The following is a 120704-nucleotide window of genomic DNA, read 5'->3' as shown; positions in this document are numbered from 1 at the left end:
AGAATAAAGGGAACATCCAGGTTTGGAGGTCCTGAATACCAGATGCTATAGATCAGCCATTCGTAACGGTTTTTACCACTGAGAAACGCCTGAAGCATTCTTCAGGCATCGAACAAGTCCCAGAAGTGGCGTGATTGTGCAGAATATGGTTGGGAAGCAGAGCTATGGACATGCCGCTTTTGCCCCCCCCCCCTTCAGGCCTGTCATTGGCTATGGGGAGGGCAGGCTGACCTGAACGTATATGGTCATATCACCAGATAAATGCTTAACAGATTTTAAAAACATATTAAATTAATTAACTCCCTCTCATTCGGGGAAACCCGAGGTTTCACAAAACCCTGAGAAAGCCTGCTATAGATTAATAACAACGACAGTTATTTCCTGTAGGTCTCAACCTATGCTTTGAATATCTCTACCTCTGGGTTAGCTTCAGATTCCCCACTGGAATTGGGTTTTAAGAGAGCAAAAAAGATGGTTCATCCGCGAGTTGAGGACGTTGAGTTGCAGGACGAGACGACTCTCCTGCCAAGGCCATGAAAGGTTCACGCAGGTTTTTCTACCGCACCATATCTGACATCGATGACCTTTCTGATTTCCACTGGGCCTTCTCGAGGGCACACAACACTGCCTTTCCTTCGGCCTTGCCTAGTGTGGTCTTCTTCAACCTTTTGGCCATGGAAGAGCCCCTGAAATAATTGTTCAGGCTTTGAGGAGCATCAGATGTGGTCAACTGCCCCCCCCACGTTAACGGGGAGGCTGGAGGACTGGGGAGGCTGGGGAGCCAGGAGCCAGTCTAAGGCGAGAATAGGTGGGCAGGCTTCACCACCTCCCAGGCACAGAAACCACAAGCTGGGAGGGGGGGGGGGAGATCAGTCGCTGGTTCCCTAGTTGGTGGCCAAGTCCATTAGGGGAGGAGGCAAAAGGCCCTGGACTCTGTATGGAGCTCCCGTGGATGCCCAGAGGTCAGGAATCCTTAGCTTAGTGGGAGATTCCAGCAATTAATTGGCTTTGCCTTCTGCTGAACAGAAACAATTACTCGGATTTTTATTACACTGCATTTTTTATTGTGATGTTAGAGACAGTTGGATTCTTCTACTGTCACCAAATTATATTAGTAGCCCTCAGGGTGCAAGGACTCCTGACTGGCATAATGGAGAATTTGAACTGTGTTTAAGATGGCCTCCATAATGTTACATATTGTTCTGCTATTTTTTGCTTGCTGTACCTCTGGTTTTATCGCTGGTCATTGACTGGTTTTGTATCTTTTATCTTTAGAATTTATGTAAAATTTTATAAGCAAATTTTAAGGGAATTCTTTTATTGCATATTTTTTACCTGTTGTAACCTGCCCTGAGCCCCTGGGAAAGGGCAGGCAAAATGTTAAAAAATGAGTGAACAATCTGGCATGTTTACCTGCCGTTTTTCTGACAAGTCATTGGTGGGCTTGAACACGTGTCAAGGTGAGCCAAGGAAGGGTAGAAATAGCCTGAGGCCACTGGGCTTTCTTCTCAGGAATCAATGGTAAGAGTTCCTCAGGCTGGGCCTTCACCTCAGGATACACAGCTGGAGGTCAGTCCAGGGCAAGTAGGGAGAAGAGCTAAATGTTTTTTAGCTGAGCACCGTTAGAAACAGGATTCTGGGGCTGACTTTTATAAAGGACTCATCACTCTCTTCAGCCAGTCAGCCCTACAGGATCTTAAACAGCAGCAATACCCATAGCTGTGACCTGGATAGTTCAGGTTGTCCTGATCCCATCTGATCTTGGAAGCTACGCAGGGTTGGCCCTGGCTAGCACGTGGAAGGGGGGGCTCCAAGGAACAGCAGGGCTGTGACCCGGAGGCACCTCTGAATGCCGCCCGTGACGCACGATAAATGGCTCAGCAGGGTCGCCGCTGCTCCGTACTGGAGTGGAGGCCCAGGGTCCCCTCGCAGAGGCAGACCATGGCAGCCCCCTGGACGCACGCCTCTTGCCTTGGCACCCCCAGGCTGGCTGAAGCTTGAGGAGACCGGCCACCCCGGCCAGCCAGAGGCCCCTCACTGTGGCCGGGGCAAGGGCCGGTGGGCTTCTAGAAGAGCACCCCTCCACTCCTGGTCTGACCGCCGGGGTTGCATGCTGCCTCAAGGGAAGGGGGCTCTGCCGGTGGCCGCAGTCAGTCCTGGTCTGCCTGCAGACGCCTTTCTGTCCTGAGTTCAACGGCCTCGAGAGCAAGAGCTGCGGCCTCCAATCTGCAGAGCCAGGTTCGAGTCCCCACTCCTCCTCCACGCAGTCAGCTGGGTGACCTTGGGGCAGTCACCGTTCTCTCAGAGCTCGCTCAGCCTCGGCTGTCTGGCAGGGTGTGTGTCGTGGAGAGAGGAACGGGAAGGCGGTTGTCAGCCCCTCTGAGACTCCTTCGGGCAGTAAAAAGAAGGGAGTCAAAACCCAGCTCTTCATCTTCGATACAGTGGGGGAGGGGGCAGCCCTCACAACAGCCCTGCGAGGTAGTGAACGAAGGTTGCCAACTCTGCGGGGGGGGGGGGAAGAATCCCTGGAGATCTTGCGAGGGGGATGGAGTTCAATGGACCGCAACCGGGCGGCCCAATCAATTTCAGCTCCCCAGGCCGCGCCTGGAGGTTGGCAACCCTTCGAAGTCTCTTGAGGGAGGCAAAGCCGAACCGCCGCCGTCCTCAGGGGCGGGGCCGCCTCATTTACATACACGGACCACGCCCCTTCCCTTGGGCCTTGCGAACCTCCTCCTCCCCCCCTCCACCCCTAGCACAGCCCTCCAATAAAAGGACGCCTTACTGAAGGGTCTCGGGTGCGCGTTGGGTCGGGGGAGACAGCTGGCTGGCTCTCCTGGGCCGCCTCATCATTGCTGTCCAATCACGTTGCACCGCTGCGGGTGCCGTGACCCAATCAGAACGAACTTGCTGCGGGCCCCCTCCCCCCCACGGGACGTGCCCAGCAGGCGAGCTCCCTTCCGACTCTGGGTTGAGGCAAAATGGGCGAGGAGCAGCAAGAGCAGTTCTCGCTAAGTCCCGCCCATTTTTTGTCTCTCCGAATCCGTCCAGATGTCGTAGGAAACATCTCCTGTCTCTATTGGGCTTCGCCTCAGCGACTCCTTGGGAGGAGAAGCTTCCTATTGGATGGCCAAAGGGAGACGGAGGCGGGCTGTTCCCGTACCCCGCCTTCCAATTGGATGCTAAGACAGGGCTAACGTTCCCTTCCGCGGCCAGCGATTGGTCCCGATGTTCTGCTGGAAGGGGCGAGCGTTCCCTGACGTTCCGCTCGGATTGGCTGCCGACGCCGCTGGGCTCGCGAAGGGTTCGGGCGTTCGGCTTGGCAGTCAGGAAGGGCACTTAGTAGGGTTGCGTAAGGCAGCCTAGTGGAGGCGCCCCCCCTCCTCCTCCTCGGCGTGGTGTGGCAGCGGAGGAAGCGCAGCGCGACCGCGGAGCCCGGGCGGACGGGGCGTTCGATCCGGCATTCCCGAAGGCGGCTTAGTGCGCTTGCGTAGGTGCGGGCGGCTCTCTTTCCCTCAGCGTCGCGGCGCAGAGAGCGCAGGGCCAGCCGCAGCCGCCGTAAGGAGACGCCGCAGCGGCCCCCTCAGCGCGTCGCGGACAAAGGAACTCGGGCGGAGCGGAGGAGGAGGCAGGAGAGGCGGAGGAAGAGCAGCAGCAGCAGGAGGAGGAGGAGGAGGAGGGGCCAGGCGCGAGTTGCCTCTGCCGCCGCCGCCGCCATGGCCCATCCCGCCGCCCTCGCCGCCCGCCCTCCGCACTGCAGCGCCCTCCGCCTCAGCCGCCCCGCCGAGCGCCGCCTGCCCGCCCTGGGCGCGCGATGAGCAGGAGGAGGCGAAGCAGCCGCAGACGACGACGCTGAGGAGGAGGCCGGGAGCCCGGCTCGAGGGCCCCGCAGGAGGAACAGGCCGCCGCCCCTGCCCGCCTTTCCCCTCACGCGGGCCGCGCCGGGCCCTCTTCGCCAGCCACAGCCGCATCCGCCGCAGCAGCAGCAGCCGCAGCCCCGTCCTCCCGGGCGCCGTGTCCCTCCGCCGGGGGAAGTAGTCCCCCCAGAAGAAGCCGGAGGGGGGGGGCGACTCTTGGCCTCCCGTGACTGGGGGGGGAGGGGAGAGGAGAGGAGGGGCGGGCAGGCAGCCGGGCGCGCCCCCCGCCCGCATCCCCGGAGGAGGAGGAGGGGGCGTCGGCGGGACCCGGCTCGGCTGGCTGGCTGGCTGGCTGGCCCCCATGGGGAGGCGGCGGCGGCGGCAGCAGCAGCAGCAGCAGGGCCTGGCCGGGCGCTGAGAGACAGACCGACCGACCGCGCGCGACAGGGGAGCGAGAGAGCGCGAGAGAGAGCGAGCACTTTGGGGGGGGGGGGTCCTGGGGGTCTTCGCGGCGCCCGGGGGCACGAGGAGGCGGGCGAGGCGGCGGCGGCGGCCGCTCCGGGTCGGGGGTCGGGCGGGGAGCGCCAGGAGCCATGTCGGGCCGGCCCAGGACCACCTCCTTCGCCGAGAGCTGCAAGCCCGTGCAGCAGCCCTCCGCCTTCGGCAGCATGAAAGTGAGCCGTGAGTATCCCCCGCCCAGTATTGCCATTGTGATTACTAGTGAGGATTGATTGATTGATTGATTGATGGAAATCGGGGGGGGGGCGAACCCCGGTCCTTAGCGGAGCTGTCAGGCTCTCGGAGGCCTGGTGGGGAGACGGCCGCCTGCCCCGCCCCGCCCGCCCGCCCGCCCGGAAAAGGCACACCCTGCTGTGGCTTCCATTTCATTTTTTTTCCTCCAAGAAATATAAAACGCATCGATTCTTGGCGTTTTGGCTTAAAATGAACTTGGGCACTATGAAGTCAATGCTTTGCAAGCCTCGGCCCGCTTCCTGGATCTGGGAAAGCTTCCTTTGCAGGGAGCCGGATGCAAACCTGGCCCTAGCTCACCCCCAGGGAGAGCCAGAGCGGTGACTCGTGTGTCTCCTTGCCTGCCCAGCTCCATATTTCAGTGGCTTTCCCAGCAGCTTTTGTTAGGCGTCTCTATAGAGAATGATGTCTCTGCATCAGCCACACAGCCTTTGAAAGAAGCCCTTTAGAGGGCTTTAAATGGACGCTTATTCTTTGAGGCTCCTGCACAGTGAATAATTCTTGTGAAGTTATGCATTATTAAGGCATCAGGCTTCACACGATTCTTCCTGGACCATGAGGAGTTGGGGTAAAGGGAGAAGTAGCATCCCAAAGAGTAGGCCCGTGACCCAGTCCTATTAAGTTAGACGGTAGGGATGTACATACTTCCTGAAAACGCAGACAGAGGTTAGGGCTTTTCTATGAATCAACAGCTTCCCAGCTGTGAATCAGATGATGGTATGGCGTTGGTGAGCTATTTTCTTTCCAAGGTAACTTTCAGTCTGGTTATCTCTGGGAGAGCATTTGGGGCCCCAGCAGGCTTTTAAACTGGTTTCTCTTATGCGCCTGAGAATTTTACATGAAGGTTGCAATTGCAGGTCCACTTGAGCTGTCCATCAAGGGTTTCTATTGCCCATCAGAATGTGATTCCGTTCAGGCCTGTCGGTTTGTCTGTCAAGATAAAAAGCAGCCCCTCCACCCATGTATGGTGCCTTCTGGGTGCTTAACAGCTCCTCCCCCCTCCCATTCTTGTAGCCCCAGGTGGGAAGCAGAACTGCTGTTCATTCAGTTGGCTTTGGTGGGGTCACAAGTGATGCAGGCCTAGACAACAGGTCCTGAAGGGCCCTAATAAGGATGTCTGTATTCCTTTGGAAAACATAGAAAAGCTCAAGTGAAAGGGCACTTAGAACTTCTGACATACGGCCCACCTAATCCCCCAGCACCTGCCTGTTGTTAGAGGTGACATTTTTTATTAAATGCATATTGATAAATCACAGTGCTGCTTTTACTGGCTTATTCTCATGTGCACATCTGGTAGGAGGATCGAGGACTAGTCAAGCGATGAGCCTAGGATCGCTCCAAATGGGTGTGTGAGAAGCTAGAGCACAGTGAATTAAGGATTTGAGAGTTTCTGTATAATTGTATGGGTGGTTCTAGCATGGAGCACGAACAGCCTAATTTATTGTTGAGCACAAGTTAAAAACAGACCACAAAGCTTAAAAGCGACGTGATCTTTAAAAAAGGCTACTGGCTGGTAGGAGGGGAGGAACAGGGAATGATGCGGCTGTTCTTTTCTGGATGGTGTGCTAATTCGAGGAATTACATGATGCTGACTAAGGCCCATGCTACCTTGACCTGAATCACCCAGGCTAGCCTGATCTCAGAAGCTCAGCAAGTTTGGCCCTGGCCAATAGCTGGAGGGGAGACCACCAAGGGAATCTGGGGTCACTGCTCAGAGCCAGGCAACAAACCCCCTTTGAAAGCCTCTTGCCTTGAAAAAACCCTACAGCAGGGCTGGCCAAACCGGGCCTCTCCAGATGTCCATGAACTACAATTCCCATGAGGCCCTGCCAGAATTGTCGTTCATGGACATTTGGAGAGGCATGGTTTGACCACCCCTGACCTACGGAGTTGTCCTTAATTGGTAGAGCAAAAAAAAAAAAGTCACATACTGACTTTTCAGGATTGGCTTTATACAGTAAAAGCAACAGTTAGCATGGAAGTACAGGTTATGAAGGAAACCTAGGGTGAACCCCCCAGTCTTGTGTCTGTCACAATGGTAATATGGGGTCAAGGGATATTTGCAGGGGAGAAATGTTGGGTGGGAAAGAGGGCCTCTATCCTCCCCCAACCACAGCTTGTTCGTTAATTCCCCTCCTTTCCTCTCATGGACTCACATTTGAGTACATATGTGCTTCACATTTAAGTCACCCAATATTTTAATTGGTCATTCTATTTTGCAATGATTTAAAAGGTTATAATGAGTAAAATCATGGCAGAGGGTTTTTATCTTTAGTTGTTTGAAGATAATAGAGGTTAACAAATCCGCTGTATGATTGTCTGGTGATTGGAAATCCAGGGGGAGAGACTCTATTCCAAGGTCTTTGTTTGCACATTTAAGAGAGATCAGGGTCCTGGAATGTGGATTGGAAACTGTAGTCCAGTAAAGTTTGTCAGAAACTATTAAGACTCTAACAACGTGACTTATCAGTACACCCCTATTTTGGTAGAGTTTTAACTTGCAGCACCAAATGAAGCGTTATCTTTAGTTTAGACTTACAACATTGTTATGGTTAATTATTTCTTTGGATTTTTGTTGCACCCTTTATCCAGTTGGAACTTTAAAAACCAAATCAAGTTAAGGGACCCTACAAACATTTTCCTGGGAGTAAGGTGACCTGAATAAAATGGGACATTCTTCTGAGTAGACATGCTTAGGGGTTACTCCCTACTACTACCAATGCTCAGGCTTACCATCTTCTAGCTCAAGCTATTGGTATTTTCCATCCCCCTTTGATGGAGCTGGGGCTCCATAACTGCATCTCCCATAACTAGAGCAGACGGCAGAAGGGCTGCAGACATGCTCGGTCCTATCTTTGGTGTTGACCTCGGGTGACATTGAGCTGGTCCCCCTGCTTGTTTTCTTTGAATGGTCTCAATGTTGCCCCTCAACAGAATGCCTCCCATGGCCATGTACAGAAAGCAACAGCAACAAAAAAACCCTCCTGCAGTTAAAAAACATACCATATTCTAAAGATCTCCTTCTAAAATGGTAGTAAAAGCAATAACCCTGTAGAAAATAAACATGGTAGAGCAGGGGTAGTCAAACTGCGGCCCTCCAGATGTCCATGGACTACAATTCCCATGAGCCCTTGCCAGCGTTTGCTGGCAGGGGGCTCCTGGGAATTGTAGTCCATGGACATCTGGAGGGTCATAGTTTGACTACCCCTGTGGTAGAGTCTTGAAAACCAAACTGAGGGGTCGGGGAAGGAACCTCTTACCATAGCTCCGGGAAATGAAAGCTTCATTTAGTGCAAGGGTGGCCAAATTGTGGCTCTCCAGATGTCCATGAACTACAATTCCCATGAGCCCCTGCCAGCTATATTTGCTTTTAATTATAGCAATCCAGGATAGAACCTTTCTACTTCTTCTACCACAAGAAGAATTGGCCATGTTGACAGAAGGCATAATGTGACCTGGCCTATTTTTGGTTTTTAGTCTTTAAGGGAGTATGAAAGTAACTTTATGTTGTTCTTCCTGTACTGCCATTCCAGTTGACAATTGCTGTCCTTTCTGGATCGGTCGCTCTGTAGTGGTTCCCTGCTGGATCTCCGTTCTGACAGTTCTTCCCAACCTCTTTTCTGCTTTGCCACTTCAGCTGGTGATTGTTCTGGTTGAGGTGCGCACCACAGGCACTAGCTGACGTGTGCCACAGACCGTTTCTAATTAAAAAAAAAAATTCTGCTTTTCTCCTTGATTGGGGAATCAAAGCAGCTTTTCACATTTTTCTCCGCTCGGTTCTCATGACGACAACCTAGGCAGGAAGGAGAGATTGTGAGGGACCCAAGCTCACCTGGCCACCTTCCAAAGTCCAGTGAACTGGTCACTGCTTTCTAATCTGACACTCTAACCCAGCCCTTTCCAACCTTTTGACTGTGGAGGAACTGGGCTGGAACTGATGTCAGCTGGCAACACTTCCCTACCATAGCTGAGGAGGACTGAGGGGGAGAAAAGGGGTGGTTTGAGATAGGAGTAGATGTCCAGGCTCCCCCCTTTCCCAGGCATAGGAACCATGCAAGAACACCCCCAGGTCCATGGAAGCTGCCAGTTCCCCCAGCGAGGCAGCGTCTCAAGGCAACCTTTCTGGCTTCTTGCTTTCAGGAAGTTGTCTTTTCTATTTTCCTACATCAGTGAGGGAGAGTGAGGGCATGCACGAACACTGGCCATCTCATACTTTCAAGGACTGGCCATCCTCACTGACCTTCTGTGCAGCTTCTCGCTTGCTTTTTGCATCTCTTAATGCAGCTGTCTGACAAGTCTTTTGCATACTATGTGGGAGTGGTGGTATATAAATTGAAGCATAAAAATAAATCCTTCATCCCTATCTCGGTTTGAAACGGAACCTAAATTCGGATAACTACATTGTTTTATGCTCCTTTCTTGTTACTGTATTTACTTTCCTTACAGACATTTAGATCTTGCTCAGTGGGTGTATAGATTGAGTGAGTGAGTTCAGGTGCTGCCGGGTTACCCCAGACTTATGGTGACCCTATGAATTCATGACCTCCAAAGTGCCCTATCGTTAACTGACTTGCTCAGATCTTGCAAATGAATGAATGCATGCATATCATGGCTGCCTTTATTGCAGCCTTTATCAACTTTTTTACCATTGATAATCTCTTGAAACATCTTCAGGTTTTGAGAAACTCCAGAAGTGGTGCAATTATGTAGAATATGGTTTGGAAGCAGAGCTGTGGACACGCCCACCCAGGGCACCTCCCCATCCTACCCCATCCAGGCTCATCATTGGCCACCGTGGGACGGGTCTTCAGTTTTTGAGAAACTCCAGAACTGACGCAATTGTGCAGAATATGGTTGGGAAGCATTGCTGTGGACACACTCAGCCGTTATCCCTCCCCTTCCCACCCCCTTCAGGCCCATATATGGTCATGACATCCAATAATAATAATAATAAGAGTTGGTTCTTATATGCTGCTTTTCTCTACCCGAAGGAGACTCAAAGCAGCTTACGGTCCCCTTCCCTTTCCTCTCCCCACAACAGACACCTTGTGAGGTGGGTGAGGCTGAGAGAGCCCTGATATTCCTGCTCGGTCAGAACAGTTTTATCAGTGCTGTGGCGAGCCCAAGGTCCCCCAGCTGTCTGCATGTGGGGGAGTGCAGGATTGAACCCGGCATGCCAGATTAGAAGTCCACACTTCTAACCACTACACCAAACTGGCAATGTTTAATGTTTAAAGAAAATTTATAAGAAATGAATTAACTCCCACCCATTCAGGAAACCCTTTCAGGGCAATGAAAAAACCCCTGGGGTTCACAAAACCCTGGTGGGGAAAGCCTGCTATATTGAGTCAATTCTTCTCCTGCTGCCTTCAATTTTTCCTATTGCTATGTCTTTTCCAGTGACTCTGCTCTCATAATGTGACCAAATTCCGATAGCCTCAGATTATTCCTTGCAGCTTCTAGAAGTAGTTCAGACTTGATTTGATATAGAACCCACTTCTTCGTCCTTTTGGCATTCCGCGGTATCTGCAAAACTCTCCTCTAGCGAATGTTTTGGAGCACTGTGTGTACTGGTTCTGCCTGCATAATTTATCTGTTCATAAATTTTAAAAATTAAGGTTTGTAAATAACAACTGGTTAAGGTTATTGATGAATGAAATTGTCTAATGTTGCTTATGTTTATGCTGGAACTATAAAATAAAATCATGTTGTTTTTAATTGCCTCTTTTGCTTTTTAAGATAGTGGAGGAGAAATGGCCATAATAAATGGGTCAAAATTAGAAGACTGAGAGTTGGAGACAGACTTTGCAGGTTTAACTTGAAAAATCAGAAACCAGTAGGAAATGCAGTGACTCGTTTCTTTAGTCAAACTGTAAATCTCCAAGGGAGTATACTGTTTTGGTACATATGTTCATGACTGAGAATTCCTATGATGGTAAGGGTGTGTGTCTAAAGGAGAGAGCCAGCTTGGTGCAGTGGTTAGGAGTGTAGACTTCTAATCTGGCTTTGATTTTGTGCTCCCCACATGAAACCAGCTGGGTGACCTTGGGCTCACCACAGCACTGAGAAAGCTGTTTTGACGAGCAGGGCTCTCTCAGTCTCACCTGCCTCTCAGGGTGCCTGTTATGGGGAGAGGAAAGGGAAGGCAATTTTAAGCCGCTTTAAGTTGCCTTCGGGTAGAGAAAAGCAGCATATCAGAATCAACTCTTCTTCAGTAATATCAAGGTTCTCTCAGCCTTCCCTCCCTCACAGCGGTAGGTAGGCGAATGTCAACCCTTTTGAGACTCAATCAGATAGAGAAAAGCAGCATATCAGAACCAATTCTTCTTCAGTAATCTCAGGGCTCTCTCAGCCTTCCCTCCCTCACAAAGTGTCTTTTGCGGGGAGAAGAAAGGGAAGCGAAAGTCACTTTGAGACTTCTTTGGGGACAGAAAAGTGGCATATAAGAACTAACCTGTGTATAGCTGTACACATGGGTACCATTGCAATAGTACGATGCTGTCGCTGCTAATGGAAGGGGATGCACTATAGCCTTGGTTGGGTAGGGCAGGGGTAGTCAGCCTGCGGTCCTCCAGATGGCATCTGCTGGCCAGGGGCTCATGGGAATCGTAGTCCATGGACATCTGGAGGACCACAGGTTGACTACCCCTCGGTTAGGGAAGAGCTTTGTTGCATGTGAATATTGACTTAAAAAAAAATATCCAGACAGCTGTGTTCAGAGGTGCTCTCAGTCTCTTGAGTGAAATAAATTACTAGCTGAAGACATCTCAGAGCACATCTTTGCAGTGACATAGGGGTAAGTTAGTGAGTGACCTGCAAGCCAGGGGTACAAAGGTCAGCCAGGGTCGCACATCTTGGTGTGCTTTCCAGTTAGTCTCTTTCTAGAAGCTAGTGAAGGGCGATACACAGAATCATAGAGTTAGAAGGGGCCATACAGGCCATCTAGTCCAACCCCCTGTTCAACGCAGGATCAGCCCTAAGCATCCAAGAAAAGTGTGTACCAGCCTTTGCTTGAAGACTGCCAGTGCGGGGGAGCTCACCACCTCCAGCGTGAACATCTTTGTAAAAAGAGCCAGCTTTACAAATGACACCAGGGTCCAAAAAGAGCCACTTTACAAATGACACCAGGGTCCAGTAGCTGGATAGATATGGGATTTATATTCAGCTGTATATGCATCAGCTGAATCATGAGAAAGGCTCATTGCACATATAAAGAACAGCCCATCGTACACTGTACATGGGTTGTAAAGGTGTTCACTGTAACTTGTGAACAAACAGGGCTTTGATCCTTGCTTGTCCTGCTCCTGTGAGATAAATGAAGTGCAGGGCTTTTATACTTTCTGTCCAGTGATGGGGTTTTACAGGAGGGACAGGCATGTGGTGCTGATTTCTTAGTCTTTTCTCTGCACAAAGCGCTGTTGAGTTTGACAACCTGGTAGCATTCTGAAAGATGCACTCTCTTCTTCCCTCTACCAGCGGTGATTAAAAAAATAATTAGTCATTTGGTGAGTATGCTCTAGACTAGGGGTAGTCAAACTGCGGCCCTCCAGATGTCCATGGACTACAATTCCCATGAGCCCCTGCCAGCTGGGGCTCCATGGACATCTGGAGGGCTGCAGTTTAACTACCCCTGCTCTAGACTCTCTCCCTGCTATTCTCCAGAATTAATGTCATGGCCGCAGCTTCAGCACTTGCTATGCGAACTCTTCTTCCATCCACTTAGCAAAATGTGCGGCGGGATAGTTTTTGATGTTTGTTGGTCGTGGCCTGGCTGAGAATTTCTGAAGTCCAGCAATGTCCTTGTTGGTTCACCAGCTTATGCATTATTGATTGCAGACCTTGCAGGCATGATGTCATCTCGACAAAGGAGGGTAAGCTCTTCAGTTGCTGTATGGTCTTCCCAGGAAAGAATCTGTTCTGGTTGTTTTTCCACAGGAATCTTTTCTGTCTTCTGTGCTATTTGACATTGCCATGAAACTGTCAGCGGAGGACAGAAAGAAATTTGGGGTACTGATTTCTTTGTTTCTCATAGGAAGCCACCGGAAGCCTAAATGGTTGACTGGGGGGTTATTTGGAGAGAGGTGAACAAGCCGAGGCTCATTAGCATGGGTGTGCTTCTGGATCTGGTGCCGTTCCTGGAGGACCAGTGGTGGCAGGGAGGGTGGTCCCCAGTGTAATGGAAGGGGCTTCCAAGGGAGATCAGGGCCCTGCAGGACCCTGGTCAGTTCCAAATGGCCTACAAGATGGAGCTCTTCCACCAGGCTTCTGGTTGGGGCCCAAAAGAAAATGTTTTATGATGATTGTACGATGATTGGTAGTGTTACTCGCCCCGAGCAACATGGAAAGACAGGTTAAAAATAAAATATTATTATTATGTATCAGCTAAGACAGGTTTGCCAGCTGTGCCTTCTGACACAAAGGCGTCTGGCCTTGATGAGCTCTGTTCTGGATTACTGTGCATACTTTTACGTGGCTTTGTCTTTAAAATGTGGTCCAGCAACTATCAGGCATGGTAGAGCATAAAAGATTTTTCCCAGTTCTGTATTCTGAACAACTATGTCAGGAAGTCTGGGAGTCAATGACAGGCTTGAATTTCAGTCCTGGTTAAACATTTAATGCATCAAACTGGTAGTTTTTAGTCTCTTTAATTACTTCTTTGTGCATTGCTGGCAGAAGGTAAGAATCAGTGCGTACCTCCCTGGTACGTCCCCTGTGAATCAAATCAATGATCCACCTAGTTCAGCATTTTGTTCCCATAAAGTTGACCAGATGCCCTATGGGGTGGTCAGGCTGTGGCTTTCTGAATGCCCATGGACTACAATTAACATGAGCCCTTGCCAGCATGGGCAGTTGGCAGGGGCTCATGGTAAGTGTAGTCCATGGACCTCTGGGAAGCCGTAATTTGGCCATCCCTGCCAGAAGATCCGCAGCAGGAGAACAGAGACCAAAGTCACCTCTTGCTGCTTCCTTCCTAACTTCGCAACTGGCATTTAGTGTTATAATGTCTTTTAACACAGCAGCCCTGTCAGTCATCATGACTAAGAACTTTCGGGAACCTTTCCTCCAGTAATTGTGTCTATTCCCCCTTCAAAGCCATTTGAGCAAGTGGGGAGCATCATCGCCTCCAGTGGCAGGGAGTTCAACTACGTAATTATGTATTGCATGAAGAATTACTCCCCCCCCCCTCCCCACCTGTCGTGAAGGAGAAAGCTCTCTGAATCCACTTTCCTCAGAACATGCATAGATCTCATCCTTTTGATAAACAGAAATGCCCCAAATCTTTATTCTTTCCTAATGGAAAATATTCGTAGTAGTCCTCTTCTGTACCTTTTCCCATGCTGAAATATCCTTTTTGAGATCTAGGGACCAGAAGTGCACACAATACACCAAATGTGGCCAAACCCTGGAGCTATTCACTGGCATTATGATACTAGCTGTTTTGTTCAAGGTGATTTCTTAATCTTTAAGTATGGAATTTTCCTTTTTCACTGCTTTCTCAAGTAAGCGCTTTCATCAAGCTATCCACTATGACCTTGAGATCTCTTCCTGGTCAGTCAGTCGTTTTAGACCACCATGGCCATGTTTTTACGAAGGATTAGTATTTTAAATCAAGCTAAAGCTAGCCAGTATCCATCACTTCACTATCGAATCATATTTTTACTGATTTTACTTGTCCACTTGGAAAGTTCTTAGACCACCTCACAATCTTTTTTGGTTTTCACTTTACAAATTTTTTTTGGTGTAATCAGTAAATTCAGTCACTTTACAGATCATCCCTGACTCCAACTTGTGTCTAAAGAAATGAAATAATTGTAATGTAGATTCCTGGTGACCCACCCTCCTCCTTTCCCCCCACTGTGATTATTGTCCCTTTATGGCTAGCATCTGCTTCCTGTCTCTTAACCCATTTGTAATCTGAGGACCTAGTCTTTGATCCTATGAAGGCCAAATTTATTCAGAACTTGACTCAGTGAGGTACTATGTCTAAAGCTTTTTGGAAGTCCAGGCATATAATGCCTGCTGGCCCATCCTTATCTGCCTGCTAATGCTTTTGAAGAACTCCAAAAGGTTGATGAAGCATAACATCCGTTGCAGTAGCCATGCTGCTGCTTCTTCACAAAGCTTTTCCCTCACTAGGCGCTTCATATAAGCTTCTATCAGTTTACCTGGGACAGAATCAGGTTATCTCTGTAACAAATAATATTTTTCTGGATCCCTACTCTATTTTTTTAAGGCCGCTTGTGGCGCAGAGTGGTAAGGCAGCAGACATGCAGTCTGAAAGCTCTGCCCATGAGGCTGGGAGTTCAATCCCAGCAGCTGGCTCAAGGTTGACTCAGCCTTCCATCCTTCCGAGGTTGGTAAATGAGTACCCAGCATGCTGGGGGGTAAATGGTAATGACTGGGGAAGGCACTGGCAAACCACAATTTATAAACCTATGAGAAACATTACGGAGGTTTGATTGCTTTGTGGTATACCCTTATGGCAAGGAAGTGTGGTAAATAACCCCCCCACACACACATATACCCCATTTTGTCCAGGGCATCCAGAGAAGATGCTGAGTGACATGGTGATGCAGCCTGTCAAATTTTACTCAGTGGATGACTTTTGTTTGCATTCAGGGGTCTGTCAGACATGTTTTTGTGTCAGGCAAGCTAGTTGATTGTACATGTAAATGTGTTCCCTACAGCAGGGGTAGTCAACCTGTGGTCCTCCAGATGTTCATGGACTACAATTCCCATGAGCCCCTGCTAGCATTTGCTGGCAGGGGCTCATGGGAATTGTAGTCCATGAACATCTGGAGGACCACAGGTTGACTACCCCTGCCCTGCAGTATAAAGCATTTGCTGGCAGGGGCTCATGGGAATTGTAGTCCATGGACATCTGGAGGGCCGCAGTTTGACTACCCCTGATATAAAGGCTCTGCATAGTCATTTGGTGTGGTATACACTTTTTGGTAGCACTTCCCTTATGTGCTCTCCAAGAAGCACTGAGATTGAACAGTTGAAATCTGCTTGGCATCTCTGGCCCCAAAGAGGTAAAGCTGGCCTTGGCCAGAGGTAGGGCTTTTTCAACCTTGGCCCTGGTGGCCCTTATGAGATCCAGGGCCCTTAGGGACTGTAAATAGTTCCAGAGGGCCTGTAAGACAGAGCTGTTCTGTCAGGCCTACAGGTGAGGCCAGGAAATAAAATCGAATAGACACTGGCCTCCTTGCTTGCCCATTGAAATCCATCCAGTATGGACTACCCCACCCCCCCAGTCATGCCTAAATTAGAAATGGGAGGCAATTTTAAAACAATTTCAAAATGTAATTTACATCTCACTTGTATATGTGAAATTTATTTTGCATTGATTGTTTTAACCTTGATGTTACCTTCCTGAGCTGGCCAGAGAAGGATGGGATCTAAAAATAAAATTAGTACTACGATGACAACAACGACTACTACTACTTCATTGGGTTTGGGTCTAGATTATAAATTGATGAATGGGAAATCGGCGGGTAGTTTTCTCTTCAGGGGTTATGGTTCTTCAGTGTCCAGCTTTTCTTTTTGCGACAACCCAGAAAACACACCTCCAAATTTCCCATTTGGAAATACCGATTTCTGGAAGATCAGACAATATGGAGGAAAAATGCCGCTAGTTCATTTGACAGCATTGAGTATTGAAGTCCTGTCTTTCAGACTTTTGGTGAGGAAAGAAGATTGTAGTAACCTGGTGTTAATTATCAGGCTAGAAGGCCTCCTTAAGCAAGAGGACTTGAGCTGGCAGACATGTCAGGGTGCTGCTGAGGTGGCTTGTGGGTGCTGTCTGGAGCTGATGTTTCATATGATCCTGTGGGAGTACTGCCAGCCCCTTCTCATCAGATCTCAGAAGCTGAGCAGAGTCGGGCCTGGTTAGTATTTGGAAGGGCAGTCAAGAAGGAAAGCCAGGGTTGCTATGTGGAGACTGGCCGGGGCAAACCACCTATGCTCCTCTTTTGCCTTGAAGACTTTTCAGAGCAGGTGTGACTCCATGGGGTAGGTGTGTGTGTGTGTGTGCGCCATGCCTGCTGTTAATATTGCGTGCATAAGGATCTCTGGAATCTGCATTGGCCTAGTGAAGTGTAATGTGTGTAGATGTGCAGTCATCGTAATCCCTTAATGTTTTCAGTGTGAACTTTGTTGCATTGCTATCAAAGTTAAATCGGAGAGCTCCATGGGAGGAAGGGCAGAGGGCAGGGCTGTGGAGCACAGGGCACACTACAGTGTACTTTCGAATAAACAATGGAGATATTGTTTAACTCTGCTTAACTTTTCTCACTAGCCCATGAGAGTACTCCAGGGATATACAAAAATGCCAAATTAATAAAATGTTTGCCATGTAAATCCTATCCCCATTTATTTTTTCCCACAGGTGTTGACTTTCTGCTGGGTTGGATACTATGGGAAAGACCTGCACAGGCAACAGGAAGGGATGGCTTTTGTTGGTTCTGTCCTTTCTGTGGCAGCCCTTCAGCTCCCCCTCATGTTGATCCTCGTGGACCTTCCCCCCCCCCCCTCAAGGAACATCATTTTGGGAGACATAGGGGGCTGTTGGGGGAGAGGGGAAGCAAGGAAGGCACACTTCCATGCAAAGAATTCTGACACAAGATCTAGTGCATTACAATAAAGTTCTTGCATTCAGTTATATATATACTAAATCTGTCATGCGTGGTCCCTGTCTGTGGATAGCAGCCACATGGAAGCAGAACAGATTTTTCAGTAAACAGCTGAGGGCTCTACTCTAGGTCTGGAACAGGGGTGGCCAAACTGTAGCTCTCCATATGTTCATGGACTACAAATCCTGTGAGCCCCTGCCAGCATGATGCCACTGTCCAATGAGATGGGCAGCGCTCCAGTATCTCACCTACTGCCTAGTCCAGGCTGGCCAAACTGTGGCTCTTCAGATGCCCATGGACTACAATTCCCATGAGCCCCTGCCAGCAGGGGGGTGGGGAACCTCAGTTTCACATTCCCTCTGCATGGCATCCCTGCATCAGTTGTTAATTTTGTATCAAGCAGTTACAGTATCCATCCTGGAATGTGAAAGAAGACAGCATAACTTGATTTATTTAAAAAAATTGCTTATATCTATTTGTGGTTTTATCCCTCTCCTTGATAAATACAAGATACATCATTTAACACAATTCCTAGGATAATCATGACGAAAACATTCCAAGTTTAAAAGGGCCTTGCTTGCCCTTGGGTTGCCTCCACTGGCTCCTTTTCCCACTCAATCTCTGCAAGCTCCACGCCTGATTAGCCTCAATCCCACATGAGGGGATACTAAGCTAATTAATTTATTCCTTTTACAGTATGGAACTGGGGGAAAAACCCCACACACATAATTGTGGCTTCTACATTGGTTTGTACTCCATACTAAGGGGGATATTAGCAACTGAACTTTGGTGTATATTTTTTTTAGAACCTCATTTAGGTTCAGACAGAACAATGAAATAATGGTTACCAGGAATAACAAATCAGTGGATTTTTGCCAAAAGTTACTTTTTACAGTTTGGCAGTCAACTGTCTCCTGTACCTGTGTGCTTTTTTAAAATTGTTTTTGTTCACATTGAGTCCAACGTCCTTCAGTTGCCTTTCATGGAAGTACACAATGTATTAAGATTGTCATCACTTAAGTTGTGCAAATTTAGCCACTTTAGAACTTCCAGTTTAAACTGAGCTATAAAACAGACAAGACCTAATAAAAGTAAAGCAATTTTAAGCCCCGTTGAGTCCATTGGTAGATTTACACACGTGCTTTAGTTTATGCTTATGTTTAGTCTAGTTTAGAGGGTATTTTTATATTTTACTCAATGGGACTTAAAATTGCTCTACTTGATCGAAAACATCCTTTCTATGTCTTTTTTTTGCCGCTTGAAAATTTAATGACTGCCATGTGAGCGCTTGGGGATTTGGGGGCGGGGTGGAGGGTCCGCCATGTTCCTGGGTTTTCAGTTTCTGTATTGGTATTTCTTGTCCATTTTAATGGGAATTTTACCTGGACACCTGTAACCCGCCACGAGCCTGCTTGGGAGTGGCTGGTAACAAACTTAATAATAATGATAATAATAATAAACTGTAGCTAGTTCCATCATATTGGACAAACTGTGGTTTGTTCTTAAATTCAAATTTTAAGCCACAATTTGGAGGCAAGTGACCAGCCAGTAGCTTTTCAGGTTATTCATTTCTGCTATGCTTCAGTTTCTTAAGTCGCCACTCTCGGCCAAGGCTGGCTCGTGGTGACTTACAACACAAAAAGAAATATAATATTGAAATGCAGAAGAGATGGATTTCTGAGTTACTAATGTGAGAAGAAAGTGGCATATGCAACCAACAGACCCAGGATTAATTCCAGAGCAACTGTAGTGCCCTTAGTCAGTTCAATCTGTGTTGTTTTGTGTTGGTGGTGGTAGTTACTTGGGCAAACTGCCACCCCTGTGGGTTGGAGAAATCATTTGGAGAAACTCTTGGTAATATCCTTCTGGAAACCTTGGATAAAGGAAAGCATTGAAGTCATGTTCCTTCTCTTAGAGAGGGAATTGAGAGCACTAAACACAACCAGCGGCTTCCTTTGTTTGTTGTGGGGCCTTCCGTGTTTTGGTGGCTTTGTGAGCAAATCTTCCTGGAACAGGAAACCCTTTACCAAAATGCCCCCCTCTGCACAGGTGCCTCACCGATCTGGCTGCAACAAAAGGAGAAATGGGAGAGGCCTCAGTACTCCATTTGGGATTGGCAGGCAAGATCTACAGGTAATTGGGATCAAAGGACACCAGATTCCCAACAGACTTTTTTTTCTATTACAATGAGGGAGGCAGCAGCAAAATGGGCACCTGAAACCATCATGTTTTCTAGCAATGCAACGGAATCAGTGTCATCACAAGAGCAGTTTTATTTTACCATGCCAAAGGAGAGCAGGGGACAGCACGACAATCCTAGGACTAGAATTAGAATCCTAGAGTGGGAAAGGACCATCTAGTCCCACCCCCTGATCAGTGCAGGGTCAGCCTCAAGCATCCAGGAGAAGGATCTGTCCAGCCGCTGCTTGAAGACCGCTAGGGAGGGGGAGCTCTCCCAACTCTTTAGGCAGCCCCTTCCACTGCTGAACTAGACTCCTAGAATCCTAGAGTGGGAAGGGGCCATGCAGGCCATCTAGTCCCACCCCCTGCCCAGTGCAGGATCAGCCTCCAGCATCCATGAGAAGGATCTGTCCAGCCGCTGCTTGAAGACCGCCAGGGAGGGGGAGCTCTCCCAACTCTTTAGGCAGCCCATTCCACTGCTGAACTACTCAGACCGTGAATCCCCCCCCCCCCCGGGATATCTAGCTGGTACAGTTCTCTATGTAGTTTAAACCCATGAATGTGGTCCTCTCCTCTGCTGCCAACAGGAACCTTTCTCTGGCTGCCTCTAAGTGACAACCTTACCCTAGTTCCTGAAATAGCACTGCTTCCAGGTGAAAACGCTGAACTAATGTAGAGCCTCTATAGGTTCTCGATATGTCTCCGATTTTGCTTACCTGACCTTCTTCCGTTGTGTTTCCTGGGGCTTCATGAGTTTCTCTTTTCAAACTCACTGTGATCCAGGGATTCATTTCTCTCTGAGGTCCCTAATACGGAAAGTGATTGATCTGGTTCTGCTAGCATTAAGTTGTAGAGTGTCAGGATGGGATCTTTGTTGGTACATCTTCTCTTATCTTCTCTTAGTCTATACATATTTCACTGAAACAAAGTGATCTTCTGAACAGAACTGTTCCTATGAAAGATTAATATTATCTCTCACTGCACTCAGGAGCCCTGGCTGTTCTCCTTTTGTCCCATGCTTTGCATCCAAAGGAAAAGAGGGTGCATGTGCTAGATATGCAGCCATGAGAAAATCAGAGTATCTTTTTGTGTTCCCCTGGGTCTGGGAGAAGAGGGCCTTTAAGGCAGTCCTGGGTGTGTCTATTAAAGGGATGGTATCTCAGTAGCCTACTTGGACATGGCAAGCAGCTCCCTGCAGACATAGCAGCAGATCCCATTAGAGAAAAGGGCTGCTTGAAAGCCCCTTGACCTTCAGATTCGTAGGGAATGCATATGGATGTCTCTTTGACTGTTAATTGGCCCAGACTAAATGGGCACCTGAGCATCTGCTGATGTGGCATTTGGCCATAAGAAGAGCTGATGTTTTGTACCCCATTTTGTTTTTTACTACCTGAAGGGGTCCCAAAGTGGCATTACATTTATATTCTACCCCTCACTTGTGTCTCTCGGCACCAGCATTAAAATGCAATACTTACAAAATAACAAAATGATATAAATATCATTAAAATAATATACTTCCGGTAACAGAGGTAAGACTGACAAGACCTCCAGCCCTATTTGGCCCTGAGTGTAAGTCCACCCAAGTTGGCCTGTGGAGCAGGTGATGCTGCAGTGGGAAACGGGGGGGGGGGTCTGTGTCTAGGGGGTGGCCCATCAGATATCTGCTATGCGTTAGCATGCAGTGGTTGCGCTTGTGTCAACCAGAGGCTGAGTGGAAGACCTCCATTTCACAATCTGCTACCTTTCCTCCCCTGACAACAGCCTCTCTGTGAAGGCTCTTGGAACCCTCATCAGTCAGCATGCTGTCTTTGGAGAGAAAATGAAACTTCCTGAGGTTGGACTTGGCATTTGAAGTTTCTTTGACGTGGAGATAAGGAAATTGCTCTGCCCTTCTGGGATAGGGGAGGTGGGTGCTTGCACCCAGAACTATAATTCTGTACTGTATTATCTGACATTATGTTTGATCATTTATGGTTTGACCATTCCCCTTTCCCTGATTGGCTTTTGTACACACAGTTATTTTTCCTTGAAGCAAATTGAGATGAGTTCAGTATTTAGTTACTTGTTTTGCAGTGGGAGTGATGGAGCCATTTCTTCTAGTCTGCTGAGCTCTGCTTGTGAAGCACTTGCTCTGCAGTGATGGGAAGCAGGGGAATTATCTGACCCCCAAATCCCAATTGGGGAAGTAGGAAAATCACCCATCAGCCACGATGCTCTTTTTACCTTCAGGTAGAAAGAGCAAGTTTGGTGTTCTCTTGCAGATGCATTATTAGTGGAAGTACCTTTTTTGTAGTACCATCTCCACCGCAGAGTAGTTTTGAAATGTTTGGCGGGACTTGATGCAAGTCATTTCTCAGGCTCAACATTGCTCTGTCATCTCTGCCACTTCAAAGCCAGGTGCGTTGATGGTGCTCATGTTGGCTCCTGATGCCAGAGGCCAGCCAACTCCTGAACATGACTTCTAGCTGCATCAGTTGCAAATGGCCCCTTAGCAGTCAGAAACCATCAGGAGCCATCAACCTCTGAAGGTGACAAAGAACTATTTAAAGTATCTTGCATGCTAGCAGCATTTATGACTTTAGACCCAACCAGGTCCATCATAATTAAGTTATACACAGTTCTTCCACTTGTAAATATGGTGACCTTCATTCTGGACGAGACACTAAATCAGAGGAATGATGAATTACATGCATAGGCCTACGTAGTGCTTCACACCTCATGAAGAGCCAGAGCAGTGTAGTGGTTAGGGGGTTGGACTAGACCAGGGATGGCCAAACTGTGGCTCTCCAGATGCCCATGGACTACAGTTCCCATGAGCCCCTGCCAGTATTGTAGTTCATGGGCAGCTGGAGAGCCACAGTTTGGCTATCCCTGGACCAAACTCTGAGATATTCAGTTTCAAATCTTGCTGGGTGACCTACAGCACAAGGTTTCGGTAAGGATAAAGTGGAGCACAGGCAAACAGTGGAAGCCTCTTTGGGTCCTCATTGTAAATGAAGCAGAGTGTAAATGAAAGCTTTGGTGTGGCTATCAGAATCACCTAAAGCAGTTCTTATTAATGCTTCTTTTCACACTGCTGATTACAGTATCTCTGAGAGGGAACAAACAAGGGATGTGGAGTTCCTACAAACAGTGATTGTGGAACCTGATGGGTGGGCAGACATATTCAGAGTTCAGTTTACTAACATTTGTGCTTCACTAGCTTTCCATGCCTTTGGAGTTTTTTCCTTTGAAATTAAAGGAGCAAAGTACACACTGCAGAGTTCGTTAGCTTTGTTAGAACACTTGAACCACACAGTTTTGTTTTTTCCTGTTCTGGTATTAAGGTCAAGTATTTGTTAGTATGCCATACAATTAACTGGGGGTACTTTAAAAATTTTATTTACTAAATGCAAGTCAGATGAGACGTGTTAAACTAAATTGGCATTGGAAATTTGTTTCCAATTAAAGATGTTCTTGGAAACCCACATTGTGGAACTGAGGGTGAAATATTTTGCTTGCCTTCCCTTTACTCTCCTGCTAATAACCACAGTGTAGTATGAGTTAAGGCTACTGGTTTTGCAGGGGAAGGTGGACATTTTACCAGTCCAGTAATCATACCTTAATTTGAACTCTTGTCTTGGTTTTAATGGTAGGGCCCAGTCCAACAACTTCAAGTAATGGAGGCAAGGGGTATCAAAGGCTTTCCTTATAATAGAGGGCCACAACATTTTTAAGCCGCTTAGCACCTTAGGAATTCTGCCACCGCATGGTGGGTGGGGACAGCCAGGAATTGACTGCTGCAGCTTCCCTTCAGTCACCTTTTGCTGCAGGGGCATCTGATGCCAAAGCAGTGTTTTCAAAGCCTCCATATCCATTGACTCTCCAGTGACCAATAGAAAAACCTTGTTGAGCAAAAGCCCTGCCTGGCTCGGTCCGCAGGTGCTATGGGGTCTGTGAGCACCATGTGAGGGAACCCGTCTTATAGCTTATAATAAACATAATCAGGCCAATCTTTGAATCCTCTGAAATCGCCTCTGCCCTTCACTTCCTTACCCCCTACCGCAAATGTTCCCATCCACACTGTGAGCATGCCCTCTTTTGCCTCAGAGGAGCGGGAAGCCATGGAAAGTGAGGGAATGTGGATTGGGTGGTGGGGGAGGATGATGTGTGGGTGCTCCCTCCTGGGGTTTTATTTAGCGTTGATGCTGAGCAAATCATCCATGTAAAAGCAGTTTGGCTGGCTCCCTGAGCCGTCTCTCACCTTTATTGAGTAAATATGGAGCACAGGGGTAGTCAAACTGCTGCCCTCCAGATGTCCATGGACTACAATTCCCATGAGCCCCTGCCAGCGAACACGAATCCCCTGATGTAGCATCATCAATGGGGAAGCCAGTGAACGTGGACTCCCTTGAGCAAAGGGAGGGGGGAACTGTTGAAGGTCCTGCAATATTTGCTGAGCAGTTGCTGATCCTGCAAGAAAGAGCCGATGCATGAGGCAAAAGCAAATAAAAAGAAAGGACTTGGAAATATAGTAGGGTGATAAATGGGTCAAAATGGGAAAGAATGGCGGTTATTCTGGATTCATTTTTTTAAAAGGGGGAATTGCAAATACTGTTAGGGTTGTGAATGGTATTTGAAATGAGGCTCACTTATTTCCAAAGAGTAAAATACCATTTGGGTAATACAATTCTAACTTACAAGCAGTGACCTGTGAAAATTTGTTCTGGTGAGACTTTCTCCTGTCTTGCCTGTGGAAGATGCCTGTTATGTGTCTTTTAAGCTTTGGCTTGATCAGGGTTGTTCCTGGGGTGGTGGGAGAGTCTATGATAAATCTTAGCGGATGTCAGAGTGGGCTTGTTCCTCTCACACTCTTGTCAAACCCCTGGTAGGCCCTTGCAAGCTGTAACATGGAATTATTATTATTATTACTAATTAATTTACTAAATACTAATTAAATTTCTAGACTGCCCTCCCGAGACCTGCTTAGGGTGGCATACATTCGTAATAACCCATACTGATAAAACAATAAAAACATTAAACATTAACAATGCATTAACAATGAAAACCAATTAATAAGTTAGAAGCATCAATAAAAGCAGCAATATAGACATATGGCGGTCCTGGTTCCTAGTGGCCTCAGATCAGGAAAACAAGCTACAATCCAGAAGAGGACTGTTGGGAAAATCAGCCAATAATCTGGATGAAGGGAAAGGGCTGTCAGACCGCTTCCTCAGGGATGAGAGCAGCGATGTCACTCTCTGCCAAATGAGGATCTGACCAGGTCATTGACCAGTCATAAAAAGGCAGAGCATTCCATCAAGTGGCAGGTGACTCACGGTGACCCCATGGAGTTCCACCTCACGGAGTTTTCAAGGCAAGAGATGAGCAGAAGTGGCTTGCCATTGCTTGCCTTGGCATATTAGCTCTGGCCTTCCTTGGTCATCGCCCATCCAAGTACTGATCCTCCTTCGTCTCCAAGTTCCGGCAAGATCAGGCTCATCTAGGCTATGAGCAGGAGGTTGGACTAGATGGCCTGTATGGCCCCTTCCAACTCTATGATTCTATGAGGACAGCTATGATATAAAGCTGACCTGCGGGTGTCCTGCTGACCTGCTTTTGTCAACATTTTGACCATGGAGTAGCCCCTGAAATAATTCATGCAGGAATCTGGCCAGCGTTTTACCTGGGAACTCCCTGGATTTGGGTGAGCTGGTGGCAGCTGGGTACGGCAGCTTCCAACATGGCCCCCGTTGGTGGGTTTCCTGATTTTCCCTCTGCTTCTCCCCTAAAACAAAAAGTCACTTCTGGCTTTCTTTACTCTGCTGGAACATGAGGTGCTTCAGAAGATCCCTGGAGACATATGAAGCTTTCTTTTACTAGGCTTACCATATTTTGAAAGAGCAGGGTGACTGCAGGGAGTACCCACGTATAAATATATGCCTTCATCTTCTGTTTGGCCCTGCATCCTTGGCAGCCGCTTGGTAGTGGTGCCCACTTCCAGTTCCGAAAATCCCAGAAGTGCCCTCAGGCTCAGCAACACTGGGGAAACCTCTGGGCGAGGCCTTGCTTGATGCGAATGAGGAGGATCTCTCAGGTGAGAATAGAGGAAGCAGGGATTGCCCCACTCGTGACTCCCTGGGCGAATGTGTCCCATGTACTCTTCTGGGAGGGATAACATCCCATTGATCGTGCAGTCATTTTATGAGGCCGCTCAGCTGTCCTCTTCCACTAGAACTTTTGCAGGGGCTTGTCTTGGGCAGCGGAAGAGTTGATCAAGGCATTCCCGCTGCACAGTTGGTTGAGTCCTCAGGCTTTTCCATGCTGTGCATTTAGAGAAGAAGGAAATATTTCATGGGAGATTTTTGTGTGTATATTCTCTAGAATTTCCATTAGGATAAATTTTTTTATAGGCACACTTCCGCTCAGACTTTAATGTCATATATTTTGAGCAGGCAAAACCTTGTCTTCAAACCCACTTCACTCATTTCAAAGGGGGAAAAAATCCCTTAAGGGTTTTTTCATTGCCTCCCTGTTTTTCCATTGACGCGGATGAGCCCTCCCAGGCCTTCATGGATCTAGTAAAACTATTCCAGCCCAGCCCTGCAAATACTTGAGTGGGACCTTATCCTGGGGCCATGCATCTGAGTAGTTAGAAAGAGAACTAGTTGTTAGAACTGGAAATAATTGAGCAACACTTGGTAAACTATGTCCCATTTTTGTGTGTGTAGCAGTTGAGTCATGTCGCCTAGTAGTTTTAGCTGGAAATGCACAGTCAGTTTATGCGTAAGGATAAAATACAAAGGTATGCCCAAAACTGGGTTTCCTTATTTACCTGTGTGAGTTTCTAGAACACAAAAGGCACTAGTAGTGCATATATTTAACATAGAGACTAAAAAATACCATGAATGACCAAAATAAAATAGAGATATAAATTATTGGGTACGTTGAAAGCCAGTAGTCTGGCCAGCCTTGTTTTAATGTGAGTGTGTCAGAGCTGGGGGACTTAGCAGGGCTGGCAACGTGGATGGGAGACTGAAAAAAGAGTGGGATTGCTACATGGAAGAAAGTAGTGGCAAATTCCCCATGCCTGGAGTGCCCTGTGGAAGGGGGCCTCCTAGGGTTGCTTGAGCCGTGACGACACCCCCTTCTTCCTCAAGTTGAGAGCCAAATAATCAAGTTTTGTGGGAACTCCCCTAGCGACTGCAGTTTTAAAGCCTGGCAAAAGTGCAGGGTGGGTCTTGGCGGGCTATAGATAAGGGAAAGAAGGACACTCTTCCTCCTTCCAGGTCTTGTGCAAAATAGAGTTGCAGATATATCACCTGCATTCCCGAAATGTGCCAAGTCCAAAGGTTGGAATTGCCCTTCAGTAATTAGCAGGATGAAGTTTCATAATCATAGCTTCCTTCCAGTTGAACTTGAAGCTCAGGATCCTTTGACATACCATGTGCAGGAAAGAATTTCTGTCTGTTTTATACCCTGTTGTTTCTCTAGAGATTATCCCAATCATCGACTATTCGCTATATTTACTTGTGTCTTCTACGCAATGGGTGTTTCTTGCTCAGTATTGGAATGCCAAATACCTTTTTATTCCTTTGTAATTCCCTGGGATTTCTATTCATGGCCTCTTAACTCCAGGAGTTCTTTAACGCCATGCACTCTGACCATTTGGATGGAACTGAATACCATTTTCTCCCCAGCTGCTACTCTGGCCAAATCCATTCGCATAACATAGCCAGAGAACTCTTCAACTGACCTCATAGTGACCTCATAGGGTTTTTCACTCAGAGGTGGCTTGCTATTGCTTGCCTCTGCAGAGCAACCCTGGACTTTCTTGGTGGTCTTCCATCTAAACCAGCCTCTCGTATATTTTTGAGAACCCCCCGAGACATTCTTCAGGCTTCGAGAAACTCCAGAAGCAGTGCAATGAGGCAGAATATTGTTGGGAAGCAGAACTGTGTACGTGCCCACTCTGGGTCCCTCCTCTTCCCACCTTTCCAGGACCATCATTGGCTATTGGAGGGGCTTGACATGGCCATGTATGGTTAGATCACCTGCTAAATGTTTAACAATTTTAAAGAAATATATAAAAAATTAATTAACTCCCAGCCATTTGGGAAACCACTCCAAGGCCATCAAGATATCCAAGGGTTCCATGAAAGCCTGATCGAAACACTAACCAGGGCTAACCCTGCTTAACTTCTGAGATAAGGCTGTCTTAGGCCAACCAGGTCATGGCAGGTGCTAAATACTAGTGCAGATTCATAGCTTTGTTAATCAAGTTTCCAAACCCATCCGGTCATTTAAATTAATTCTACCATTAAAGTCAATTCATAATCTTCCACTTGAGTATGCTGAATAGACACATCCAGCTCCTTCACTCAGCAACGCCCAGCGGGAGCTGAAGTCTAAAAGCCACCTCCTCTTTTTCTTGATTGATGATGGTGCTGCTGGGCAACATGACAAACAGCCCCTCTGCAGAAACAGCAGGCTCTTGGGAGGAGGAGGAGGAGAAGAAGAAGAAGAAGAGTTGGTTTTTATATGCCACTTTTCTGTACCCGGAGGAGTCTCAAAAGTGGCTTACAGTCGCGTTCCCTTTCCTCTCCCCACAAAGGACACCCTGTGAGGAGGGTGAGGCTGAGAGAGCCCTGATATCACTACTCGGTCAGAACAGCTTTCTCAGTACTGTGACGAGCCCAAAGTCACCCAGCTGGCTGCATGTGGAGGAAGAATGGGGAATCAAACCCAGCTCACCAGATTACAAGTCTGCACTCCTAACCACTACACCAAGGTGGCTCTCTAGGGGCCTATTGAAATGGCTGCTTCTGGCTGCTGTGGTGTTGCTGGAAGGTGCACAGCAGCAACACCTGGTGGTTTCTGGAGCCCAGTTATGGTATGTAGAGCTGCATCTGTTGCATTGTGCAACATCCATAGTTATGGATTAGGTTCAAAGGCCACAGTCCAGCACGGTTGGGAGTGCCTCGGGTTTTGATTGCAATTGAAAACATTCTTAACATAAAGGAATCCGACCATAATGATCATGTCTTTTCTGGTACTTTGTTTAACTATTTATTTGGATTTTCCAGAAGTTTTGACAAACAATTTAAAATTACCTCCCAGTTGAAGGTGTGATTTTCTTCCTTTCATGTGTTCCCCATTTTCTATGGCGCTGGAGTTTACGAACTCCCTTCCTTTTGGGTCCCTGTGACCATTCCAAGACTGTTAAGTGATGCTTCCCCTCTCTCTCACTCCTGGGGAGGAGAGAGATTTACCAAAACCAAAGTGCATAGTGCCCACTGTTGCTGGCAATTCTGAGAACATCTGCTAGATGGAGTTGCACTTCTGGCATCTTGGATTTGAACTGCTGTTTAAAAGCTATGCCCAGTTGCTGCACTTCATGTTTCACTCCTAAAAAGCTTGTGTTGGTATGAACCTCTGCAGTTTTGAGCTGTTGCTCTCCAGGGATGTTGAGCACACTTTCTGATCTTCCCTGTTAACCACACTTCCGACAGCAAGCCCTAATAGTGATTGTGTGGCTAGAGAGATCAGATTTAGAACATTCATGACATAAGGAAGTTTTAATAAATGAATAAAAAGAATACACATGGCATAGTCCAAGCATCAGGTTGAGCAAGGGTACAAAGAAAAGGTGGAAACAAGTATTCAGTCCCATTCTCCTACAGGTAATACTTACCACAAATGGTGTTTAACTAGGTCACAAGCTACCATTACTTCAAGTTACAGTAGTTTAAAGTTCAGTATTATCTTAGCTCTCATGATTGCTCATTGTCTTTTGTTCTCATGCTTGCCACTTCTCATTGTCCCATGATGTGTGGAAAAGATGGGAGTCCCTAACTAAGGATTTAGTCCTACATGGCATATGCCCCCTGGTCAGAAGCCATTAGATGACAGCTGCTTTCTATTTGTTCAGAGAATTTTCATGGAGAGTCTGTCAGCCTTCCAGCATAGTTCCTATTCGCCTCCTTCAAGGAAGAAGTTTTTGTAGCTCTTTGGCGCTTGTTCTGTCTGTCCAGTTGTCCCTTGAAGTTCAGCATTCCATCTAGTTGGTATAGCCATTGTTCTGCTGCAGCATTTGTAAACAATAATAATGTGTTTGTGACTTCCTCACTTCTGCCAGCTTAATTTGCAGTTGAGATCTAACTAGGGATGGGCATGAATTGGCTGACTAACTAAAGTTCTTCATAAATTGTGACCAGTTCATGGTTCATAAAGCAATGTTCATGAACTGAAGAGCCATCACAACCTTTTACAAATTTTGGTGCAGTTTTTGGTGGTGACTTTAGAGCAGAAAGCAGGGGTTTAAACCCTTGCTTTCAAATCTTTATACAGAAAAATAACTCAGCCACTCAGCTGCTTGGGTTAAATCAGTGATCCCCAACCCCCGTTCCGGAGACTGGTGGCGGTCCGTAGATCAGTCGGTACTGGGCCACAGCTCTGTCTAAGAAGTAAGGTGCTTCAGCCCACCAACGTCGACCCAACTATGCAGAAGTCCAAGTCACAAAGCTACCCTTCTCCATTCCTGCCCTGACTAGGACTCCCTCCTCTCACGTCCAGGAGCACCTTATTCCCAGGGCAGCCCACCCAACTCCGTGGCAACGAGGTTCCTGCCCGGTGCCTTCAGCAACCACGGCAAAAAGAAACAGGCCAGCTTGCTCCCTCGCCTTTCTCACCCATTTGTCCAATCAGAGGAGCCGTAGTGGCCACCAGCTAATCCCGCCCCTCCGGTGCCATTCAATGATGAGTCCTCTAGTACAGTGGTCCCCAATCTTTTTATCACCAGGGACCCCTCAACGCCGGGGACCACTCACCGGGGACCACGCAACGCCTTTTACTGAGGCCCGGTGTGGGGGGGGGGTAGTTTACTCCTCTACTCTCAACCACTGCCCTAACGCTCTCTGATCGCTATGGTAATGTTTAAACATCCCTTCAAAATAAGATACAGACATGCCACAACAATGAAGTGTGTTGTAAAGGGCTGGGGGGGATGAAGTAAAGGGCCCAGGGGGGGGGAGAAGGCGTCCTTTGGGGCCCACCTCCAATTAGTCGAAGGACCACATGTGGTCCGTGGCCCACAGGTTGGAGATCGCTACTCTAGTAGACTACCCTCCCCCAAGGCCTCAGTAAAATTGTCAAGCTTTGACTGGTCCCCGGTGATAAAAAGGTTGGGGACCACTGTTTTAAATGGTTCACAAATATATATGAACCAGATCAGTTTGTAAACAAGTCTTCTGGCTCATACGAGTTTGTGGACTGAACTGCAGTGGACTGTAGTCTCAATGGTTGACTTAATTGCTGTGAATTCTAGGGTGGATAATCCATACTTCCCTTAGACTAACATGCCATTTATAAACTTTGCGTGTTGAAAGTCATATATATTGAATTCAGTTCTCCTGCGGCAGTTCTCTTCTTTGGGGGGAGGGGGGATAATTCTCTCCAGAACTGGATAGGCAGGGATGTGATTGAGGTTCTAGGGAGAGGGAGCTGTGTTGCACAGTCCCTGGTGAACAAAGGACGTTTTAAGGGTCAATATGATGCTTGATTATTAAAATTAATAAATTTATTTTGCCATTTCTCTGAGGAACAGCCAGTGTTCCCTCTAATTTTTTCTCCTACTAAACAGTGCAGTTCACATCCTGAGCAGAATGTAACTGCTGTAATTTTAAAATGGACAGTGGAAGACCCATATTGCTGCTGAGCGGGGCTTCCTAATTTCACGTGCATGGCTTAGAGCAGGGGTGGCCAAACTGTGAGTCTCCAGATGTCCATGGACTACAATTTCCATGAGCAGCATGCTGGCAGGGGCTCATGGGAATTTTAGCCCATGGGCATCAGAAGAACCACAGTTTGGCCACCCCTGGTTTAGAGGGAATACATGAGAACAGCAGTCTGAACTGTCCTTTCTGGTGGTGGAATATGAACATAGTTGAATCCTCCTGCCCTTTGTAAGAGCTCAAAGAGATGACATTTGGCATTTGCATCTCTAGGCAGAAGATAAGATTATACAAATTATGCCAGAGAGAACTCGTATCTTACAACTGTCCCTAGAAGCTCTTCATTGGTTCCAGCAGAGCAACTGCTGGCTTGGTTGGAAGGGTCAATCAGGCTGATCCTGCTCACAATCAAGAATGTCTGAATATCACCGGCAGGAGTGGAGGGTGAATATATAATAACTAGGGACAAAGCCCGTTGCATTCAGGAATACAACGGGCGCTAGATTTGGGGGGTGGGGTGGAAGAACTCTGCTGTTGGCATCTCCCTCCCCCTAGGACCTGGAAAGGCTGCAGGCAGCTGTTAGGGAACGCACTGGCAGGGGCAGCTCTCATGCGGCAGGGATCTGCAGCCTCAGAGGGAAGTGGACGGAGGAGAGGGTGGTCAGGGGTGGGGGGTGGAAAGTGATTGGCTGGCTGCTGGACAGACAGGTAAGCTGGTTGGAGGAAGAGGCCCTCAGGGGCAGGACAGCCGCCCTGAGTGGGTGTTAAGCGCTGAGTGGCACTTAAGCCATGAGACCAGCTCCTCCTCCAAGCCCTTACCAGAAATATATTATGAGGAACACCAGCTATAAAAGCCACTATAAACAGATTACAATAACTTATTCAGCACCTGCTGTTTTTCATTCATTGTGTAGGTCCACATTTTAGCCTCAGTGAGGTTAACATTTCCTTTGAAGTTGATGATCCCCCAGCCTGCAAATGGTTGTAGCCAATGTAAAGTGCTCCAGACTTTGGAAAGAGGCAGTCCATTATTTTTGGCCCCATCCAGGCCTGTAATTCCTCCATGCTGTTGCAACAGTGGATATGACTGTAGGGGTGACGCTGGGCCTGCTGCCTGGCTGCCGAACCAGAAGCAGTGGGCTGCCTTTGTTCAGAGGAGACTCATGGCCAAGGGAACTCTGCAAATGGGGTTCCAGTAGGGTTGCCGGCTCTAGGTAGGTTGGGAAATACCTGGATATTTTGGGAGAGGGGCTTGGAGAGGAAATAATGCCACCAAATCATATCTCAAAAGCAGCCATTTTCTCTGGGGAACGGATCTTGGTCATCTGGGGATCCATTGTAATAGTGGCCAATCATCAGGTGTCGCCTGGAGGCTGACAGCCATAGGTTCTGTCCTTCTTTAAAGGAGGTAAATGCTGCAACTTGTGCATCACTTGATGCATTGCAGAAATGGAAGAATTCAATTGTCACAAAGGTCCACCAGATCCTCTTGCCTCCTGTAATCAAGGTGGGAGGGGTCAGGGGAGCTTAAAAATAGGGCTACAGGAGCTGTTCAGTTTAGCTGTATGACTGAATGGGAGCCTCAGTCCTTGCAGACCCCTTGGCAATAAAAGTCCTTTGTTCAGGTCACACTTGAAGGTGCCTCACGTGTTGTGACTGATAGCCAAGCGTGTGTGGTGAGTGGCGACGCGAAGGGAAGCCTCTAGCTGTAGCGTTTTTGGTGACCTGGCTGACAGTTTTGTGAAATCTGTTCTTTGCAGGGAGCATCATTTTGACAGGACTGCTGTTGCACGTGATAGATGCAGGTCAGAATCCACCAAAGGAAGGGCAGAACATAAATCAGGGGTAGTCAAACTGCGGCCCTCCAGATGTCCATGGACTACAATTCCCAGGAGCCCCTGCCAGCATTCGCTGGCAGGGGCTTCTGGGAATTGTAGTCCATGGACATCTGGAGGGCCGCAGTTTGACTACCCCTGACATAAATAATGGAAATAATTGCCACTTTAGAGACTTTGGTTGAAGAGGGGGCCGTTCTGTTTCCAGGTAACTGGACAGATTGTCCTTTGCTCTCTCCGACAACAAAGGAAGGATGCTCCAGGCACGTGCAAACAAGATTGTGATGGTGTCCAGAGGACTCAAAGAAGACACTGCAGGAACAAATATGCTGATAGCCAATTGTGAGGGAGGCAGATCTGAGATCTGAGCTATGCTGTTATGCGGGCTGATGCCTCTGCGGTTATCTGGACACTGTTGATCTTTGAGCAGAATGATTTGGGCTCATTTTAGCAGGATGACATGGAAAGGGTTCCAGAGAGGGTAGCTGTGTTAGTCTGTGGCAGCAAAAAGAAGGGTTCATTGGTGGCCGAAAGGCTCCTGCTTATTTTGTTAACAGCTAAGGATGAAACCAAACACATCAGTCATGCCCGAGTGTATCCTTTGTGGGTACCTGCTGTGACAAGTTGCCGAGTTTCCTCGAACCTCTAACTTACAAGGTCCCATTTTATGCCATTGGAGGCTGCAGTACAGTCTCCCACATTGCAGGCTTAGCAGAAAAAAACAGCTTGGAATGCATTTTTGCACACTTCTCAGTCTTAAAAATATAGGAAAAGCTGATCTTTATCGGGAAACCTGCAAGTCAGCAGAGAAGTTTCGAAGATGTATGATCTTCCTAATGAAGGCAGCGGTGAGAAAGCACTGGTTTTGTTCAGCAAAATGTTGGTCACCTGAAGCATTTCTTCCTACAAGCAATGGTACTGAGGTTTTACATAAAGAGAGGTCATTCTCACTGGGTCATGTGGTGCCCAGCAACTTGAGACTTTCAAACCCTACCTATGTCAGAGAGAACAGATTGGACAAGATGGGAAACTTGTTCTGAAGCTCGTGTCACTGTCTCCAGTGCTTAATGCTTGTAACAAATTGATCACAAGGGAATGCCGTGTTGCAGGGGTGGCCAAACTATGGCTCTCTGGAGGTCCATGGACTACAATTCCTTTGAGCCCCTGCCAGCTGCAGTGATCCCCATTGTGGTGCTTGTGGGTGCCGTGGTGCCCACTAGTGGGTTTCCTGGTACCCATTTGCTTCTTTTCTCAAGCAGACAGTTGGTTATGGTTTCCTTCACTTCATGGGGATTAAGTGGTGCTTCAGAAAAACCCAGGAGGGTTCTGCAGATAGTGTCCACTAAGAAACAGCCGCCTCCCTTGTAGAAGAAGGATGCTCAGCTTGGAACATCCTGACATTTTATTGTTGTCCCCCAGTGGCAGCCCTGGTGACAACCTGAGGGACTGCCTCTCCCAGTATGCCCCCCAGAGAGCATTGTGCTCTGCTAACGCCAATTTGCTGGTAAACCCTGGGCCTAAAGACACTCACCTGGCCTCAACCCGGTGGAATTAGTTGCCTGTTGAAATCTGGGTCCTGATGCAGCTGTCAGAGTCCTGCAGGGCCTTCATCACAGCACTCTTCTGCCAGGCTTATGGTTGAGACCGTGGCTCTCTGGAAATTATACGGGCCTCCCCCCCATTGTAGACTCTCCCAGTCCGGTTAGCCCAGCGGAGGGGAGGGTATTTAAGAGGGGAGGGGTACTGGTTCTAATTGCATTAACAATATTGTGAACAGCCCCAAGCCTGCTTGCGGGTAGGGGAGGTATAGAAATCAAATCAGTCAATAAAATCTTGTGCCCATTTTCAGTTCCAAAAATGCTCAAAGACTCAACAGGGGACTCCTCTCTTGGATGCAGATCAGACAACCAGAGCTGTAAACAAGAGAAACTGCTGTGCACCATAGTATGCAAACATACAACTAATGTATTCATAACATTATCACTTCTGACACAATGATGTCAACTTAGTTTCTGTAGTGGACATGCTGGCAGTACGAAGTAAATTGCAAGACGCAGCCTGTTGTGATTTAAAAACTGAATAGCCAGCATGGAAGTGTTTTATTCCATTTGAGTGAACAACAGATGTTGCAGAGGGAATTGTTTACTATGAATAACCATTTCGGATGCCTTTTAAAAAGATCACACAACAGGGACTACAGCATTGATCTCAGGAAGCAGTATTTTTGTGATAGATGCAGTCACAAGAAGCGGAAACATAGGATGACCCAACTTTTCACCCCAGTGTGGTTCTTTAAGATTTGTTAGCCATTGCTTCATATAATGAAAGTGACCATTTTTAGTTCAGCATAGTCAGTTAGATAAAGAAGGGGATTGGCAACTTTTTATCACATGCTTATTAACATTAAAAAAAGAAGCTTCAAAAGCTTGATGAGTAAGAACAGGCTTGTAGAAGCCAAGCTAATTCTTCCTCAGTAGGGCTTGTTCTTCAGTAAGTTTAACGACTCTTACCACTTTCACCAACTTTCTGAAATTGGCTCTTTGTGAAAGTTGTAATTTCGTGACTCCCCCTTTTTAAAGTGACATTATATCTGCTACTTTGCAGTTTTGACAAAGTTGGGTGATCTAACAGCTTGATCTCCCTGACCTGTAAAATTTTGACTTGTCAGTTTGTCTCAGAACTCTGTATCACCACTTCTGTTCGACTCTGTGCTTCTGACGTTCTGTCTAAAGTAGGGTTCTGGTGTCAGAATCATTCAGCTTTTCTGCAGTTGTTCTGTCTTTAAGTGTTCCTTTCTTTGTCATCTAATGGCCCAAACCATCTTCCTTGCTGGATTTCTCTTTCTGATGTCTTTAAAGAATGTTTATTGTATTCATGGTTTTAGCAACCAATAGCAATGCCTGTCTTATCATTTAACTTTCCTTTTGCCCAAAATGTGCACTTGTTTTCATCACTTGCAGCCTTCTAATTGGGGCAGGAGAAGAGTTTTTGACTCATGTGTTCTTCCCTTGTAGACCAGGCTCTCCACATTGTTCCCATACTTTAGGCCTGTGCAGATATTCTTTTGACTTACAAGAATCTGAAACCAGCAAATGTGAATTACCAGATGTAGGTCCTGCTAATGATGGTGGGAAACAGGCTGTTCTTTTTAGCTTCTCTTGATGAGAAGCTACAACTTTATAACTCCCCCCCCCTCCCCTGAAAGTTTCATTAGTATGTCAAGGGTACGAAGGTATGCAGGGACACAAGATATATACTCGGTTGCAGCTCTTGGCTCACTAGCAAACATCTCCATAGACATGGAGATTTCTAGTAACAAGAAAGCCAAGGTGATCCTGTGGATAGAGGTGCTGGTAAAGTTGTTCTGATTAAGCAGTGATATCAGGGCTCTCTCAGCCTCACCCACCTCACAGGGTGTCTGTTGTGGGGAAAGGAAAGGGAAGGTGACTGTAAGCCCCTTTGAGATTCCTTCAAGTAGAGAAAAGCAGCATATTAGAACCAACTCTTCTTCAGTACTATCAGGGCTCTCTCAGCCTCCCCTCCCTCACAGGGTGTCTATGACTAAGCTGCTTTGAGTCTCCTTCAGGTAGAGAAAAGCGGCACATAAGAACCAACTCTTCTTCATCTTTTGTATGTCATCTCTAGCATCTGCCATTGTTAGGCCTTTATACCTCTCAGGTACAGATACGGGAGTTGTCCCAAGCTTAAGGACTTTATGAATGTTTTAGCGAGAAAATAAGGGGCTCTATCATGGTGTCCTTCCCGGCTGATGCCAGCCATGACCCTACACATAAGAAAACCGGGTTTCTGATATCATGTTGTTAGTTGCGAAGTTGTGTCTGACCCATCGCGACCCCATGGACAATGATCCTCCAGGCCTTCCTGTCCTCTACCATTCCCCAGAGTCCATTTAAGTTCTCACCGACTGCTTCAGTGACTCCATCTAGCCACTTCAATCTCTGTCGTCCTATTCTTCTTTTGCCCTCAATCGCTCCCAGCATTAGGCTCTTCTCCAGGGAGTCCTTCCTGTTAACTGATATCATAGTTAGGCCCAATTTGGCTTTCTTGTTGAGGATTTTCAGTCAGTGAAGACAATGCTACCTTCTTTCAGGATTAGTTCTAGTAAAGACCAAGAAGAAAAAAAGTTGTTCCCACTGAGGATGAAATCTTAAGTCACTCTGGCCTTTTGATGTTGTTGTTGTTGTTGTTGTGTTGTTATTATTATCATTATTTCTTTAATTTATTAACCGCCACTCCCAGAGGCTTGTGGCGGTTTACAAAAGTCCAGCTAAAACCCCATTAAAACCCCCATTAAAATGGACTATCACAAAATCCATAAGAACAAAAATCAAACAGCAAAAACAAAGATGGCTGAAACCCTTAAACCCTCCCTACTCATCTACGAGAGGGAGAAGAGAGGTCAGAATGATTTTCATTGTTCGCATCAGGGGGACCCAAATTGCTCTTCCTGCACTAACCTGCCTCAACCGTAGACCTGACAGAAGAGCTCCGTTTTGCGGGCCCCACGGAAAGCGGAAAGGTACCACAGGGACCGCAGCTCACCCTGGACCTCATTCCACCAGGTCGGGGCCAGGACCGAAAAGGCCCTGGCCCTGATCGAGGCCAGGTGTGCCTCTCTGGGGCCGGGAACGACCAGTAAATTCTTGCATAACACCTTGTGTAACACCCTGCGGGGGGCATAGTGTGATAGGCGGTCCCTTAGGTATGCGGGGCCCAATCTGCGTAAGGCCTTAAAGGTCAAAACCAAAACCTTGAACTGGATCTGGACAACAACCGGCAACCAATGCAGCTGCCTCAGCACCAGCTGGATATGGGCCCTCCATGGTGTTCCAGTGAGGACCCTAGCAGCTGCATTCTGTACTAGCTGGAATCTCCAGGTCAGGGACAAGGGCAGGCCCGCGTAGAGCGAGTTAAAGAAATCTATTCTGGAGGTGACCGTCGCATGGATCACCGTGGCCAGGTGTTCGAGGGACAGATAGGGTGCTAGTAGCCAGTCTTGTGTTGGAAGGGTCTAGAAAATGCTCCAAGCCTCATGGAAATGAAACCCAACTTCAAGGGGGTCTTCTTAAAGCAGCAAGAGAGGCCCCCCATTCTTGAGGAAACCAGGAAAGATGTAAAGTCTCTTGAGTTCCCAGCAAAACTTGGTCCGTTCAGCGTCTCAATTTCACAGGCTGCTCCATCCAAGCGTTCATTTTCAAAGGGAAGAAGAAAGAGACCTAAAACATTGTACCCCAATAACCATCTCGAAGATCAAGATCCTGGGACGAGGATTAGTGTGCGTATCTGTTTTTACCACACTTCTGTATCGTCTCTTAATTGAAAGATTCCCAGGCTGGTTTGTTTTATTATCTGCAATTAAAAACATCTCACACATAATGACAAACCTTTTAATTAAACAGTTAAAAGCGAGCAACAGTAAAAACACACACACGTCCAGTGAAATCCCAAACACCTGATAGAGCAAAAAACTATTTTTATTTCTCGAGAATGTAAGGGGCCTTGGCAAGTGGCCATTTCCATAATTCTACAACATAGCTCATGTTCAGGTATAGGACACAGTTCTCTTTTTTGGGTGCTCTGCCTGCTCAGCCCTTTATGGTTTTAAGGAGGCTGACAAAATGTCCTGTAATGGGAGCTCTAATTAAAAGACTGAGAAATCTCATTGTCTCAGAAGAAGCTAAGTAGGATCAGCCCTGATGGGAGACCACCAAGCAAGGGTGCAACCAAAAAAGGGGAGACAAGCACAAGAGAGGTTGCCCTTCTTGTGTAGGGTTACCAAAGAGGTTGGAACAATTAAAGAGATTAAAATGTAGCACAAATGTTCAAGATACCAGTATTTAGTTTAACAATGCATAGCGAAATACTGAAATACATTTAAAAACAACAATCTATGTGTGGTTCAGCATTTAAGTTCCTATCAAGACAAATGCCCATTCACAAAATACAGGTTTAAAAGTATATATTGCCTACCTGTGCAGGAACCAATCTGCATTTTGGCCCAAGGCTTTCTTCAAGTGGTATAAATCAAATCAAGCGCTCCATGAATTTAACAATTAGATACAAAAAACTGACGGTACAAAGAGCAGACTTTACTCCCACTAAGAGATTCACTTCTGAAGTAAGAGGTATCCAATTTTCTTGCAATCCAGCATGGGTAACTCAACAAAATGCAGTTTCCTTTGGCCATGGATTTCTTCGGTCAGGTCATACATGCTCAAAACTCCAGTGCAGCACTCAGGAACTAGATGCAGCTGTGGCCAATGTCCCTCCTAAATCGCCTCCATGCTTCTGGATGCAGTGATGATGTCACTTCCGTGGGGATGGCAGGGGGCATGGCCAGATGACATCACTTCCAGGGCTCCTCAAAATCTGAAAAATTATTCCAGGGGCTCCTCCACAGTCAAAAGGTTGAAGAAGCCTGGGATATAGTGTCAGACAAGGTTTGTACCTCTCTTCCATGGAAGCTTGCTGGGTGACATTGGTCTGGTCACATATTCTTAGCTCTTGTCTACCTCACAGCTTAGTTGTGAGGATAAAATGGAGGAGAACAATGAAAGCTGTTTGGGGTCCCCTTTAAAAAGAAAGGTGGGGGATAAATGAGTGAAGTAAATAATTAATGGGAAGGGGATAAAAACTGTCTACTCTTTCTACTCTGTTTGGACTTTAGATCCTGGAAACGATAGTTTTTAATGCAGACCGCAAGTTCAAAATGTAAAAACGTTCATTGGTCCCCCAAAAAAGAAGAAATGTTAGTACCTTATCAAGAATAGCAGAGAAGTATAACTCCAGGAATCTTTAGACACAAAGAAAAAATAAGCGTTCATAGTTGCTCCTGCAGATTTACAGTTAGATTTGAGCCCAATAACAGAAGCCCCCATGAGTTTCAGGAGAGACGCTTTCATAGAATCATAGAATCCTAGAGTGGGAAGGGGCCATGCAGGCCATCCAGTCCCACCCCCTGCTCAATGCAGGGTCAGCCTCAGGCATAGAATCATAGAGAATCATGGAATCATAGAGTTGGAAGGGGCCACATGGGCCATCTAGTCCAACCCCTTGCTCAACGCAGGATCAGCCCTAAGCATCCTAAAGCATCCAAGAAAAGTGTGTATCCAGCCTTTGCTTGAAGACTTCCAGTGAGGGGGAGCTCACCACCTCCTTAGGCAGCCTATTCCACTGCTGAACTACTCTGACTGTGAAACATTTTTTTCCTGATATCTAGCCTATATCATTGTACTTGAAGTTTAAACCTAGATGGCCTGTATGGCCTGTATGGCCCCTTCCAACTCTATGATTCTATGAAAAAAGTAGCGTAGGCAAGATAGTGTTTTCAATTTGCATTAGACCTAACCTCAGAAAAGAGGTATATTTTTGCATTAGGGATGTGGTCTGGGAGCCAATCATTCCTCCCCTGAAGTCTGAAGTCCATTTTATTTTGCTCTCTGCTGCATGTGTAGGCCAGGCCAAAGCAAGCTCTGTTCACTCTTGGTATCACCTTTCTCAGCAGTTTGGGCTTCTGGAATCCGATGTTACTTTCTGCCCAACAGTGCCATGGAGGCAGTAGGGAAAAGCGCCATTCCAGTCACCTACGGTACAAGGGGACGTTTACTGGAACTAAAGAACTGCATGCCAACCTGTCTGACCGGCAGGAGAAGCAGCTAAAGTCTCCTTATAGTATTGCAGACCAGGAACGCTGGCGTGACGGCACTTCTCCACAATGGCTGTGTCACAAACACAGGAAATGAGAAAATGAGACGAGCCAGTCTTCTAAGCAGCAGCTTCTTTGCCCTGCTTAATTAATCAGATGTAGTGATGATGCCTTTTGATGTTCATTGGTAAAACCATGGGCTGTCTTGAAATCCCTTCCCTGGCTTAGGACGGGAGCGGGCCTACTCTGCCGAAAACACAAAAACAAACCTCTTTTTCGGTTTCCTGTGAGGTTGCACTTTTATTTCTTTGGAAAGTCTTGGGCATTCTTCTGTGCAGGGCCAGGCTTCTTGCTTATTTATTTATTTAATTGCTATGCCGCCCTTCCCCGAGGGCTCAGGGCTGTTTACAGCATTGAAACGCGTTCAGTTAAAACATAATAATACAGTTCAGTTAGACCAGGCTTTCTCGATCAAGATGTTGTGGAACCCCGGGGTTTCTTGACCACCCTGGAAGGGTTCCCCAATGGGTTGGAGTTAATTAATTATATATATATTTAAAAATTGTTAAACGTTTATGAGGTGATATGATCATATATGGTCATGTCAGGCTGCCCGCCCTCTCCAAATGCCCAGTGAAGGGCCTGGAGGGGGTGGGAAGGGGCGGAGCTCCAGGTGGGCGTGGCCACAGCTCTGCTTCCCAGCCCTATTCTGCACTGTCGCACCACTTCTGGGGGTTCTCAAAGCTGGAAGAATATCCCAGGGGTTCTCAGTGGTAAAGAAGTAGAGAAAGGCTGTTAGAAATCTAAAATTTAAAGTGATTAAAACCAGGATGTTAAAAGTACTATTATTTAAAAACCTAGGAGCATTCTACCTTTTCTCAAATGTGTGTGTGTGTGTGTGTGGGGGGGGGTAAAGTGTATAACAGAGAAAGACAGATGGGGAAAAAGAAAGAGAGAAGCAAGTAGTAGAACATCCCATGTCCAGGAGCAAGCAGGAGAAGGTTTTTCCCGTCTCCCAAAGATTGAGCCTTTTGGGGAAGGGCTGCCAACCCTGGACTCAGAGACATTCCAGAGAATCTGGGCTGGAGCCTGGGAAGGACAGAGTCTGAGGAGGGGAAGGAGCTCAGCAGAAAGAGGATCCCCTCCAGGCCACCTTCTGAAGCTGAAGTTGTCACTTTCTTCTGGAAGCCAAGTAGGGATAGACTCACTTTTTTTTTAAACTTTCAGTTTCTTAAGCCTTTATGCTTCTTGTAGATGTCTTATTAGCAACGCCCATTGCTCAAGAGCCCTCGTTTCCCAACTTTTTTGTTTTGCCATCTTGTCACATATGACGATGCCACGGGATTGTCAAGGCAAGAAACATTTAGCTGCCACACCCTCTGTTTTCTTTTCCCTTTTTACTAAAGCTCAGTGTCCCGTTTCTCCTGGAAGCTCAGTTTGCATTGGGCCATTAGGGAAGAGGGCTTTCTATTGAAATTTATTTATAAAATAATAGCTTCCTGCATAGCTTAATAACCCCCCCCCCCAAAAAAAAAAAACACATTGCAATTCCTACCTTGTTAGCTGGAGTCACCCGTTTTTGCTGTCCTGCAGTTTGCTGTTAAAAGGAAATCAATGATGCAGAGTTTCCCCTTCCCCCAGCCTCACAATAGTGTGATGGCTGATTAGCTCCAGAGCTCACTTGCCTCCGAACCAAAAGCCGTCTCGCATTATACCGCAGATGCCCTGACTGCTGAGCTTTGAGTCTGGGTGAACAGGAAACTGCTCTTCTAACCTTGAACTAGATGGATGTCTCTCCTTCCTGGGTGGAGGGAAAACTGGGTTGAGGAACGTGCACCGGGGGACATGTATCCCTGCTGCTAGTTGAGATCTGCCTCTGGGGACTGAGCTCAGAGTGGCTCCCCTCTTTGTTCTTTCATATTGCTCTGCCCAGAGACGGATTTATCTGTGCTAACTACCTCGCTTTGTTTTTTGATGTTTCCAGGAGATAAAGATGGCAGCAAAGTGACAACGGTGGTAGCAACTCCCGGACAGGGCCCAGACAGGCCTCAAGAAGTTAGTTACACAGACACCAAGGTGATTGGAAATGGATCTTTTGGTGTCGTATATCAGGCCAAACTCTGCGATTCGGGAGAGCTGGTTGCCATTAAGAAAGTGCTGCAGGACAAGAGATTTAAGGTGAGAGATTACTCAATTTTTTGGAAAGTCGTGATATTCGTGATATTGGTTCTTTGCCTCCTGTCCTCATGATCTAACCGCCCTGAGCCTCCAGGGAGGGCGGTATATAAACATAATAAACAAACAAACAAATAAATAAATAGATGCAATTATAAAATCTCGCGAAAAATCAGTCAATGACTACTAAGGTCGAAAGGACAGAAGCCAAAGAACAGATAAATGATCAAGACTGATCAAATGTGTGTGCGTGTGCGCACATGCGCCGCACTGTTTGCATTGATGTTTCATTGTGATTTTGTACAAAATGAGCAGGAAGAACATCCTGATTTGAATACGGAATGCGTGCTGGTGAGTCACTAAGTGGGAGAAAAAAGAAGTGTTACTTCTTTATCATCAAGTCCGTGAGGAAGGAATTACCTTCACTCCGCTTTTCAGGAAATCAACAAAGAATTCAGAGAGAGTCAGAATTTGCATAAGGGCTTTATTGACAGGCTAATGGTTTACAGGATTTTGTTTTATATTGTCAACAGGAGTGATTTAATTGAAATTTTTCCTTTAATCTCTGATGCCAAACTACTCCTACTAGTACTTGCTTTATATGTTCCACATAATATATTTCTGGTAAGGCCTTGGAGGAGGAGCTGGTCTCATGGCTTAAGTGCCACTCAGCACTTAACACCCACTCAGGGCGGCCGTCCCGCCCCCAGGTGCCTCCTCCTCCAACCGGCTTGCTTGTCAGTCCAGTGGCCAGCCAGTTGCCTTACGTCCCCCATCCCTGACTTCCTCCTTCCACTTCCCTCTGATTGATTGATTGAATTACATGGCTGCTGCTCCTGGCCAGCCAAGTCACGGCGGCTTACAACATATCAGGTAAAATAAAACCCTAAAACCACATACATAATTCCCTCCGATCATTTCTCTCATAGAAGTCTTCTAAATTGATTTGTGTCAGACCGCTTTAGGAGTGTTACATAAGAGTTACGTAGTTACTTTCCCATGTATTCAAACTCTTGTAACCTGCATTTCCCCTGCATATTGTGACAGAGGGTGAGTTTCAAATCAACATGAACCTCGTGAACAAAAAGGTTAAAGACCAGAACAGCAGCTCACATAGCTGATACCAGCAACTGCTATTCCATCCGCCAACATAGTTCTTTGCTGCTTAGTATCTGTCAAACCCCTCTCTAAACAAGGCTGTCTGCTAAGCAGCCTGCAAAATTGAGAGAGCTCTGTTCATGTCTTCGGACATATGGTTTCCCAAAAAGAGTGAGCCTGTAGTCCAGTAGTTCCAAGAGTGGGGGGGTCCCATCTAGACTTGTACGCTTCGGCAGCCAAAGTGCACAAGCCTAGTCCCAACACAATGATATTCTGAGAGGAGTCGAGGTGGGGCACAGGTTCAAGTTAAAAAGAGAACGACAACATATAAACTTTTAGTTTTTAGTTCTCAGTGTGGATTTCTTTCTTTCACTCTGTACACCTGCAATCATTGAAGACATTTAATTTTGGACCAAGCGCTGCCAACCTTTTTACTCAGAATGGTCTTTCTCCGTGTTGCGGAAGTTAGCGTTCTAGTGTTGGTATGTCGGAAGAGCCATTACTGAGCACGAAGGAGTTAAACTGAGAATATGTGAAAGGCTCAGCAGATTGTTTTGAGGAGATACAGGGCAACCTCTCTTGCAGCCTTAGGGACTTGCTTGTCTAATGCTAAGGCTGTGGACAATTCCACACTGTCTAGACCAGGGGTAGTCAAACTGCGGCCCTCCAGATGTCCATGGACTACAGTTCCCATGAGCCCCTGCCATAGGCTCATGGGAATTGTAGTCCATGGACATCTGGAGGGTTGCAGTTTGACTACCCCTGGTCTATATAGTCTGATAGCTCATGTGATAGCTCTGCCATGGAAGCTTAGTGGGTGAATTTGGGCAAGTCACAGACTGTTGGCTTATCCTATGTGACAGGCTTGTTATGAGGATAAAATGGACAAGGGAAGAATGTTGTAAGTCGCTTTGGTTCCTCTTTGGGGGGGGGGTCAGGATAGAAGTGACTAAACCCTGAGAAGTGGAGAAGGACAGGATTAAAGCAACCCTTCCTTCAGACCAGATTTCAGGGTAATAGAGAAAAGTGAACATCTTTAAACCGCTCGGGGAGTAGTATAAATAATTGATTAAGGGATAAGTGGCTGGAGTGTGGGCGGGGCCGGCCAGGCGCGACAGCGTGAGTACAGAGCGAGGCCTTCCCCCCAGGCCCAGAAGCACACCCGGGGACTCGAAGACTACCAGCGGGAGTGCTTCTAGGACCGGCGGGAAGGCCGCGCCGAGGCCGAGAGGGGGGAGGAGGTCTTCTCCCCGGGCCCAGAAACTTCTAGGCCCAGCGGGAAGGCCGTGCCACTGCTGGGGGGTAGGGGGGGTAGGGAGGCCTTCCCCCCACACCCAGAAGCACACCCGGGGCCTCGAAAAGGCCCCAGTTGCGCTTCTAGGCCCAGCAGAAAGGCTGTGCCACCGTCGGGGGGGGGGGGGAGAGGGGAAGGAGGCCTTTCCACCGGGCCCAGAAGCACACCTGGGTGTGCTTCTAGGCCGGGCAGGAAGACCGCACCGAGGCTTTGGGGGAGGGGGGGACCCTGGGGGGGCCACGCCACTGCCAGGGCTGGGCGGGGGCAAGGAGCCCTCTCAAACCCTTATCTTTTGATTTCTTTTGTGCCCTCACTCCTCTCCATCTGCTGCTACCTTCTTCCTTATCTTCTCCATTCACTCTTTAACTCTGCCACCTCTGGCCCACCTCCTTACCCTACTCCTGCCTTCCACCCCCCTCTGCATTCTTCCCTTCTTTTCTCCCTCCTTGCAGATCTGTCTTCTTCATTCACACAACTCTCTCCTCCCATCCACCCTTTCTAGCGCCCGTTGTATTTACAAGCACAACGGGCTTTAAATATAGTTCTAAATAATTTAGAAATGAAATAACATTGGTCCAGTAGCAATCCTTGTGGGACTCCACACAAGGATTGCTATTGGACCACTGTTATTTCATTTGTAAATTATTTAGAATTGGGAGGTAGTGCTTGATACCAGATTATTTAGCATGATGATGATGAAAACCAAGGTGTGTTTTGAAGCTCTACAGGAGGAGCTCTCTCTAAATTAGGCTAGTGGGTAACTGTGTGAGAAACAAGGTTTAGGGTTGGCACAGGTATACAACTAGGAACCAAAAATCCTAACTTTAAATTCCTATTGATTGGATCTGAACTGGCCCAGATAGAGAGGTAATGAGGCTTGAGGATTTATTATTATTATTATTATTATTATTATTATTATTATTATTATTATTATTATTATTATTATTATTATTATTATTATTATTATTATTTGATTTATTTCCCGCCACTCCCTGGGTAGATATAATAGTTATATTAATGAAAATTTTGATTTGGTATGCTGTAGTGATGTAAAGGGCTGAGGTTACTAGGAAAGCGATTGGAAATTAAAACAGCCAGTGTTCTGTGGCAGCCTTTCTCAACCAGGGTTTGGTGAAACCTGGGGTTTCTTGATGGCCCTGGAAGGGTTTCCTGAATGAATTATGTGTATATGTATATATATGTGTGTGTGTGTGTGTGTGTGTGTGTGTGTGTGTGTGTATATATGTGTATATATATATATATATATATATATATATAGATAGATAGATAGATAGATAGATAGATTGATTGATTGATTGATTGATTGATTGATTGATTGATATGGCCATATATGGTCATGTTGACCTGCCCTCCTCTCCCAAAATGGCCAGTGATGGGACTGAAAGGGGTAGGAAGGGGAAGGGCCCTAGGTGGAGTGGTCTACGTTTTCCAACCTTATTCTCAACGATGGTCCCATTTTTGGGGTTTCTTGAAGGAATGTTTCAGGGGTTTCTCAATGTTGAAAAAGTTGAGATAGGCTGTGCTATTATGCAGAACTGGTGCAGCCTAATTTGGAATACCATGTAAAGTTCTGTTCAGCATGACTGAAAAAGGATATTTCAGAGGCGGGAAAAATATAGAAGAGGACAACCTAAATGATTCGGGAGTGGGAGGACCATTCTTTTGTGGAAAGGCTAAAAAGACTGGTGCTTTTTGATTGTGGAAAAAGGCAACTAATGGGGACATGAGAGAGGCTTATGGGATAGAAAAAGTGAGTCAACAGAACTTTTCCTCCCCCTTTCCTATAATACAACAATAACTAAGGTTACCCAGTGGGCAGTAGATTCGGGATGCACAAAAGGGAAATACATCTTTATCCAACAAGTAAATAGATTGTGGAATTCCCTGCCACTGGATATAGTATTGGTTATGAGCATTAGGCAATACCATTCATGGAGGATAGGTGCATCAGTGACTGCTAGGCATGATGAGTAGAGGGGATCTCTCTATTCAGAGGCAGTGAACTGCTGCAGACCAGTGCTAAGAGGCAAAATCAGGAGAAGGCCCCAGACTTTGTGCTAGTTTGTCTGCCCTGCTCTTCAGGGCATCTGGTTGGCCACTGTGGGAAGCAGGTCAATGTGTCTGATGCTTGTTTAGATGACCATTCTGCTAGCCCAGTCTTTCTCAACGTTTTTACCATTGAGAAACCCCCGAAACGTTCATCAGGCCTTGAGAATCCCCAAAAGTGGCGCCATCACGCAGAATATGGTTGGGAAGCAGAACTGTATACATGTCCACCTGGGGCCCCTCCCGTTCCCACCTCCTCCAGGCTTGTCCTTGGCCATTTTGGGAGGGGGGCCCAGGTCATCTCACCTGATAAACGCTTAACAAAATTTTGAAATATTATAAAAATTAATTGACTCACACCCATTTGGGAAACCCTTCCAGGGCTGTCAAGAAACCCCAGGATTTCAAGAAACCCTGGTTGAGAAAGCCTGTGCTCACCTCTCCTTTCTTGAAGTTTTGAAATTTAGATTTCATTTTCTTTAAGATAAGAGTATTACCATAATTGTATTTCTAAAAGTGACTTTAAATAGATTTTAACAGGTTACAAAGCTAAAGACAAATATGTCAAAACTTATGACTGAGGAATAATGGTAAAAGTTACTTTATCTAGAATTGTTTTAATGTAGGGCACTCTTCTGTGCAGGGGAGAAAAATAACTTCCAGATATGTTTCCTTGAAAGCTCTTGATGAGAAGGTTGAAAGGGGGACACAGACAGTATGGCCTTGAGTCATGCACCAGGGAGTTCTTCCCGGTGAAGATGATGCATGTGCTCCTTGCGGGTTGTTGGGCATTGTGTGGCCACAGGATTGTATTTGGAGCTGCTGCTTCCATTGTTTTTAAAAATAATTCCTCTATGGTTGTGGGTCATTTTATTTGTTTAATTCATTTCTCATCTGTTCCTCAGAGTTGTTAAAAACATGAAGCTAGCATATTTGAGAGGCTGAACAACTGGAAGCAGGAGAAACCTCAGTTCATTATAGGATGCAGCCCCCCCCCCCCATATAGCTTGTGGGAAGACCATGATTTAGTTCTTTCAGAACTTTGATTTCATGATCTGCTTATTAGTTGATTGGTTATAAGGTGAATGGATGGATAAAAAGCAATGCAGTTTAAATTGCCAAGATAAACAACCAATTTTCAAAAAAGAAAAATTTAAATTGCGTTTTCCATTTTCACTGACCCGGTTTCTAAAAAGAAACGTCTATTAAGGCATAGTCTTTAAAAACATGTCATAGAACAAAATGGAGCTATTATAAAGATTAAGAGGCTATAATTACAGGGACAATAGCATAATGTGAACCCAAATGCCAAGCAGGAGGTTACAGCAGTACTGAAAGCATCAAAAATAAGGCACCAAGGTTGTGTTCTTTCATTGGAAAACTAGATTCAAGTGGGTTGCCGTGTTGGTGTGAAGCAGCAGAACAGATTGAGAATCCAGCAGGGGCACCTTTAAGACCAACAGAGTTTTATTCCAGGCATGATCTTTTGTGTGCACGCACCCTTCCTCAGATATAATGGGGTGGAAGTAATCAGTAAATTAACATACCCTTGTGTGAAAGCAGCCTAGGTACCCTTAGGAATGACTCTCCATCTCCCATCTGCAATGTGGAGATGATGATGATGATGATATCATCTCTTGTTAAAATGACGATGGTATGGGATGTGAAGCACTTTCAGCACTGAAAGCATTCTGCAAACACCCTTATTTATTTGGCAAAGTAGAACTGAAAAGCACTTATGGCAACTTGTGGATTGCCTGCAAACTGAACCAATGGATGGATGAACATCAGTGGACTTCAAGGAGTGCAGCTCCGCTTAGCATGGCATGATTAGTATAGTTCCAGGGGAAGCCTATGGTTCTAGTATGCTAGAAAGATGTGGAATGGTATAGTATAGTCCAATCACATCAGATCTCAAAAGCTCACTATACAGTCTAATATTGTTTAGTACCAGCTTGGTGTAGCGGTTAGGAGTGCAGACTTCTAATCTGGCCAGCCAGGTTTGATTCTGCGCTTCCCCACATGCAGCCAGCTAGGAGACCTTGGGCTCCCCACAGCATTGTTAAAGCTGTTCTGACCAGGCAGTGATATCAGGGCTCTCTCAGCCTCACCCACCTCACAGGGTGTCTGTTGTAGGGAGAGGAAGGGGAAGGTGAATGCAAGCCGCTTTGAGTCTCCTTCGGGTAGAGAAAAGTTGCATATAAGAACCAACTCTTCTTCTTCAGTAATCTCAGGGCTCTCTCAGCCCCACCTCCCTCACAGGTAGGCGAATGTCAGCCCCTTTGAGACTCAATCAGATAGAGAAAAGCAGCATATCAGAACCAATTCTTCTTCAGTAATCTCAGGGCTCTCTCAGCCTCACCCACCTCACAGGGTGTCTGTTGTGGGGACTGGAAAGGGAAGGCGACTGGAAGCCCCTTTGAGACTCCTTCGGGTAGAGAAAAGCAGCGTATCAGAACCAACTCTTCTTCTTCAGTAATATCAAGGTTCTCTCAGCCTTCCCTCCCTCACAAAGTGTCTATTGCGGGGAGAAGAAAGGGAAGGGTAAGTCACTTTGAGACTTCTTTGGGCAGGGGTAGTCAACCTGTGGTCCTCCAGATGTTCATGGACTACAATTCCCACGAGCCCCTGCCAGCAAATGCTGGCAGGGGCTCATGGGAATTGTAGTCCATGAACATCTAGAGGACCACAGGTTGACTACCCCTGTCTTTGGGGACAGAAAAGTGGCATATAAGAACTAACCTTCTGTGTATAGCTGTACACATGGATACCATTGCACTGTCAATAGTACGATGCTGTCGCTGCTAATAGAAGGGGATGCACTATAGCCTTGGTTGGGTAGAGCAGGGGTAGTCAACCTGCGGTCCTCCAGATGTCCATGGACTACAATTCCCATGAGCCCCTGCCAGCATTTGTCCCTGGAGGACATCTGGAGGGCTGCAGTTTGACTACCCTTGTATTAGGCAATGCAATAGAGTTTAAGAAGTACTCCCTGAATCAGACCTTCGGTCCATCAAAATCAGGAGTAGCTACTCCAGCCTTTCTCAACTTTCTTACAATTGAGAACTCCCTGAGACATTCTTTAGGCTTCAAGAAACCCCAGAAGTGGCATGATCAGGCAGAATGTGATTGGGAAGCAGAGGTGTGGACACACCCACCTGCGGCCCCTCCCCTTCCCACCCCCTCCAGACCCAGCATTGGCCATTTGGTGGTGGGGCGGAAGGGCCATGTGATCATATATAGTCATTTCACCCAATCAATGTTGAACACATTTAAAAAATATATCAAAAATTAATTAACTCCCACTCATTTGGGAAACCCTTTTGGGGCTGTCAGGAAAGCCCAGGGTCTCACGAAAACCTTGTTGAGAAAGCCTGATGTGGCATTCCAGGCCCTCAGTGGAGGTCTGTCACATCCCCTGCTACCTAATCCTTTGAAATGAAGAAGGCGAGGCTTGAACTGGGACCGTCTGCATGCCAAGCCTTTGATGAGAGCAGAGTTTTGTACTTGTAACCATGGGGTGCCTAAGTCCACTTATGTGGGCCTTTGGGGATCTGGGCCAGAGCTAAGTAGGTCATCTTCTGTTGTGACCCACATAATTTTGAATTGAGAACTTTCTCATCAGGGTCAGGACAGAGCTGCCTGTCTGACCTCCTCCCCCTCTTGGAATTTCTCTGTTGGTGACATGATGATCTTGGTAATGTTATTGAACTGTGTTGCTGGATTGAAGCAGAGAAAGGCCTGAAGCTGCTTGAGGGCATAGGAAGGGAACAATGGCCGTCCATTGCTGCCTCTTCCTGCAGAGCACTCTCCCTCCTACCTGAAGCAAGGGAAGAAGTGGGGAGACCTGCGCAGGAAGGGAAGAGAATCCATGGACCCAGGATCTTGGCTCTTAACCCGTGCCTTCCAGATCAAGACCAGCAGTTGGCAGCTAAGGCCACCCCGGACATTTTTGTGTTTTCTCTGTTCGTTTGGCTTAAAGGTTGAAATGGTTTTCTGGTTTGGCTCCCTTCGGAAGGAACAGCAGAGGCCTCTAGGACAAAGGACATTTTGGTGAGCAAGCAGCTGCTCTTTCGGAAACACTGCTGCAGCTGAGTGTGCTGCTTAATCCTGGGGTGGGGTGGGGTGGAATGGTGACAACTGACATTCATCCTTCCCCTTGCAGGAACTGCTTGCATCAGAACAGGGGCAATTTTGAGGGAGGCCCAGAGTCTCCCGTCCCCCCTTTACTTGGGGGACTTAGAGCAGGTTCCTGCAGTGGATGGCATGCAAGGCTGCTGTTCCACTGCAAGGGCTGCATGCATCAGGTCAGCAGAGATGCAATCCCAATTGCTACGAATCGGATATGTGATAAGCACCTTGTTAAGGAAGTAGTAGGATAGCGAGAGCTAAAAATACACTTGAAGTGCTGATTATTGGTTCCCTCAAGGGCTGAATTTTGGAGATGTATGCATTATTGATGAGAATGGAGCGATTCAGACCCCCTAAATACGTTGAGAGTTGGAGTGAAATGTTTAATCAAAAAGATCTTTGGAAATGATTACGAGCACGGGTGTATCAGCCACTTATTTCAGGCAGGTACCCGTGTTGACTTGAAACGACGGGACAAAGCTTGGGTCCAGTGACACCTTTAAGACCAACAACGTTTAATTCTGGGCATAAGGTTTTACTCAACAGGCTGTTCTTTGGAGATGTTTACAGCACCCGATCTTCTCCTGCATTGTAGGAATTGATGGGCTGTGCTTTACCTGTTGATCTCCTGGCTGCCACATTACATTGCATCAGGTAGAGAGCTTACTAGAAATTTGCTGAACTGCGGCAAGACAATGTGTGTGTGGCGTCTCATTGGAAATCCTATGCAGCTCCCAATGTTAATGAGTGGGTTATGAGAGCGTGGGAAATTGCTCTCCTGTTTAAAATGCCATATTAAAGTAGAACTACAGAGGATGAATACTTAATGTCGGATAACCTTACAGAAGGATGTGCTTGATTTATGGTGATGTGAAACTATAAAGGTTAATGACGGTCTGTTGCCTTTTGCGGTTTTGTCAAAACTTTGCAACAAGTGTTCCTTTTGTAATTTTCTTTGCCTTTTTTGCTAGTTTAAAATGGAAAACTGAAGAAGAAATGTAACCAGAAGCTTCCCTGCTGGTGAGAATCGGAATGTTGACTCCCAGCTGAGTGTCAACATTTTGATCCTTCTCTTGCAGGGGGATGCTTCTTGGGTGCCGAGCGAGAGACTTCCGGATGGTGGCGGGTGTCAGCTCGGAGTCTTTGTTGTGATCCTTCCAAAGGGGTCAGGTCACACTACAAGATGGGGCCACATCTTTGGGCACCCCAGTTTTGACTTACTCATGGAGGGTAACAACAAATGGCTTCAATAGAACAGTTCAATTCCAATCTAGTAGTGAGACTTCGGGTATGTAAGCTTTTGTGAATTAAAAAAAATCTCTTCTAGCAAAAAGAGTTTTGACTCTCGAAACTGGTTGGGGGATTTCCACATGTGCTAAAAATAGTGAAATGCTTACCTTTCGTTGTCATTATGTTCCGGCCCCTCCATATGACGTCGCCAACCTGCAGTGTTTGGGTAGTAAACGGCCGGCTACATCCTCCATTTTAAAGCGCTAGTTGGTGAATCTCAAAAATTAGCAGGCATTGCAGGACTTTTAAAGCATGAAGAAAGGGGATTGGCTCCCTGGCTTGATTGACAAGCAGAAGAGAGTAACGTGTAAAGCACGTTGCTCTTTTCTGCCATTTCAAGCAGGTGATGTGGAGGGTGAGAAGCACAAAAAGGTGGCAGAGAAGAATGAGACAGGAAAAAGGTGAGGAGGGGCCGGGAGGTGCAATTTTATTTAGCGTTACACCATTCAATTGGCGTAACGCTAGTTTTACAGATGTGCGGAAATGACCTGGATGGTCTTTAAGGTGGCTATGGTGCTTCAGTCTAATTGCTCTACTCCCGACCAACATTGCTTCTCTAGGAAATTATTTGTTTTGGAAGAAGAATCCAGAGTCCGGTTTAGTTCATGAGCTGAGAGAAAACTGTAAAGGAGGACTTCTTTGATAAAGGGCACAGCTCTTGTGTCCTAAGAAGGAGATCTGCATCCATCTGTAGTGGATCACACAGCCTAGAGGTGCTACTGGTCTCGTATCTAACATAGCAACAAATTGCAAGAACGCGCCAGAATAAGTTAATTGGGGTAAAAACTAATGTGCAAGGTAAAATAATTTAGAACCAACAATAACATACAGATTACAAACACATTTGCAGATGACAGCCACAGCCAAGTCAGCCTACACAATTTACCCTCGACTACATATTTGAAGAAATGGAGATAGTGACAGATTTTATTTTCCTGGGCTCCAAGATCACTGCAGATGGGGACTGCAGCAAAGAAATTAAAAGACGCTTGCTCCTGGGGAGGAAAGCTATGGCAAATCTAGACAGCATCCTAAAAAGCAGAGACATCACCCTGCCAACAAAAGTGCGTTTAGTCAAGGCTATGGTCTTCCCAGTTGCAATGTATGGCTGCGAAAGTTGGACCATAAGGAAGGCCGAGCGTCAAAGAATTGAGGCTTTTGAACTCTGGTGCTGGAGAAGACTCTTGCGAGTCCCTTGGACTGCAAGGCGAACAAACCAGTCAGTCCTAGAGGAGATCAGCCCTGACTGCTCTTTAGAAGGCCAGATCCTGAAGATGAAACTCAAATATTTTGGCCACCTCATGAGAAGGAAGGACTCCCTGGAGAAGAGCCTAATGCTGGGAGAGATCGAGGGCAAAAGAAGAAGGGGACGACAGAGAATGAGGTGGATGGATGGAGTCACTGAAGCAGTAGGTGCAAACTTAAATGGACTCCAGGGAATGGTAGAGGACAGGAAGGCCTGGAGGATCATTGTCCATGGGGTCGCGATGGGTCGGACACGACTTCGCACATAACAACAACAACAACATATTTGAAAGTGTGTCAGAAGCGATTCCTGTTGACAGCAGAGATGGGGACTCAATAATGGGTTTAAACAACATGGATACCAGCTAGATACCAGCGGAAAATGCTGCACAGCCCGAGTAGTTCAGTGGTGGAATGGGCTGCCTAAGGAGGTGGGGAGCTCCCCTCACTGACGGTCTTCAAGCAGCAGCTGGACAGATCCTTCTCCTGGATTCTTCAGGCTGATCCTGCCTTGAACAGGGGTGGGACTAGGTGGCCTGCATGGCCCCTTCCCACTCTAGGCTTCTATGAGTCCAGTTCAGTAGTGGAACGGTTTGCCTAAGGATGGAATTCTGTATGGATTATGCCATCCAGCAGGTCCTATTTAACTACCTTCTGCCTCTCTGTTAGAATGTCACTGTTGTCCAAACTAAAATATCTGTGGTCTCACTGACCAGTCCTTGTTCTATATACATTTTAGGAACATGCCAAAATGGGTTTAAAATGTATTGGACTTATGTAAGATAGCATGAGACCACTGGATGATCAGTTTCTTATTGTTTTAGAGCAGGGGTAGTCAAACTGCGGCCCTCCAGATGTCCATGGACTACAATTCCCAGGAGCCCCTGCCAGTGAATGCTGGCAGGGGCTTCTGGGAATTGTAGTCCATGGACATCTGGAGGGCCGCAGTTTGACTACCCCTGTTTTAGAGCAAGCAGAATAATTATGGGTATTCTTAAAGGGAACATTCTTTAATGTCTCTTGTTGTGCCGAGTGTGATGTTGTAGACCTGTGGTCCCACCCACTTGAGCCTGTGGGCATCTTTGGAATGCTGATACATCATGGTGGGCACAACCAGAAAATGGCTGCAATAGGGGGTGGAGCTTGCCATACAATGACCGCTGCAGCTTACCTTCAGCCACATAGTAAAGAACCTTATCTGAGTCTGCTTTGGCGAAGAGGGCAGTCTATAAACTCAAATAAATAAATACAATTGTTGCAGCAACTCCTGACAAAGAAACCTTTTTAAAAACCTGTACAGTCAATCCAATCTCCAGGAGCCAATCTTTGCTGGGCAAAAACTCTGCCTAGCCCTGCCTATTTTCCTTTATTGAGCAAGCACAAGGAAGGAATACTTAAACCAGGCGTGCCCTAATCATTTTTAATGTGAGAACACTTGGATAGTTGGAAACACCCCAGAAATGCTGCGATGGGAACAAGGTCAATCACAAATGTCAGATGGATTTAGCTTGTATCATAATTTTGGGAGTTTCTTTTCAGGCTGCTGCTGCTTTTCAAGAACTAGAAGACCGTTTCAGTCTATTAACTTGATTCATAATAATAGTCTAGGAATCTTTAATCTTATCAGAGAGAAAAAACGAGCTCCAGCGTGGTGTAGTCTTGGACTAGGATCTGAGTGACCCAGTTTAGGATCCCCACACTGTCATGGAAGCTTGCTGGGTGAATGTGGGCCAGTCACCCACTCTCAGCCTAACCAATCCCTCGGAGTAGTTGTGAGGATAAAAACGGAGGAGGGGGAGAGTGATGTCAGCCATTTTGGATCTCTACTGGAGAGAGGAGCCAAGATATTAAACAGTGTGATCTAAATCTTGCTGGTGGGCCCAAACTCCATTTCCTCTGCAGTGCTTCGGTTGTCAGGTGGTTTGAAGCCCCTCTGGAAGAAGCTGTGGATGGAGATTGCCTCGTTTTCTCCTGCTGCCTGTCCCTGTAACCGTACGTGGCAAACAGCTCCATTGCAGTGGCCAACGGCCAAATAGGGCAACCTTGCCTAGTGCTTCTTTGAATGTTAAACGGGTCTGATGTAAAACTGTGTACCAATAAGCTAGCTTTAGCACATCCCTATCTAATCAACGTTCAGTGCTTCCTAAAGACAATGACATGTTCAGTTCTTATCAGACTGGTTTTTAGTGCTCCTTTCTTTGCAAATTAAAAAAAATGTAATTTTTGGGGAGGTGGGGGAGGATGAATGTATGTATCTGGGGACTCTACATCTGCCTTGTCCATAGATGGCCATGTTTCATGGCTCTTCTGATAGGAACTTGATTCTAAAATGTGAGAGAGACAAACATTCTGGAATATGCTAGAGAAATTACAATGGAGAACATTCAGATAGGTCTTTTTAAACATTCTTACACAAACTGTTGCTGCATGGGGGGGGGGGTGCAGTGGATACCATGGACTTCCCTTCCTTCTTTAAACTGTTAATTAGGTTTTAATTGAATTAAGTGATTTGTGTGGCTCTGTGACATTGGACTGGGGTATCAGAAAGAATTTATCTGCAAAGGGACCTTTTTCTTTTATTTCTTTTATTTCTCATTTGGAGATGTTTGGTTGCAAGGGGCTGTGGGCAGAAAAAGACTTTTGCTTTGCTTTTTTGACCATAGGCCATTGCTTTGGTATTCATACAGAGTTGTAATATTGGGAACTCCATTCCCATTGGGAACTCCATCCCTTAATTATTGTGGCTTCTGTGCTCACATGGGGACTGCAGGATTTCAGGCATGCTGTGGAAATGAGCTTCTGAGCTTTTAAAGATGTTTCGAAGTGCTAAGAGCAAAGATCTTTCCCACCCAAAGGGTCATGTGTCCCCCAGTTATCTTCTTACCACCAAGAGAAGAAGAGATGCTTGCTTTGTGGGGCCTCAAAGAGGAGTTCCAGTGATGTTTTCCATAAAGAACTCCAAAAATTCCATAAAGAACTCCAAAAAGATCCACAACAAGGCTACTTGTCCAGCATGCTGTCAACCTACTCCTAAAGCCGGAGAGGGCAAAGAGACAAGACTGAAAACTGCTTTATGGGAGAAAGCCCTAGGTGCCCCAGACCCAGTGGGGAAATATGGCCCCAATTTGATAGTGGAGTGAGGGCCCATTTGACACCGACACCACCAGCTCCAAAGGTGTAGGCCTAATCCACTGTTGCTAAATTGGCTTTGGAACTGCCTTGGAAGAAAACTAAAGGCAAAATGCTCCCACTGCAGTCTGGCTCAGTCGCTGTCACATTGGCGCCATTTTAGTCTTGCCGTGACATCAACAGACTCCATCCTGATGGGATGGAGCCTCACCAGTTTCCTGGAATGGACAGCCCTCCCCATCTCAGCGCCAACAAGCCTCCCCTTGGAGTCAAACGTCAACAGCAGTGATTCCTAGCTTGAGGGCCCCTCGACACGAGTGCTTGCTATCAGGAGTCGAGATCAGCCTGTCTTGGTGTCCAAAGACACCTTTGCCGTCAATACGGACTGTTCAGTCTCCAGTCTTTGAAGTACCTCCATTGGCATGATCTATGTCCCAGGAAAGAGGACAGCTTCATCAGCAAGTGCGGATCCAGTGGCTATCACAGCAGAATCCATGGAGTCTGTTCCCATTCGTGATGCAGTCTCAGCGGAGGCCCTGGGCACCATCACAGGATCCATACCCCTGGCAACTTTCAAAGGAGACCACCAGACTCGATGCCAGGAGGGAAAGGGGCCTCACATCACACGTCAGGTTCCTAAGATGTACTTTACCAGATGTTGGAAGCAGGTTCACCATCTCCCGATGACACAATGGGTGAACTGTCAGATCCAACCCCCACAGATCCTAGGATGTATTCCGAGCAGCTTGTCTGAATGGCAAAAGCCCTGAGGTTCAAGTTCCACACTTCAGAACTTCAACTGTCCTATCTTATAATGATTCAGGACCCATGGCTGATTCAGGACCCATGGCTTTGCCCATGCTCCAGGGGTTGCAAGTCATATCCGCAGCCAGCTTCAACCCCAGTCCCTTCAAAGAAGCTTCAGAATCTATGCAGGACCAGAGAAGAAGACTGTGACTTTTTATTTTGCCACCCCTGAGCAAACCCCCTAGTTTCAGCAGTCCTTCCTCCTAAGGGATGGGCAGGTAGCTATTCCTCCCCTCTGGATAGGGAGGGCGGGAGATTGAATTTCATAGAATCATAGAGTTGGAAGGGGCTATACAGGCCATCTAGTCCAACCCCCTGCTCAACGAAGGATCAACCCAAAGCATCCAAGAAAAGTGTGTATCCAACCTTTGCTTGAAGACTGCCAGTGAGGGGGAGTTCACCACCTCCTTAGGCAGCCTATTCCACTGCTGAACTACTCTGACTGTGAAAATTTTCTTCCTGATATCTAGCCTATATCGTTGTAGTTTAAACCCATTACTGCGTGTCCTCTCCTCTGCAGCCAACGGAAACAGCAGCCTGTCCTCCTCCAAGTGACAACCTTTCAAATACTTAAAGAGGGCTATCATGTCCCCTCTCAACTCCTTTTCTCCAGGCTGAACATTCTCAAGTCCCTCAACCTATTTTCATAGGGCTTGGTCCCTTGGCCCCAGATAATCTTTGTCACTCTCCTCTGTACCCTTTCAATTTTATCTATGTCCTTCTTGAAGTGAGGCCTCCAGAACTGCACACAGTACTCCAGGTGTGGTCTGACCAGTGCCGTATACAATGGGACTATGACATCTTGTGATTTTGATGTGATGCCCCTGTTGATACAGCCCAAAATGGCATTAGCCTTTTTTAACGCTGCATCACACTGCCTGCTCATGTTTAGTGTACAATCCACAAGTACCCCAAGGTCTCGTTCACACACAGTGTTACCTAGAAGTGTATCCCCCATCCAGTAGGCATGCTTTTCATTTTTCTGATCTAGATGCAGAACTTTACACTTATCTTTATTAAATTGCATCTTGTTCTCATTTGCCCATTTTCCCATTGTGTTCAGATCTCGTTGAACTCTGTCTCTATCTTCCGGAGTATTTGCCAGTCCTCCCAATTTAGTGTAATCTACAAACTTGATGAGTAGTCCCTCCACCCCCTCATCTAGATCATTAATAAATATGTTAAAAAGTACCGGGCCGAGCACCGAGCCCTGAGGTACCCCGCTACTCACCTCTCTCCAGTCTGATGAACACCATTGACAACAACTCTTTGAGTGCGGTTCTCTAACCAATTCCCTATCCACTTAACTATCTGAAAATCCAGATTGCAGTCCTTCAAGTTATCCAACAGAACATCATGGGGAACCCTGTCAAAAGCTTTACTAAAATCCAAGTAAATGACATCAACCAAATTTCACTGATCCAGCAAACCTGTTACTTGGTCAAAAAAGGAAACCAGGCCGGTCTGGCAGGACCTGTTGGAGACAAATCATGCTGACTTCCTTGGATCACCAAATTGTCCTCCAGATGTTTGCAGATCGCTCCCTTTAATATCTGCTCCATTATCTTCCCCACAACAGAGGTCAGACTCACTGGTCTGTAGTTTCCCGGGTCATCCTTCCTCCCTTTTTTGAAGATCGGAATAACGTTTGCTCTTCCAGTCCTCCGGGACATCTCCAGTCCTTAAAGAGGTTCTGAAGATGATGGACAAGGGCTGTGCAAGTTCTCTGGAAAGTTCTTTGAGTACTCTCGGATGCATTTCATCCGGACCAGGGGATTTGAACTCATCCAGTGCAGCTAAATGTCTCTCGACAACCAGAAACCAGGAAAGCAGCAGCTGAATGCTGCCAGACATGGAGCTGGTTGCCGTAGTAGATGGATGGCCTCTGGCATAGTCCTAAGGAGACACTCCTGGCTACTCTCTTCAGCCTTCCCAGAGGATACTCCTAGGGAGCATTGCTCGAGCCTACAAATGTCTTTAAAAACTTGGAAGCTCTTCTCCACTGCAGGCCTGCCATCTTGCAGACCCCATGTATGCCTGCACAGAAGGCCACTCAATGGACGGTAACAAGTAAGCACAACCCCGTTTTCTCCCCAACCTCTCCTGTGTTTTTGACTGAGATGCATAACACACACACACGCACACACACAAAGCCTTTCGTTTGACAAGCTTCCTGGAAAGCTAAATATAGGTTGACAATGCTTTAGCCTGCTTTCCAGTCCTCTCTGCTCCAAGCCTGCATATACTACCGTGTCGCCTTTAGAAGTCTCTGACCCAGTAATTCATCTCTCATGAATTTGGTTAGTTTTGGTTCTTGTGAAGGTGTGTAGCTTTTTAGGCTTGTGCACTTCGGAGCTTCAGCGGTCATTCAAGCTGGCCACTTTGGGCTTGAATGGCCACCGAAGCGGCTGAAGCGTACAAGCCTAGCTCTGATACAGGGAAATGCCCCACATTTTACAGATGTGGAATTTGTTCAGTTTGTCAGCAGTCCAGGTCTGCCGGTCTGTCTCTAGCAGTTCTACTTCTTAGTCAGCCAAGTGTTTCCCCCTCCCCTGTTTCATAAGACATACTTACCATTCATTGTAAGATTTTTAGCACAATCCTTCTCATGCACTCTTTTTGCCTGCTTTAACACTGTACTTTTGTTTGGGCATAGTCTACTGCAGTCCTCTTGCTTGGGCAAGACTTCCAGGGTTTAAGGAAATACCCAGTTCTGAAATCTGAAACCCCTGCTAGACATGAGGGGCAGCTTTCCATTCACTTAAAGCAGGGGTCTCCAATGTAGTGCCCTCAGGGCCTGACGAGGTTTTTTTAGAAAGTGGGTTGGGCCAGGTGGGGTTTTGGCCAATCATTGGAGATTTGATTGGTGGTACAGATTTTTAAAACCATTGCTTTGGCAGCAGCTGCTAACACCACACAAGGATTTTAACTGGGTGACTGAGAATAACTAGCGGCAGCCATTTTTGTGGCTGTCTCCGCCTCCTGTGACAGCCATTTTGTGGCTGCAACCACCATGCTCCGTTCCAGAATTCCAAAGTCTCAAAAGGGTTGGAGGGGCTCCTGCCATAAAATCTGAATGACACTGTGAACACTAACATGGATGGGAAGTATACCTTCATGGTTCTGGAAGAAAGATGCACATTGCTGGACAAGAGGCGAAATTTTCAGAGTAGCATTTCTGTTCTTTGCACGGGGCCGGACAGACCAGCAGTGAATAGGGATCTCACTACACGTATGAGAAGGTGCTGCTAGAAGGAAGGATTTTGTTTTATTAGACACTCAAGAACATTTTGGGAACTGCCCACCCTGTATAAAAGGTACCAGCTTCACAACTGAATGGATCCTGATTGCTGGTGCTTAATATCAAGGAAGTCACAGCATAGACCTTCTGGGGGAAAGGTAACGGGAGGAGGAGAGCTTCTCATTCAACATAACTAGGCACTGAAGGGTTAACTGCCTGGGCCCCGGGCATTTGACAGGTGCCAGGATATGACCATTGTTTAGAGCGGACCAAAGGGCTGGAGGGGGATATGTGCTGACGAGGATGCTTGCAGAAGGTATGAGGCAGAGATTTTGTTTGTTTGTAAATGCTATAAACCTCGGATCTAAGAGGGGAGAATTGAACTTCTTGTGTTAAGAGAACTTAATAGAGATTTCAGAAATCTGGTGGGACTAGCTATTCCCGGATATAAGTTAGAAATTTTAAAAGACGTATTGGGGTGGGATGGTTCTTCATCTTGAAGAAGGTGCAGAATGCCACGCAGTAGAAAATTTATGAGGACAAGACTTCCCCACCAAAATGATAACAGGTGGAAATACCAAGATGGAAAGGGTGAGCTGCCACATCTTTAATATTATCTCTCACCTGAGCAGATCTCTAGGGGGGGGGGTGTTAAATGGAAAGTAGTAAGCCAGGTAACCAGAGAGGAGAGTTTCCTAATGAACTCACCTCACCCTGCCTGAGCTAATATGTGTTCAGGTCATGAGATGCAGTGGTTTGATTTACTCCAAGCCAAAATGGGAGGACCTTCCCCACTGCTGTGTTCCCATTTTTACTCAGCTCCCAAGTCCTAGTTTTCTTGCAGTTATTTTTGCCAGGCTAGTTTAATTTTCAGCAGTAGATAAAATGATCTGTCTTTTTACTCATGGCAACCTGCACATTATTAGTGTGCTGCCTTTGTATGCACTGGCCGCTAAGAAGGTAATGCATGGCAATTTATGTTAAGTTTCAGTCGTGGAAATTTTAACATCACCTCTCCATTTGATTGTGCTTTTATTTTCTTTGTCACTGCCTGGGCAGTTTTTGTTATATCGTCGATGTCCTTTGGCTGTATACAGTACACTTTCCCTACGTACCCCAAACATTGTGACTCGGAGCAGATGGTCTATCTACATAAATGGCCTTTGCTGGCAAGGGCTCATGGGAATTGTAGTCCATGAACATTTGGAGGACCACAGGTTGATTACCCCTAACCTAGACTACGTAGACTTGGTCCTAAATGGCTCACAGAATTGGTTACAAGATGTTAGTGCTGATGCGTACTATGACCATCCTCACCTGCGTACTATGACCATGTGTACTATGACCATCCTAGTGTGTAATATCGGCAACCTTTGAACCAGATACTCAGGATGCCGTGTGCTCCAGACACCCACCACAGACCATTCTGTGTTCCTCAGGATCAGATCTGCCACCACCACCAAAGAGTCACATCCCAGAGCAATATCTTTGTTGTGAGTGGGTAGTAGTCTGCTCTCTGAGGAACCTTTTCTAAGGCATCAGTCCTCTGCCCTACCCTTTTGGCCTGAGACCCCCCTACTCCGAGACCCTTATTCTTCCTGAGAGCAGAACCATCAGTGTAGCCGGACGTTTAATAGGTCACTGAAAGCCTCATCTACATATTTTGAAGCTGCTGCAGGTCAGAAACTTCAGCCTCAAGGCTAACTTGTTCCTTGAGAGTCAAAAGCTAATGGCATGTAACAACTTTTGCTGGGAAAACAAATAACCATGTGTTTATGTACATATTTAGAACATGGCATGCCATCTTTCCACCCAACTTGGGGTCCCTGAGGCATTGAACAATCAAAACCTTTGACATTGGTTTAAAAAAAAACGCACATTTAAAAGTCGGTTAAAAATAACAAACAGAATACATCAACAAGGAAGGAGGGTCAGTGTAAGAAAGCCAAATGAGGCAGAGAAGTCCTTGACTATGGGTGGGAGACAGTGATTGAGGGGGGCAGGTGAATCTCCTTGGGGAAGGAATTCTAGACTTTTGGTGCCGTGGCTGAAACGGCCCCTTTCGTTTAGCCACCCATCTAGCATCAGACGGCAAAGGTGTCCAAGAAAGTGCCCCTGAAGATGACCGCGCTGAAAGGTGGGTTCCTAGGGTCAGGTGAGCCTTAAGGTCTGTTCGTCACAAGCCCTAGAGCAGGGGTTGTCAAACTGCAGCCCTCGAGATGTCAAAGGACTACAATTCCCATGAGCCCTTGCCAGCAAACACTGGCAGGGGCTCATGGGAATTGTAGTCCATGGACATTTCGAGGGCCGCAGTTTGACTACCCCTGCCATAGATTGATTTATAGGTCAGTACCAGCACCCTGAATTGGGACTGTAAGCTGATTGGGAGTCGGGGTAGGAAGAACAAGCAGGAGTGAAATCAACCCTGTGGCCCACTCTTGCCAGGTTTCTGGCTGTAGCTTTCTGTACTCAGTAGCTTCGGAACATGCTTCAAGGGCTGATCCACACCTAGAATGCATTCCAATAGTGCAAGATGTGCTGTATTCCGTGCAATGCACTGGGTCCCTTATCCCCCCAGGTGATATTGTCTCTCAATTTAAAGCTAAGGTGTTTGTTGAGAATTATGCAGCCCTCGAACAGAGAGAGAAAGAGTCTATTGCTTTGGCTTCATCAGCAGGTTGCTGACCAGAACTAATGTGCTTAAGGCACTGAATGGAGGGGACAGGCAGACTGGTTTAGAATCCCAGTTTGCATAAAGCAGGCGGGCTCCTCTTGGTGTGCATTTAAACACTGTGGCGAATTGGAGCTCAGTTGGAGCTTCGCAAACCAGATAACCTCAGTACTGCCCCCCGTGTGAGGCAGGAGGGAAAGTGTGAGCAAAACAGAAAAACTGTGTTCACACCCATCACAATCTATGTTATGGCAATTTTTTCTTGTGTGTGTTTGTTCTGCAAGTGCATTTGTGACCAAACGTTTCAGTAGTAAAGGGCAAAACACTGTCCTAAGAGCTATCAAGAATTGTAACAGAAACGTTTTGCATTAACTTTCACCAAAATAAGGTTTGCTCTGTCTGCAGCTAAGCCATCCAAGGACATACACAAATAGATTTTGAAATTTAGGCGGGTCATAAGAAGAGTGATTTAAACCACATTTCTCATTCTTTCTTCCAGAATCGAGAGCTCCAAATCATGAGAAAGCTCGATCACTGTAACATTGTCAGATTGCGTTATTTCTTTTACTCCAGTGGAGAGAAGGTAAGTTTTAACTCTGGAAAGGGGGCATGTGAGGAAAGCTACCATGTGTGGTCAGAAGACAGTTGTACCCTAGGTGGGGGGCCGGACTGGGTGGCCCTTTGTGGTCTCTTCCAGTTCTGTGTGATTCTGACACCCTTGGCCAGCAGCACTTAAACCTGAACCGCCTGAAGCCCCCCATTTTGTTTTTTAAAATGTCAGCTGTCTTCCAAGTGGGGCGGGATGGCTTTACTACACCATAAATGTGACCCTCATGCTTTCTCTCTAGACTTCTCCCACCACTTTGTAACCCTGTCTGGGAGCTAGGGCAGAAAACCACCCAGTGCCCCTCTTTTTTGTTCTTTTTGGCAGCATGCCACCACCTTGGGGTTGAAAATCTACCCCCCCCCCCCATATCTCTTGGCATTACCAAGCAGCAAGGCAGCAAGCAAATAAGTGGGTGTGGCCTTTAGTTAAACAACTTTATTACTCCAAGGCACAAACAAGGAAACCACACAAGACAATTCTACCTACAACCCAGCAAAACAAAGCCCACCTTAAGCGTTCAGACCCTGCCGTCCCTTTTTGCCACAGCTGCCTTCTGATTCAGGCTTTCTCAAGCAGGGTTTTGTGACACCCCGGAGTTTCTTGATGGCCCTGGAAGTGTTTCCTGAATGGGTGGGAGCTAATTACTTTATGTATTTTTTAAATTGGCTAAATGTTTATCAGATGATATGATTATATATGGTCCTGTCAACCTGCCTCTCCCTCCAAATGGCCCTTGATGGGCCTGTCGGGGGTGGGGTGGGGAGGGTCCTCAGGTGGGCGTGTCCACATCTCTGTTTCCCAACCCAGTTAGAATCATAGAATCATAGAGTTGGAAGGGGCCATACAGGCCATCTACTCCAACCCCCTGCTCAACGCAGGATCAGCCCAAAGCATCCTAAAGCTGTTCTGCATGATGGAGCCACTTCTGGGGTTTCTCGAAGCCTGAGGAATGCTCCAGGGGTTTCTCGATGGTAAAAAGAAGCTGAGAAGTCTGTTCTGATTCAACCCCCGGAGCGAGGGCCAGCGGTCTCAGAGCGGAGCATCATTCTGCACCGTGTGTTTTCATCCCATTAACGGCAGTCTGAATGCTCCAAAGCTGAACATAAATACTAAGGAGGATTATCCTGGATGACTCTTTGAAGAGAGGGCAGATTCATAGATACATCTTTCTGCTGTTACTGGCCATGTTGGAGAAATAATAATTATAGGCTGAAAATCATTCAAATATTGGGGGAGGGAGAATGAGAGGGCAAAGCAGAGGCTATGGCTACCAATCCAGGCTAATGTTTAGTTCCTAAACTTGGATTTGGCATTTGTATAGCAAATAATCAGCTGGGCTAGAGAAGGGAAGCAAAACTGTGCCATTTTGGTTAGCAGGCAGCTTCCACAAGGGGATAATCCTAGGCATTTGTTTCTTCCCTTAATTTTGAGGGCAGGTTCTGATCCCAATTGCAGGGCAAGAGGCTCGAGTCAAAAACAAGAGGCTGTTTTCTTTCCAGGCTTGGTAGGAGGGGCTGAGACAGGCAGTGAGCCATGCCACCTGATTGGCCAGGGCAGAAAGGAGTGAGTTCTAGGAACAGAGAGCAAGCTTCCAGGCAGAGAGAGGGCATTCAGCAGCACTTGGCTTTGTGGAAGACCCAAGAGTCCCCATTCCAAACACGCTGCAAAAAAACCAAACACAACCAGCCACCTACTTGGTTGGTGCGATAAATAAAACGAATCACATTACTTGTCTGCTCTCACTTGGGGGAAAGATCCATTGGCAGATGTGGCTCCTACAGACCTGATTTGACTCTCAGAAAGACAATTAATACATTTCCTGTTATGTTCTAGATTGATACAGACAGCTTTGGTCACATCCTTTGCTTTGCGCCTACTGTGGCTCTGCTTAGTTGTGAGTGGATTTCGTAACGCTTCTGTTTTTCTCGCCTTTTGTTCTTCTTCCAGAAAGATGAAGTATATCTTAATTTGGTCCTGGACTATGTTCCCGAAACAGTATACAGAGTCGCCAGGCATTATAGTCGGGCCAAGCAGACACTCCCGATGATATTTGTGAAGGTAGGGGACATAAACAAAGAAGACCGGACCCTTGTTGGATTACTGGGGACTTTTGCGATATAAGACGGCTTGTGTCGTGAAAGCCACGGGCATGCCTCTGGAAAGCAAGGGTTTTATCCTTCATGATTGTATTGGTGGACTCGGGGAGGAGTATGCACAGCCGTATGTCTGCTACAGACTTTGACAATAAGTTTTCATGTGTACAGTAGACCCCCCCCCCCCTCCAGGCTGGAGTTTCTTTGCATGGGCAGAATTTCCTATGGCCTCTGTGTTGGATTTGAGCACTGCTTGCAGATTTCAAGAGCTAAGTACTTTTTTTTTTTACATTGGCTCTACCTCTCCTGAGCCTAGAAGGGCAGTGGCTACACCCTCCCATTCAGTCCTCCCCATGCACTACAGCTCTGCTCAAAAGACTCCGAATGGTGCTCTGCACAGGTGTAGAGCCCCTGTAAGTGAGCCCATGACCCCTCAAAACACACCCTGGGGCTAGCGTGGCTAGTGCTGAGGAAGAACTCCATGTGGGAGAGCATTTCACACGTGTGGTGCAATTTTGGACATCTACGAGTCGCCAGAAGTGTTTGCTAAGTACTTGGTGGTGGCAGCTGGTACCAAAAGAAGGAAAACTGCAGGCTGACCCAAGAGAACTGTTTTTTTTAACTGCCAGTACGCCAGGCCACTTATACCTCCCTAGGATCCAGTTTCCTATCCGGAGCAGAAGTGTCCTTCTGGGCCAGGACTTGGTCAGAACCGACAAGCCACAAAAGCATCTCAGAGAGTACATTAAACTTCAAATTGGTGCACAGTAGAAGTCTGGATGGATTGTGGATGGGGCCACAATAAATTGAATTAAAAACCAAACAAGCAAACTTTAAAATCTACATTTAAACACTGCATCTCTAACGTTTAGCATGTAAAGCAGGGGTAGTCAAACTGCAGCCCCCAGATGTCCATGGACTACAATTCCCATGAGCCCCTGCCAAACTGGAGGGCCGCAGTTTGACTACCCCTGGTGTAAAGCATCCAATTCTATCTATTCCCCAAAAGGAGTCAGAGTGCGTATGGGTGTCCCAAACATGTATAAACATATCCTGGCAGATAATTATATGATTTCTTATTGAATTGTCCCATAATCACACTGAAATCACTTATGTTTAGAGTGGGATTTCACGGAACAAATTGGAACTGGCGGTGGAAAGTGCCGTCTAGGCCCAGCAGACTTGCAGCGACCCCAGAGGGTTTTCAAGGCAAGGTCTGTTCAGAGGTGTTTTGCCCTTGCCGGCCTCTGCATGGCAGCCCTGGACTTCCTGGCTGGTCTCCTGTCCAAGTGCCACCAGGGCCTGCTAAGCTTCCAAAACTGGGCAGGTCAGGCTGGCCTGGCCCATCCAGGGAGGGCACATTTGAACTGCTGAGACACATCTTAATAACTGTCTTTAAATGAACAGCAGTTCTTAGACAAGAGTGTATTTCATATTGATGCTCAACATTAAAAGCATGTCAGACACAACAGATTCAGAGTCGGGGGGCACCTTTAAGGCCAACAAATTTTTATTCAAGGTATGAGCTTTTGTGTGCTCGCATTGTATCTGAGGAAGTTTGCATGCACACAAAATCTCATACCTTGAATAAAAATCTGTTAGCCTTAAGGGTGCCCCTGGACTCTAAATTTGTTCTTATGTAAAACACAGGTCACTTTTAAGGTAAGATTTGCTTACATGCACAAATGTTGTGCATGCATTCATTCATTCATTCATTCATTCATTCATTCATTCATTCATTCATTCATTCATTCATTGTCTTGGTGCAGTGTACGCAGAAACCAGTAAAACAGAACATACGTCAAACTATTGTAACAGTGAGAAACAGACCATAACATTCATAACAGTCAACTTCAGCATAACTTGGAAGCATTGAAATTGTGCTTGAAAGTCTCAGTGAAATAGTGTGTGCATTTTCTATAGAACTATAAGTGCAAAATGTATCCCGCTGTCCAACTTTCACTGATCCTTCCTTTGCTGTGTCATATTGGCACAATAGGTGGCTGGTTTTCTGAAAGATTTTAGTTGGTCTCCAGATTCACCGGTGTCGTCTGCTGGCTGTAGAATAGCATGGAAGAGCTGGCAGCAGAAATGAGATATTCTGCTGTTTGACTTCTGTCATGGTCAAGCAGTTCAACTTCTCTTAGAGTCTGCTTGTATGATGGCCTTGGGACTTCGGGGCCTCATACATGTTGATGTCTCAATCTTTGTGGTGAGCTTTTCCAAATCACAAATAAATTAAAATGTATTTGTGGGCAGAACTGCTGTCTAAAAAGAGCAATCCTGCCACCCAGGCTGCCCTATGGTGCCGTCAAAGTAGGTGTTTCTGGCTAAGGAGACTCTAATGTCCCACTATGTGCCATGAACATCTCTAGTTCTGTCCTGAACCAGCCTTTTCCAACCGTTTGGCTATGGAGGAGCCCTTGGAATATTTCCCAGGCTTCGAGGAGCCCCAGAACTGGTCTAGAACTGATGTTAGCTGGCCACACCCAAGGAGGACTGAGGGGGGAGAGGCGATGGTTTGAGGCAGGAGTAGGCGTCCAGGCTCTGCCCCCTTTCCCAGGCACTGTAACTATGTGAGGATGCCACCCCAGGTCAATGGAAGCGGCTGGTCCTTCTTTCACAGCAGTGCCGGGAATAGCTTGTGACTGAGCATTAAGGCAGGTTATAGGGGAAAGGCTGTGGAGCTCTCAGGGAGCCCTGACTGGGAATCCCCGGGCTAGACAGTTCTGACTTGCTGGGGAATCTTCCATCCATTGACTGTCGCTCAGAGAATGCTGTTTTGACCACCATGGGCACTGGGGGCCTGTGTACCGACTTCCTCCCCAAAGACGTACGACAAACCATCAGGAACGTTAACTGTAACAATACCACAGCATGCCTTTCCACCAAACTTTGCCATTTTCTCCCCGCCTGTAATTATTTCGAATTTGATACCAGCTTGTATCTTCAAGTTAAAGGCGCAGCCATGAGCCATAGAATGCAAACATATGTAACCCGCCATGAGCCATCTGGGAGTGGCGAGTAATAAATCAATAATAAATAATAATATTCATGGCTGACTTAATAGCTGATGAAGCACTGCTAAATCCACAAGCACCTCTCCAGCACGGTAGAGCAGGCAAATGCTGGCAGGGGCTCATGGGAATTGTAGTTCATGATCATCTGGAGGACCACAGGTTGACTACCCCTGAGGTAGAGCATGTATACAATTTTGATCATCTGAGAAGGAAGCACCCAAGATTTCTCTGAAAGTTCCACCACTACTCCCTTGTGCCTGGAATACTCCACTTCTGCACGTGCTCCAGTTTTTTGAATAGATTTAAATCAGATCTTGGGGGAAAAATACATACTTTCTGATTTGAACTTAGGGAAGAACATAAATCCTGGTATTCTGGGTTAGTCCGGTCCTTAATTTGGGTTTGGTTTTTTCTGCTGGAATCCTGTAAGTATTCAGGACCATTGTTGCCTATGGGGCTGGTCATTTCAAGCGAATGCCACCAAAATTGCAGGGAACCAGGCCCACTGGATCACAAAAGACCCGCCCAAGTTTCAAATGGAGTTTATCACAGTGTCCAATTTTATAGGTGCATGAACAAGGTGCTCCCAGGCATCCTACCAGTCTTCGTTGTTTCCAGTGGAGGAAAATTCCATTATTTCTCTAGAACAGGGATTCCCAGCCGTGGCGTTTCCCCATCTGCCTTAATGGGCTCAGCCACAAGTTCTGGAACCGGCCACTTCCACTCTCCCCCCTACCATGCATGAGTTCTCTCATGGTTTCTGTGCCTGGGAGGGGGCAGAGCCTACTCCCACCTTAAACCGTGTCCTGCCTCCCCCCCCCTCCCTCGAGCCTGCTTGTTCAGGGATGGTGAGGTCACTTCTGGTGACATGTCTGGGGGGAGGGGGCGTGACAAGGAGGCGTGGCCAGCTGACATCACTTCCAGGGCTCGTCAAAGCCTAAAACATTACTTCTGGGGCTCCTCCATGGTCAAAAGGCTGAGAAAGGCTGCTCTGTAGTAAAGGAAGCAATAGCTGATCACCTGAGAGAAAGGAAACCCTGGCCAGAGCCACTCAGTGCAAACAAAGCCAACATCAAACCCAATAAGGTCAACAGAACCACAGGCCAATGTGGCAACCCCACCCCAATGAATGTCAAACCAGAGAATCCAAGACGGCCCAGCTGAAGCAAGGAACACAGCTGCAAGCCTGGCAGGACCAATTTCCAAAACAAACAACGTAGCAAGTCAATACTGATTCAGACAAACTGTAAAATGGAAGATAATCAGCCCCGGGATCCTTAAAACGTAGCCCTCAAATATTTCTGTATTTTCCCAAATATTTCCAGAATTTTTCAGGACGTATTTATGGGCTTCCCCAAAATTCTGAATACCATTTGAATATTTGAGTATATCTGAAAAATACCAGTAAGGTATTTTCCAGGTATACAGAGGCTGAAAATAGCTCAGTGTGCATCCCTGTGTGTTTAAAGTGCCCTCAAGTCACAGCCAGCTTACGGTAATCACAGCAAGGGGTTTTCAAGGCAAGTGAGATGCAGAGGCGGATTGCCATTGCCTTCCTCTACAGCAGGGGTAGTCAACCTGTGGTCCTCCAGATGTTCATGGACTACAATTCCCATGAGCCCCTGCCAGCAAACACTGACAGAGGCTCATGGGAATTGTAGTCCATGAACATCTGGAGGACCACAGGTTGACTACCCCTGCTCTACAGGGTCTTCTTTGGTGTTCTCCCTTCCAATACCAACTCTGTTCATCTTCCGAGATCTGATGAAATCCAGTTAAGTCATGTTGCCTTCCCTCCCACACAACCCTAAATAGTTTGAAAAGGTCAAACTGATACCAGAGAGAAGTTAGATCTCTATACCTCCGTTCTCCAATGGTCTCGCTGTGGTTTCCAATGTCAGTTAATACAATAAAAACCATAAAACATTCCACAAAAAACAATTACGAATTATCACAATTAGACAGATGGCAAATCAATCTTATAGGTGCCCTGACCCTCACTCCTCCCCGTCCAGCCCATGATGTACAGCCCTCTCAGGCAACCGAATCTGTCTCATGTACCTTGGGGACAAGCCTTCCCTTGCTTACAGACAGCACTATAACCTAATAGAGATTCCTATATCAGATATGCATCCAGGGACCTGACCCTGCAGTAAATGCAGGTGTAAGTTTTGTCCCCGTAGTCACTATTTATTTATTTCTATTTATTTGGGGGTTTATATGCCACCCCTCTCAGTACTACTGTCTTGGGGCGGCTCACACAATATAAAATTCAATAAAACCAATATATTCAGCAAATCTGAAAATTAAAGTATTTTAAATTAGTTTAAAAACCACAATTATCGTGGTTGCATCAGCAGAAGCAGTAATGACTCATAGCCAATTAGATATTAAAATTGGAGGAATGGGGGGCAGCAATGGCGGGAGTGAGGCTCAAGATATACTATTTTATATCTTAATACAGTGGTCCCCAACCCCCAGTCCAGCGATCGGGAACGGTCCGTGGATCAGTCGGTACTGGGCCGCAGGTCCTCCTTGTCCTCCCCGGCTGCTGCCTCGGGGGCTCCCCTGCCACTCTGCCGCCAGCTCACCTTTGGTGCTCTCCAGCGGCCACCATGGCTGGGGCTCCCCCTCGGTGTGGCACTGCGCAGCTGCTGCTGGCAGCACCCCACAGCAGGTGGCAGGAAGTCAGGGGCACTGGTGGGAAAACAAGTGGAGCAGGAGCTCAGGCAGCAGTGGCGTCCCTCGGCAAAAGACTACCGCCCCAGGCCTCAGTAAAATTGTCAAGCGTTGACCGGTCCCCAGTGATAAAAAGGTTGGGGACCACTGCCATAATATACTTGGTGCTTTCAACATATGACAGACAAATCTGCCTTTATGCAAAAAGAATAAATGGGCATACATCTAATGTGGACAGTATTCAGAAGCCATTGGGAGACCATTTCAATCTCTGAGCTCTTCTCCAGCAAAAGAGCTGCAAAGGGGGTTTCCAGCGTGAAACTGCAAAATTAGAATAAATCTAATACTACTTCTCAGGAGCTTAACAAGGAGGTGGGATTTCTCTGCCTTTACAAGTGTTAACTAAAGTTTGCAAAACTTGGGAAAATATATTGCTCCCAGTTACGGTCTGTAAATGTTCTCTGTTCTTTTCTTCATTCGATGTGGATTTTACGTGACTACCTGCTTCCTCATGTTCCCACCAGCCTAGTTTTCTGAAGTGCTGTCTGTGAGGCTAGCTAAAGAAGTTCCACAGCTTGGTCTGCTGTTGCCAAGTTGTCATGCAATGACATTTGCAGTCTGCAAAACGAACAAACAGAAGCTCCCTGATTTTAGTACTAGGAAAATGTCATTTACTTGTAGCCCAATCCCATGAGCTTGTACACTCAGCAGTAAGTCCCACTAGCTTCTGCGAGGCCTGTTCCAGAGCCACGCCTAATAACGCATCCAAGAGTGGGGGGAGATGAAAAAGAGGAGAAAGTAGAGTGTCTTGAACAGATGTGAAGTTGTGTACAAGTTGACATTTTTTTTAGTGATCACTTATGAATGTGAATATTTTTTTGTTTTCTTTATTTCCTGGTACCTTTAATAACAGCAGTGATTCTCCACCTCTGGCTGATGTATAAAAAGCAGAAAACGGTGGCAGGGGGGGAATTCAAAAATTATCTTACAGAATGGATCTTTCCCAACTCCTTCCTGCTGCGGCCCCAGAACAGCTGTTCCACAGGGATGGAGGGATCTTGGGACAGGTGTGGAATGCAGCCTAGGGCAGGGGTAGTCAACCTGTGGTCCTCCAGATGTTTATGGACTACAATTCCCATGAGCCCCTGCCAGCAAATGACTACCCCTGCCCTAGTGGTTTGCATTATAAAGGGGAGCAGGCAAAAGTATCTTCTCTGCCCTAATGTTTGTATAAACGGAGTGACAATGCAGCCAGGGGCTTGGGGGTTTGCTGTTGTCCTTTCTGGAGGAGCATGCTCAGTTGTAGAGATTCCTGTGACTTACACTTTTTTCTGGATCCTTCTCAGTTTAGAAGAGTGTTTTTTTAATTGAAGAAGCCATTTATTTTACATATTTTATCAGTTAAATTATATTAAGAAGCAGAAGGCTTTCACCATATAGGTTGTCAGTCTTTTACATTTTAGCTGCTGCTCAATGGTTTGTAGCTGTCTAGTGTTAGCCTTTTAATCCTCAACAAATGTTTTGAAACGGAAGGTGCATTATACCTTGTTTCTTCTTGATATTCCAGTTATACATGTATCAGCTATTCCGAAGTTTAGCCTATATCCATTCCTTTGGAATATGCCATCGGGATATAAAACCACAGAACCTTTTGCTGGACCCCGACACAGCTGTCCTAAAACTTTGTGATTTTGGAAGGTAGGTGTCTTTAATATCCTGGCGTAAACTTTCGTACTTGCTATGGTACGTTAAGATTTAGTCTGAACTCTGGTTTTGGGTAGTTATGATTATCCTTTCCGGTGTGTCAAAGTTGTGTCCATTTTAATTGTATCAGCCTCTGTTTTGTAATCCAGCAAAATCTGCAGAACTGTCCCTCCCGCCCCCCCATCATGAGTCTGGATCTTCACTCCCAGGGAGCAAGCCTGTGTCTCAGATTGAGTACTTCCCCTCCTGTCTGTTTATAGATTTCCTCCATTTGTATATGTGGCCAGGGCCCAAAATAACAACCCACTGAGACAAAACAAACGGCTGGCCTCACCACGGGGAGGGGGGAAGATGGAAAGATCAGCTCCTGCTATCTACCCAAACCCCCGTCTGGAAATTTTTGTTGAGGGCACTTAAATTAGTTTAAAGTTTTTAACTGTTGTATGATGCTTTAATGTTGTTACCCGCCCTGAGCAACTGGAGGGGCGAGCTAAAAATAAATTATTATTTTTAATATTATTTCTGCTTCTATAATATTTCATTTAATAACTTTTCTTCATCAGTATCTAGATATACAAAAGAAGAATTACAGGCAAGTAGATGAATTTTCACTACCCGAAGGAATCTCAAAATGGCTTACAATCACCTTTTCTTCCTCTCACTGCAACAGACACCCTGTGAGTAGGTGGGGCTGAGAGAGCTCTGTTAGAACAGCTCTAACAGGACTGTGACTAGCTGGTTGCCTGTGGAGAAATGGAGAATCAAACCTGGCTCTCCAGATTAGAAGCCACCGCTCTTCATCACGACTCCAAGCTGACTCTCAGTTGTGTATTAGCTAGAGTTGTCTATTATCTAGAGTTACCTAGAGTAGCGGTCCCCAACCTTTTTATGGTTGAGGACCAGCTCCGGGGGTGGCAAAGAGCCGGCGCATGCGCTTCACCACGCATGCGCTTCAGCGCCCCCTGGTGCGCGTCAGCGGCCCCTGGCTGCACCTCCTCTCCCCCCCCCCAGCAAGAAGCTAGCTGGGCTGCGGCTGCTTCTCTCGCGGCCTGGTGAGCTTCTCACTGCGTGGGGGGCGGGGAGGTAGGTGTGGCCGCCGCCAGCCCATTACTGAGGCCTTTGTGGCCCGGTACCGGGCCACGGCCCGGGGGTTGAAAAGCCCTGACCTTGAGTATTGCCTGGAGTCCGTGGTGACACAATATCTGCCAGGGCAGCTTCTTTCCATCTTAAGCAGCTCTTCTGATAGACAAAATGGCCACCGTAGCTAGAGGAAGGTTCCTTAGACTGAGTGAAAATGCTGAATTTTGCTTAGCAAGAACAGCTTTTGCTGTGGAAAGGAAATCAACCCAGCTGAGTTCAAAATGTGCTCCTCTCTCGGCATGTATGATTGTTTGGGGGTTTGATGGCCTGAAGTAGCAGCCAGTCTTGGATTCAGTATTTCTCCCCGATTTATTTAGGCTAGGGCTCATTGGTCCAAAATACCCTTGTTTATAGACTGAAGGTGCTGTTGCACATGTTGGGACTGAGCCTTTACTTCCGTGCAAGTGAGCCTTCTTGATTACGCTCTCTTTCGCCCCACCTTCCTGGGTGGGGCGTGGGGGTGGGGAAAAACATGGTTCTTTCCTTCTTACTCTTACAATAACTTCTGGAAAGAGTGACTGGCCCAAAGCCACCCAGCAAGTATCTATGAGAGAGGTGGGATTTGAACCTGGGTCTTCACATCCTGCTCCCTCGCTCAGACAATTACACCATGTTGGTTTTGTCACCTTGGAATGGCAAAGTCAGCAGAGGAATTCCATTGCAGGAAGGGTTCTTTATTTTGAAGTAGGGAGGGTTGTGTGGAGCTTGTAGGCAAAAGGAAATCTAGACAGAAGTAGCATTTACGGTGTTTCTGCCTTGGCATCAGGAAGGTTGGGGTGAGGTGAGGCTGTCTATCCTGCACTCTTGTATGGAAGATGTTGCAGTGCGCCATGCTTGGCTCATGTCAGTTTGATTGTTTTCTCTGGGGCTTGAGTCGTACTCCTAGGAGGCACCCCTCCCATCCTTCTGCACCCGGCTTTTCCCAGCTCTGCGTCTCAGAGGTTCTTACAGTGCAAATCACTTATGTCCTGTTCTAAAGTGGCATGCATAACGTGCTTGCTAGCCAGACACACTGCCTCCTGTTTTCACACTGGATTAGATTGAACAAATGTAATGTGGGAAAGAAACTTTGTGGCCAAACTCTGGCTGTGGGGGGTCAACTGGACTGGTTCCCATCTGTACCATTGTCTTCCTGCCTGTGATCTTCCTTTGAATGCTGCCTACTTTCCTTCAAGAAAGATTAGCTTCACTTTTATCCCAATGCCTGGGATTCCTGCATGTTTGTTCTGGGAGAACTTTAGGGCTGCACTCTGGGGATCGTGACAGAAGTCTTTTGCCAAATTCCAGAAACTGAAATCTCTGCGTGTGTGAATGGAGTCTAATGTTCAACATAGCTTTGTCCTCCGTGCTGTCTTCTGTTGTCTCTGGATCTCCATCTGTTGAATCATTGTTCACTGTCTTTTGTTATCTGGAGGCCTTCTACCTTCATCTTCTGCGTTTGGGTCCTTCAGGGATGTGGTCTTTCACCGCTATTGTTCTTTCTGTAAACACCTCTTGTTTGGTGATTGCTGTGCTCGTAAGATCCATGCCTCTGTATCCCTCTCCATCCTCATGTCTTTCTTTGCTCTGTTTTTTCAGCCTATAGCTGCTCCTCTTTCTTTGGCGGCATCTGAAGTATGACCAAGAGGCAGATAAAACTATTAGCCAAGGCAAAGAGGAAGTGCTTTCAAGGTCCACAGATGACCTGGGCTGTGTCTCTCGGGATGGGAAACTCTGTAGGTAGCCAGTGTGGTGTAGTGGGTAAGAGTCTTTGTCTCCACTAATCTGGATATCCGGGTTTGATTTCGCACTCTGTCTCCACACGCAGCCAACTGGGTGACCTTGGGTCAGTTACAGTCCTTTCAGAGCTCTCTCAGCCCCACTGACCTCCCAGGGTATCTGTTGGGGGGAGATAAGAAGGTTGTCAGGGTAAAATACAGCAAGAAATACCACTCTAGAGGAAGGGCTGGTCAAACACAAGACAGATGTATGATGTGAAAATCTTCAGTATTATGTTATATTGGAGTGCATGTATTATTGCCGCGCCAGCAATGATCAGTGAAACTCTTTGTGAAGCATTTAGTAGAGCTAGGGTTGACTCTCCTGCAGAGTCTGGCTTGTGCTTGTACAGTGCTCTTGTTTGTCTGTGAGGTCTGAATGCAACATAGGTCAGAGAATAAACCAAGTCTCTCGTGGCCCCTTCAGAATAGAAAGTTAGACCTAGAAAGGCAGCAAGAAGCCCTTGCTGAAGAAAAAGAGGGCCATGTATGCTTTGAACTGAGGCCCCCTCACAATGTCCATGGTTTGAATCTTCTAGGAATGCAAGAAGCCCCTTAAGGACCAACAAGATTTAGGGGGTGTAAGGAGTCACGGCTCCTTTTGCCAGGTATGGCTATCTGGCATCTGATTAAGTGAGCGTAGCCTTTCAGAAGCTCCAAAAGTCTTGCTGGTCTCAAAGATGCAAGAAGAAGGAAAGGAACGACGATGGCTGTCTAAATAAAGAACTTTGCAAAGTCTCAAAACTGAAATTCTCGCTCTTTACGTAATTCATTAAATAGTGGGGCATAAATTGTTCGTCAGAACAAAGTCCAGTGCTCTACTCTCGATTTCAGCAGTCAGTTCTTTTTCATCCATGACAAAGCTCCTAAGTAATGCTTCCCATGAGTACACCTTCCACTCTTTCAAAAATGGAGCAGGTTCTTCAAATATCCATATGGCCTGGCTCATCTTTATAGTGGAGACTCAAAATTCTTTTACATTTTTTGGAATGTGTTTTTTTTTGTAAAGGTATTTATTAGTATATAGCATAAGGTAAAGGTAAAGGTATCCCCTGTGCAAGCACCGAGTCATGTCTGACCCTTGGGGTGACGCCCTCCAGCGTTTTCATGGCAGACTCAATACGGGGTGGTTTGCCAGTGCTTTCCCCAGTCATTACCGTTTACCCCCCAGCAAGCTGGGTACTCATTTTACCGACCTCGGAAGGATGGAAGGCTGAGTCAACCTTGAGCCGGCTGCTGGGATTGAACTCCCAGCCTTATGGGCAAAGCTTTCAGATGGCTGCCTTACCACTCTGCGCCACAAGAGGCTCAGTATATAGCATAGAACAAGAATAATAAGTGTAGATATTGTCAATAAGTTCTCATCTTCAGTTGTTCCTCTAATGCAATTTTGAAACCTACTTATTCTTACAGTCCAAATAAAAGTCCCAATGGGTTTGAGATTCATCTAGAAGTTGCCTGTTCATTAGGTTCATCAGCTTGGCCATTTTGCATAAGTCTCCGAGTTTATCAAGCCAAAGTGTCACCATGGGTAACTCTGAATAATTCCAATGCTGAGCGATTGCTATTCTTTCTGCCATTGTCACATGGGGAAGAAATTCATTAGCCTTACTAGGAAGATTATCAAGTACTAAACTTAACAACATATGAAATTTTACATTCAACTTTTTTTAAAACATGGTATGAATTTTTAGCCGAAATTTTCTGACCTTCTTGCAATTCCACCACATGTGGTAGAAAGAACCCACTTTTTCGTGACACCTCCAACATTTACCAAAGGCCACAATACTCTATGTGAGCCTCCATCATGACCTAACTTTTCAAAGGCTAGAGCTGCCAGTGTTGGAGTCATGATCCAGTCTGCTAGAGATGTCATCGTAACTGTATGTGGGTAGAGTTTTATGTCTTGTCCTGCTCTCATTTTCTCCAAGAGAGTTTTAAAAGCTATTCTAGGTCTTTTGTTATTCCAAATAATTCTTTTTATACAAGTTTGCCATTTATGCAGCAATTTATCCTTAATGTTTATAGGTAAAACTTGAAATAAGAAATTTAGCTTTGGTAACACACTCATCTTAATAGTCGCCATGTGAGCTGACCATGAAAAGTTCATTTTAGATTATGTTTTTATGTCTTCTCATATTTTCTTCCAAGTCATATCATAGTGGTTTTCATACAAACTTCGAAGATCTTTATCTATATAGATTCCTAGATATTGTACCTTCTCTGGGTTAATTTCACATTGAGTTACATCTTTTCGTTTTATTGATCAATCGATTTGATTGCATTTGTATACTGCCCTCCCCCTTAGGCTCAGGGCGGTTTACATGGAACGTAAAGAACAAAAGATCAAACTCGGTTTTGTGTCAAGTAAAATACAGCAATAGTAATAACAACAACAGTGAATAACAATTTAACAGCATAACAATCAAACAGGTCCATGGATTCCTGGGACGGAGGTTAAGGGGCCCAGTGGTGTTAGAGGAAGAAGAAGAATTGGTTCTTATATGCCGGTTTTCTCTACCCGAAGGAGTCTCCAAGCGGCTTACAGTCGCCTTCCCTTTCCTCTCCCCACAACAGACACCCTGTGAGGTCAGTGAGGCTGAGAGAGCCTCGATATCACTGCCCGGTCAGACAAGTGCTGAGCCCAAGGTCACCCAGCTGGCTGCATGTGGGGGAGTGCAGAATTGAACCCGGCTTGCCAGATTAGAAGAGCCTCTTGTGGCGCAGAGTGGTAAGGCAGCCGTCTGAAAGCTTTGCCGATGAGGCTGGGAGCTCGATCCCAGCAGCCGGCTCAAGGTCGACTCAGCCTTCCATCCTTCCGAGGTCGGTAAAATGAGTACCCAGCTTGCTGGGGGGTAAACGGTCATGACTGGGGAAGGCACTGGCAAACCACCCCGTATTGAGTCTGCCATGAAAACGCTGGAGGGCGTCACCCCAAGGGTCAGACATGACTCGGTGCTTGCACAGGGGATACCTTTACCTTTACCTTTACTGCCAGAATAGAAGTCTGCATTCCTAACCACTACACCAAACTGGCTCTCCAGTTACTGGTTCTGATCAACCTCAACCAGATGCCTGGCAGAAGAGCTCCTTTTTGCAGGCCCTGCGGGACTGCTTTAATTCCATCAGGGCCCTGGTCTCCTCAGGGAGCTCATTCCACTAGGAGGGGGGCCAGGACAGAGAAGGCTCTGGCCCAGGTTGAGGTCAAGCAGGGCCAACAGCAAATAGCGAGAGCCCTAAGGTTGCTATGGCTGACACCAGGTCCCACCCATTCCTAGAGGATGGCAGCTCAGCATGGTTGTCCAATATATATTTTGAGGCCAGCATGACTATGATTTTAGTTTTGTTCTTGTTTTTTTTTAACCGAAGATTAAATAAGTTTAAATAATAAGGCAAGAGAAGTCTCTGATCTAATTGAAATCAAAACTAACCTATATATTCACGTATAAGCTTAGTTTTTCCAGCACCCTTTTTCACACTGAAAAAGTCCTCCTCGGCTTATATGTGGGTATATACAGTAATTGAAATAAAAGCCTGCTCCAGTCAGCCAATCTCGTGGCTTGTAAGACATCAACGGTTTGACTGAGGGACCCTGATCTTCTTTTCCTTTTGCCTTCACTTCTTCCTCTTCTTAATCACTTCTTCCAAACTGTTCTTTTGGTTTCTGTGGGTGATAAGCAGGGTACAAAACCCAGCAGCTATTCATCCTCTTGAGAGCCAGCTTAATGTAGTGGTTAGGACTGCGGACTTCTGATCTGGCCATCCAGGTTCGATTCCACACTCCCCCACATGCAGCCAGCTGGGTGACCTTGGGCTCGCCATAGCACTGATAAAACTGTTCTGACCGAGCAGGAATCTCAGGGCTCTCTCAGCCTCACCCACCTCCCAGGGTGTCTCTTGTGGGATGAGGAAAGGGGAGGCGAATGGAAGCCACTTTGAGACTACTTCAGGTAGAGAAAAGCGGCATATAAGAACCAACTCTTCTCCTTCTCCTTCTCCTTCTCCTTCTCCTTCTTCTGTCATTTCAGGGCTCTCTCAGCCTCACCCACCTCACAGGTTCTTCATACCCACCTCCTCTTCTTCTTGACTTTTATGTATTTGTTGGGGGAGGGGGGAGGCTGGATGGGAGAGCCTGTGTTGATGGAGCATTTCCCACCCTCTTTATATGCGAATCAATAAGCTTGCCCAGATTTTGTGGTAAAATTGGGTGCCTCGGCTTATATGTGGGTCGGTTTATATGCGAGTATATATGGTATATCATCCGTAAGCTTCTTAGTTTAAATTCTTCTCCATCTGCCTTCAAACCAGGAATCTCTGACAATTGGCTGATTTTCGTGGCTGTTGTTTCGAGTATTAAATTGAATAATAGTGGAGACAACAGACAGCCTTGCCTGCTGCCTTTTTTAATTTGTATTTTCGCTTCTGTAAGCATTCCATTAACCCAAATTAGGGCCTCCTGTTTTGAATAGAGCTGTCGACCTTAAAAATGTCTCTCTGCAGTCCATTGTCTGTAATGGTGCTTGTAAAAAGTTCCAGTAGAAATTATCAAAAGCGTTTTCCGCGTCTTAAGAATACAAAAAGTGTGCACTGCTGTGTACTCAGGGCATATTCCATTGCGCGTGGTACTAGTCAGACGTCATTTTTCATGTATCTCTTAAGGCATAAAACCAGTCTGGTCCGTACTCACCACACCACCAATGCACCTCTCGAGCCTTTCCGCCAATATCTTCTCAAAGAGTTTGTAGTCTACATTTCAAAAAGAAATTGGTCTGTATGATTGGGGAGCAAACGGGTCAGAACCTTTGTTTATCAGCGTTATAGAAGCTTGTTCTCATGTCTGCGAAAGAGATTGTTCTGGATTATCCATATTTTTGTTAATTAGGGGAATAATGATATGAATCATTTTTTAAGAAGCAGGAGCAGCGTTGGTTCTTATATGCCACTTTTCTCTACCTGAAGGAGTCTCAAAGCGGCCGATATTCGCCTTCCCTTCCTCTCCCCACAACAGACACCCTGTGAGGGAGGGGAGGCTGAGAGAGCCCTGAGATTACTGAACAAGAAGGAGAGTTGGTTTTTATATGCTGCTTTTCTCTACCCAAACGAGGCTCAAAGCGGCTTACAGTCACCTTCCCTTTCCTCTCCCCACAACAGACACATTTTTAATTTTTGTTAAATAACTATAGATGACATGACCATATATGGTTATGTCAACCTGCTCCCCTCCCTGCTGTTGGCAGGGGCTCATGGGAATCATAGTCCATGGGCATCTGGAGAGCCACAGTTTGGCTAGCACTGATTCTTTGCCCGCTTTAAAGTATATTGCCTTTTTCACAGCTGCTTCTTCTCAGCCATTAACTGAATGAACTGGATGAATAAAGCTCAGCAAACCTACACAGAATCAAACAAATTGCGGTTCTGCAAATGTCTCCCACAAGTACCCCCTCAAGGACTGCAGCAAAGGAAGGCTGCATTCTTGGGCTGTCAGTGTGACTCCTGGTGACACTGAGTGCAAGATCTAATGTGTACCTTCTTCTTTTGTTTCCTGGTGCTCAGTGCAAAACAGCTGGTCCGTGGAGAGCCTAACGTCTCTTACATCTGCTCCCGGTACTATAGGGCACCAGAGTTGATCTTTGGAGCCACTGATTATACCTCCAGTATAGGTATGTATGTTCCTCGTTTGAATATATATATTATTGATGTTTGAGTGTGTTTTCTCTTTTTGTGGAAAATTAAGGCTTCAGTGGAAGCCAGCGATTTTGTATCTGCACATTTTAACTAGATCGTTTTGGGAAAACCTCAGAATAACTGCGATGAAAGAATAGCCCAAGATCTCATCTGAGATGGTAACTTGGAGGAGTAATATCTTGATTTTGTCAGCATTCTAAAATCTCCTATCTTGTATCTCTGCCTTGTTATTATTTAATTGTCATCAGCCTGAGATTCTCTTGTGATCCAAGATGCTTTTGGTGTAACCGCATCTTCCTCCAAGTGCAACATACAGTAAACCCATTTTGTTAAAATGTAGTCTCTGTCTTACCATTAAAATCCTCAAGACAGCGCACAAAAGAGAAACTATCAGTATATTTATTTATTTCATTTATCCCCCATCATTCTTCCCAGTGGAAGTATATTCTGGCAGAGGAGAGATTTGAACCAGGCTCTCAGATGTAGCCTAACACCACAGTGACTCTTCTGTGTCCATACCCATCAAATGGAGAGCCTGGGCCAGATCAATGCACTCCATATGTTCTCAAATGTGTAGCCGTGTCAGTCTCAAGTAGCACAATAAAATCAGAGTCCAGTAGCACCTTTAAGTCCACAAAGATTTATTCAAGGCGTGAGCTTTCGAGTGCAAGCTTGCACTCAAAAGCTCTCACCTTGAATAAATCTTTGTTGGTCCTAAAGGTACTACTAGACTCTGATTCCATATGTTCTCGTGCTGGACAGAGCAGCATGATAGACTTCTTCTATTTGGAGAATGGAGCTTTGGAATGGGGGGGAAGTAACCTTGGCCTTTTAAGACAAAGCATAGTATTGCTCATTCAGATCACTTTATAATTTTGCTGGAGTCTCTCAGTCTGGCCCTGACGGATTTCTGCTGTATCACTCTCTGACCATTTCCTGGGCGAAAGAGTTTGCCTTGTCTGGTTCTTTAATCTTGTTGTTTGCCGTTTTCCCACTTGCCTTGTAATAGGGAGAGTTTTTAAACATGATTTTGACCTGGACGCCCTCTGACGCCTGTGCCCTTATCGGCTTCTGTTCTGGGCCCCCTGGCCCTAGCACATCACTCCCTCATCTCCCCAGTTTTTGCCATTTGCCTTGTTAAAATGCTGTTTGGCTGGCTGAATTGGCTTGTCATTTGTCTGGGTTCAGTCCCCTCCAATGGGGGCCTTTTGCAGAGATGGAATATGCAGAGAGAGCCTAGCACCAGGCTGTTTAAAGAATCATAGAATCATAAAGTTTAAGGGGCCATACAGGCCATCTAGTCCAACCCCCTGCTCAACGCAAGATCAGCCCTAAGCATCCTAAAGCATCCAAGAAAAGTGTGTATCCAACCTTTGCTTGAAGACTACCAGTGAGGGGGAGAAGGTCTGTTTGGTTATGTAACCCCGTGGCCTATTTTACTATTTTGTTTAAATTTTAAACCCTATTTTTATATGTCTTATACATATTTTATGCCAATAAAAGGTTACTGACTGATACACACACACACATACAGAGAGAGAGAGAGAGAGAGAGAGAGAGAGAGAGAGAGAGAGTCTAACTGACTGTTGTCTGAAGTCTTTCTTCCATTGTTCAACAACTGTTCAGGAGGCAAGCAGGGAGGAAATGTGCTCAAAAGCAGGATGCTGCAAAAGATAATTTGGAAATCATCAGGAAGTTCCGATCCTATCTATGCTAAATATACATCTCCAATGTCCCCTGCAGGATATCCTTTATGTTCTGCTCAGTTATACACCCTGTAGATCTTGCATATTCCAATGCGTAGAAGACGAATTTAAGAGAGGGGAGCAGATGCAGAATGACTATTATTTGATTTTTCACTTATATCCCACTAATCTCCCTGATCAAGGATCCAAAGTGGTTTTTGCATTGTTCCCTCATCTATCGCTTAATCGCAGCAACAACAACCTTGTGAGGGTATGGTAGGCTGAGAAATTGTGACAGGCCTAAGGTTACCCAGCAGGGTTCTGTGAATGAACAAGGGATTCAGACTATGTCCTTCCTAGGCTGAAGCACCATCCCAGCCTTTCTCAACTCTTTTACCATTCAGAAACCCCCTGAAACATTTTTCAGACTTCGAGAAACCCCAGAAGTGGTGCAATTGGACAGAAAATGATTGGGAAGCAAAGCTGTGCACATGCCCACTTTATATATTATTCACTCTAGGTTCTCTAAATTATTATTAATCCTCCCTCCTGGGCTCATACTTTCTCACCTGTTAAAACTTGGAAGAATCACTAGATGCATCTGCCCACCAAGGCATTACATGAAAAGAGAAAGTGGCATACCTGAGCCAGTTGCTTCTGAGTAACACACTCACCAACTAGAGCAATGGTGGCCAAACTGAGGCTCTCCACATGTCTATGGACTACAATTCCCATGCTGGCAGGGGCTTTTCATGAACCTTGATTCATGCCCCCAGATTGCCTGGCATTCAAGTATTCCTGATGCCCCTTTGAATTCAGCCCGCTGCGTATTTCACATGCCCTCTGAACCTGTTGCCATAAAACATGCCTCTCCTGCCTTCTATCTATTGTCCAGACCGCCCTTTGCATCCCCCTGTTGTTCTCAGCGGGGGCACTCTTATCTCTTCCGCCCAAAACGGCCTTGTAGAATGCAGAGAAGAAACAGAGTTGTTACATTGTAGATCAAAGGTGGGCCATCTGGCCTGGCCTGTGAATCGTAGCACCCTTGTGTGTTCCTTGCTCTCCCACCATAATTCCAATGTCCCCCTCCCCTATAGTATGGGTCCTATATATGTAACCAATGTGCCTATGTCAGTTGTCTTTGCCAAGAAGTTTGCTCAATGCACCTTGGCTGCTGTCAGTCTTTTGTATTGCCTACTCAATAAAGCTTTTCCTTGGATTTCACCTGGATTTCTCGAATGCTTGCTTTGAGAGGACTTTACTAGCTGAAATCTGCCTGGTTCATGGCAGGGTCTCATGGGAATTGTAGCCCAAGAACATCTGGAGAGCCACGGTTTGGCCACCCCTGAGCTAGAGAGTGCCTGTGAACTGGGTGACTGCAAGCACTTCGGCATGCTTTATGCAGTTTCACAAATGGGTGTTTTGTGAAGTGCCCCCCTGCCCTGGTTCCCACACTAAGGATAACCACCCTGAGCACCTGCTCCTCTCTGCCATTGTTCTGAAGTCTCTGTTCTGTTCTCTGCATTCTTGTTTGTTTCTTCTACAAACATACTCTCATGGTGATGGGCAGAAACACAAAATGGCCACCATGGGATGTGTACTCCAGTAAGACGTCAAAGGATGAAATGATCACTGTAGTGGCAGCTGTCACCAAGACAGTGCTATTTAATCTGCATAGTCAATCAAATATCCAATGGCCAATCAGAAACCTTGCTGGGTAGGAGTCCCGCCTGAGCCCACCCCTTTCTAGGAACACTTGACAGGCATCCAGGCATTTATGGACACCACATTGGGAACCCCAGTGTACTCTCTTGCAAGGGTGGCCAAACTGTGGCTCTCAGGTGTCCATTCTATTGCAAACGTTGGTTTGCCTGGCACGTAATGTGTGAAACCGCGCCTGCGGCATGCTCATTCAGTGTGCATACATCTTAACTGTTCCCTAATGGATATTCTCATCTTCTTCAGATGTTTGGTCAGCAGGCTGCGTACTGGCGGAACTATTACTAGGACAACCAATTTTCCCAGGAGACAGTGGTGTCGATCAGCTGGTGGAAATAATCAAGGTACGGGTGTGCTGGTTTTTCTGGCCATAATTGGGAGGGGTAAGCCTTGATCATTCTAATTTGTTTTTATTGTGGTTTATTGCCGGGGTTTCTGTGCAGTCCAGAATTGGGACCGTGTGTGTACAGGCCAATCACAGCCTGCACTGGATGAATCCTGTTTTCTGCAGGGGTTGTGTCGGTTTTTCTTTTTAATCATCCACGGAAGGAATATCAGTTTCCACAGTAATAAAACCAGTGGCCATAACTAGTGGTGGGTGGACGCAAAACCAAGAGGCTCAGCCTTCAGGTTTGTGGTTGTGCAGAAGAGGAGAACCTACTCAGGTAAAAAAAACCAAGAACACTTGTTATTTCATTGGTGGCTGTTTCCTCCTTTTCTGTCAGACAAGACTGTGTTTTGGCTTCAACTGGAATAATAAATATATGCGTAAAATCAGGGTCCAGTCACCATGGCGTAGAAACAGAACTACCTTGGGCCAGTTGCGGTTCTGTTAGAGCTTCAGGTAGGGGAAAGTGGGGTATAAAAATCCAGCACTCTTCCTCCTCCTCATTATTATTACTCTGAATTGAACCATGGGCCCATTAAGGTCAGTATAAGGGATGTGTGCTTCGGCTTGGTTTGGCCGCCTTGGCAATCATCAAAGCGCCCTGGCGTGGAGGGGAAGGGCGGCAGTGGTGCACCAGCCGGTGGCCACACGCAGGTGCTATGCCTGCGTGTGGCCGCCAGCCAGCCTACTGCCTCCTCTCTGTGCTGGGGCGCTAGCCTCCTAAGTGCTGCCTCGGGCTTCGGTGATCGGCAAGGCAGCCAAACTGAGCCAAAGTGTGCATCCCTAGTCAATAATGTCTATTCAGTGGCTGCCTGGGGCCTAAGGGAGAGGTCTTCCACATCACCTTCTCTTGATCCTTTTCGCTGGAGATGCCAGGGGTTGCACCCGGGTCCTTCTGCATGCCAAGCGGACGCTGTACTGCAGAGCTGTGGCTTTTCCCCCTAAAATTAGGCAGGCCCCTGCTTACAAACAACTCTTTGAAACAAAGAGGGAGAAGACTGAGAAAGCACTACCAGCATGTGTATCCTGGATCCAGAGCTTTGTGAATCGCAGTCTGTACACCCATTCCTTTTGCCGTTCCATCCCAAATGCTGCAGATAATTGGGGAGAAAGGCAAGGGTATCAATGGAATAGGTGAATGAATGTTATTGTTGTCTCGTTGCAAGATATCCGAGTTCTCCTTTCCTATTCTTTAGGTCCTTGGAACCCCTACAAGAGAACAAATTAGAGAAATGAATCCAAATTACACTGAATTTAAATTTCCTCAGATTAAGGCACATCCATGGACTAAGGTGAGTCTTTTTTAAAAAAATTATTATGATGTGGGGGATAGACCTATTTGCATGTATAACTCTGCAGTCTATACATTAATATTCACAAGTAGTAAAGCTGAACTGAGATGCCTTCATAGCCTTGTAAACTGTCACTGTGGATTATTTCTTCATGTCTAGAGGGGCTTTTTAAAGGGTTTTTTGTTTTGCTACTCCCCAGCAGAATGCATTACAGCAAAGAGATATGCCTGGGACACTCTTTAGCACATAGCCAAAAGTTCTTACTTGGTGTGCGAATGGCACACCTTGGTCATGCAGGGCAGAGTGTAGACCTTCCTGTTGCTCCCCAAAAGCTGCTCTGGAGGGTACCCCAAGTGTCCTGGAGCTCGAGTTTGGACCCTAGAGCTCTCTTTATTTATGAGTGGAAAGGCTTTGGATCCAGGTTTCTGTTCTTCGTGGTCAGTGTGTGGGAGGTGTTTTATGTAAATATGAAGGAAGGAGTCCTCTTCTGTCAAGAACGCCTTCAGACCAGTTGTTTCCTATCACTGCCCACCTCTCTTTTCATTATCATTTTTGGGTCAAGGTGGCTGAGTGCGAGTGAGGTTATAGTTCTCTTGCTAATGGATTCTAGCAATTTCCTTGTCGCTATCACAGTCCAGAGTTCAGAACAGGCACTTGTTGACTGTCTGCCTCCAGAGCCTGTCAGGTGGCACAGGGCAGCATTTCTAGACTTGTCTGTAGCATTTGATCACGTTCCAGCGGTTTGCTTCCTACCTGTCTGAGCAACCCTGAGAGGAGTGTTGTGTGGCAGCTGCTGCTACCTCTAGCATTTAATTTGTGGAGCTCTGCAAGATCCTCATTTGTTTCCAGTTCTTGTTAATGTTTAGATATTAATAATGCTGCTGGGAGGGGGCTCATCAGCAGAATCCGGGAGGGTGATGTCATCAACATGTTGACATTACCCACCTCCGATGATCTCCCTGTTTTGGGTTCCTTGAGCACCGTTCTGCTGAATTCAGATTCACTCTTCAAGGACAAGGAGATCCTTGCTGTGGATGGAATTGCAGAGGAGCTTCTGAAATCTGGTCCAGCCAGTTCCCCATGCTCTCTAGATGACAAGGTCTCATAACTTTTGTCCATATACAAGTAACCATCTGGTTGATCTAATCCAACGCCTGCTATGTAGGACTGCTCTTGAAGATAGTTTGGAGATTTCAGCTATTGTAGAATGCTGTGGGACACACAGCACTGCTTGGAAGATACTACCTCTGCTGGTTGGTTCTCCTCCAAGCCCAATTCAGGGTGCCACAAATTTACTTTTAAAATTTCAAGTGTGACACTTACTGATTATCTAGTTTTCTGAACACTGGATGAATCCCTGTCCCTTCTCCTGCTATGGTTAGAGGGTTCTCTCACAGCAAGAACTGTAAAAAGCCTCCTTTGCTGTTCTTTGATAGCCCCTTTTTATTCTCTCATAGTGGCTCAAACGTTATTCAGAGACTGGAACTGTATCCAGCTGCTAGGAATATCATTTTGATTGCTGCCAAAGCAAGGCAGCAGGACTCTTTGCCTTGGGAACTAGACCACCAGTTTGTTGCTTTTGTTTTGCTGACTAGTTAAAACTTTTGTTTTTAAAGACAGTTATGTTGGCAAGTTAGGTTGTATTGTTGATGGTAAGTTTAAGCCAGCCTTTCTCAATTTTTTTACCATTGATAAACCCCTAAAATATTCTTCAGGCATGACAAACCCCAGAACTGGCACGATCGTGCAGATTGAAGTTGGGAAGCATAGCTGTGTACATGTCCATCCAGGGCCCCGCCCCTTCCCATCCCTCTCCCAAGCCATTATTGGCCATATAAAAAGTTAATTAACTCCCATCCATTCAGGAAACCCTTCCAGGGCTGTCAAGAAACCACCGAGTCTCACGAAAGCTTGGTTCGGAAATCCTGGTTTAAGTCATAGTGAACTATGAGAAGAGCATTCTGTGAACCTTTCACAGGTTCCTCCTTCATCTCTCAGAGGTTAATGGTTGACCCAACTTGCCTCCACGAAATTGAGGAAGATTACCCTACAGTGAGGCTTCTGTATTTCATGCCCTCTAAGATGCTGTGAGCTATTCCATTCAAACTGGGTGGCTGCTTAGAGCCCATCTACTAGAGAAGGTCTTGGATGAAGTCAGACTACTGTTGTTCAGGTGTTCCAGAAAGTCTCAGTGCAGGCTCTGTTAAAGATTTTGGTTACCATAAGGGGCCGGCAGGGGATCAGGGGAATTTTAGTCTATGGACATCTGGAAAGCCACTGTTTGACCACCCCTGCCATAAGCACTGGTCTCTAGAGACCTATAGCATACTGGGAGATGCTGAGGATGAGACAAACATGCCCAGGATGGCATGAACAGCTTGGGTCTTCCATCTACTTGGTGTTAGACCTATTCCTGTCCTGATAGCTGGGTAATGCCTACTGGTCCAACGAGACAGGGTCACAGCAAAGAGGAGGAAAAGAAGGAGCTGGTCGGTTGCCAAGTGGACCAAAGCATACTTTGCTGATGTTTGGAGAGCATTTCTGTAGTGTCCTTGAGCATGTGGTAGGATGTTTCATCTTAAGGCCTGTTTGAGCCCAACAGAACCACAGATATTCTTACTGCCCCCATGTGATCTTGTAGAGCGGGGGCCATCAACCCTCGGACCGCGCCTCCCTCTCCCCGCCCCCCCCTGCAGCGAGAAGCTTGCCAGGCCGCGAGCAGATCAGCCACCAAAGTGGCCAATTAACTCGCAGCTGGCGAGCTTCTCACTGCGGGAGGAAGGGGGTAGAAGGCGGCTGTCGGCATGCTGGCAGGCACAAAAGCGCATGCGTGGAGTTGCCGCGCATGCGCGTTTGCGCCTGCTGGGGGCGCAAACGTGCATGCATGAAACTGTCGCGTGTGCACGCATTTGCTCGGGGCTGCTGCCCATACGCGGAGCTGTTGCACATGTACGGCGCCCCGGGCCGCCCTCTCCCCCCACCCCTCCTGGCAGTCTGCAACCGCAAAAAGGTTGTGGGCCGCTGTTGTAAGGCATGCCACGTGGATCGTCAGGGCTGTGGGGACAGAGGAATCATGAGTGCTCCAGCCGTGCATGGGACTTGGAATGACTCAGCTGGCCGCCCGGAAGCAGGGAGCCAACTACTGGCAAGCCTTGACGTGCAGAAGCCCAGTCTGCTCTGGGTTCTGTTCACTTTCCCATGCCAGTCCAGTAGTCTCACATCACCAACCTGGGGGGCATCCCTGGGCAGTGCCCGTGCAACTCCAGAGCAGGACGGTTGCCGGAATCTTGACGCTCGTGAATTTTCTCTGGGTTCGGATCAGAAGCCACTAGGTGGCAAGCAAGGACCGCGTTGTGGGATGTTCTGCACAAAACTGGGGAAACCCTGCAAGCCTCCTTGGTTTGTCACACCAGAGCTCTGTTCTTTTCAGCAGTGATGTTTTGGCCTGAATGAGTTTGCAGTTGGGTTGGATTTTTAATGATGAGGAAGGAGCACCGTGTCTCCCGCATGGAGTGTGGTGTGGTGCGAAAGACATGTCCTCCACTTAAGCGTAGGCGATTCCATTCTCCCTCAGTCACGAAGGGAGGAGGGGTTGATTCACATCTGACTGTGGACACGGAGACTGACAGAAGGCCTTGCCCCTCCTCCGGTGCCTCCTATGGCTAACATCCCAGATTGGGGGAGGGAGGGGGGGGGCTTTTGATGTATGGCTAGCTTGTTGGGGTTGAGGAATTGTGTAGTTTAATGTATTTTATACTTGTATTGCACTTTATTCATTGTTAGCTGCCATGAGCCAGCAGGCCGGGAGCAGCGGCCTACAAGTATAATTATTAATAAGGGTGGTGGGAAGCATGCATGGCCAAAGTGGGCGTAAAGTGTGGAGGGTGGGAGCATGTGTGCTTCCCAGCATTGACTGCGGATGGCGGAGAGAGCTCGTATCCGGCAAAGCAAGCGAGCCTGTCTCCAACTGGCCGTAACATTCGGGGCTCGAGCCTGCTTCGAACCGGCCGTAACATTCTCAGAGAGTGGTGCTGAGGTTCCCTGAGCCCAGCCAGGCTCAGAAGCAAAGCAGGTGCTGCCCTGGTCAGGAGTTGTCCTGGGGAGAGTTCAGGGGTCTGCCGTAAGACAACTGGGACTTGGCAGCACTTTACAAACACATGTTGGTGTTGAAGTACTGAAGCTGCTGTTCAGATTGTATCCTATCCCTCCCCCCTCCAGAAAAAAAGAGGTGAAGCTTGGCAGTATGATCAGTGCCCGTTCAGATTCTCCCTCTCCGGGGTCGAGGAGCATCAGGACGCTGAATGTTGCCAGGGTGTGACCATGGGTCCTAGGGCAGAAGCTGACAGTGGTTCTGTGAACCGCCCGTGGGCCCTTTCCGGCATGCCCTGCCATTTCTTCAGTTCAGCCCCCATAGTCCTGCCGTGTCCTGACACGGAACACGTGTCAACAACAACGCTTCAAGCTCCCCCCTGAAGTTCCTGTCAGTGTTCCCCGGTAGGCTTGTTCTTCTCCTCAGGGGGCCTTCCTGCGCCTTTCACCTGGCCGTTCTTTAGTCTGCCTACTAAAGGTTAGTCTGCCCACCTTGCATTCTCTTTCCGTGCTCTTTACTTTTCCTTTCCTTTGCTAAGAAACCTTTTGGGCCGTTAACAGATTTCACCGCGATGGGCCAGCTTTTAAACCAAGCGCTAAATTTTAGTCCGCAGACTAAACAATAATCCGCGGATTATTTCCCCCAAAGCAATTCCCTCACTGAAAACTACATTAAGTATAGTAACTGTTTTTCCTCAAAAGACAGCAGTGGGGGCCGTTCACAGCTAACAGCGGGCTCTGCCAGACGTCCCTTCCCACCTAAGCACAAAAGAGCGCTCGGGCTTGTGGGGCGACCTCTTGTGCTTCTGGGTTGGCAACAGTAATTTGACCTGTAACTGTGACAGTCCCTGGCTCTTAATTCTTTGATGTTGTATGCTTTTGTGTAGTTCTTGGTGGGCGAATGAGGCAGCAGAGCAGGTTAGTCAAACATGTGGCTTTTGTTTCGTTCTCCATGTGCTCTTCCTAAAAAGAAAGAACAAATACCTTCCCCCTCTACTGAATGTGAGGGCTTAAGGAAGCAAGCAGCAATAAAGAAAGAAAGAAACCTAAGACCTTTCCAGCACTTCCGAAGTGTCACGTCCAGTTCCTGAAGCATCCTAGTGAAATACCGGCCCAAAAGGCCCTTAAAAAAATCACGTTAAGAATCCATTGGCGGGGAAGTCAATCCAAAACGAAGAATAATCCGCGGCGGCCAGACACGCACCTAGCCTACCCACCTTTTAAGCAGACCTTTTGGGAGCGAAGGGCAAAGCGTTATGTCGATTCCATGTGGTTTCAAAAAGCATTTTTCGCTTTATGCCTTTGGGGACCAATGAAGAGAGAGGGAAAGAGAGAGAGAGCGAGAGAGAGAGAGAGTGAGAGAAGTGCGTAGCTTGTGCGCGCGAGCCCCTTCTCCTGTTCTTTCCCGTGTCTCCGGCCATTCCGTCTCCAAGGCAGGGAGGAGGACGGCAGTTTCCTAGTTGAAAATTCAGTATAATTTCACTTCTCCGTAAGGCTTTCAGTGTCACCTTTTCATTACTTTTTTTAGTAAAAGTCACTGGCATTGGAACATGCATTTAAAAATAGAATGTTTCTGTACTATGCCTCTCACACGTGCAAAAAAAAATCACATTTTTTAGAAGTTGGACTTGCTTCTTAATGGAGACTGTTTAAAGGTTCTAATTGTATTGAACATTTTAATATTTTCCCCATCACCATGGATTTCTTATAATATTGGATATATTTTTCCTTGCTGGACTATTCTTTTGGATTGACTCCCCCTGTTTGGATTATTTCACTGCATTATCATCTTTAGGACTCGTCAGGAACAGGACATTTCACCTCAGGAGTCCGGGTATGTACATGAATATTTTTTTAAATATCCTCAGGTTTATTGTTGGAGGAGGAGCGGCCCAAGTGGGAGTAGGAAAGCGGATCCCGAGCGACCCTTACCTGAGGTGGTCAGATTATGATTGTTTTTTTTTTTGAGTGAGAATGTCAAAGATGATTCCTGGGGCAGGCCCATCTCCTGTTTTCGGTAGCTGGTGGTATGGGGGATGGGAATAGCACCTTTTGTTTTCTGGTGATGTTAAATGTCTGTTAATTGCTTATATGTTGTTCATTGATTTAAACATTTATATCCCACTTTTCCTCTTGGGTCAGAGAGACTTACGAGAGTAGATAAACATCACCCATTAAAACCAAAGCAGAACAAACAAGGCTCTGGCCGAGAGATAAAATAGGGCTGAAATTGCCAAGCAAATGGCTCTGACCAGCCAGAAGACCAGGAAGTTTCAGGAGTCTGAGGTAGAACTTACGGCAGCCTTCCTCAACTTTTTACCACTGAGAAACCTTGAAACCTGTTTCAGGCTTTGAGAAACCCCAGAAGTAGTGCGATCGTGGAGAATACGGTTAGGAAGCAAAGCTGTGGACACGCCCACCCAGGACCCCTCCCCTTCAGGCCATCATTGGCCATTAAGGCAGGGGAGGGCGGGGCCACATGACCATATAAGGCCATATCACCCAATAAGCGTTTAACAAATGTAAACATTCGGAAACCCTTCCAGGGCCAGTAAGAAACCCCCAGGGCTTATGAAACCCTGGTTGAGAAAGTCTGACCTACAGCCTCCCCCTCCACCCGCCCCTTTAAGAAGTCCTTTCATTCCAATAGCCTCAAGAGCTCTGGCAAAGAGGTAGGCTTCCCAGTTCCGCCTGAAGAAGGTCTCCCAAGTAGGGATCCCAGTCTACAGAGCCAGACGGGGCCACCCTCCGTGGTGGGGTTGCTAACAGATGGCTTACCCTGCCGTCTGTAGATGGAGCATGGGCACATTTGGAAGGAGGAGGGTCCTTCAGATAGTCATTTATGCTACTTGCGATTGCCCAGTGCAAGTCAGTGCAGTCAGTGGGATGGGCCAGCCAGGTGAGTGACCCGTTCCAAGCCCCAGTAGCATTGACTGACACTTTCCAAACCCTGGTCTTCACGAGGGCCTGTGCTGGTGGGAGTTTCCGGCGCATTATGACGCACATTCAGTGCAAAGAGCTGCTCACTCACAGAAGTGGGAGGAGGGTGCGCTAGCCCTGAGCACCACAAGCAGCCTTCGGGGCCCGCCAGAAGTATGACGTTTCCCACAGTTGTGTCCAAAGACAGTAATGGGGAAAAGCACGAACCAGCCATTGATCTTTGTAATGCCCTCTGTGCATGTCAAAGCATGACTCTGCTTCCCTTCTGTTAGGCCGGAGGTGGTACTTCAGGATGGGTGATTCAGTCCCACTTAAACTCTTAGACCAGGGGTAGTCAAACTGTGGCCCTCCAGATGTCCATGGACTACAATTCCCAGGAGCCCCTGCCAGCGAATGCTGGCAGGGGCTCCTGGGAATTGTAGTCCATGGACATCTGGAGGGCCGCAGTTTGACTACCCCTGTCTTAGACAATATGATTTCAGGGTCTATTTGTACAGATGTGCATGAGGGGGCCTCACTACTCCCGTTGAGTGGATGGGTTAAAAATGATCCCTAATTTAATTGACTTTTCTTTAAAAACAAACAAACAAAAAAAAACAGTACACTCATGAAGTGAAAAATGACCTTTAAAATTTTTCTTCTGCAAGTTGGTTATAACTGACAATTTGATTGTGCTTTTTAAAAAGTGCACATATAGAAACACAGCCATTCTTTTATGCTGGAGGTAGTGATTTTTTTTAATTATTTTTTATCAGTGGTTTGAAAGAGGAAGTGAAGGGGGTGGGAAGACAACAAAGGGAAAAAGGAAGTCAGTTGCCGAATCCTTCCTTCCATCTCAGTGCTTCCCGCCTTGTAGGTGGGGCAAGCTCAGTTTGAAAGGTGCTGAGCACTTCTCTCAGGCTGGTTGAAGCTGCAGCTGTGACCGGCTCGGTGTAGAGCAGGCCAGTGGCCTTTAGCAGCACTGCTGATAGTCAGTCACTGAGGAGTTTTGAAAAGACCCAGCAGCTGTACTCTGAACTAACTGCCTGCTCTATATGTCACTTCTGAAGGAAAACCTACCTGCTTTATCACAGCAACGTTTGAGACCAGTGGCACCTTCGAGACCAGCAAAGTTTAATTCTGGGTGTAAGCTTTCATGTGCATGCGCACAGTTGTTCAGATCTGAAGAAATGTGCATGCACACAAAAAGCTTATTCCCAGGATTCAACTTTATTGGTCTGGAAGGTGCCACGTGGCTCAGACTTCGTTATGTTGCTCCAAACAAACGCTGCTCCCCACCTGGATCCACCTGATCACGTTACACTCATTCCAGGCAATCCCTGGATGGAACTCGGGGTCCCGTCAGGATCTTTTGTGGTTTCGTAGTCTGAGAGTCCAAACAGCTCCACTTAGACTGTCTCCCATGTGGCAGGCGATTCCCACATCTTTTCACGTGTTTTTTGTCTCTTTCCATGTTCTGGAAGAGCACCCTTGTGCAGACGACTCCAGGGCTTTGGCAGGGAAACAGGTGGGGGTGGGGGGGGGTGGTTTGCTGAGATACTTTTGCAACTAGACTCTGCTTTCTGACATATGGGTCAGAAGCATTTTCAAAAACCTCTCCAAAGAGTGAAGCAAGATCTTACCATTACATAACCTTTATGCTATCACGAGTCAGATTTGAGTCTAGTCGCACTGTTAGAGATTCAGCAAGATTTTCCAGGGGTGAACTTTTCAGATTGAAAGGCCCTTTCATCTGATGGCCTTGACTCTAAAGCAGCCTTTGTCGACTTTTTTATCATTGAGAAACCCCAGAAATGGCGTGATCATGCAGAATATGGTTGGTACACATATCTGTGTACATGCAGATATGCAAAGGAAAGGAAAAGTAAAGAGCACGGGGCATGCCAATCGGTACCCTGCCCAAACCTTGTGGCGGCCTTTTAGTTCTTGGAGCTTTTAGATGCCCCCGCCAGTTCTTGTTCGACCCATTCGCATATGATGGAGCCATGATACTAACTTATCAGGGAATCCTCAAAGCCTTTTCCATCTAATCTCATTAAAAAGGGCTCGGGTAGATTTGCAGTTGACTCGGCCCGCGTGCCTGCTTTTGTGCGTTGAGGTTGCCCGCACTCAGTCTTACAGCCTCGCCCTTCCAACAAGCAGGGTTCTATGTGCAACAATAACTGGAAGGAACTCCTGTGAAGGGTCAAGGGGGTGGCAGGTGACAGTGGATGAGTGACAGGCTTGTGAGGGTCCTGCACTGTGCGGGAAGTTGGACTAGATGACCCAGGAGATCCCTTCCAGCTCTGTTATTCTATGATTCCTGAGAATGTCCTGGTGACCCGTGTGTGGCTATGTGATTGGGTGGAAGTGTGAGAGAAGGGAAAACCAGGAGGAGTGTAACGTGGGTGACAGGAGGATGCCTGAGAAGAAGATAGTGATTAGTGCTCCAGTGGGATATCATCTGAAAGCTGCTCAATTTACTCTCTGGGGGACTAAAGTTAGCTGGCTCAGTTTCCACCATTTAATTGTACCCCCCCCCAATATCCAAAGTGCAAGTGATTATTTTCTCGATTAAATGAGAGGATTAACCCAAACTGAGACTTGACTAGGATCACCCAGCCTGGCAAAATAATTCCCTTCCCAGGAGAATAGCAGTTTATTGCTTTTAAAAGGTAGTCATTTCTGTCTCTGGAAAACCCCTCTCTGTTTCTTTCTTCCACCCCCCCCCTCCCGACCCATATGTGTGGCTGTTTGCATTCCTGCTGCATTTTAAGCAGAGGAGTCCCTTACCTTCTAAAATTTGTCTTGGCCCGCGTGGCTTTTTTTCTGAGCTGTCTGCTAACATCACTGGAGTACCACAAAAATCCTTTGCAATCCACTGTTTCAGACTTAGGAAGTTGGTTAAGGTTTCCTCACCCGAGTGTTCATGTAACAAACAGCAGTCCCGTTTCCACCCAGAATTTCCCTGGTCCTCCTGATCAGCCACAGCAGCCGCCTGCCGCTCACAGACTGCCTCTCTTCCGCCACAGGTCTTCCGGCCCCGCACGCCACCAGAAGCAATAGCGCTTTGTAGCCGCCTGCTTGAATATACTCCCACTGCGCGTCTGACCCCGCTGGAAGCGTGTGCGCACTCTTTCTTCGATGAATTACGGGACCCAAACATCAAGCTACCGAGCGGGCGAGAGAAACCTGCGCTCTTCAACTTCACTACTCAAGGTGAGCCCTGGCGGAACCTGGTATGAAGGTTGCATTCCAGAGGTGTTTCCTGCACCAAAAAGCTGTGATAGTTGTCTGGTGAAATCAGGAAGAATATGCGCAGCTGGAAAAGTCTGCTCTGTTTCCAGAGTGTGGTCTGGAGGTGGGTGGAGAATGGAGAGAAAGGTTTGGCGATGCGAACTTCCTTAACCTTGGGTCAGCTCACACTTAGTGGTCCGTAGGCTCAATGGCAGATTTGCATCTGCAGTCCAGCTCCTGACAGGCTAGTGCCTGTGCCGTGATGGCAGCTAAGGCTCAAATTCCTGTAAATAATACAGGAAATGTCTTGAGCAGGGGAGGACAGGAAATTTCCTTGGGATTGCACAGCTATATACAGATCAAATAAATTGAAACTTACAAAGAAATAAAACTGGAAAATGCAAAGGAATGCAAGTGACAATAATGTTAAACAATAATGTTAAACTTTAAGATTTGATCATCTAAGATACACTGAATATTTAATAAGCAGCACAATCCTTTTGCATATTTCCTTCAGATTCCTAAACCTGGTAGCCAACCAAGCAAATTTGGCTCATGTAGAAGTTAATTTATTATTTTTATCAGACAGCATTTTCTTAGGTGTCCCAGAATTCTGCCTAGCTAGTGGGAGAGATGTCATAAGTTCTTTCCTACTTTTTTTTTTAGATTTAAAATTAATGTTAAGAAACAATGATCAGTTAAAACAGGTTAAACAGCAACAATTATGTATTCTGAGTATTGACTCTTCCCAGAAATTAAAAAAATATATATAAATATCTAATAGTATATGAACATATAACAGAAATAGTGGATACGGTAGAATAGATATTAAATGTGAGTACTCCCCTTCAGTTGTTCTCCTAGTCTAATACAATTTACAAACCTACTTGTTAATGTAATGCAAAAAAATTTGCCAGTGACTTTGAAATTCATCTGGAGGGCTCCTGTTTACTGGACTCGTCAGCTTGGCTGTCTTACGTAGTCCCCTGAGTGGATCAAGCCAGGCTGTCACCATGGGTAGCTCTGAAAGTTTCCATTGCTGAGCAATTACTAAACTTGCTGTTGTCATCGCATGTAAAAAGAATTCTTCAGCATTGCTTGAGGATTAACAGGAATTAATCTTAATAGCCTAAAATCAGCATGCCTAGGAAATGTTACATTCAACATTTTACTAAGATACTATGAATTTTTATCCAAATGTTCCTACCCTTTTTACAATTCCACCACATGTGGGAAAAAGAGCCCACACTTTCATGACATTGCCCACATTTCCCGTCCCGTTGCTTAGACATTCTGCTTAACACTTTTGGTGTTCTATGCCAGGGGTAGTCAACCTGTGGTCCTCCAGATCTCCATGGACTACTATTCCCATGAGCCCCTGCCAGCATTTGCTGGCAGGGGCTCATGGGAATTGTTGTCCGTGGACATCTGGAGGACCACAGGTTGACTGCCCTTGTTCTATGCCATCGATCGTTCTTTCCTACTTTGATCATATGATTTGCATTCAAAAAGCACATGTTCTGTTGTTTCTCTACCTGCATCCTGACAGGTGCATAAACAATACCACTTAGGTATTTTTTTCCTATTTACTCTCGCTAAGTGCAGACGGAAGCATTTTGTGCCGAAAAAGAGTAAATACTCTCCTGCACTCTGAATTAGATAAGTTAAGTAGATAAGACATCGACTTAAAATTATTAAGTGGGGACGATTCAAAGAGAAGGCCTTTGATTCTGTTCAGGTTGTGCTGTCGTTCGACTTAATTACGGGGCAGATGGTTTTTCATGTTGTCTTATGCATAATTTAAAAGATTGCTAATTGATGGCTTACATTTGTTACTTAGATTCTTTGGGGGTGTCAGTTGTCTGTATTAAAATCAGTGAAAGGCATTGGCTCACTCACCGATTTTGGAAAAGAGGCTGCCCTTCAAAGTAGCCTTGGCACTCACCTGAGCGGCCTGCATTTGACCTGATCCCACCATCAACTGAAGTTTAATGTAGCAAATACATTTGATCTCAGTGCTTGGAAAGCCCTTAACTGTTGAGGGTCTGGCCTGAATCAGCTAATCCAGCGGTTCTCAGAAGAAGAAGAGTTGGTTTTTATAAGGCGCTTTTGTCTACCTGAAGGAGTCTCAAAGTGGCTTACATTCGCCTTCCCTTTCCTCTCCCCACAACAGACACCCTGTGAGGGAGGGGAGGCTGAGGGAGCCCTGAGATTACTGAAGAAGAAGAAGAAGAGTTGGTTCTTATATGCCGCTTTTCTCTACCCGCAGGAGTCTCAAAGCGGCTTACAGTCGCCTTCCCTTTCTTCCCCCCACAACAGACACCCTGTGGGGTGGGTGAGGCTGAGAGAGCCCTGATATCACTGCTCAGTCAGAACAGTTTTATCAGTGCCTTAGCGAGCCCAAGGCCACCCAGATGGGTTCCTTGTGGGGGAGTGCAGAATCGAACCTGGCATGCCAGATTAGAAGTCCGCATTCCTAACCAATACACCAAACTGGCTCAACTGTCCTGCTGCCAGTATCCCTGCTGCGGCTGCCACGGCAGTCGCAGCAGCAGTGACCCAAAGGGGGTCGTAGGGTTGCGTACGCACTGGTGATCATAGAAGGTCGAGGCGGCAAGCAGCGGGGAGTAGAGGCGCTGGTGCACCAGCTGGCACCCCATCTTTTCGCACCACTAGCTGCCTTGGCCTTCCATGATTGCCATTGCGTGCGCAACCCTATAACCCCCTTTGGGTCACCGAGGCCACCGCCACTGCCGCCACCATGGCAGCAACAGCCTCGGCGACCCCCCAAAAGGGTGGATCAACCCCCCCTCAGGTCCAGGTTGAGAACTGCTGAGCTAAAGCAAGAGAACCAAGTCCTCTGCTTCCAGCCCCTTGGAGGGGCCCTCTGGAAAGAAAGCAGATAACTTTGGCCAAAGTCTCCAATTCGAATATTGGTGCTCTGGGATGAGCTGATTCAGGCACGAATCTCAACTCTTTAACCATTTTTCTACCATTGAGACACCCCTGAAACATTCTTCAGCCTTCAAGAAACCCAAGAAGTGGTGCCATCGTGCAGAATATGTTTGGGAAGCAGAGCAGTCGACTCGCCCACCTGGGCCCCTCCCCTTCCCACCCCCTCCAGGGCCATCATTGGCCACCGGGTGGGGGTCAACATATATAAAAAATTAATTCTCGCCCATTCGGGAAAACCTTCCAGGGCCATCAAGAAACCCAAGGGCTTCGTGAAACCCTGGTTGAGAAAGCCTGCCTTAGATATTAGGTTTAAATTTTTTTTTTAAATATAATGATTCATATAAAACAGCTAAACCAGTTTCAAGCCGTCTCCTTCCCCAAGTGAAAAAGGGGGAGGAGTAATAAATTATTTCAGGCGATGTTTAGTTGGATGGGCTGGAGACAGGGAGGCCAGCAAGCTATGAAGTTGTTTCTCGGCCTCAGTTCTGCCCCACTTGGCCCTGGTAGAAGCCAGTTTAACTTCCTTGAGGCCGGGGATCCTAAGCAGATTTTGTCCTTTGACAGTATACTGACAGTTGCTCCCACACACTCGAGCTTTTCCTGTTGTTTGCCTGGAAACAAAAACAAAACAAAAAAGCTGTTAATACACTAAGAAAAATTTCTGAAATAAATTTTCATAATACTTTTGAACATGTGAATAACTAAATTTGTAAATAACATGTAAATCAGTGGTCCCCAACCTTTTTATCACCGGGGACCACTCAACGCTTGACAATTTTATTGAGGCCCGGTGGGGGGGGGTAGTTTACTCCTCTACTCTCAACCACTGCCCTAGAACTCTCTGATTGCTATGGTAATGTTTAAACATCCCTTCAGAATAAGATACAGACACGCCACAACAAGGAACATAAGGAACATTTTATTTTCATGGACATTTTAACTCATGACAATGACAAATCAATGGGAACCCTGAGCTTGTTTCTCTTCAATGAGAGTCCCATCTGGGAGTGATGGTAGACAATGACACCCAAAGTGTGTTGTAAAGGGCCGGGGGGGATGAAGTAGAGGGCCGGGGGGGGGGGAGGCGTCCTTTGGGGCCCACCTCCAATTAGTCGAAGGACCACATGTGGTCCCTGGCCCACAGGTTGGGGATCGCTAATGTAAATAACCAAAATTGGGACCAGTAACAGGAGACCTATAAACAAAATGTGTGGAATCAGGCCATTGATGTACAGGCATACCTTGGGAGAAAACACATTTGTCCATGGGGGGGGGTAGGGAAAGGGGAGGCAAACCCCCTGGTGCTTCCTGAAGCAGAGCAGGCAGTTTCTGTTGAGCCCCCAAATTTGGACAGTATGCCTTCAGGGGGATTCACATAGATTTTGAAGTGTTGCGACTGCTTTTCTGAACATGAGGTAAAATGGACAAAGTGTTGAAAAAGGCCTTAGTCATGATCTTTGCAAGTCCTTTCCTTTCTGCTGCCTCCTGTCCTCCTGCAGACACACCAGCGATGGTGTTGGTGGAACTTCTCCATTGGTTGGTGATTTTCATCGTCTCCCATTTCCCTTCCAGAACTGTCAAGTAATCCATCTTTGGCTTCAACCCTCATACCTGCTCATGCTCGGAATCAAGCTGCTGCTTCCACCCCTACAAATGCTCCGGCAGCCTCAGGTGAGGGCATATCTGTACCTACCACACTCTCCTCGCCTGTATAATCCTGACGGACACCCATGCTGACTTTCTGTCCTCCAGTCTGGCCACTCTCAACAGGGGCCATATGGGGGCCCTGGCAAAATTGAAGGGGCCACAGAGTGAAAAATGGGAACTCAAAGGGTTTATGGGAGGGCCCTGTTACGTGAACCAGTGACATGCCCTTTTTGTCATGCATGATGTCATAAATTGCTAGAAAGTTCTACCTTTGTCAAGGGAAAGAAAAAGAAATCACATAATCCATTCCATTTTATGAGTTTGAATTAATGCATTCAAGGGAAAAAATGAAGGCACATCCTTCTCTTGGGCACACGTTCCAAAAATCTGTCTCACGTTTATATAAAAACAAGAACCTGTGTTAGCTCTGTACATTAAGCATCAGATAAGGTTCATGCAAGGAAACTTGTAGAAAGTCTGTTCAAGTTTCCTTGCATGAATTTTATTTCATGTTTAATGACTACAGAGCCAATCATTTTTCCTGATGTTCACGTGGTACGTGGAGTAAGGTTAGTTCACTCTTGGCTTAGGCCTTTTTAAGCCTCAGTCATTGTGCAAGCGGCCAGCCTACTGCCAGGGGGCTCTGGAACCTGTGAAGAGCTCCTAAAAGGACCGTGGCCAAAAAAGGTTGAGACTAGTTCCTCCAGTCCCTAGCAAAATGGCAACACTTTGATGGTGGGAATTTTCAGCAGGAAAACAATGCAAAGGGAAAGAGCAGGGAAACAGCCTCTTCTCCCTCCCTGCTGGTTTCCCCTTGGAAATGCCAGTTCTGGTGGCCCCAGTCTGTGAAGCAAAGCAAATACAAGAAGACCAGTCTTTTAACATATTTGTTTGTTTGTTTGTTTGATTGATTTTTATACCTCCCTTCCATACGGCTCAGGGAGGTTCCCATATAACATCGGGGGGGGGGGGGGTGTACATGGAACGATCTAACATAGAACGTAGTCAGGACATCAACAATAATCCAACAGTGGTTCTGAACATCACAATTTCAATGGTCTTAAACAACAACAATATAACAGGAATGGTAACTTTGCTAAGGCTCCCAGAGAGGTCAGACTGGTTCAGCCATAGCGGGGAGGTCTGAGTGGAACCTGTGGAATTTTTTGGGCTTGGTCGGTCTCAGGCAAATGCCTGGTGGAGGAGCTCCCTTTTGCAGGCCCTGTGGAATGCTTCTTTGGGGCCAGGGATCTGCAGCCAGTTGGCGGTGGTGGAACACAATGCTCTTTTGGGGGGTTTAGGCAGAAAGATGGACTCTAAGGTGCATTGGGCCGATACCATGTATGGCCTTAAAGGTAAGAACCAAAACCTTAAGCCTGATCTGGAGTTCAATTGTGAGCCAGTTGAGTTGTTGAAGTATAGGCCGGATGTGAGCTGGTGTATTGGTGAGAATCCTGGTCACTGTGTTCTGAACCAATGGCTGTTTCTGGAACAAGGACAAGGATAGGCCTGCGTAGAGCGAGTTGCAGAAGTCTAGCCCAGAGATGACCGTTGCATGGATCACTGTGGATAGGTGTTCTGGTGCCAAGTAGGGCACTAGTAGTTTGGCTTGGCATAGATGGTAGAAGGCCTGCCATGCTACTCTCGTGACCTGCACCTCCATGGAGAGGGAGGCATCGAGGATCACCCCCAGGTTTCTGGCAGAGTGGGCTACTATTAGATGCACACTGCCCAGGTTGGGTAGGCGCGCTTCCTCCCATGGTCCCTTACCCAGCCGTAGGACCTCCGTCTGTGTAGGGGTGAGCTTCAGGCGACTCTGCTTGATCCATTTTGTCCCTGCTTCCAGACATCTGGCGGAAGAGCTGGGTGTCGTCCACATATTGGTGGCAACCCAGCCCAAACGTCCTCACCAGCTGAGCAAGACGGCGCATGAAGATATTAAATAGGATAGGAGAGAAGACTGCTCTCTGTGGGACTCCACATGTGAGCTGAGGACGGTTGGATACTCTCCTATTTCAACCCTCTGTCCGCGACCCTGGAGGAAGGAGATCAGCCATTTGAGAGCTGTCCCCCATATCCTGGTTTCGGCAAGGCGGTGAGCTAGAAGCTCGTGATCTACAGTGTCAAACGCTGCTGACAGATCTAGTAGTATGAGCAGCGCTGACCTGCCTCCGTCTAGCTGGCGACGGAGGTCATCTATCAGGGTGACTAGTGCCATTTCCACCCCATGGCCAGGCCAGAAACCCGACTGAAATGGGTCAAAGGCTAAAGTTTCCTCCAGGAATGCTGGTATTTGGTCTGCTGCAGCCCCTTCAGCTGACTCCCCCTGGAACGCTGGGTGTGAGACAGGGCGGTAGTTGTCAGGCTCCTGCCGGTCTAGGGATGGTTTTTTGACCGATGGGCACACCACTGCTTCTTTTAGCCAAGAGACCTCTCCTTCTGCCTGACACTGCCAATAACTGAATTCTGACTGGTCTGGTTTTGCGTACATCGGCCTCATAGGTTTCTCAGGGAGACAAACACCCTTCCCCCCCCCCCCATGTTTGCAAGAGCTTATTGTGGGCCAAGTGGGACTAATTCCTGATTGGGGATAATCAGAGACGTTTCCTCCCGTTTTGATCTTCATTGTCGTGGCTGTCTGAAAAAAAAGATTGCCAAGGATCTGTTACGCTCCATGAAGATTTAGAAAGCCCTACCTGCAGCAGTGTCCTCTCGCAAGGCTGCATCGGTGGCTTCACGTTTTGGCCTGCTGCCCTGGGAGTGTACGGAAAAGACTGCCAACGGAGCAGCATTGGAGATGGGGCCAGAGATGTCTGAGGAATGCCCCGGGAGAGGAGCGATCAGGATGATTCAGCTGGAAACCGCGAACCCAACAATCCAGTTTGGCTGTCCCAGGTTTCCGTAGCTGGTTCGCAAACTACCAATGAAGCACACAGCGTGTTGAGTCAGCCCCTGGGGCACTTCAGTCGGAACCAGTAGGCACTTCCGTTCTTTAGACGTTGACGTGGCAGTCTCTTTGTGGGCATGCACGTGGACTTCTGCGCCTGCAACACACCCGGTCACTCAGAAAGTGCCAAAAAGTGCCAAAAGTGGCCGGAAGAGCTCCTTCCCTCAAGGAGGAAGATGAGCACATGGGGGAGGTTCCTGCCTTCATGGTCTACAGACGAGTCACAGCAGGCGGCCAAGGGTCCTGGATGATCCACCCAGAGGTCTGGGACCCCTTCTGTTCGGTCCAGCCCCGCTGTAGGAGGCTGGACCGAATAGAAAAGGACTGGGGGGTTTTGCCATTAGAATAGGTTTGAAGAGAACCCCGAGCCTGTTTCCCACCTCCCACTCCCCACCTGTGTTGAAGCTGTTAATCCTGTTCTGTCATGCCGAACTGCCTTCACTTCCCACAGCGGGTAATGGGCTGAATTAATGCAGACCTCTCCGCTCAGAGGTGTCCAGCAGTTGTGGCAACAGGAGAGTTTTCAAGATGCATTCAAAGTCTCCCGCTGTCTAAGGGAGCAGCCGCCATACAGTCTGGTTCGCTTGAAATTTCACACAAAGAAGAAGAGCTGGTTTGCACCATAGCCTCTTTGAGAGAACTAGAAAGAACTAGAGAAAGAGCGAAGCAGGACGACTCCGAAGAATCTTACATAAAACCTACACGGGACAGAGGGATTTCAGAACCAAACAATCTTATATAAGGAAATGTAACTGATAAATTGAGTCGAAAGCAAATATTTTTCATAGAAAAGCAATGATATTATATACAGAACAGGGGGAAAAAGAAGTGGGTTTTAGTACCCCTCTTTTTAGTGGGTACCCCGCTATTACCCAAAGGAGTCTCAGAGCAGCTTGCAGTTGCCTTTCCCACCTCTCCCCACAACAGACATTCGGTGGAGGTTGGTGGGGTTGAGAGAACTGTGACTATCCCAAGGTCACCCAGCTGGCTGCACATGGAGGAGTGGGGAATCAACCCCGGTTCTCCAGATCTGAGGCTGCTGCTCTTAACCATGACACTGTGCTGGCTCTCAAAGGGTCCAGTGCTGTCTCTCTCACACCCACTACTTCCTTCTCAAGGGTCAGCATGCTGTGCTTGTAGACAGGGAATGTCTCCTTCCTAGCAAAGCAGGCGGAGAGCCATAGAAACAGAGCTATGAGAGACCCTGAGTGTCATCTTGTCCAAACCCCTGCATGGTGCAAGAAATTGGTCTGTCCTGGCTCTGGCTCCCCTGAAGTCTTTCCTGGCCATGTCACTCAGATCCCTTTTTAATTTACTTTGTACGTTTCGAAAAATCAATAAAAATTAACAATAAAAAAAGACTAAAACCTGTGGCATTATTGCTGGTCCATTAAACCTATAAACTAGTAAACCCTGATAATCTTACCTCAGCCGTAATTTGCTTTAGCTAATTTGTAAATGAGCATATAATAGCGTTCTTTAAAATATGCATAGACTAGAAATTAATCTCGCTGTAGGCAAAATACAGTGGGCGCTAAGGAATGGGAAAGAAAGAAAGAGAGGAAGGAAGAGGGAGAGGGAGAGGCTGAGAGATAGAGGCGATAGGGGAGAGAGAGAAATCAAGGAAGGAAGGGAGGAAGGAAGGAAGAAGGAAAGAAGGAGAAAGAGAATGCTGGGAGGAAGGACAAAAGGAAGGGAGGCAGGTAGGAGATAGCTTGAAGGGAATGGGGCAGGGGTTAGAGGAAGGGTGTGGGGAAGGTTGTTTTGGGGGAGGGTGAAGTAGTGAAGGGTGGGTGTGTGAGTGGGTGTGCTTGGAAGGGGCGGCCTCAGCAGAAGGGGGGAAAGCCTTTCCCCCCACGCTGAAGCCATCCCTTCCTCCCCCCCCCCCGTGGTTGCTGGCTTCAGCACTGCAGAAGGAGCAGGCCGTGCTCCTTTTGCCGCGTGGAAGCCATTCCCTACCCCCCGGTCGCCCCTTGGGTACTCACCAGAGGTGAAGGCTCTTCGCTTGCTGCGGCGACTCCCTGATTGGCCCCTCAGAGGTTTTATCCCGGACAGGGCCCGCCCTTTCTCCTCCCCTTTAGCCCTTACCCTTTTATTTAGACCGCTCCGCGGTTTAAAGATGATCGTCGTGGCCTATAATGTGCAAATGCTGTGTTTCCTACCAAATTTCTTAAGTTTGAGCTTAATTTAAAGGGGAAAAACAATGTTACTATATGTAGATAGGAATTCACATAACTTCTAGAGCACTAAATATTCAGTATTTATATGGAGTATTTAATGTACCTCTGATTTCATTCATTCATTCATTCATTCGTTCATTCATAATTTGGTTTCTGTATTACCCTTTCTGGACTCACCATTTTGGGGCAGTGTACAATAGATTTACCAATGGATATAGGGTAAAACAGTAAAAATAATATAAAAATAAAAATTAACAAATACCAATACTCAACACCAATATTAAGTTCTGCCCTATTGATGTAACAAAGGTGGAGGGTAGAGGCCCAGTCAGCTGTTTGGGTGGACTTCCTGCTGGCCTCAACCATAAGCCTGGCGGAAAAGTGCCATCTTGCAGGCCCTGCAGAATTATGAGATGTTCTTTGTCCAGGCATGAACCTTTTCTGGTGTACATCAGCGTCCATCTGTTTGCCAGAACGAAGGCCCTACTGGTGGACGTGGGTTTTGGCTCTTGTGTGACTGGAGTGTTAAGACTGGAGGGGCCGTTGGCCTGATCCAACATGGCTTCTCTTAGGTTATTCTGTAAGTTGCTGAAAGAGATTTTTACTGTCTTTGAAGGACAGCATAACCGGTGTTGCCGCAGGGCTGCCCTTATTCCAGTTGTTAAACATTTCAAAAAAAAGTTTTGGACAAAGTCTGAAAAGGCTAAGCAAACCAGTTAACAGACCTACCCCTAGAAATTCTTATAAAATTAAATTATTTAATATGTTTGAATGGCTTTGTTAGCCAGCTCTATTTCAGCTCCTTCATGTCAAACGTGAAGAGAACTCACAACAGGCTTCTTAATTAAAGAAAGCTTTATTGGAAAGTACTACACGCTAGGGACTGAGAAGTCAAATCTGACTAGAGTACAGATTTGCCTCAGCTTATCAATACAATTCTCCCGCTCAAAACTTGACAGTTCCCAAGGGAGGGGAGCCAGAGAAAAGACACATGTGTAAGAAAAACAGAAATACATTCTCATAGCCTTGGGGAGGTGACAACAAACCCAGGCTCAGGCGAGAGGCCACAACATGTGATAAGGTTACCAAAACAAACTATTCACTTTTATGGCTAGCAGGAATACAGGACCTGGAGCAAGCAGGCGCCAAGCAATATAAAACAATATAACTGACATGGAGGAACTCAAGCTAATTTATGACAGAGATTCTACAATCCTGACACTTCAATTGGGATAAGTAACATTTTGTTATCCCTGACAACATGTTTAGGGATGCCAAAGCTTGCTAAAAAATTTTTTTCATCTCAGTGATAAGAACTATTTAGCTTCTTATTAAATGCTGTGCTTTTCTTGGATATCCTTATGAATCCTAGTATAGGTACTTTTTGTAGGAGGGAGAGTTCTCTTCCTTGTTTTTAGTGCACCCAAGATGTCAATAATGTCTTGATTTTATCCTTTCTCTCTAGACAAAACCCTATTTATTAAACCTTTTATAAACCTCTTTATATAAAACCTTTTATAAATCCTAGAGTTTCATAAAACCATAAATGTCTGTCACTTCAGCTTTTGTTAATAATTCTTAATAAATTCTTAATACTCAAATCTTTATCCTTCTTTCCTTTTTCATCACATTCTAACCAGTTTACCCTAAATATCCTTTGCCTTTAATTCTATTAGCATTTTCTTCAAATGCTTTACATTCTTAGGAATATATTTTTAATTCTGGCTGCTTTGTTTGCCTAGAACACCCCCCACATACACACACACACACACACACACACACACACACACACACACACACTTCCTCTCATTATTCTGTTTTTCCAGCCACTGTAGGATGGTGGCTGTAATTTCCTGTATGTGTGTAGCATAAACATCTTAAAACCTTATTCTGTCCTACACAGATTCAAAGAGAACTCATCAGTCCATCAGTGTTTCTCTCGCTGTCTTTCTCCCTTTCTCTCTGTGTGCAAATAATCTCCTTTCTTTTTCTGAAAAATATCCGTTTCATTTTTATTTATAGGATTTTTAGACAGCCCTCCTGGCAAGCCAATTTACGTGGTATGCTATCAGTAATGTTTCTTTGATGGAGTGGTTAAGAGTGACAGCATCTGATCTGGAGAGCTGGGTTTAATTCCCCACCTCTCCACATGCAGCCAGTTTGGTGACCTTTGGCTAGTCATAGTCCTGTTGGAATTGTTCTCACAGAGCAGTTTCTCTTAGGGCTTCCTCAGCCTCACAAGGAAGACAGATCCAAGGCACCTTTATTGGCATAATAAGGAGGGGAAGGCTGCTGTAAGCCGCTTTGAGACTCCCCAGGGCAGAGGAAAACAGGTATAAAACACTTCTTCAGAACACGTAATAAGTTCCTGCCCCATTCTTAAAGCCAAACCCAGCCCACGTTCAGTCCTGTGACCGCTAGTGCTGTTCGGATATCCCCAGGAGTGGGCTGGGCCAGTCGTGCTGCAGGGACTCCTGGTTGAAAGACTTCTTGTAGGCTCTGAGCTTCCTTTCTCCTTCACCCCTTTGGACGTTGCTGTGGGACAAGAAGGAGCCCCATGCATGCTTCTCAGGCAAGTCAGATCACGGGGCAAACACCAGGGTAAACCTTTCTACTTGTCTTCTCTGTCTAGCTTGAATTTTATATATATACTAGACTGAAAGCCCGTTGCTGGCCTACCCGAGTGCACCGCTGACGATGTGGCCGACATCCCCGCAGGCAGCCAGTCCATAGTGTGAACCGGCAGCCGGGTTGAGTGGCGGGGTGTCCCGAGTGCCTCTGTAGCACCCTCTACAGCACCCAGGGAGTGTCTGGCCCCAAGGCTGGATGTGCACCTTGCGGCTGGCTTTGGGGGTGGTTGTTCCAGGGGCTGGTGCAATCCAGGTGTGCCCAGATTGGTTCGTGGGCCGGACAGGGCCCAGACACCGTTCCTCCCACAGTGGCTCTTACAAAATCACCATTACATTGCTGTTAATAACTGCAGTTGCTGGTTGCCCAGACTTTCTGGGTCTGCTTCTTCAGATGTCATTTCTTAGTCTGCTGCTTAAGCTTTCGTGCCGGGCTCAGCGAGGGGGAGCAGCAGCCTGGTGCCTGGCGAACGAGCACACCTGCTGTCCCTTCCAGCTTGTCTTCCTCATCAGGTGCCGCTTCTGGCCTCAGTGCTTTAAAAAGGAGGCACGGAGAATGGTGCAAACAGCTTTGAGGAGTAGGGCGGGGCATAAATCAAGCTGAAGCCATCTAATTCTCTAATCCATGCCTTTGTTTTGCCAACATACTAATTAACTGTTCCTGTTTTTCAATTTATTTGGCAAGAAAGCTTCACGAGGAATAATCTTTTATTAACTTTAGCTCATTCCCACCCCGTATGTAAGCCATCCATTTTCTGCGGGTTACTCATTTGTCCTTAGTTTTCTGAGCAGACAATTTGTATTCAGTCTGTCCTCTTTTTTCTTTTAATTTGGAGATAAAAACACGCCCCCCTCGGTCCCTGTAATGATAGCGGATCCTGTCTGAATGCATGGCCCCTGATCCCCAATGAGGACGGCCAGTGATTCATGGATAGAGGACCTAATTCCAGATTCTCTTTACTGTGGTTGCCCAACGTCAGTCCATTATTCCACTCCCACTCAGTGTCATGTTTCCTAATCTGTAAGCTAAAATTATATGATGAAGTAGACTAAAATTAAATCAGATTCAGTGTGTGTTATTATTTCATAGTATATATAGAATTTGTTTCTCCAGCAGGTCTCTTAATAAATCTAGAGCAGGGATGTCCAAAGTGGCTCTCCAGATGCAAGAGCCCCTGCCAGCACGTGGCAGGGGCTCATGAGAATTGTAGTCCATGGGCATCTGGAGAGCCACAGTTTGGCCACCTCTGCTCAAGACTGATTAGATTACACCATCCAAATGCACAAGGTTCAGGCAGTAGAGAGAGATCAACCCTGCTTTACAGGTTGGCCGTATAGTCACACTGTGCCAGTGGCTGCCAACTCTCACGTTTTTTCCGACTTGATTCCAAGGAACTTAGAACAAAGTTCATGATTCTGTCCTCCACATCCTCCACTTTGCATAAACACATGAGGCTGTGGTCTCCCAAGATCAGTATTGTCTGCTCAGGCTGGCAGCAGTTCCCCAGGATCTTTGGTGGTGGTCTTTCACATCCCTTGGGGATTGAACCTGTGATTGTCATGGTAGGCTGTGCTGTACAAAGAGCTGTGGCCCCTCCCCTGGGCCATAGCCGCCCTCAGGTGACCTAGTGGCCAAGCCTTGGTCTCACACCTGACTTCCCTGCATTGGTTCTCATTTATGCCAATCTTCCTGCCAGTGTGTTGTAGTTCTAATCCTCTGCACTCCTCTCTCAACAGAGACACCCGAATAAAAGTTGAATTAATAACATCTGTGCACATCCCCAGAATCCCTGCCAGCTCCCACCAAGCACATGGACAGTTTCCACATTTACCTTCCACAGGAGACCCCTGTTGCTACACAGCAATGACCAAGTGACATCACCTAGCCCAGTTCACTTGAGGGAGCGCAGAAGCATATGCTGACCAGTTTGCAAGCCAGTGAGAAACCCCACTCACCACCTGCCCCTTTTGTCTGTATTTGCATGAACTTGCTGGTGGAGGCCTTCCAGGGACGTGAGGCAGGATGCTGTCTAGTCGTCTAGTCGTCTCTAGTCGTCCTCCTCCTCTGTAGCAGGGGACGATCGGAGGGAGGAGCTCTAGGATCAGCAGTGGGCTTGAATGGAGGATAACAGAGCAAGATGGCGGCTCTGTTGAGAGGAGGGAAGGCTGAAGGGGGAGCCGTGGCTCAGCCTGGTCTGGGGAGGAAGACTCATATTTGCTTTTCAGCCCGTTGTTTGTGTCCAAGACGTGTTGGTAGCCACGAGTGAATTTTTCTCACTGGTTGGTAACCAGATATCTGTGACCCTTCCTGTAAAGTTTGTACAAAGGTGTATATCCCACTTTTCTTCCCCGTCAGAGACATGAAGGCAGCTAAAATTATTATTATTATTATTATTATTATTATTATTATTATTATTATTATTATTATTATTATTATTATTATTATTATTATTATTATTATTAGATTTATAGCCCACCACTCCCTTGCGGGAGTGAAAATGCATCTGTACAACAGCAATTAAAACACGAGTCAGGAAAGAGCGGTTATTGAAGCAATGCCAAGTATCAACACAGACGTCTTTACTCAGGGCAGAAGATAGTTGTAGGAGGCAGATTGCTTCCTTGGAGAGCTGTAATTTTGGGGCCACTAGCAAGAAGATCGTCTTTCAGGTGGCCACCAATTTATCCTCAGAAAGAAGGGGCACCTAGAGCAAGGCCTCAGAAGACGACTAGTGTTGACATAGGTTTATACGGAGGTGTACACGTCCTTGTCCTATGCTGAGCTGAAACCATATTGGGCACCTGGAATTGGTCCAGAAGCCAGGCTGGGAGCCGCTGCAAGTGGTCCAAGGTTGGCATGATACAGCCCCCAGGTCAGCTGGTTCAGAATATGGCTGCTGGGTGGTTTCCTCACTCTGTGAAACCTGCCCCATCTTGCCAGCATCAAAGAGCTGGTGCTTAAGTTGAGAAGCCTTCGCGCACTTGACTTATTTTATTTATTTAGATTTCTATACCGCCTTTCCATATGGCTCTGAGTGGCTTCCTCTTCCTCCAGCGCCTAGTTTGCCTGAGCTCATTGAAGAAGCTTGGCAGACCTTCCCCCGTGCCCTTGGGTGGCCAATTCTCTGGTTTTGGGATTAGACTGAACAGATCCCCCAGAACAGAAATGCCAAGCAATGAGAGGGGCTAAGACCTGACCAGTTAATGAGGAAGTAATCAGTGGCTTACACCCTCCTTGCCTCTCTACTCCACCATGCCTGAAGTCCTCACCCAGTCAGGCTTGCTCTGTGAGACCCTTCCATTGTGGGACGAGGTCTCCTTGGGTCTTGGGAGGACAGCTGGAGAGAGAAGCCCCATGTCGGACTGAAGGAATCAATAAAAAGCGACTCCCACTTCCTGCTTGTCGTTTATTATGCCGGTCCCAGTCTTCATACCACATAGCTTCTCTCCCCAGCCCTGAGGTGTGTGATCACATGTGTGGTATGTAGGAAGAGGGGTTGGGGAGAAGCCCACAAGGTGGGGCGTGTGGGGAGAAGACATCTTGCTATACAGGGACCTCAAAGCAGGCTGGACTCCTGAGACTTGCTCCTCCACCAGTGTGGTATTGTGGCTACGTTTCTCGTCAAGATCTGGGCAAACTAGTTGCTTGTCCTCCCCCTTCCAGGGACGATTACCAGACACCCTCCAAACTCTTCTTCCAGTGTTGTTGGGAGGATAAAGTGGAGGGGGGGGGGAGAACACTGTAAGCCATTTTGGGATCTCCGTTGGGGAGAACAGTGGATTATATGCAATAAAAAATAGTGTCCGAAATTGGCCAGGAAGAGCTCGTGGCTCTTCATTTGGAAGAGGAGGCTTTATAGTGTCAAAGAGAGTTTGGAAGAAGAGTTGGCTTTTGCACCCTGCTTTTCTCTATCCAAAGGAGTCTCAGAGTAGCTTTATATCCACCTTCCCTTTCTCTCCCCACAAGAGGCACCTTGCGAGGGAGGTGGGTCTGAGAGTCCTGAGGGAACTGGGACTGGCCCAAGGGCATCCAGATGGCGTCATTGTGAAGGGGGAGCAGGGAATCAAGCCCAGTTCTCCAGGGCAGAGTCTGCAGCTCTTAACCACAACACCATGCAAGAGAGTTTCCCAGAAGGCTTCCTATGGTGACGCATCGCCTCAAGCTTTTGGTGGTAGCCAGAATGTTCTTATTTTGTGGGAGGGGGGGCTTGGGGGGCAAACTGGAGATATCGATTCCTTACCTCTAGCAACTTGGGATGTGGGTCAAAGGAATTCACACACACACACACACCCCTATGCCTGTAGACTGCAAGTAACTGTGAGGGTGATTTTACAGCAACATTTTCTGTCTCCTGTTTACATGCATTGACCTTTTTCCCTGGGTTCATCATTACTCTCGATTGTTGCTCTCGATTCCACGGGGAGATTCATGCACTGAGTTGGAGGGTGTGAAAACCTCGTTCACTCAAACCTTCTTCTCTTTCCCCTCGTTTGGCCATTTTTTTTGGTCTCTGGATTCGAAGAACCGAATCGTGTCAGCTGCCAGTACCCCACCCCCTTGGGCCTGCATTTCATCAAGTCCGTTCACCATCCAAGCATAATCATGACCTTGGAAGACAGGCCTTTTCGGTGACAAGTCCAAGCTCTGAACGGGCACCCTGGCTTTGAGAGTCAGAAGGCCCCGCCCGGCCCCCGTGCCCTACTTGCTGGGCTGCCCAGGGCAACTGGTTGGCCATTGTGGGAACTAGGATGCTGGTCTGATCCAGCAGGGCTCTTCTTCACGTGAGGAGATGCTGCCCATACAGCAGGCTATGCTTCTAGTGCTCTTCCCTCTCTCCGTGCTGCCTGCTCCCTGCTCATAAACTGCCTGACACTGATCCTTGGTCCACCGAGGTCAGTCTTGTCTGCTTAGGCTGTCAGTGGCTGTCCAGGGTCTGGCTACAGTCTCCCAGATCACCCATGGCTTAATCCTTCCATCCAGAGAGTCAGGAGCATGAACCTGGGGCCTTCTGCAGGCCGAGCAGATGTTCCCTGAGCGTCTTCTCCTCAGTCGCTAGCTCCGTCCTTGAAACTGGGGCGGAGAGTTGTCGTCACTTTTGCATCTTGGACAGGTTCAGGACTCTTTGTGCCGGGGATAAGAGTTCAGCCTTGCTCTCAGCAAGCCCAAGCATGGAGCAGGTCCAGCGGCTGTGGAGCCCCACTGGCTTAGCCCAAACACCACGCCAAGCCCCTCAGTCCGTGGGCATGCTTGGGCTCCCTGCCTCGTTCATGGCTGATGAAAGTCAACCGGAGAGAGAGAAGATGAAAGAAGGGACGGGGGAAGAGCAAGGAGGACTGTGTGGATCCAGGCCTTTGGCCTATGGAGCCAAGCTGAGCTCTTATTTGTGACTCGAGGGAAGCTTCTGCGCAGCTGGCTCTTCAGGGGCCAAGAAGGCCTTTTGGGAAGAGTTCGGGTTCTCAGGTGGGTCCAGAGAGGGACAGAGAGAGATGCAGAGAGGGAGAGAGATGCGAATCGTATCCACCAAACGTGTCCGTGTGTGTGTGTGACCTCTTCCTTTTCTCTCTCTTGGTGTTTGCAGATGCTAATGCAGGAGACCGAGTTCAGACCAATAACGTAGCGTCGGCGTCGGCCTCCAACTCCACCTGAACTGGTCCCAAACAGCAACTTGTACAGAACAGTCGCCAGTCATTTGAGTCTCGCTCAGCAACGCTGGTCACATTTGGAAAGAAAATTAAAAAGAGGAAAAAAAACCCCTCCACCACCACCCAACCCTGTTCATTATAGTGTTCGATTTTTTTATGATTGTTGTTCTTATTTAACCTTGTAAAATATCTATAAATACAAACCAGTTTCATTGTATCCTCACTCTCTGCAGGCTCTCTGGGGCCGGGGGATCGGTAGGGTGGGAAGAGGGTGAAGCAGAGCAGTAGGCCACGCTGGTGCTCTCTCCCCATGACAATCTTTTACTTTTCAACAATTGCTGTTTCTCTGCATCCAGAATCAGGAATCGTGTTTCATGCCCTCCCCCCCCCCCCCAACGAGAAAAACAAAAAGAAGGAAAATCCTCATTCTGCTGAAGCTCCTTTCTAAGGCCTTCTGTTTTTAAGTGAAGTTTCAACTTTTGGTGTAGTGGACAACTTGAATTTGGTCAGGAGCTTAAGCCAGAATCGCTTGTCTCGAATTCCGCACGCAGGAGTCCTGAACTAGCTTTGGATCCGGGTCGGAAGGGAAGGGAAGGAACGAAGGGCAAGAGAGATGCGGAAAATATGCTGGATTGCCAAAGGGAACTGCGGGGGAGGGCGGGGGGGAGGGGGTGGCAACGGGAATAATGCCCAAGACAGTTAGAGACAGACCTTGATGGCCAGTTCCGTTCTTGCCTCGGGGAAACCCTGCAGTTATGTATGTGACATATACACACACACAGACTATCAGCGTGAACTGAAAAGGTTCGCTCGCCTCACCTGCGACATGGGACAGTAGTTTGGACCTAGACATTCAAGGACCTGTAAAGCACAACAAGGCGATGGCCAGTCCCTAGCCTCCTCCTGTGGATGAGGGGCAAGGTCCAATCCTTCCGGGTGCAGGAAGTCCTTCCTGGCGCGGCCCCACCCTGCGTACCCGTTTCCTGACTCCAAAGCTGGCTTTCCATCCAGGCCCATCAGTTGGTAAGGCCTCCTTTTTCCAGTGTCGTGGGCATTGTCCAGAATGCAGCATTATTTTCCAGGGAGCTTCCCAGCAGACCTTGCAGGATGGGCTGTAACTTAAAACCTTTTCTTCCTAACCCTTTTATTTATTGAGCTTTCAGCCATCGCTGCTGTTGACCGTTTCACCAGGGATATTATCAGTAGACAAAACCGGTTTCCATGGCACCTGCTGCCCGAGAGGAAGTGGATTGTGTGTGTATATATGCACATATGCATATGCATATATATATTATAAATATATACATAGATACAGTGCTGCTTTTTATTTTTTATTTTTACGATCTTGCTGGTCTCACTGAAGCAGGAAATGCGTTCCGGTGTCTTTGTCCTGGGTTATTTTTGTAGTGGCCAAGTCAGAGTCTTTGTTTGTGTAGTTCAAGCAATACTCCCAGGGAGAACCTTGTAGAGCAGTGGGCGGGGGGGGGGGGGATCATTGCTGCTGCTGCCGCCGCTGCTGTCAGAAGCAGGCTCTTGGGCCTTGCTGCTTCCTCACAGATTGGGGTGGTGAGTGCCCGCCTAGGCCTTACGTTCACTCACATGAACCTTTAGTTTTCTGGTGCTCCTGGAAGTCTTTGTTCATGAGCGTACCTTTTGAGTCGTGATCACCTCTGACGACCAACGCACCTCTGCTGCCACCCGAGGAGGACTGAGGGTTTCTGGACTCGGGGCCTCCTGTCATGTCCAGCCTCATTTTTGCTTGACGGCAGGAGGCGAGCCAGCCCTGCTAGGGTCCGCTCTGGTGCAGAGGTGCCCGCCAGGGAAGGAGGGAGGCAGTGGGCTGCCTCCAAATCAGTCGGGGTCAGAAATGACTCCGTACAGAACCCGGTTCTCCTCGGACCCCTGCATGGGAGCAGGTTCTTCAGTTGTTCCGGAAGACGTCGGGCGGAGGCAGGGCTGGGTGGCTGTGGGGAACAAGCCCATGCATGTCTTCCAGCTGGGCTGCCGGCCGGCCCTGTCGGAGCTCAGGGCACCGCTGCAGAAGCCCGAGGCCATGGCGGAGAGCACGGTCCGCTTTGAAGGACAGGATAACTGCTTGTTTGAGGACAGGGCAGGGGCGTCTTGGAACGTGCATTACTCTTTTTAGGTTAAAACTAGTAGGGGAGAAGAATTATAAGCTTTAATTCTTTTTAAAAATTTTATTTCGTGGGTGTCTGCGTCTGTGTGTCAGTAGACTGAGGATCCTGATGGTTTTATTTCCTTGAAGATCATGGCAGGACTGCAAAAACAGTTTTATACAAATTTAGATCCAGGTGTTCTGATACCTTTTATTTTCCTTCTCTTTTTTGTAAATAAGCTGACAAAGCTCCTCACCAAATTCAAGTTTGTACATTAGTTGTTTTAAAGAAACAAAACTTTTGCGTTTTATTGCTTTGTATGTAAATATGTGGACCCAGGAACTGTTGTGATTGAGCAAAACGTTACCATTCAGGGCAGTTAACTCTGTTTTAATAATCAGACAAAATGTAGACGAGCTTTTTAAAGCCATATAGTTCTAACTCTGTACAGTCGATAACCGGCCTGTATTATTGTAACAATAACTCTTAGCGGTATATAGTATAATCTATATGGTTTGGAGTGCCTTTGCTTCCATGATGTTTTGAATTTTGTTGTCATTGTTCATCCTGTTCCCTCCCCCCCATAACAAATGCCTCTCACGTGGAAATAGCTTCGCTTCCCTTCTTTCAGCAGTTCCAGGGTCAGTAGCAGCATTCAGAGAAATGGCACCCATTTGAGTTTCATCTTGAACCATGGCTTTGTCGTCGGCGTTTCAAAGTCGGTCCTTTTCTTCTCTCCCACCCCTCAAACGGCGACTGGCTTCATTTTGTGAGTGCTCTCTCGGCATTGAGGGGGCTGGAATCTCATTGCTCGTTCCCAGTTATATTTGTGAAGAGTTCTCAGACCACAGCTTCAAGGAGCTCCCACTTGGGACTCTTTGTTCCTCCTACAGAGGCAAAATTTGGATTTTGCAAAGAAGAGGCTGTAATGGGAGGGGGCTAGAATAATCTCTAGTCACATCTACACCCCTTCCCGCTACTGTGCAGAGATTTTAAAAACCATGACCAGGGATTAACCTGTGGTATTGAGGGGCTGTGGCATTACCACTCTTCCTCCCCCCCAGCACGCCCCCCCCCCCCAAATTGCTGTTTTCTTAAGGAAGTTGACCTTAATTTCTTGTGCCCAGCACAAAAGGCCTTGCTTTGAACTCTTTACTCGTGTGTGTTCGACTTTGTTAGTGTTCCACGTAAGAGTGTTGTCACTGGCAAAATGCTGAACTTTTTATCATACCAAAGGTTGCTGGCTTTTGTGGGGGTGGGGTGGGAGGGTGGCGTGGGGGTGTGTGTGCGGGGGTGTGCGCATGTGCACACAACCATCTCGTGTCCATTCCAGTCGAGCAGAGGCTGCACTTTTCCTGGTGACACGGAGGTCAGTGGTAGCATTTTGTTCCCGACAGTCCACGTTGGATTTTAATTTTGTGGCTCGCTTTCGAACGAAGCCCCGTAGCAGCCTCTCGGTTTCTCCTTTGCCTGCACGGCGTGTCCCCGAAATGGCATTGATTTCGCTCGGCATCCCTGACTTAAAAATGTCAGGCAAGAGGCTGGTTATTTTAACTCGAAAGTACTTTTCCTTTAGCTAAAAGAGGGAATAAACTAACATTTTACCCAAGTTAGATTGCTCTAAACCAATCTAGCCAGTGCTTGGACGTAGTTCCTGTTATTAATAAGCCAAGTAATGGTGGATGTCTATAATGAATGTTCCTTTGAAATGTTCCCAGACTAGCAAGAGACGTTCCCTGCAGAACTTTTCTCTTTTAGAGATCTTGCCGACTGGAGGTCAAAACTCATCAATGAAAAGCACAGTTTAGTTTCCGGCCCAGGATCTACTTTTCGGCGCAAGTGTTAGAGAGCCTTGGAATTCTCAGTGTTCTTTACCGGGGCTTTAGCCGAATTTCCCAAATTTCGTTCTTCGTTTTGTGTTTAAGGCAGTAAAAACAAAACGGAAAGGCATATTAAGGCGAGCACCCGGAAGATTAGATCGACATGCGCACCTTTCTTCCTTGTGTTCTTCGTTCTTTGTTTTTCTTTTTTGGCGAGGAGGGGGGATGGAAACAATTTATATATATAAGTCACAATTTATATATATAAATAACAATATGCTTGCCTGTACAATTTGCATTTGTTACTATGTTGCTGATAGATCACTCGGGCCTGTACACACCAATGCGTGTTATCACTTCCATCTTAAGAGCAGAAATCTAAAAATATATATATAATGGACTGTGGGTTGTATACAAACTATGGCATACACTTTGTGCAAAACTGTCTTGATTCAAAGAAGAAGCAAAACATGTATAACATTATTACTACTTGAATGCCTCTGTGACTGATTTTTTTTTCATTTAAACTATAAACTTTTTTGTGGAAAGTATGCTTAATGTTTTATTGTTTTTTACCTCCTCCCCTTCTGCTCCTTTGTAAATACATTTTGTTCCGTGTGACTTGGTTCGGAAATAGTTAACTGGTACTGTAATTTGCATTAAATAAAAAGTAGGTTAGCCTGGAGATGAAATTTAAAATGCAAAGCGTGTGGTCTTTATTTCACAACTTGTGGCCAGTTCTGTCCACTTCCTTCGACACCTTTCTCCTACCTTCCCTGCTCACCTGTTGTCCGAAGGAACCCACCTGCTCCCAAAATCAGACTTTTTGACTAAATGCAGGAAAAAGCGTTTTTTGGTTTTTTTTTTAAGTCTGTATTAGTATTTTTGCAAGTGAAAGCGGCTTCTGTCTTCCACCCATCTGGTGGTGAGAGGCAGGCTCCTGATTTGTCGTGAGCATTACACAGAGGGCCCCC

General features: G+C 46.9%; 1 protein-coding gene across 3 annotated transcripts; it reads left to right on the top strand.

Moving 5' to 3' along the window:
• Positions 1 to 4150: 4150 nt before the first annotated feature.
• On the top strand, positions 4151 to 120429 carry GSK3B (glycogen synthase kinase 3 beta). Of its 3 annotated transcripts, none has more exons than XM_077346294.1 (12): positions 4151 to 4535; positions 42617 to 42810; positions 64280 to 64363; positions 66335 to 66445; positions 73747 to 73877; positions 82334 to 82440; positions 86116 to 86213; positions 87454 to 87549; positions 93507 to 93575; positions 97590 to 97776; positions 102322 to 102420; positions 115730 to 120429. In XM_077346294.1, exons 1-12 carry the CDS (start codon positions 4448 to 4450, stop codon positions 115795 to 115797), a joined length of 1332 nt encoding a protein of 443 aa, XP_077202409.1. In that variant the 5' UTR covers positions 4151 to 4447; the 3' UTR covers positions 115798 to 120429. The 3 variants fall into 3 exon arrangements, with proteins under 3 accessions (XP_077202409.1, XP_077202410.1, XP_077202411.1); XM_077346295.1 differs by lacking the exon at positions 93507 to 93575 and adding an exon at positions 93434 to 93472 and having other exon boundaries at positions 4155 to 4535; XM_077346296.1 differs by lacking the exon at positions 93507 to 93575 and having other exon boundaries at positions 4156 to 4535.
• Positions 120430 to 120704: the final 275 nt, after the last annotated feature.

This window comes from Paroedura picta, chromosome 7 (genome assembly GCF_049243985.1).
Source record: "Paroedura picta isolate Pp20150507F chromosome 7, Ppicta_v3.0, whole genome shotgun sequence".
Classification (NCBI taxonomy): Eukaryota; Metazoa; Chordata; class Lepidosauria; order Squamata; family Gekkonidae; genus Paroedura; species Paroedura picta.
Note: the sequence above shows the minus strand (reverse complement) of the source record. Positions and strands in the feature narration are given on the sequence as shown.

Coding starts and splice junctions, on each gene's coding strand:
- GSK3B (XM_077346294.1), top strand. CDS start 4,448: ATGTCGGGCCGGCCCAGGACCACCTCCTTCGCCGAGAGCTGCAAGCCC. Junction 42,811..64,279: donor TGCAGGACAAGAGATTTAAG/GTGAGAGATTAC, acceptor TCTTTCTTCCAG/AATCGAGAGCTCCAAATCAT. Junction 97,777..102,321: donor CTTCAACTTCACTACTCAAG/GTGAGCCCTGGC, acceptor TTTCCCTTCCAG/AACTGTCAAGTAATCCATCT.